A 125,220-nucleotide genomic window follows, 5' to 3' on the forward strand; every position below is an offset into this window, starting at 1 on the left:
GTTTTATTCTACTTCATGATATCCTAGACACTTTCTTTTTCTTCCTTGATAAGCATCATTTCAACTAATCTGCTAGGTAAAGACTTAGGGTTTAATTCTCTAAATATTTTGAAGAGCTTTTTAAAGAATAAAATTCTCAATATGAATTCGATGAGGTGGCTAATCTAAGAATTCTACTGAAAATAGCTCTACCAATATAACAAAATTTAGGTATTCCTGAAGAGTAGTATTGATGTTATGGCTTTAATTCACAACAGAAGGCTAATTAGCTTAGAGAGAGAACTGTGCTAGTAAGTTCACTAACTCAGGTCTTATACTTGCTTGGAGTAGTTGTACCCTGAGATTTCCGCTACCTAAAATCCCCTTATCTTTTTGCTTGAAGAAGAAAACAAGGACAAGCAAATAATTTTCTTGAAAATTGTCAATACCTTTTTCTTAATATAAGAATTGATCACACCAAAGGTCTATTGAGCCAAACAGCTATGACCACAGTCAATAGAAGATATCTAAGATAAAGTATAAGAAGAGGACAAGTAAACAGTGATATTTCTTGAAAATACTCTGCATCCTTCAGAAATTTGTACTTAGGGATTTTTTCAGCTAGATAACATAACTGTCTGTTTAATAACCCTCAGTGCAAATTGCTATGATATTGTTCAATCACTCTGAACTTCTGACAACTTTTAGCATCCACCTCATCCTTACTAGCTGGAGATTAGGTGCTGAATAAGATGGTCAACACTGTACTTTTTACTTCAACCCTTCAGTGAATCTCAACAAAAATGAATTAAGTTTTATTGTTTTGCAAAAGGTGTTCAAACTACTTCACTGATATTACAAATGGTTTAATGAAAGCTATTTTCCAGCACAGAAAAGACCTCAGGATTTAATGTGGAATTCTATCTTGTAGGATGGGTTGCTTCTGCTGCTGTTAATGACTGTTTTGCATGTGGCATCAGAGCAGAATCAGTCCATTATGCAACAAGGTTTCTGCAGAATAAATGATATAAAATTCCATGTTTTCACCATTAGAGCCAATGTATACACGGAGGCGCTTATACTCTTTTCAGCATCAACTTGCATATATTCCTCCTGTCTGGTAGAGTTCCAGATGTGATTAGTCTTCAATACAGGCCCTGAGTAGCAATTTTAGCAAAGAAGGCAGAGAGACCTCTTTCCCATTCACAAAGCAACTCTTGTACAAATGGAGAAAGAGTGGAAGAGCTCAAAGCTGAATGTCATACTGTAATAAACTTCTGTACAATTTCACTGCAAAGAAATTTTCTAGTTGTAGGGTCATGTTGCCCTCAATTAGTATGTGAAACTTCTGTTGGCAGTTTTAGTGGTGTCAAGATTGTCACCTTTGAGGTATCAAGAAGCACTTTTCATGTTGTGTAATGATAGCTTTGCTTGGCATCAAACTTTTGTTAACCAGAATCTCTCCTGCCTTTGCCTCGTAAGTAGACAATAAAACCAGACAGTTCTAGGCCTTCTGAAACTAACTTAGATCCATGGATTTCTGCCTGTTTGAACACAAGAACTTCAGGATAAAGTATGATATAAAAGAAGTCATACTTTAATCAAATGTTTCTAAGATTTGTCCTGATTTTTGATGGAAGCAGTAACAAAAAAAAGCAAATATTTAGTTTAAAATAGAAGATCCTGACATGCTCTAGAGATGTGCTACCAACATGATGGCAAATCATTTCACTTTTTTTTCCTTTTAGTTTGAAACATACAAATTGGCAAAGCTGCTACTTAAGACAACTTTCCAGGTAAATTGCTTTAAGGTAACTACATGGAAAGATTCACAGAAAGAATAAATAGTAATTATCATTGCAGACAGATCAAGCTGAAGAGATCTCTTCTCTTCACAGCAGCAATTAAAGAAAGCAAACTTGGTAGGATGGGTAATGAACGGGATATAAAGCACAGAAGTATCACATTGGAAATCAATGGAACACTCTTCAGACTCAATTCTGTAAAGGATGAAGAAACAGAGAGTGTTCAGAAACGAACAATCAGAATTATTAGGTGTATGGCATACAGAAAACTCTTTTATAAGAAGACATTATGAGATCAAGATTGAGTAATTTGGGAAGTTGATTCATACAAGCTACCCATTTAAACCTATATAACAGAGAATCACAGAATAGTTTAGGTTGAAGGGACCTTTGGAAATCATCACTCAAGTCACCTACTCAAGCAGGGTCAGCTAGAGCAGGTTTCCCAGGACCGTGTCCAGTTAGGTTTTAAGTATCTCCACAGGTGGAGACTCCACAACCTCTCCAGGTAACCTGTTCCAGTGTCTGACAACCCTCATTGTAAAAAGACAGGGGAGGGGGGAAAGTGAATATATATAGAGAGAGATAGATATAGGTAGATAGGTATAGGTATAGGTATAGGTAGAGACAGCTATATGGATACAGCTATATGGATACATACACCTTTTTTACCTTCATCATGCAATCCACTGTGAGTAAGAGTGGTGTGCGTGCAGGTAAGATGAAATTTGTGTAAGAACTCCTACTTACTGAATCTTTGTTTCTTCCTGCCATTTTATATGTGATATCAGGCAAAGAGGTTATCAGAGGCTGTGGGTTTGCTCATAATTTATATTCAAGTTCCAGTACCTATAAAGAGATATGAATTGTCTGAGGTGTGCGTTAACTATATGAAAATATGCTTGCTTGTTTAACTTATTCTCAAAAGATAACTGAGGTCAGAAACTTAGTAGGATACTAAGTAAAGTCATTGCTGTGTTATTCTCATCTTAAAAGGACATTTAATTGATAGAATATGTCTTTCAGAATCTGATTTAGAATGTTATTCTTTTAAGCTTGAAGATATGTTGGAGAAATACTTCCAAAGATAGGAATATTTTAACCTTAACGTACATTTCTCTCTGTTGTGGTTTAGGCTGGCCACTAAGTGAATGATACTGATTACTGAAGGATTTCAGAATCTTCCCTTAAAATATCAGCTACACTTTACTACCAGAGATTTGTCACTGAATTGTGAAAATTCTCTCTCTGCTCTGTTGTAGTCATTCCTGGGTAAGCACAAACATCACTGGATTTTTCTTGAAAAATATTTTCCAGTATTTTACCTTTTCTCTTGATTTCTCTCTGTAAATAGTCAAAAGTATAATCATAAATTTTACATAATGTAAGAAATATCCCATGGCCACCTAACAGCATGTTTTCTCACTAAATGGCATGGAATGGTTTACCAAAAAATAAAATGAAATTGTGCTTTTTTTCAGACTATTCATAAAGATAATTTTACAAATCCTTTTCCCTTTTTGATTTAGGATTCTTATGTATCTAAATTTATCTGGCCCAAATTAATCTCTGCAGTCTATTCTGATCCCAGATACATGAACACTTCCAAAAAAACAAATGTCTTGTTTGCACTGCAGAAAAATAAGAAAGTATCCTGGGGCATTTCTTGTATATTAATTATAGCTCTGGTTGATTTCCAGGAACAACTATTTTAGGAAACTGCCTGTAGAAAGTGACACTAATGAAAGAATTTGTATTGAAAATACTGCTTATTAAAAAAAAAACCTGACTGATTACTTTCAGACAGAAAATAGAGTAGTGCATGCATGCATTTAGATGTAATAGTCATGAAGAAAAAAGAAGGAAATAAGCAAGCCAAACACTTGGGTCATCTTTAATGACCTAGCAGGAGATATATAGATATAAAACATGTATACATAGACACACAAATGCACACACACACGCACACACACACATTTCTTTCCACTTGTTTTATTCTCTGGGTTTTGCTTATTATCTTGTCAAACATTATCTGCAGAAATAATACAATATAATGTGTGCTAACCTACCCTCTGGTCCAGAACTGTGCCATTTAGCTTAGTTACGTATTAAAATTTTTCCAAACCAGCCTCCAGTTTTTCATCTGTCTCAGACTTTTGGTGTGCTCTTTGAGTCTGATTTCAGAAAACCTGAATATTCTTATCCATAGCTGGTGATAAAAAAAGCTGCAGAATCCTAGAGGTAGATGGGAAGTAGACTTTTATTGGGCATCAAACACAGACTGATAAGAGAAGAGCTTCTTGCCTCACTGTGTCACATACTTAAGGAGGGCATGCTAAAACCACAGAGTTACCAGTTGGTACCTGGGAGTTAGGGATGATATGGCATAGCTAGACGTGAGAAAGATTTAACTCCACCACTCTCAAAAACTACTAGTAAAATGTTGAATGCACTGTTCTTCCCTAATGTAATCATCAGTTTAACTGGGAAAGGTTATCCCTTTAAAGCTTTGCCCATTACGTCAACCACAAAGTTATTCACCTTCCTTGATACCACATTATTTGATAAAACAGTGGTCCCCCTGCTTGCAAGGTGATTTGTACAATTTGCAGTTTCCGACATAAAGCTTTCAGACCCATTTAAACACTGTCTTGACTACTGCGTGGTTTGTGCAAAAGAAATGGCATGATCTTGCCATGGAATGGTAAACCTAAAAACATAGACTTGCCCAGAAACTGTAGAGTGCAGCGCAAAAGGATTATTGATAGTGTGCCATAGGCTCTTTCCAAAGTTCTTGAGTATTTTATGCTCTGCTCATAATTGTTCAGGACTTCTCTCTGGGATTCAGAATAACCATTAGCCTTGAAGTCTTTCACAACTGCTGGTTTCAGCATTGCTGGATGAACACCATTGTTGTAAAATCTTCATTGAGCAGTCCATGAAACATCTGGCAACAGAAGGAGAATAACCACAAGGACGGTGGCTTACCATAGTCAGATCTGCTGTAGTAACGTCGCTGTATACTTCAGGTTGCTGCACCAAGCCTGTAGATGCTGTAACTTACTGTGGGAAAATAACAGAAGATTGGCGAGGAGGATTGTAAACACGCTCAAGCGACTCGCACCTGGGGTGCTGGACAACACATATATCACACTAATTGTTGTTCAGCCTTGTGTGCTTGCAAGTAGAATATCCGTACTTAGATAACGTAAGCCTGGGATGGACTCAGGGACACCTTATCTAGCATACATGAGATCACTGCCTTGTTGTTGAAGATCAAAGCACAGTGGAAAACTATGCCTGCTTGAACCCTTGAAAAGCAGGTGAGAACAGCAAGTCCTGCTTTCTCCCACCCTGCGGTGCCTGCATCCCCTGCTTGTGTCCCTCTGCCTGGGCGTTGCTGCGGAGACTCCCCGATTCGCGAGGTATTGAGATTAAATTTGTTCTGTGTCTTTCATCCGTGGTCTTGTGGTCGTTCCTGTGTCCTGCCTGAGTCAGCTCACACACTCACACAGATTTTAATAGCAACACCAAGTTCCCAACAGTTCAGTTTGCTTTTTGTCAAAGTTGTTAAGAATGGCGTACTTTTGATCACCTTACATAAGTAAAAAGTCATGGCCCTCTTTTACTCTGTTTTCACTTCCATCCTATGAAACAAAGAGTTCTTGTCTGCTTCTTTGAGGGAGGATGAAAAGGCGGTTTAGTAATTAGTGTTTGCAAAGTTCTAAGAAGTAGAAGTCCTAAATTTCAGTCACCGGGATCAAAATAATATGAAAAATTCTCTTTTCCAGAACTTCTGTAAAAGTCCCCAGTATACACAGCCTTTGATCAAATAATTAAGATGGTTCTGACACCTTTACTCATGTGGAGCAGATTATCACACAACATAGATAGTCCTATAGAGATCCCACTGAAAGTACTTGTGGTTTGCAGTAGTCTTCGATGCAAATAAGAGTGTCTACTACCAATTGATAATGAGTAAAGAGGGTCCACTTCAATTTTAATTAAATCAATGGGAGTATTTTCATTTGCTTCACTAGATAAGCGCTTTTCCTTTTTTACAAGCCTTCTAATAGTCCATTTGAAAATATGTTTCTCTCTAGGGAGATCAAAATGCATTCTGTACTGTCGTAACAGGGCGCATTCTCACTGCCATTCTTTGGATCAAAAAGGATTTTCAATGCGGTTGCAGCCATTGTGCTATTTTATGGAGTGTAGTATTTACAAATTTTGGCGCTTCTTTGGTCATTTGTGTGCCACTGAAATAATGAGACAGACACACGGTGTGACATGCAAATAGTAAAGAATGTTTTTCCTAAGGTATGGAACAGATAATAATATGCTCAGCCCCTCTAAATAAAAAGCATCACTGTTTTTAACCACGAAAGAATAGGAAGAAAAAAAATAATTTGTTACATTGACTAACGTAACGGATGCAGCACCTCTACCCCCTAGAGAGTTCCAAAAAACTGATAGGCCTTGTAGATTGCCAAAGCTTCAAACTATTTCAGTATATGGTTGTTTTTCTAACAACCGAAAAAAAACTTAGAAGAGACTCATTAAAGTGCAGGCAATATTCAAAAAGAACCTTCACCTAGTAGAGCTTTCTCTTTAAAATGTAAGTGGTTTGCCACTTATGAGGTTAGCAGTTTAGAAAAACAAAACAAAATCCTTGAACATTTTTAATAAAGATCTACTTTATCTGAAAGGGATTGGGATGGGTGGTGCTCAAAAGGAAAGAAATGGATGGTTTGTGTATATGCTAATACTTGTGCTATTGCAGATCATATGCATTCCTGCCAGCAACTATTTACATTACCTTTTCATATAATACTGAGAATCAGACTTGAAGAGAATCTCTTTTATTGGTTTTGAGGGCCACGTTGTGAAATAACACCTTAAATTCTATTAGGCCACCCATGCAACTTCTCACTACTAGACAACCACCTGGCTAACATTTTTAAAAATAGCTGTATTTCCCACAGCCAACGGTTTCTCCATTTAAGGTTAATCATTATGACCCAGAATTTTAGCTTGCAATAAATGAAATACAAGGCTACTAGTAACCTACTGAGGTTTGCTCATTTCTAATTTAAATAACGGACAGATTTACTCTTCCACAATTGCTGGAGTGAGTCGCTCAGTGGCCCAGTGTCACTGTGCCTGTACACATGTAAATGAGAAGACAATTTGGCCTGCTGTCTGGGCTTCGGAGTCTGGATCTGTGTATGTTCCATGAATACAAACTAGTACTGCTTTCCTTTTGTTTAGCAGGTAACATACTATCATAGTTATTCATTTAACAGCCTCACACTATTGCCTGTAGCAAGTGAGTAGTTTCCAGTGTCTTTAGAATAGGTTCCCAGAGCAGCCAGGCTGCAGTTCTTGATCATAAAACTTCAGGAAAAAACATGCACATGATGAGCACATTTTGTGTATGATCTCTACGCACAAGCAAAAATGTTGCAGGAAAGAAGATTATAGTTCCGTGAAAGTTTCAGAAGTTTTTTAGTATACTCCATGAATACCAATTCCAAGTTCTCAACCTGTCTGTCAATACTATTTTGGTGATCTAATTTAAGGGTTTTTATATTATATGACCGAATTCTACAAAGAGACAGTCTTTAAAAATGCTAATGCACTGATTGAGCTCAATTGAATTAGATTACTGAGAATAGTAACTGCAGGAAAAGAACAGAAAAACATCTCCTTGATTTACTTTGTTACAAATATGTTTTTTCATAACTGTGGCTGAAAGCAAAGTCCTGGTCGCATGTTTCCCTTGAGCACTCCAGCAAGCAAGGCCAATATAGGTAATCATTTAAAGTGGACAGTGATAGATCATTTCTTTTCAGGATATCACAGGTGATGTCAGCAGTTCAGCGATGGCATTGTAGGACTTCAGACCATTTATGAAATCCATTTGAAAAACCTGATTAGACTCTCAGGTGAGTGATCCACACTAGTCTGTTTTCTGCAAAAACACAACTAACCAAGTTTAAGGTTAGTCTAGGTATATTTACATGAGCTGCAGGTGTGCGGTATAGAAATCTGGATGCAAAAAGATGTAAGTATATATCCAATATTATTTTAAATTACCTTAAGAAATCTGAAATAGATTTTTGAAGTTTTTCACAGGCATAGTACACCAAACTCTCTCCAAACCCAGGTATTACAGGGCTTATAAAAAAGGACTCTCTTTCCTTTGACAGATTACCACTGACTCTTTCTTTCCCACCTCTCTTTTTAGCTACATTTGATAGGTCTGTTAACCAGGAAGAGCCTACTTGCTGCAGCCCTCGCGTATTCTTGCAATTTAGTGGTGGAGCCTGTGATTTCTTTTCTCTCTCTCCACTAGAGGTTTGGACTTCTGTTGTTGGTGCTCTTTTTTTCCTGGTTCTTGTCTCCAACTGCTGATACCTATTTGCATCTTGATGTAGCTAGATATTTTGGAAAAGGATGATTTTTTTCCGTGGGGTGGTTTGAGGGCTTTGGTAATCTAATGTGTTTGGGGTGAGTTTGATGAGGACCTTTTCCCTGAGTGTTCACTTTGTCTCTGCTACCCTGAAGCTGGTACAGGAGGTAGCAGGGAATGTCCTTCTCACCTGTGTGGGCATAGTGGTTCCTCTCAGAGAGGCTGGATATTTGCTTTTTATTTTATTATGTGTATAATTTACCTTGAGTTAAAGTAAACTCCGGGTTAGCTCATGATCCTACCTGTGGAGGGGAAACATTTCACTGCCCACAGGTCTGTGTGAGACTTTCTACAGATTCAAAATAAGGACGTAAACTGTATCTCATCAGAAGAAGTTACTACTTAGAAAACTCAGTAGTTTATAGTCTTATGGATGAATATTTATGACTGAACTCTCTTGGTGCTGTACAAAAGTAAGAGTATGATTAAATTAGATGTGTTTGGTATCTTGTTTTCCTTCAATTGACTGCATCTCCTTTGTATTTTCCCTTTCAGTTTAGTATGTTCTACCAGGTCAGCTTGGGTCTAATTGCTGAGTTTTGTCTTGATTTGGCAGGTTCTCATTTATTTTCTTAATATTGTATTAATAGTATTTGGTTTTGTTACTTTACAAATACCTTGTAATATATACAATACAAGTAGTCAGAAGGAGGTAGAAAAAGAAAGCCAGCAACAGAGCAGTAACAGAATATGCATATGGCCTGTATTTTTCCAGTGGTAAATACACAGAAAAAGGCTGCTTTGTAAATCCTCTAGTAGCAGGCTCTATAACCAGGGTGTTTTTTCCTGAAATTCAATGTAATTTTCTTTTTTAAATTAATTGCAATCTCAAATTTCAAAACACATATAAATAGGAATTTTTGTTGGCAGCGTTCTGCTTATGGCAGAGTTCTCTATGACTGGCCCAGCTACAGTCTTTTTTCACTGAGGATTATATATTTATTAGGCCATTACAAATAATTGGAAAGTGTCTGAAGAATGGACTTAAATTCCACAATCAGTTTAATCTGGCATATGTTTGTGCTGCTGCTGAAAAGGTCATTTCTACTCTTGTCTTCACGTTGGAGCTAATATTTGCACGGCCTCGGCATGAACCGATTAAAATGGTGTATGTAAGGTGAAAACTAAGGGGGAGGGAGGGCGGGGGGTGGAGGTGGGAGGAGCAGCTGTTTCATAGAGTCATAGAATGTTTTAGGTTGGAAGGGACCTTGAAGATCATCGAGTTCCAACCCCCCTGCCATAGGCAGGGACACCTCACACTAGACCAGGTTGCCCAAGGCCATGTCCAGCCTGGCCTTGAACACCTCCAGGGATGGGGCCTCAACAACCTCTCTGGGCAACCTCTTCCAGTGCCTTACCACCCTCAAAGTGAAAAATTTCTTCCTAATGTTCAATCTGAACCTGCCTTCTTCCAGTTTAAAGCCATTCCCCCTCGTTCTATCACTACATGCCCTAGTAAAAAGTCCTTCCCCAGCTCTCCTGTAGGCCCCCTTTAGGTACTGGAAGGCCGCAATAAGATTTCCCCGGAGCCTTCTCTTCTCCAGGCTGAACAGCCTCAACTCTTTCAGCCTGTCCTCATAGGAGAGGTGCTCCAGCCCTCGGATCATCCTCGCGGCCCTCCTCTGGACCTGCTCCAACAGGTCCATGTCCTTCTTCTGTTGGGGACTCCAGAGCTGGATGCAGTACTCCAGGTGGGGTAAAGATCCTGAAGAAGTTTGCTTTGTGGTTGCATGAATGCCAGCCCTGGCACGTGGCAACACGGAGAAGGAGCTGCAGGACATGGTGGCTGTGGCTGCTTCTTTGGGCACCAGCCTGTGCCAGATTTAAACCTGAACCACTGAAAGATGGCATTTAACCCTCTGTTTCCACAGCCTGCACTGTGTTACGCATCCATTCCTCTGCCTCAGAGATGTGACTAAGCTCCTTTGTACTGACCCACTTAAACATGCAAACAAACAGCACCCAGCCAAGAAGCAATTTCTCTTGCAGAAAAATAAAATGGAAATCTTGATGTGGCACACTATATTCCCCAAACCCGTAGGCTGGTTCTGCTTGTAACCTAGCAGACAGTGCTCCATGTATTTTTCATTTGTTTAAGTGATTTCTGACCATGTCGGTTTTGTTTCATGGTAAACTAAACATAAATTTAACAGTCCAAATAAAGGGAGGGTATGCAGAAGCACAGCTGACATTACTGTGAATCTTCATGAAACAGTGAAGGCTGTGTGTTCTACTGCGTTTGGGACTCTAGTTTGAGATAACACTGTCTCTGCCCGCTGTGTTTATTCTTCTCAAAATGAGCATAACTGATTTTTAGTTCTAAATCCTTTACAAATTATGGGCATCTTTCTTTGACAAATATTTTGGGGTTTTGTTTGGTTGGGTGTTTTTTACACTTAGACTGAATGAATGTGTGTTCACTTTCTAAATCATAATCCCATTCCTCTCCTCAATTTTTAGGTTCTTTTGGTCCCCTGACTTCAGAAAAACATCATTTCAAAGACCCTGCAGAAGTAGTATAAAAATGTATTGTTCCATACATTAAAAAGTACTCCCTTTATCTTCTACATTGGTGATTTATAAGAACAAAGAAAAATGCCTGTTCACTACACATGAAAATCCCTAGTGAGTTATTTTTTTTCCAGTTATAGTGCTGTTTTTGAGTGATTTATGGTCTATGATGCATGGGTGGAAATACACAAACAACATTTAATAGGCCTGTTCCAAAACCTGAGCAACATAAGAAAGACTCAATACAGATTGCACGTGCTACGTGTTGTGGTCAGTATTTAATCTATGTGTAACAAGAGCCATCACCTTATGACAGAAGCTGATGTCAACACAAGATATTCTGGCTCACGGAAGTAAATTCGTGGTTTTCTGTGCCCAGTATTCCAACCAGAGCGGTTTTTTAAGTCGCAGAAAGAACATCCTTCTGGCTGTGCTCACAGTGGAGGTGTTATCAGTATGAATTTGTTTAAGCTAAATTTTGTGTATGGTGAGAAAGGGTGAAATGCGCACAGCTTTTCTCTGTGCCAGTGCCTCCCAGCTTATTCTCACTGGCGTTACAGTGCCTAGTGATGGCTCTCCCAGTTCTGTTCCAGCATGCTGTGTGTTGCTCGTTAGCCATGGGACAGCCTTTTAGTATTGTTTCTGCACGAACCAGTAACATCTTAAGTGTATTTTCATCGTTTTCCATCTTTATTTACAACCCTATGAATGGTTAAATGTTTCTGATTGTCTCTACCTACATATGTACCTATGTACTTCCCTCTCTCATAGTTACTTGTGGCACAGTCAATAAAATCAGAGCATGAAACCACTGAAAGTAAATGCTTTTCCCACGTATCTTGTAGAGCTGATGGTTAAGGCCATGTCTATGTTTTTAGTGTCAAAAGATTGTATGCTATATTGTCTTTATTGCATTGCACATTCTTTCTTCTTTTTAACACAGCCACACTGAAAAGAAGGGCAAGTAACACTGTAAATGCATCCAGAATTGTTGATACCTGAAAGGTGTGAGGCTGGGTCAAAACATACAAGCAAATCTTAATTTATCAATCAGTTTTAATCAATGTTTATTCACACAAAAGCTTATATAGTAGTTTAAAAAAACAACAAATGACACGTGGCTGCTGGTTATCAGCCTGTTCTCCTAGACTACGGCAAAGTAAGATATTCCGTGGTGCTGCAGGCAAAAATCACTGACCAATTTTCAGTCCTCAGATAGGAGGTGCCATGCAAAAGCAGTGCAGAATCTTAGATGTTATACCTTTGATGTGCCTTTTGATGTTGATAACTGTGTGATCTTATCACTGGTGTGAGCAATCCGTGCTTACAGGGTGTTTCTGACTGTGTCTGCACACAGATACCTTGGGTCCAGTAGAAGTGATCTGCTGAAATGTAGTCCTACGAAATGCCTTAGAGCATGAATGAAGCTGGAGAGACGGAGTTCTGGTATCGACCATATGAACTGAACCTTTAGAAGTGTAGCAATTACAAGACGGTAATTGGTATTTCATTGATGATGCTATTGAGACAAGAGCTCAGAACAGAATGCGCTTCCACATACCCCCTTCATTTAAAACACTACTGATCGGGAAATAGATTGAAGTGCCCATAGCTGAACTGTGATTTGGGCCCATACTGATTACATGTATCATTTGTTTTCGCTTTTTGAATACAGTTATCAAATTGCTCTGTATAAATGGGAGTGGTGCGAGCATGGGCGAGAATTATCCACTTAATTCCAGCTTGTGAACATGATCTATATTAATTTAACAGAAAGCCATGCTCTCATGTAAATGTTCTCAGGGCTAAGGAATTTAACAGAGCTTCCATATGAAGGTCCAGGATCCTGCATTGGGTCCCTTGCTTCAGGATTGTAGCCAGAATATACGATTATAATTAAAATGTGCTTATGTCAACAATAAAAAAATTCCCATCCCCCTCAACATATTTGTGATAGAGATTTCATTTTCAGAAAAACAAGGCTTTTTAAATGCCTTGATAGCAGATGTTGCTGTTAACGAAATATCCCAAGGATACATGCATTATGAAACAATCACCTGGAAAGGATGTAAACTAAGCAAGGGAATTTCACTGCAGAGTCGTAAATACCACATTCTGCAGAGAGTAACAGCTTGTTGCTGCTGTCTATATAAAACTATGGCCATAACACAGAAAGAAAAACAAAAGTAAAACAAATTAACCATAGACACCTGGTCAATGGGGAGAATTGTTGTCAGGGCTAAAGCAAGTAAAACAAAGCTGCAGGCAGGTCAAGAAAACATCCAACAAGGCAGACCTGACAAGCCTCAGCCATGAAGCCTTGCAAATGCAGGACAAAGGAGGGGCAATACCGTATGACAGAGCTACCCAGTCACATATGTAAAGTAATCATACTAATGGGTGAAATTCAACAGCGAGTCAGGAGAACACGTAAGGACCACTGATTCCTTAATAAGTGAAATTAACAGATGAATGTCTTGACATGTAGTTTTACTTCTCATTAAGGGTAAATGTGAAGTCTTAAACTGACGCATGTAATTCTGACCCTATAGTTATTATTACAGTTGATTAACTCCTTACTGCAAGTCATGATCCTTCTTAAGTCTCTGGATAAGATTGAATGATTTTGTGTTTTACATAAGCACTGCTAAAATGTTTGAGGTGAAATAGTAGTCAACCCCATCTGTATTTCAGAGAATAAGGAAATAAATGCATTGCACTTCTCTGCACTTGACCTTGTTCATAGGTTTATATCCTGCACAGAGAGACTGGTCTTCCATGGCCTTTACAGAACCACAGAGCACTGGGAAAGCAATAAAGAGACCAGTCTTAGTCAGCCAAAAGGAAATCAAACGAGGTCTGAATGGGAACATTGATTTAATCTCATTAGCCTCTGCAAGCTCACAGGTCCTTCAAGAGCTCATGGGACTTTCTTCTGCTCTGTAAAAATGAGTCACGTTTCTGTAAGCGCTACCTCCATACATTGTCTGTCTGGCATTCTTGTGACTCACCTTGACATGCAGTTGCAGGTTCATACCCTTCATGGCTGTCAACAAGGAACAAAACTACATAAAATCTCTATGATGTGAGTTGTTCTTTTCCACCTTTTATTTTGCCTTTCTTCCCTGTGGGTGCTTCACAGTCCAAGTTCATTAGCTTCTAATAGAAGTCTGTTATTATAAACTATTTCAAAACTGCAATGCAGTCAAATAGATGCCAAATTTCCTCTTTTTTCATTTTTTTTTTCATTTTTGGGCACATCTTAAGCTGCCAACAAAGTGCTCTTGTTTTAGTGTTCTGTGGTCTGTTCAACTCTTCCACATGAGTAATTCCAGAGCTTACATGAATTTTCTTAATAAACATCTAGATCTTGGCCTTCAACTCTCACAGTCTGCTTTTGGGACTTTTTAAAAAATCCTTCACCATCCCTTTTATTTGGATATTAACCCTCTCCAAGTATCTGCAACCTACTGCTACAGCAGTGGCTCCAGTTTTTGAGCATTCTTTTTGCCAGGACTGTGTATGAGCTTAAAGTCTAAGTTCAATGTTATAGCAGTAGTCTTGAACTCCAGAGTGCAACAAGTTGTCACTGTTGTTTTAAGCAGTAGACTCACTCTTCCACCTGTTGCCTTCTGCTCCCCCACCGTGTGGTTTCCAGTGCACCATCACTGCCCCTTCTTGCTCTAAGTATCCGTAAGCTAGATGAAGGTCATTAGCGTATCTGTGACACACTGACCAAGTGAGGCTGGTTCAGGCAGCCTGAAGCAAAGCATAGAAACTTGAAAGAACATTTTAAAGGAAGCCATACTCCCTAAAAGTAGCTTAACACTGTGAATCCAGGCCTAGATATGATTCGTAAACTCACATGATACACAAAATCAGTACACAGTATTTCTGCAATGACATCCATGCCAAGAGTTGAAACTCAAATCTCACAGACTACTTATTCTTACAGTAGATCAAGAAACATTGACTTCTCTTCAATCCTGTAAATGGAACTGTAGTACCTTTAACTCTGTAAGAAATGTATGAGTGCTTCTGTCATGCTTTATGAGACTAATTTGATCTCTTTTGTATGGGGTTAATTCATCCTTTCTCCACAAAAAGCTACTGTGTTTCAAATAGGGAATTTCTTGCTGAATTCACATGCAAAACAGAAGTACACAGAAGGTGGAAACAGGGGCAGGCTGCCCAGGAGCAATATAGGAATATTGCCTGAACTTGCAGGGGAGGTGGCATGCATATGTGGGAGGTGGACAATGTCATCACAAGGCTGCCGCCTATCACCTTTCAGAAGTCATAGCAATCAGGGAAGTTCCCAATGACTGAAAGAAAACAACCGCTATGACCATCTTCAAGAAGAACAAAAAAGAAGATCCAGGTCAGCCTCACCTCAGTTCTTGGGAAGGTCGTGGAACAAACGAAAAATGCTTAAGGCATTTATTAACAACAAGCATAATTTTGCAAGTCTGCGAATGACACTAAAATTAGAAGGGGTGGGGGAGGTAGGTCTGATATGCTGGGGCAGGACTGATATTTAAAGGGTCCTCCATAAGCCTGAAAAATGAGCTCACAAGAAGCTGTCAAAACTTAATAAAGGCAGGTCTGAAGTCCTGACTTTGGAGACGAATGAACCCATGTAGTAGGACAGGCCAAGGCCTGAATGGATAGAAAGCAGTTTTGCAGAAAATGACCTTTAGGTCTTGGTGGAGAACAAAGTGAGCCTGGGTCAGCAGCACACCCTTACAGAGAAGAAAGCCAACTACTACGTCTGGGCTATGTCACCACGCACGTAGTCAGTCTTGACAAGCAGGTCAAGAAGGGTGGTTATTCCCCCTCTATTTAGCTCTTCTGAGATTGTGCCTGGTTGATTGTATCCATTCTGGGTTTCCCGGTAAGTACCCAAAGCAAGACCAGCAGAGGGTCTCTAGGGGTGAGGAGGGGGCCGAAGCCCAGGATGTACAAGGGGACGCTGAGGGGGCTGGGTTTGTTCAGCCTGGAGAAGAGAAGGCTTCGGGGAGACTTCATTGCTGTCTGCAACTACCTGCTGGGAGGGTGTAGGGAGGATGGAGCCAGACTATTCTCAGAGGTGCACAGGGAAAGGAGGAAACAAGCACCAGCTGGAACACGGAAAATTCTGCCTCAATATAAGGAGGAAAAAACATACTTACCATAAAGGTGGTCAAGGACTGGCACAGGTTGCTCAGAGAGAGGCCATGGAGTCTCCATCCTTGGAGGTACTCAAACCCAGTCGGACTTAGCTTTGAACAACCTGCGATGATGGGTTGTGCTTTGAGCTTGAGGTTGGACTGGATAATCGCCAGCAGCCCCTTCCAGCCTCTGTGATTCTCTGATTCCAAGTCTGAGGTAAACTTTCCCTGAACATTTTAACATGTGTTAACTGGAATATGCTTAGTCAAAAGGTCTTAATTTTAAGCTTTTAAATTTCTAAAGCATTGTGGCTGAGTCATGATTTTCCAAAAGCAGCTCTCCAAGGAAGAAAAATGTGAGGATTTTATGGAGAACAGCAACACAGGAAAACAGCACTGCAGTTTGGCAAAAGCTGACTCTAAAACAAGTAGCAGAGAAGTTGATCCAGTCGTAATCCCTCAGGAGCTGTACCAGCAAGTACTGATTTGGCCCAAGAAGCAAAGAAACTCTCCTCTTCCTTCCCTTCTGTTGCACACATCTCTTACTATCTTTTCTCCACCTGATGATGAGGGGGAGGAGAGAGGAGAGCAATAGTTATCAAGACTCCTTAATCCTGAATCTCAGGGGAATTGCCTCACCTCATTTTATCCTGTTCCCTATCTATTTTCTTAGCCTCTGCTAAGAAGAATCTCTTAGATTTAAAAACAACAAAATCTCGGTTGAAAAACCTGCAGAAAGACATGACGTACTATTAAGGATAAGAACACCCAGCGTTTCTGAGCTAAGTTGGGGGTAGGAAGACAACCTGTGTGGCTACATTTGTAGTTCTATGTACGAGATCAGCTTTGCTCGGCTCCAGTTAAATTGAATTATTTCCATGTTAATTTATTAATAATGCAGAAGAAACTTTTTTAAAAACTTTTCCTTTAAAAATGAAGCTTTAAACCAGAAGAAAACACAGGCACTTTGATCTGGGGACTGTGTATCCATCACTGTGCAAGAAGAAGAATGTCTGATCCGTTACAGGATACTGATGCAGATATGAAATATGAAACAGTACCGTTTGCAGCACAGTTTTATTACATGAATTATTTTGTGTCAATTATTATTATTTGGTCTTGGAATTTAATGCTCAGCTGAAGGCTCTGAAGGCAGCCTCTGGAGAACTGCTGCCTTTACTCTTTTGGTCCTTGCCTATGTTTAATCTAATCAGCTTGCAGCACACACTGTGGCAAAAACAGCGGTAAAGGATTCATGACATGTAGTTGGGCAAAATTCCAGCCATGCTTAATGCCAGCACAGTGGTGTATTTGGGGATCAGCACAGTCCCTGGGTATAGATGACAAAGTCAACAAGTGATTAGGAGGATAAGTGTGCAAGGTCTGGGGGGAAAAGTTTCTAGATGAGAAAAGGATACATCTGCGGGGAAAGGGAAGTTACCAAGACTCTGCACTGATGACAGTCATTGATTTAGAGATGGAGAGTATAACTTGAGAAAAATCAGCCAGCATGAGAATGTAAACAAAACCCCAAGGGACAGCATGGGGTGAGCGTGTCTCCTAGACAGCAGATGTAATTAACGTCATCCTGGGCAGAGCCTGCAGGTAGGCACATGCCTCCCAGGACAGTGTCGGCAGTGGGTGCAGCAGTGCGATGTTCACAGCAGCTAGACTGAATGCAATGAGCCTCTCGACCCACTTACAGATCTGGTTCTGGGGAACCTGTACAAAATGGTACATGGTAAGAAATTATTGAAATCTTGAAGGTAGTGACTCCAGGGCTCTGCAGACGCTTTAACACTATGGTCAGAGTTGTGACTACATGTTGCAATGTAGCCTTCAGTTCTGTGTGTGTACGTACTCGGAGAATGTTAAACACCTTATATTTGTAGCAGCATTTGTCCTGTGTTTTTCTGTTTCATTTGCATCAATTTTGCTGTCATGGTGTGGTAGTGATTGAGCGATCTGACTTGCTCAAGCTTCATGACCTAAACAGAAATTCAGTTACTCTTGTAAGTCAGGTTCTGTGTGGGGTGGGCGCTTGAAGCCCTCATTTAGTTCACTAAGAAAAAAAAAATGCTCATTATCTATCAGAATTTGGTCCTCTTATTGGTTGTCTACGCTCCTGCATTTTCTTTTCTGATGTTTTTCTTACTGACTAAGGGATATTTTAATACCACTCTGAACCACAATTTTTGGAGTTAAAATTAAGACTCTGCTTCATTGTGCAAAACATACACAGTGAGTGAACCTGAGGTATTTTCTACTGTAACGGTTTCTTTTCAGTGATACTTGTTCCAAGCCACTAAATTCCTCCTTTTGGTTATGAGAAGCTTCAGTCCTAATAGTTCCCTCAAACTGATAGAATCTAGCAATATCCAATTGCATTCTACTTAATTCAGTGAGTAGAATGTTTGTTTCCATATGTGAACACATTTTGTGGCAGAGTATGCTCATATTTCTGTGGTGACTGAGCCTGATGATTCTTTCAGGTCAGGTATTTTTGCACTCGTATCATTTTTCCCGAGACACGTGCTCCGTGCACCTTGCTCCTTTTCTGATAACCAGTGCTTACAGCGGCGTGAAAAGCGGTGTCAGGGTTGGTGCCAAAGCTGCTGAGGCTTGGAAGCTTCCACATCACACCTGCACGTGTGTGCGTGACGCTGCTCCTGCCTGAAAAACCTCCCCGAGAGCCAGGAGCTGCTGCCACGTTCCCAGCAGCACACAGTTAACCCGTGGGGAGCTACTGCTGAGAGCCGCAATCCAGACCGAGCCTTTCCAGTAGAGCTGACTCATTCTGAAGACGATGAGATAATTCACCGTTTCATAGGATGCGATCCCCTTCAGTTTAGGAAGTAGGAAGCTGACTGTGATGCTGCAAGTGCTGAGCTGTGGTTGGGAGCGCTCGCTACATCTGTGTTCGAAAAGGAACGAACCATTTTTTAGAGCGCAGCACTGTTGTATGGAGAAATAAACTGCGAGGAAGAGCAAAGAAAGTAGAACGGACCCGATACGAAGGAAGTCCCAGTAGGCAGGGCACTGCAAAGACAGGTGGAGCAGAATGGACAATGGCAGGACACTGGGGGTTAAATTAAAGAGAGGGTGGAGGAAGAAGAAGGGAAGGATGCCCAAAAGCTAGTTAAACAGATGGAGAGTGTAAGTCAGCAGGGAATCTTCCCAGGAAATGCAAGCACCCTTGCATGAGAAACAAGAGAGCAGGGCTGACATGTAAAATATATTAGTCACCACCACACTTCCATGGATCTCCGTTGCTCTATTTTTTAAGGGTTTGGCCAAACCTGCAAGGACATTAAGCAAACTGAGAACAGTTCTTAGGATAAACATTGAGCTCAGAGATTAGAAAAATCAGTATTGACAGTAGCTGTGCTTCACACACTCTCCAATATGTCACATTATCTGTTCTTCCTCCCACCCCCCAGGCTTTAAACCTGCTTCAACACTATCATACAGGGTTGCATTGTATCAGAACAAGGAACACATGAAGATTTCAGGCTTTTGTGGGATTTTTTGTTATCTTTCTTTAATAAGCCTTTCCTCGTTGCTTCAAAATGTCATTCTAGCCAAAGATCTTCTATAATTAAAGAGCAAAACTGTCCAACTAATTAGAAGTTTTCTCTTGCCCTAAGCGTAGCTGTGGGCATAGAAACAGGGAGTTTAAGGCAAACTGCACAGCAGTAGGAGTAATTGAATTATTTAAAATTAATGTCTACTTTCTAAATCACGTTCAGTGGAAAAAAATAAACAGCAAGATCAGGAACAACAGAAAAAAAGATAGGGGATTTTCCTTAGGAAAGTAATCAAAGCAAAAGTTACAAAAATCCTCTCTAAATTGCAGTGAAACAGCGGGATTTTGTGAAAGTCACTGGCTGTCGGGCCCCTAGGGCTTCTGGCCTTGATTATGCAATTGCTGCACAGGCAGGACTGGCTGCCAGCAGTGGCTTTCATATGAATTTCCTAAAGAAAATACTACAATAAAATACATGTTTAGGTGCTTTTCGTTCAGAAGATATTGCCTGCGGTAGAAATCCTTGGGTTCGTTCTCACTTTCTGATGATGGAGGGAGAGAAGAGACTTGTCTAATTAGGTACATCTCATCCAAGATTCCCTCTTGCAAATCTCCCATCTTTGATAATGAGGTGTTCCTGCTCCCTCTGCAGGGGCTAAGCAGGCTGCAGTCACAAAACAGCCAGCTTTTGCATGCCTGGGAACCAGGTGAAGGCGTAGCCCCGACCATAATTGTCCTCTCATTAGCGCTGCCTTGAAAATTTTGCCTAGCTGAATGTTTGGGGCAAATATTATTTGGGGTCTCTTATAACTGCCTTTCTCGCTGTTTTTTGCAGCATGATAATGACAAAAACATAAGTGTGTTTATTTTGTCCTTGTGCTGATCGCACTTCCTGTTTTGGAAACGCTGGTTTTCAGGGGATGGGATGGGATGGGATGGGATGGGATGGGATGGGATGGGATGGGATGGGATGGGATGGGATGGGATGGGATGGCATCCTTCGGCACCAGCAGCTCACCTTCTTTCATTGGCGGAACATCAGTGCTATCAATGCTGCTTAGTAGAAAGGAGACAGTTAAATGTGACAGAACAAAAAGGAAGCAACAGATAAGCACACCCCTGCTAGTTGCAGCAGAAGGTCCTTGTAGCAAACTTTGAAAAAAACTCTGCTTAGTGTGCAAAGTCCTGGGCTGCACCCATGCATTTCAATAGAGTTTCATTCCCTTAATGAAGCTGCACTTCACTTCTTTACTTTAAAATACTTACGTGGCTGTCACCCAAGTGTTTGAAATAGAGATAACAACTACTCCCCTTTCTTCTTCCTTGGAGACAGGAGAAATGAGTTGATTAATTTATTATAGCTTTGTGTTTGCTTTATGTTTGTATGGATGACTGGGCACAATGTGCTGCAGACTGGGTGGGAATAAATTATCAAAGGAGAGCTGTAGCAGACCTGCAAAAAGGGAGATCTGGGAATGTTCATTTCACCTGACGGTGTTCTCCATAACCTGAAGTCCTTCTCCTAGTGAGTTCTGTTACTAATAGGATGTATTGCCGCATTTGCTAACAATTTTGAATTTCCAGGCTGTCTGGCTCAATGTCTATATTTTGTTTGCTACCATCAATTCTGGCACCCATCACACATATTTTATTAGCTTATACTCCTCCTCATAGAAATCATCACAATTTTTTGTCACCTGAATTCTTTGAGCAGCCAATCATGTAGATACTCTTAGACTTTGCATGAAAAAAGACTTACAGTTAAATTCTTATTTTCTATGATGTGAATATAACATTCTTAGAATAGAGAATAAAAAGGTATTCTTTCTTGTAACTCCTTAGCTCTGACAACTGAAAGTGGAAATTTATTTCTTACTTGCCTCCATGGGAAAGGAAGAGGCGGCTTCCATTACAGAATGAAAAGATGCCCATCTCTTAAGGGAGCTTTTAGCTGGAAAAGGGAGATTTGAAACTGGTCTTTAAATGAAGCTCCACAATTATTTGGGCCCAAAGTGGTGGGGTTTTGTCAATAAACTCAGTGAAAACTTCAGCCTTGGCTTTGAAGAAAGTCTCTTCATCCAAAGCTAATAAATCCCTTTCCAGCGGTGAACAGGCTGTAACGATGCCTCCAGAGTGACGAGAAGTGTAAATTGGACAGAGAGGCCTTTCCTTATCACACCGGAGCTGCAGTGATGGGGAGGAGGGGAAGCACCAGGACAAACCACGGGGCTGCAAGGGGGCCTTACCTGCTCACAGAAAATGACGTGAATGCTCGTTCTTGGCGTCCCTGACGCCTCTTTGGGGTGCTGTATGCACGCGCAGTGATCAGCCAACTGCACACAAGCAGCGTGAGAGACAAAAAGCCTAATCTGGCACCGGGTGGCAACTGGAAGCAACTCTGTTAAAAACACTGTTGACATTTAGTGCCTTTGTCTCTTGGGGTTTTATACCACTTTAAAGTCTCAAACCAAAGTCACCTAAATGTCCGCACACACATTTCACAGGTACAAGATTTTAATTGTGGCAATATTCCCCGAAAAGCTGAGGCAGAGAGAGGAACTGGTACCTGCTCAGTGAATTCTCTTGCCTGCTCCCTAAGGCATCAAAGATGACTGATCAGTATAAAATGGAATTGCGCAACCATATTAATACCTGGAGATTTCGTAGACTGGCTCATCTTTGTATGACCCTTCAAATTAACTTGTGATTTCCTTTCATTCTTTCCTGCCCCGTTAATGGGTTTGTGTTCACCCTTGCTGGTTATTTTTTCCACTGTTCTTGCCCCTGTTCCAGCAGAATCCATAGCATAAACAAACACTGTAAAATGTAAAAAATTACGAGACTAAGAAAACAAGCAACCAATGCATCAATTTGGAAGGAGAAGGCAGAAAACAGTAAGAATATAAAACAGGAAGGAAAGAGAAATTTAAAACAGAATTTATTGCTAAATTTATATAAGTTTATAACACCCCCAAGAGAAATGGCTTTTTATTTTAAGGTAAACAAACACTCAGACTGTAGTCAAAAAAAAAAAAAGAAAAGCTAGTAATTTTATATGACCAACTGAAGATACCAGATAAGGACGAAAGTTTTCAGGCACAAGGGAGTAGGACCTCCTGAAAGGTTAAAATTTGATATCTAGATAGTTAAACACTAAATAATTCTGAAAATTTCAGGCCATATTTGTATGATAGGGTAGTATTATTATTTTTGTCTATAAACTATAAGTGGATTGGGGAAAACTATTTTGGGACACAAAAATGTTTTCCACAGTCAGCCTTTTGGAGCTCAGGGACATACACCAAAATTCAGGATGCTCGTTCAAACAGACATGTAAATTTTCAATTATTCTATCTCAAAGGACTGGAGAACTGCACTAACCATACATTCAAACCCCTTGGTGGAGAATCTAGGCACTTAATTTCTGATATATTTACTCTTCCCCTTGAGGAGTCAAAAGAGACTTTTTTATTTCGGGGAAATAGCTGGTTTTATAAATTATTGAGCCATAACTGCAATAATTAGCTGGCTTTTGTCAGCATCAGACTCCATATATAGCAGAGCTGCTAATCTCTCACTGTTTTTCAGTGCTTTTGTCTCCTTAGTAGATTATATCTGTATGATTGGTTTTGATCACTTTGTAATGAATATTGTATCACAGTGTGCTAAATAGACCAGTATCAACATGTTACTTATTTCTTTAGAATTAAAATGTATGTGCATAGCTTTAGAAGGTATTTGCATTGACTGGAAAATTCCAGTGTTTTCCAAACAATTAGATTCTGCAGATTAGGACAGTCTTTGATTGTACGCGATATTACTCTGTTACTGGGCATAGTAAGCCCATGTGAAGCTGTTTCAGATCTACATTGGCTCACAAAGACAATTCATCATTGTCTCCATCCTGAAGCGTATACATCCATCCTGTGCTTCAGGGGATGGTAGCAAGTATTTTAATCCTGCTTTAAAGATAAAAAAACTCAAGAATGGGAGCTGAACAGGTTTATCAGACATCACAGCGCAGTCCAAGTGAAGCAAGAAGTGTAGTGATAGGATACTCTGGTGTCCTAACTGTTAGAAGTATGTGGCTTCCCTAGAAAAGTTGGATAAAGATGGCTCTGCATTTTATTATCCAGACTCGGCTTTTGAGAACTTCTGGCTGAGAAATTAATCCGATTTATTTCAGCATGCTAACAGCTGCAAGTGTCTCAGATGTAACTCACTACATCCACCCTCCTGGCTTTTCTCCATTGCTCTTAGCGCTTATACAATGTTAGCCTGGGTTGGCTTATAAAGCCTCCTAGGGCATCTACAATTTCTCTCCTGTGGCAGATGGTGCCAGGTTTGCACATCACGGGGACAGTGCTGCAAAGTGATGGTCTTGCTGAGTGCGGCCTCATAATGTTTCAGTGGTTTGCTTCTCCAGCCACCGTGCTTCACCAGGCCATCGAAAATACCTTTGGGCAACCTGTTGGACAACCTACACACTCAGAAATATGGTAGATGGTAGAGTGTCAAATGTCAGATATGATGCCCTGTAGTCCCCTGACGCATCTGACTATTTAAATAAAGATAAAGCCCCCAAAACATTGGTTAACGTGTGCTGAACTGAGTCTACAACTTCTGTATCTGGCTTGGATGCTCTTCTACGGAGTTGACGACATCAAATCCCAAACAGCAGAGCTGTTTGTCACCAGCATCCAATAATTCTTCCAATGCAGAAGGCCTGTGAACTGAATCAAAATGCTGCACTCAAACTCTTGAAAGCATTTCATGCACACAGCATTGCTCTGCTTAACCCATTTCAAACTACAGTAACTGCTAATAAGATAAAAAGCAGTGACAAATCAGAGAATATCGCCTCCAACAATCATGCATGACTTACCATGGCAAACATATCCTTGCTTGAAGAAGGAGAGTGCTCAGCGTCCGTTTCAGGCCTCCTGCTGCAGCCTTTTATGCTTTTTATTTTTATCCAGTTTGTTAAAATAACAGCCTTTTATCAGTGCTGATTGCAGAGATTTTGACTCTTCGCCTGCTGGGTTCCCCCTCTGCTCCATAGGAGTTTCCTAATTGAATATTTCCCCTGTGAATAGAAAAGCTTTGAATAAGAAGAGGAAAAAAAATTTATTAACAGTCTTGAAACCTCTCCCGAATCTTCCACCCCGGTCCTGCACACAAGCTCCTTTTCTCTCCCTAAAGTGCAGAACATTCTTCTTTCAGTGAGCAGCCTCAGCTCTTTTTCTGAAGCTAATCACATTTATTATACACTGAACATGGTAAATGAACTGCAGTAAAATCCTAACATGAGGAGGAGGGGAAGGAGAGAGAGAGATTCATTCAAAATAAGTTATAAAAGGTGTCTGGTTTTGTTAGAGTCACCGGTGCCTCATTTCTCACATTTGTGAGTCAAAAGCAAGGAATCACTTACTGCCTGCGTTGAGAGCTTGCATTAACAATTTCTGCCTGTGTCTTGGTGGATGGCGTAGGACTTTGAATAAATTGAAGGAGGAATGGTAAACTCCCTTTTCTGGCACTATTAGTCCTATTAAAGCATCAGCAGGGTGCATGCTGGGGTTCACCTGAGGAGGGACCAAAAACTCGTGTTTCAGCTCTCGATGTGTGCGGGAGCTGGCGCTTTGGATTGAGAGAGAAGGAGGGCTTTATCTGCCAAGTTCTTACCCTGACCGCGATGGCTGCTGCAAATGCTCGTGTTTCCTCCCTTCTCAGAAGCCGCTGCTCAGGTGCTCTCACTGCATCCCTCAGCAGAGGAGGCACGAAAAGCCACAGCTTCGAAGCCAGCTATGCAGGGTGGAACCTACCTGGTTTGTCTGGGAAAAAAAAAAAAAAAAAACACAAATAAAAAATGTCAATGAGGCTGTTGTGCATGCCTGGCTTCTTCAAAGCAAGGAAGACTTTTCTAGAAAAAGGAGGCTCTGCTGTATTTTTCCCTGGGATTTCTCAGCTAAGTGTTTCCTGAAATTCAGAAAGCTCCCTACCTTTATGCAAACAAAAGAAAGAAAGAAAGAAAGAAAGAAAGAAAGAAAGAAAGAAAGAAAGAAAGAAAGAAAGAAAGAAAGAAAGAAAGAAAGAAAGAAAGAAAGAAAGAAGGAAAGGAGTAAAATGGATGGAGAGAATGTGTGAAAATGGAGGGAATCAGAGAGGATAGATAAGCATGGGAAGGACTTAAAAGGGCTGAAGGCAAATTCTTCTTTCTACATCCCTGCTTCTTCAGCCTCTATGTCATCATGGATTTAATTTTCTGTTTTAAAGGGGGCTTTGTTCTTCGGATGCTGGTGGAAATAGTATCACAAAGATATTCCTTGTAATCTTTCAATTGCATCAGCTCATAATAATGAGAAAACCTGAGGTTTTCCCACTCTTCAATTTAGGCCTGTTATATCCCATGAAGGGAAGGGAACCTGCATATTCTGCTCCTCCTTTCCCACCTCCAGGGTTATTAATCCTTCAGCACCTTTTCCCATATCATTTCCCCACTTTATGAAGCAGGTTGGTGAATCCATTTATCTGTTCTCCAGCTGCATGTGCAGCAAGAAGATTGCAGCTGGGAGTTATCTCTCCTAGTGAAAGGGAGCAAAAGGTCACCCCTCGGTACCCATCTTCAAAAATCATCTGTTCTCCTATCAAGTGACCTACTGTTGAATTTCTGCTTTGAAGCAAAATGATCTTGAGAGGAATGCCTGTTAGGGACAGTTAACTGGACTCCTGTACTCCCCGTAGATCATTAACAAGAGGTTAATTACATTCTAATTCCTTGAACAAGCCAGCTGGAAAAAAAAAAAAAAAAAAAGTGGATTTCAGTAAGTTTCCCTATGTGTGTACATTGGTCTGCAAAGCCAGCGCTGGCGGAACAGAAAGGGAAGACCCAGAGAGACCTGAGCGTGCTGCAGACCAGGCTCAGGTGTTTTCAGGCAGGTAGGCCACATGGGAGCCCGGCTGCAGGACAGATTCAGCCATCGCCCGAGGAGGAGGATGGGCTGGGCGGGATGACCGAGGTGGGGGGGTCCTATGGCAGCAGGCTGAAGATGCTCTGGTCAGTCAGGTTTGGGGGAACTCCTGAGCAGCTGAGTCTGCTGCCTCTCCTGTCAACAAGAGGGCAGGAGACAGGTTGTGATCGCTGCTGGGAAGCACTGGAGGGAGGTTGCTGTCTCCTTCCCCAGCTCTGCTTCTGTCCCTTATCTGAGCAAAGCAGCAGCGGCTCTGGCTTTGTAGGGTGCATGAGCAACAGGGAGAACAAGGTCCTGGACACTTAGCTGCTCCGGAGAGCTTGCTGCCAGTTCTGATTATGCCTGGAAACAGCCCCGGTTGCAGGCAAGAAAAAGTAAATCATTCTTTTGTGAATGAAGCAGTGTGATACAGCTAGGTACAGGCACTAAAGGTGGGACCAGAGCTTAGAGCTCCCACGGGTGCCCGTGAGAGTAGCATGCCTCTTCATATGAGGCCCCACCAGGTATGTGGAAGAGCGCAGCGAATGAGGCAAATGAGCTTTTGCACTGTGTAATCAAACATGTCGAGTAGCAGAGAAACGGTTAAAGGCCGTAGCAGAAGGATGCGTACGTAGTGCTGCCTCGCTGCGGTTCTTCTAGCTGTTCACAAGTTGCCCACTAAGTGCGGCACGAGGGAGCGAGCTATTAATAGTTCTGCTCATCATGGAAACAGCATAATCCTAGCACGAGGGAATACGTGAGCCATGAACTGTAAAGAAAAAATTTCAGGCACAGAAGACAGCCTCGAAACTATGTAATAATTAACAAAAGAGGGAAAGAGTATGTTTAATAGAGGCTATTTGTGAAGCCGCAGAAGAACACCTCTGCATGAAATAAAATTTACCTGAAGCCTTGCACCTGAGCCAGAGAGCAGTGTCCCAGCTTACTCTCACGAACTCTATAAATATTTTTGTGCACAGATCAATTAAAGTGTTTGGCATACAGGTGCCTAATCAATACTATTTGTTCATCTCGCTGTGATACATATCCATGTCTTCATGAGGGTTCACGTGTGCTTCTACAGCTATGAACTACTTCTACAAGTCGTTGTTTTCAGAAATCGTTGGCAGAAGAGTACAGGTCTGAATTTCTATCAAAAGCATTGGCAGAAAAAGCATATACATTCAGTTTGGCAGTGTCCTCAGATAGTAATTTCCAGTGAAGTCTGTGATAAAATAGTATGTTTTGGTTATTTGTACATGCCAAACACTTACATAAACACACATCTAATTTTAGTGCCTAAAGTGTATTCACAGTTTCCTGAAATTACCAATGCTATGATCATGACTTTCAGGCGAGAAGAAGAAAATCCTGTTAGTGCATTCCCACAGAGAAAAACAGTATGTTTTGGAATAACAGTAGCTACTGAAGGCCTTGAAGATAATATATTGGGAACATAATATTTGAGTAAATATCATAATATTTGTATGTGAGTATTATGCAGTATATTTATGAAGAAAGCTTCTCTGTTAAATGCTTGTCCCTTGATTAAATCCTGTAAAAAATGCTAAGTATATTTCCAGGCATATTTCTATTACCGCTTTACGATATTTGGATCACTTGCATTCAGAAGGTATGCAAATGGCTTTAGCTGGGTCATCCTTTAGCTGGTATTTCTAACAAACAAAATGCCATGGGGCATTCCTCTTGTCAGAACACATTTATTTTATTATCTAGATGATTATGGCTGTATTTTTGCCTCGCATATTCTACCTTGATGGTATGCTGAATTATCAGATTTTCAACAAAGGCTTACGATGCAATTACTTTAAATATAATATGTTTCAATATACAGTGTCTTTTATCCCAAATTTTCACAGACCTTTAAAATTATTACGTTTCTATCAAAACTACCAAAATGAACAAATGGGTTACAACCCTTCTACACAGGTGGAACTATCATTGATATTGGGCCAAAATATTGTCATAAGTGTTAAAAACATGTACAATGAAGTATGCAAATGCTCACACAGAGAGTTTAGAAAAGACAGAGCTGTAGGCTACTTATTTCAGTATTTCCATGGAATTAAGAATAACTATTCCAATTTACAGGAAATGTTACTGTTAAATATATATTTTTTTATTCAAGGTGTGGAACAAAGAGAAAAAGTAATTTATACCTTAAAAACAGGGAGCTGAATGTGAGCTCTCGCTCTCTCAGATGTCTTATTAATCAAGCCCAAGTGCCATTTCTATTACTGCTTTAACATGAACAGTCACTGGGAAAACAAAATACGAAGGTATTTGAAATCATGTCCCCCACAACCTAACTGACTGGCTTTTCAGCTGCTCAGCTAATAACTCATTTCTAATGGCTCTCCTTTATTTCACATTCTCTCAGCTTTCTATTAAGGCTTTATCAAAATTGTTATTTTTATTTTTATTTTTTATTTTAATTCACTCTCTCTCCAAATGCATAAACATTAGAGTTTGAAAAATAGCCTGGCTAGGAAGGAAATATATCTGTAGTACAGAGTGCAAACTGTCTTGGGTAAAGTTTATCAGAGGAGAAAACGCAGGATTATGAAAGAATAAAAATTAAGATATGCCAGAAGCAGGGTCTTTCTGAGTCACCATGCTCCGCTAGAAATAGCTTATTTGCAATGAACAGGAAAGGAGATGTAACGTAAGAAATTAACACCAAATTCACCTAAATCTTGTGTCAATAGCTTCATTAATAATGTGATTAATATATTGTAACTTTTGTCCTGGTTGTAAAAATGACCATCAAATAATTAATTAATCCGTCTATGATGCACAATAATCAGGATTAGCCAAATCTGCCTGAAGCAAAATCCAGGCAGCCTAACTCCAGGTGAGGTCCTGTCAGTAGAGCTGTTGTAGATGTCAGTATGGGAGATGCCCTACTTGGGCACCAAACCACCTCTGCTTTGTTAGAGCCCTTGACCTTAAAACCAGATTAGGGTGGGTTTGGTCTCCTATCTGGCAAACAAAGTTTAGTCATGTACTTAAATGTTGTCATTTGATGGCTATTTTATCGGTTTGCTACAGGCAGTATGAAACTATTGGAAACTATTGAAACTATCAGCAAAGTCTGGAATGATATTAGAGCCAAATAAAAGCTTCGGAAATGGATCCTGATCATCTGGATCTCTATTTCCATCTAACAATGATCGCAAAGCATAAAGGCTGCGTCAGTGGTACTACAAGAAGGCTGCATTTCTAGGGAATCCGTTCTCGGGCCTCTGCTAGCCATAAAACATTCCCATAGGCAAGAATTCTTTTGAATGTCCCGCAGCGTTTTTCCGTATTAATAAAACTGCTGGCCTTTAACTTCCTAAACACCTGGTGCTGTTTGACTGAGAAGGAGCTCAATGGAGGACAAATGGGGATGAGGCTTTATAAGGCAGCGCCTCTGCAGGAGGGGGATGATGCTCGTGTCTGCCAGTGTCTGGCTTTGTGGGGCTGCCACCCTCCCTGCGTGCCATGGCACTACCTTCTGGCCGTGGCACCCCGGGGACCAACAGCAGGAGAGGGGCTGGCCCTGTTTGGAGAGGGTCAGGGCATCTGGCAAGTCCCTTCCATTTCCTTTCAAAGGCAGAGCATGTTTTTCAGAAGAAAGCACTCTCCAGAGGAGCACACGGGCACCAAATATTCACCTGTAGGCAAAAAAGAAAAAAAAAAAAATGTTTTCAGTAATTGTTTCAATAGTGTAGCTGTATTAATCCCTGTAGCTTAGACTGATACCAGTCCTTCCCACATTTTTATACTATCTTTGCTTATTAAAAAAAAAAAAAGCCATGAAATAAAGTGATGTGCTATTGATCTTGAGCCAATCCCTCTGAGCGAGGCTTGTCGCTGTGTGATGTTAGTCAACAAGGGAAGAACAACCACAGAGCTGCTTTAATTACTTGAACTATTCACCTAAAACTCCAGATAAACTGATTCGCCAAAGAGAAGGAAATCACTGTTTTCTCTGCTACTGGAAAGGGAAATGCTGACCTTAAAAAAAAAACAACAAACAAACAAAAAAAAACCCACAACCAGACAAAAACCCCTTCATTTCCCTGAGGTTTCTGTCCAGAATTCCTCCCATGACAGCTGGATAGGGAAAGTGAATATACAAGATGCACAGAACAGGCATCTCATTTTTTGGCAGGAAAGGTACTGCCAGCAGCATCTCCTGCACTCCAGCCTCGGTCTTCTATCATTAAAGGAGAAGTGACATGAAGCTGGTGCTTCTGTGTGATAACATGCAATACCACCATCTTTTTGTCCCAACATTCAGGGACAGTCTTCCCTACTCAGCTGCTAAAGAAAGTTGAAATGATGAGAGCTGGACTAGCCTTATCCCAAGGGGCTGGAGACAGCCTGAAGGCACCACCTGACATTTGGAGGACAGACTACTGTCCTCCTGGAGAACTGATAGAGGCCAGTGGGATGCCCTGCTTAGTAGCTTAGAGGTAAGAAATCAGTCCAAAAGTGTCTGCTCTGCCTTTTACCAGTAACCCCTCGTGGACCTCTCTTTCTGTGCTTGAGTTCATACCTTTCCTACCCACAGATAGGTCATACTATGGTTTTGCAACTCCTTTATACTAATGCAGCAAACTTTGTAGAACAACTCTCCTTTTCCGAGTAGCTGTGCAGCAATTACCTGTTGATGAAGACATGTCAGCAGACATTGTCAGATACGGCAAGAGAGAAATGATATGGCAAGGAGACATTTACTTACTGAAAGCCAAACTGCAAAGGGGGAAGAAGGAGTTAATTGCTGCTAAAGTCGCTTCTGTTAATTGCTGTGTTTGGTTTTTCATATAACTAGTTACTGTGTTTCTGCAGGTTGAGGCTGCACCTTCCATAATTGATTATTCCTGGATACTCGAGAAACTAATCAGGAATTAATTTCAAAGAAATGACAAGGTGCGGAGAGCTGAAGTCTGTTGTCACTGTGAAATCCTGTTTTTCTGCAATGTTAATCAACAGGGCTCAGCCTTTGAGTATACTTTTTTTAATTTACTTCTTCCATCAGAAGGTGCTAGAAAACACACATCCCATAGAACAACACACAAGAAAGACAAAGGCAAAATCAAATTGCAATGAATTCTGAAACTGGGGCTGGGGGGTTATGCAAGACAAACTAATGAAGCCTACACGAGCCCCTTTGCCCCAAAGAGGCTGCCAGACAGTCTCCTAGGCTGTCAAATAAAGCTGGAAAGAAAGTTGTGTTGTTGTCTTTTCAAGTTGATTGCTGTAAGAACGGCGGTGATTTTCCTGCACTTGAGGAAACAGACGCAAAAGAGAGAGACGGTGTAGCAAAAAGGAGGGAAGCATGTTTTTGTGTTCCTGTTCTCAGGGTACGTGGCAGCTGGTCAGTCACAGATGGATGCTCTGGGCTGGCAGGTCGGCCATGACAGCTGTTGCTTTAAACCTTGGCTTGCTTCCCTGGTCCGCAGCATCATCAGGATGGCTCCAATAAATTTCTTTCCTTCCCTCGTTCCTTCGCAGGCTAAGGCCAAACGAAGGGGTCGCTCTGTGCTATAGGGTTGGTGTGACACAATGCAGCTTACTTCCAGGTCAGAAGGAATGACAAGAGAAGGGATGGGACATGGTGGGTGTCGGTGAAGAAGGACGCACAGCCGTGGGACGACGGAGGAAGAGCTCGTGCAGCTCAGAGCGTCCGAGCTGGATATCCCAACAGCTGAGGCTTGTGCTTAAAGATCAGCGTTAGCCAGCCCTGCCAGGCTCATGCCAGTGCATCCTGCAGCAACGCATCACCTCTTTGTTTTGGTCCACGGTGCTGTGTTCCTCTTTGGGCATTCCTCTGGGCGTTCCTCCTTGGCTCCTCAGACTCTAAACTAATGTCTGATATAAATAAAGCAGTATATATTGGAGTTACCAATTAGAACGATTTTTTCTCCTTCACTTAAAGGTCTTGATAATACCACAGCCCTTGAAAATTAATAGTTTATTGTGTTTGAATTATCCTATATTTGTATGCCTTATGTCATTAGTCATGAGACTATCTAATGACTACTGACTACTGCCATAGGTAATGACATATAACATATGATGAACTTTCACCAGTTTCCTACAGGTGAGCTAGCAGATTGGTGGCCTCAATTAATACCAGCATCTTTTTCTGTTACACATGATTGCTACTCAGAATCAACCATTTGTTCGTAAGATTGCAACCACAAAATGAAGAAATAAGAAAAATATAACGGATAGCTCTGTGTTCCCTGCCCCAGATGGCCCCGGAGAGTTATGTACCAAACCTGGATAAATGTCCACTTCCTCTCCATCTTTTGAATGCTTGCAACCCTTGATCCAGCAAGCCCCGCCCTGATGTCACCAGGCAGGACTGGCGAAGCGATCAGCATTTTTAAGTCTCAGCTTAGGCCTTCCTAAGCCCTCAGCCCCACGTTACACATATTTGCCGTGAGGCACGCTACAGCGGGACGGCTGCTGTGAAGCTGTTGCTAAAAATATCATCTCGCTGTGCTCCCAGGGTAGGAAGTTCCACCAGGAGAAACTTCCTCCCTTGGATGCAGAGCTGTAACTTCTTTATTGCTTGGGGACCACAAGAGCAGCTGTGAGAACCTGTGGCAACGAAGGGGAGGTGTAAGGCAGGGACAGCCAAATGAACACTGCGCTCAAGGTATAAGACATGCATCAAACGCTGCTGAACAGAGTGGAGAAATACGTGTGTACTCTGAGCTCGCAGCTGCCAAGACAGAAATGTTTTATTTGTCATTTCCAGTAAAGCCTGAGAGCACATGCTGAAGAACCAGAAGAGCTCCTCTGCCTCCAGGAAATTCCAACAAAACTTTTGGATTTTGAAGAAATCACAACTGGGAAGTCCTGAAAGAGATTTGCCTCAGTGCACTGTACCAGGGGACAAGCCTAACTGTAGTGCGCTTACTTGTTTAACCTAAAATGTTACCTGTCTAACTGTTCTGGTAGCAATTGCTGGGGTATAGGTATGATCACAGTCAATGTTTTCTAAAACAGATTACACAGATGCCAGTCCACATACATAAATAGTGCTACAGTACGGCTAGTATTGAATAAAATAATGTTCACAGTCTTGTGTTTGCTTGGAATGGGAACATATTTATTCATTTGTATTATTTAAAACTTTTTTTTTTACACAAATGAACTCATTAGACAAAGAACATTCTGGACAGCTGAAGAAATAAAAGGATCTTTAACAATTAATCTTAAAAATGGGACATATATTTATCTAATGCATGTATGTATAATATTTATATGTATATAACTCTATTATATGTGCAGACTTTTAATATGGAAATTCAGGAATGACACAGTGTTTTCAGTTCAAATAGCATGAACACATTAAATTTGAAAGCACAAACAAGAATAAAATATAGCATTTGGTTTTCCAAACCTGAGAGAATATTCTAGTTAAGAGGAAGTGGAGGCCAAAGCATTTCAGCATTTAGAGAATACAAATATTGGTGTAGCTAATTTACCCTGGGCAAATGAGCAGCATTTCCTAGAGGGCAGGGCCCCTCTCTAGACTAAAAACCATACAGATTTGATCAAGTTTGCGTTTATGAGAAGGAAAAGGTAAATTTGTTTGCAAAAACTGAATAGAGGGATTTTCCTGCATGCAGAAAATGATGTTTTCTGATTTCATTATGCATGCTTTTTGCTGTGCTGGGACTCAGGAGCTAAGCAGTGCTTTTCTCTGCTCCTCTAGCCCTCGTCCCCAAGACAGGCGAGGAAATTCTTGGCACCCTTCAGCTCCTCGGGGGCCGCTGCAGAGACACCGTCGAGCCTGCGTGGTTTTGTAGCCTTCCACAGATGGAATAAAAATATGATGTCAAATTGGGATTCCTGCAAGAGCAAATTTGATAACCTGGCCGCAGAGGAGAGATTTGCTGCCCCGCAAGTGCGGGAAGAGGGAGACATGCTCTGTACCAAAACCTGTGTGAACCACACCACGGAGCAGTCCCGACGAGGGAAGTACGGCTTCCTCTCTGCGCTCTTCCCGGCAAAGCAAAAAGAGGGAAAAACAGCTTCTCCCTCAGTGACTCCAGAGCCCCGCTGACAAGGAAAATAAGTCGTCAATGCTTCAGTTTAACAAAGCTTTGGCTAGACACCAGGAGAACGATGTTTCCCACAAAGTAAGGCCTCCTTTGCCCTCTTTCTGCAGGTTTTGCGTGGCAAATTTGGGGGGGGGGGGGGGGGGTATATAAAAGTAAACTCAAGTTAACTTTTCTGAAGAGAACGAGGTTACGCAGGGTTAATTTCTATTTCAGAGGGGAAGATGAACTGAAAAATGCTAAAAGTGAATACATGTATACGAATTTCAGGGTATATATTCCTCTTCGGCAGATTGTTCAGCCAGGCTGTGTGTAAGACTTTGCCTGCTGAGGCTGTGCTCTTTTTTTCTGGTTTTATTTTAAGTAGCATCCACAGAAATCTTGCCAAGTAAGACTCTGGTGCCAACTCATATGCTGCGTATGGCCTGAAGTGCTGGGCTGTTTGGGGCTTTGTTTGGGCACGGGGAGGAGAACAACGTTGTTTTGGTTCACACACACAATCCCCGAGTCCTCCCATTTCACTGAGTTTTCAGGAAATGAACATATGGCTTCGGAAAATCCAGCTCTTCGTCTTGGGCTGTGTCAGCTGTAATGAGGAGAGGAGCAGCGCAAAAGAGAGGCAAGTCACTCACACGTATGTGTCTAGCACAGGAAGCATACCTTCAAAGAAAGCTGAAGGAGTCGGATATTTCATTCGGGAAGACAGCGCTCGGATTTGGGTACTAAACACTGTCATCATCTCTTTGGAAGTCGTAGCCGTATGCTTTCCAAATGTGCTGCAGAAGGGGCTGTATTGATCTGTTGTGTATCATTAGCGAGCAATTCTCACAATCTCTTAATTCTCAAGTCAAAAAAAATGGTCTTTAGCAGAAAAACAAATATGTTTGCCTTTAAAAGAGTTGGGCTTCAAGCCACCATTTGTCTGTAATGCTCCTCAAAAAAGGCCAGAATTTAATTTTTAGCATAAGGAAATACTTCCCCTTCCACCTCTTGCCCACCAGTGGCTGAAACCGTGACATTTTCAGACTTGAGAATGCAACAAATATAGATAAGCAATTGAAACTCTAGGGATTTCCACCTCCGTAGGTGGAAATTTTAGCAAGTTAAGTGAAGAGTATTATTCAGTGTCTCTGTACACGGCAGAAGTGAAGGGGAGCTCTGCCCTTTGCTGCGACAGGCACAGATCAGGCCATCCACTAAATATCAGTAGCCCTGCTGTTGCACACTGTACTGAGATTGAAAGTTTGCAAATAATAAGAGAGAATAAAATTCTTGTCTACTTAGGTTAAATTCAGTAATTATTTCATTTCAGCTTTTCTTCTGAACTCGTATCGCGGACTCGTATCGCAAATGTAAAGAAAAATAAGCATTTCACCAAGAATTTCTAAGGCTATCAGAAATGGGAAATGCTCTATTGTAAAATCCATTGTCATTAAACTAAAGCTCAATAACTGATAAATCCCACTGTTATACAGATTTGTGGCCCCAGTATTAGAGGAAAATAGTACTTTGCTAGCCTGCTTCGAGCCTTGCCTGTTAAATCAATGGCTATAACTTGTTGTTCCAGGCACGGCATCTTCATAATCTCTACCCAGTGACCTTAAAGGGTGGATACTTGAAATGAAAATGTAAATGAATGAAGTCAAGTTCCCAGCACTAGTTAGGCAGTAAAAGACAGCTGTAGTTCTGAGGACTACAAACCAAGACCAACATTTCAAAAGTACCCCTGAAATGGTTTACTGCCATTAAAGCACAAATGTCTTTGACTGGATGTGAAACTAAAGTATTAGATTTCTGCTCTTGTTCCAATGTCTCTTGCATGAACAAGCTTTAAATACATTGCTTTTTATATGCTGCACTTTTGTTTCCTTTTATGTAACAGATTATTCAGAGCACTTTCTTTGGGATAGAGTTTGTCAGTCAGATGGAAGTTACTTGATTTCACAAACACATTCACATAGCAAGACGTGCGCCTTTTATACTGAACATTAATGCAAATACATGCATTCTACCTAATTCAAGGAGACGCCGTTCTGTTAGAGCTCCCACGCTAATCTGCAGCTTTGCTCTGGCCCCTTTACACAAAATCAAAGTGAAGAAAGATATGAAGATGTTCAAAAGTCCCTGGCAATAGCAACAGGGGAACTCCTCTGACCAGGCATAGCAGAAAGCAGCCATGAAATTGCCTTTTGAGTATTTCATGCAAGTTTAAACATGGAAACGATAAGTGTAGGACCTAACAGATGGGTATCAAAGATTATACAGAGTTTTAGGGCGAGTCTGTATTACATTGGACAACCCCAGGGAGATGACTGGAGTTCAAACATTCCCAGAGCTGTCTAAGTTACAGGGCAGACTGAAACGTGCAAGTATTTATGCCCTATTTTAATGACCTGATCTCAATTTCACAGCCCTGTTGTTCTGCCTACCTGTGGACAGCAGGATGAAGCTCGCTATGATATTTTTTTTCCCCATAGGGATTTTCTGGCCTGGAGGAGGAGAAAATCAAACCTGCTGCAGTGTGTTATGTAACTTCTTTTTTTTGCTTCAGATGAAAAAGTGTTGATCCTTGCCTTCTTCACAGGCTGGCTTCCCAGCTGCTAGCTTCCTCGCTTTTATCACAAAGCCCTACCACCTTAATCTGATCTTTTCTCTGTGCTACATCATTCTCTCACTTTCCCTTGTGAAGTTCATTCCGAGTGGACTTCATTCATTTTGAACAAATTGACTGCTTTCAACTTTAACCAGACTGAAGTTGTGATCGTGTGTTGTTTACCTATAGTATGAAGGGGGAAAACTCTTTTTGCTTGGGAGAGATCAGAGGACTCCCAGGACTGAGACTTCCTTAGGTAAGCTTGCTGACATGTGGAACATCACTTTCTTTACTCATCTGCATTTTTTTCCTCTGTCATTTTAATATTACACCCCTCCACACAACTATCTATCCAGGTTATACACTACTATCCTGAGATGTGGTCTATTTGCTGCTGCAAACGATTAAAGATTCTGTAGCATCCTCTATTATTTCTTCACTCGTTGCAGACCACAAGGTAGTATATCTTTCAAACAGTTTCACTGGCTTTTAGCTGAGATATTTCCATCAACACAGCTGCTTTCTATCCAGCTACAAACATTTGAAAACCTAAAGCTTATGCATAGCAGCCAGAGCCACTTGTAAGAGGTGCTTCATGGCCCATTAACAAAGCTGTCATATATGGCTTGCCTTTAATTAAATATTGATAGGGATTTAGTCTTGGTGCAACGTTTCAGACTAATATGGAAAAATCCTTTTAATCTGCATAAGAGATCAACAAGCCACTACACTGCTCACCCCTGTACTTCTGGCTGGGTGATGCTGGCACACAAAATGAGAAGGTTGTTCAGCTTTTGGTGCCAGTTGAATCCACACTGTCTTTACCAGCACTATAATTAAGGATGCCGGTTAGTGCTAGCAATGTTTTATGTGAATGGTGGTTTATACACTATGGTATTCTGATTCCCATAAGAGGTCTCACCAACCTGTTTCACAACAGTTTACCAATACTGTTTTTTTGAATCAAGTCTCGAAAAATTAAGAGGGCTGCAAATGTTTCACAGTTCAACATCAGCCTTACGCAATTCAATAAATAAATAGTTTTCCAATTGAATGGTTCTCGTCCTGAGAAGAATTTAATGACATGCTGCCCACTCCCTTGTGCATGGCAGGTACCCCTGAAGATCTCACATTTCTCTGGAACACTTGCCTGCTTGTTACTTGTCTTTGTGTGCAATTGTCATAGCTGCTAAGGGGTTTCATGTGACTTAGATGGTCAATGATGTAGTGCCCAGGAAAGAGAGGTAACTTTTTTTTAAGCTGTAGCCTGTATATTTGTAGATTCTTTCACTTTTAGGTCTGCCTTTTTTCATTAGCCATTTAATAAGTACTTGTAACTAGTGAGCTCTAAACTTTATTTTTTATTGCTCAAGAAAAAAAAATGATAATGTGCTGACTGTCAATTTGAGTGCAGTATTTAAGACTTCTTTTCAGTCTTTTAAGAACACATTTCAGGCTCGGGAGACATTCCACAGAATCAGCAAATTCTGACAAGTATGAATGATTCACTTACACTGTATTTTTTTATTGTGTGGTGCTGATTTCTTCTGATGCTCAATTTTACAGGCAAAATTGTCTTTGAAGAGTACAAATGAGCTTCTACCTGGATGTACAACATGCATTGTATTGCAACTTTGCATGAACGGATTAGTCTACTTCTAACACAGATTTTTTTCTAAATTTGGTTTTCTTCACTGGATTCAATCTCACTTAAACATTTTCCTTCCCAAATTGATACAGAATTTAATGAAAGAAAAACATTAATAAGCTTTCTCCTATCACTCAGAGCACTTTATTCTCTTCATATCTCGTCCATCGGAATGGCATTCTTTTCTCACTCCTAAATACTCCATAGCAGTATTGTACAACATCAGCATAAGGAAAATGCAACTCTAGAAACATTTAACTTTAAGAACAAACAATTTCAAGTAAGCTACTTACTAGAGTCTGATCTGTAAAATCTGGTTCTGGCATTTTGCTCAGGAACCGTTTCGGGCCAACGGTGCTTGATAGAGGTCCTGTTTGCTGATGTATTTCCAAGTGCTGTTATTACTAGACCATGTAGTTCTACACCTGTCTTACTCCAGCAAGGAAACAAGTCTTTTTAAAGAAGCGATCTCTAATGCCATGGTCAATGGATTCTATTTCTTCACGTACTTACCATGTGGTTTTGAGTTGTACCGAATGAATGAATCCTATAGCACTACGTCCTCTTTCAGGATCTAAGCACTGGCTGGAGGCAAATCCAGCTCTGCAGATGTTTTCTTTTGCCAGCACTCATACTGACAGAAACAGCACTTTGATTATTGGGAGCGCTTCTTCCAGCGCTCAGTTCTGAGTTGTTAGTTTGTGGAATCCTGTCCTGAGATATAAAAGGTGCTTCCTTTATTGCCAAATCCCTGAGCAATGGGCAGTCTGTACAACTGTTTCAAACCCCCTACACATTTCTGTACTTTTTGCCTGCTCTGCATCTGCATGCATCTGCCTCACCTAACACTAAGGAAGAAAAAAAATACAAGCCAAAACTGAAATTAAAGAAAAAAAAAACAACCAACACCACAACAGAACAAAAAATCCTTCAAAAACCTCAAGATGCTCCAAGGGGTAAAGAAAAGGGAGCAAATTAATAAATGCTAGTTAAGCATTACTTTGTATTAGGGAGTCACAGAAATGTTAGTCAAACAGGCACAACATCAGTATATCTAATAATTCTGCAAGGCATATGGGTAATGTTGGTCTGTTTAGCAGCTATTACAGAGCAAGGAAGCTGAAAGAAACTCATAGGAAGCAAAACAACTGGTAGCGAATTCTTTTCAAGAGAGTTTAAACATCCTGCCTATTCTGTAAAAACAAATTTTATTCAGTGATGCTGAATAGCACCTGTAAAGTAGAAGACTTTTCAGCAAGAGAGGATGAATATTACAGATTCAAGAACGTATTGATTACTGCAGTGACAAGAGAGGTTGTGCCAGTGAAACTGATATGTTCATCCTTCGGAATCCAAATAACGGGATCGTGCGTTGTGCCTCTGCAAGAGTTATTTGAGCACATGTAACACTCACTGCTGGGTCTTTATCATCCTCAAACATGTATAGGATAGATAAAGAGTTTCTCTATTCTGTACACGTAAAATTGAAGGGTAGGCTAGATTAAGAGACTTGCCCAAGGGCACAGAGGAATACTGAATCCAACCATTGCTCTTGTCAACTGGTGCACCATTTATCAGGTTGCTGATTAAGTGGAGGGTCCTACTTTCTATTATTGGTGATGCTGGCCTGACAAGAAGGATGCATTAGTCCTGGTAAGGTGGCATACAAATGAACCATGTTAATTTAAGTACCATTAGAAACACAAGACAGAAGGAAGAAAATCAATGCTTTGTTTTATAGTAAAGAAAAAATCAATAAGGAAAGAAATGGTGTTTTCTAGGATCTCAGAAAATGTGGTAGGCAATGGGGAATAGTTAGAGGGAATTAAAACTATTTAATATAAGTTGCTGGTGTCCTTTTAGGCAACAATGGTCTAGAGCTATCATTCTGTAATAAAATCCTGAGTAAAATCCAAAAGTACAAAGTTGTGAGAAGGAAATAATATCAAGTAGAGGCTGTTTGTTGTGTTGTTTTTTTTCTTAAATTAAACTGGCAGACAGTTGCAGTGAATCTGTGAAAATTGCATAAAAGATACGATCAAATAAAGTTAAAAAATAAACTTTTACAGCAAATGAGAGGCTACGTGTAATCCCAAAAAACACAAGGCAGGTTTACATAAGAAAACTGCCAGAGGTTCATTTCCAGTCTTGTTTTTCTGTCTCCTACAGTAGCCCATAGCAGATGGCTAGGGAAAAAATGTAAAAACAGGTCGAAAATGGAATAAAGTCATCATGGTGTTGATTCTTGCTCTTAATAATCTGCAGTTTAGAGACATCCTGAACCAGAGGTTGCAACTGGACCATTCTATTTAATAGGCTTTGACATGACTTTCATAATTTTTAACTGGTCTTTAAAGACAATATTCTGTCAAACAATCCCACCATCTAAGTTTCTATTATATTAAAAATCAGTGGGTTTGGTTTGCTTTAAACTTATTTATTTATCATTGGTTACCCCTACTTCCTATAGCATGACAAATGCTGAAAAATTGTTCCCTTAACTCCTTCCTTATACAGGTTCATAGTTATCCAACAGATTTCTGTTTCCCCTTGCTCTCCGTGCCCAAAAGTTGTTTCTTTGTTAAACTGTCATGGTCTTTGATATTTATTTTCTCTGAAATATAAATAATTAGATAACTCTAAACACAATTTTGCTCTTCTTGCTCTTTCTGCACATGTGCCTTTGGTCCCATACATAACATTTGGGATATGAATTTATGCAGTGTCACAATGATGGTCTCCTCTTTGTTTTCTGTTTCTTCCTAGTAACTCCTACTATTTCTTTTTTTCTTTTTGGCTGCCAGCGAGTTTTGTACAGCAGATTTTGAATACCTACTAACAGTGCCTCAGGAGTCTTTCCTAAGTGATAATATACGTGATGTTGAGTCCATCAGCTGTTTGGCCTTTGGTTTAATGTTGATTGTCACATTATATGAAACTTTGTCACTCCTTTTTTCACCCCTTCTCCAGATCTCTTGCATTACGGTGAAAAAAAAAAAAAAAAGAGCTGGCCCTGGGGAATGCTGCCACTCTGGTCTGTCCGTGTTGTTTCCAGCCTTTTAGCTAGTTTTCTGTACACAAGCAGATCTTTCTCCTGTACCACACTAGGTTAGGTTTTTACCACCTTTTGGTGAAGGACTTTGTCTAAAGTTGTATGGAAAACTGCAGTTTGGTCCATTTCACTAGTTGGATCATTCTTCACCATATTTCCATGGACTGATTTTTTTGAGAATTTTAAGAAATATGTGAGGCACGATTTATCCCTCATTATAACACATTTGCCATCCTTTTATACATTCATGCATGTATTATGGTTTCACATAATTTGCATGTCAGATGAATCTAAATTTCTGATCCATAAGCCCTTTTGGATGCCTTTTAAAAATTATGTAACTGGCATTATAAAAATATCTTCTATTTCTCTGACAGCAAGGCCAGTATAAGTGGTATACTGCACACAGTACTTGACCGTTACCAATTTCATATTTAAATTCCTTTAGAATTCCTGGAATTCCATTAGAAATCACAGAACTTGTTCTGATGGTTTATTAAGAATTTAATTTATTTGTTATAAAGTTTCTTTTGCTGATACTTCAGTTTTGGCCCTAGTTCCATAAACTAGTGTCCTGTAAAGAAGGACTCTGGGACAGAAATCTGCCTAAAGTTGGTTGTTTCACGGCAATAAAATAAGATTACTTTCATTTTTTTCCCTACAGTCTCATGCCCCTTGACTACTCCTATAGTATCCCATTTTGTATTTGGCATTTTACTAGTTTTCTCATTTTTAATGTTTTTGAAAAAGCTCCTAACATATTTGAATTGTTTTAACAAGTGCTCCTCAAAAATCCTTTTTTTTGGTCTGTCATGTTCTGGGTTTACATTTAATTTGCCAGTTTTGTATTTATACATTTTATAACATCTCTGTGTATGTATATAATATAAATATGTTGTGTTAATATATGCCTATAATACATTCTGTATTGTATATATTTTAGATTTTATTGAAGTTCTACATTTATACCACCAGTTTCATATTTCTTGCATTTGAATACAATTTCAAACTTTGAATAAGTCTACTAATTGTGTTAACCTCTTCTACTTTGCTATTAAATCTTTTTCTTGTTGTTCTAGTAATTTGTTCATGATAGGCAATCTTGGTTTAGTCTGGGCCACCAGACATTTTACTTTTTCCAGTGCTTCTTTCAGTCCTTTTTCAGGTCTTTTTATGCAATTCCCTTTCTTGAAACTAAATGTTATATAGTGGATGTTTTGGCTTTTTAACTACTGTGACAGAATGGATCATTGTCAGATACACATTAACCAGGTTCTGTGTTGCTTGGGATTAAATTTTGCTTTTGTAAATTCTTATTGTTCCAAGAAATAGTCTAACATAATATTCAAATCCATTATAATGTCTAAAAATTTAGTCTCTGCATCACTACTTCTTGTGAAATGTATCCAAATGCTTGCCACTGGGGATAAGTGAGTTCTGTTACTGAATTTTCTACACTTACCATATATGTAATAGTTTTCAGCATTACGCGGTCTTTACCACTGTGCTGGTAATTGTGTGGTCAATTATACCTTATGTAACACATTTAATATATACTGATTGCATTTAGGTATGGAATTTTAATGATTCTGTGTGGTCAAAGTCTCCAGATTCTTTCATGTGCCATCTGTATCCTTTTGCCTCATTCCACCTTGTTCTTTTTTTCTTTCCTATATTTAGGAAAAACAGTCCTAAAAGGCATATCATTCTCTTCTTGGCAATCTATCATAATCTGTCTCCAGATTTAGATAGGCCAAAGTTGGTCATAAGCACTAAACCAATTTTCAAAAATGGTTAGAAAAATTGCAATAATAAACACTACTATGTGGCCCAACACTGTAAGCATTTCTGCGACAATCCTAAAATCATAAAACTTGTGAAATATGACAAGACGGTATCTTCTAGAAAACTGAAGGTGAAGTACTACATTGTACCAGAAGTCGCATTGAAAGTGGAAGCCTCCCACCACTCAGAACATAAGATTCATTTCAGAGGGACTAGGCGCTGTTGGGAAAGAAGTTCAGAACACACGGAATAATTCCTGAAATAGCACGTCACTGGCTTCCTAGAGGAGATGGAGGATACACGACTCCTTGCTCGTGCAGTAAAGGACACAAAAGCACCTATCATGTGCTAGATTAAAACTCCAAAGTTGGGTATCTTCCCTCTGAAAGGGAACAGTAGTAAATGACAAAGGGAGAGTAAAACTAGCACACTGTATAGTCGTATATCTGTAGTGAAGTGAGTTTGTTTCCTGAACCCATTTCCATCCACAAGATCTTTTGGCACTCAGTTTCACAGTTCAATATGGAAAGTATGGTCAAAATATGTCTTCATTTGCTTTCTTCTAGTTCTGATATTATGAAAAAGGGTGAAATATCATTCCCTATTCACCTTCCTTATGTCATTCCTGACTATCAGGTTTCCATACAGTCATCTCTTTTATAGGTTGAGGAGTCTTGGTATATGCAGTCTTTCCTTGGTGGTTCTTTGTTTATGCTTATCACATTCTTCTGTTCCTTTCCTCAGCCACCTCTATTCATTAAGAGATGATGGGAATCAAAACTACATGTATGACAGTTCTCCATACTTCTCAAAATAATGCCTAACATCCTATTCCCTTTTTGATTAGCATCAAGTCGTTATTTTCTTAGAGCTATCTATTATAACTCCAAAATCTCTTTCCTGAGTGGTAGTAGCTACTTTACAGTTCATCCTTATGAACTAGCTGGAATTCTTTTTTTTTTTTTTTCTTTTACTTCATGCTTTACTTTGCTTTACTGATGCAGAATTTAATCTGCTATTTTATTGCTGATTTTTTTCAGTATAAGACATCCTCTGCAATAGGTCGCAGTCAGCTTCTGGTTTTACCCCTCAGATTATTTTCTTCCTATCCAATCCCTTTTCTAGATCATTTATGAATAGAGTAGGTTGAATAGGTGCCAGCACAGATGCTTGTTTCCTGCCATTGTGAAAACTAATGCTTTATTCCTGCCCTTTTTTCCTACGTTTTAGTCCATGATTAGTTCATGAAAATACGTTCCCTTTCATCCATCTTAGCTAAAGTCTATTGGGAAAGACATTTCTCCCCTCCAGACTAATGTTATCAGATGGATCATATTCATCTACACACTTCATGCTTCCCTCAAAGAATGTGAACAGATTTGTGAGGCATAAATGTCCTGCTTGACTCTCCATAGTATATTATTTAGCTTATATGCCTACTGTTTTTATTCTTCACTATCATTTTAGCCTGTACGTAAGTCAGATTTTCTTCTACAGATTTTCATGCTATGTCAGGCTTTCCTGTTATCTCTGGAACCCCATGAAACCCTTAAGGAACTTCACATTACATTCTTCTGATACCAAGGCTGATGTGAGAAATTGCATGTTGTTGTTACAGCTCAGTATTAGGCTAGAACTCTCGGCTGAATCCTGAGAATTGGTTGCTGTTCTTTGTATGAACTTAGTTCTGAAATCTTCAGTTTGAGATACAACCTTTGATGCACCCCTGTAAAGAAAGATTCTCCCACAGTGAACAGATATGAAAAATTCATTTATATATCTTCTCTGTTATAGCCTTGTTTCCTCCAAGTGCTCCTCATGTAATTTGTTTCAAAGAGGTGTCTAGGTTTCTATTTCCTTTGCAAAAATAAAATATTTTATTTTCCAGTGAGAGGAATAGAATACGCTGGGTCATCCTGTTACGGTCAGTACCAAGAACATGCACGCACTGACACATACATGCAGACTTGGGTTGTACTTACATTTTGGACACTGTGGAGGAGAAGGGTGTATGGCAGAAAAGGGGGAAGATGGGAAGATTCATTCTATTCTTACTGTACTTTACATGCATACAGGAGTAAAGCTGTTGAAGCAGCTGAAAAAAAACCCCAATATTGCAACTAAGCCCAGACACCAAAAGAAGATCAGTGGAGGAGAAAAGGTCTAGTAGGTCTATCTTGAGCTAGAAGTAAAAGAAGAAACGGAAGTGATTCTTTTCTCCTGTAAATGAAAGCCTTGCAATAGAGTTCTGTACTCTGCTGGAAGGAGACTTCTTAATGAGAAGTTTCTCTCAGTCCTGATTGATTGAGTCAGACTGAACGCAGCCATGGAAGTGTAGCTGCTTCACTGGGATTTTCTCCAGGAGGTATTTAGGTGGCAGTCGAATAACTGTTACTCGGTGGTTGGGGCAATTGCATAGGATGCAGAAAATCTTGATGTTTATGCTTTACCATCCTTGCAAGTTGCAAGTGAGTCAGTCCCATTGGATGATCTTTGATCCATGTATTTCTTTCTCCACAATTATGTAAATAATCCTTCATTTGGAGGGACGTATTGAGGTCTATAAATCATAGATGTGGGACTGGACAATATGAAGATGCAGTACTGAGAGTGTTTCTGAACTGTGGCTTTTGAGAATAAAAATGAGGTATTCTGGGATGTCATTCAGCCCTTCACCACCAAATACCATTTATATGAATTATTTAATTTGACCACAATCCAACTTTCTACTTCTTAAAAAGAACGGGAAATCATTTTACTTATTATACGCCAGTGATCCAGAAACACTGCAGAAGTCTCTCTCAGATGTATTCTCCCTCTTGAACATATCCTTTCATATTCTTCCTTTCATGGCATGATGATCTCAAACAAAACTCTAAAGAGAGACAGTAAACCAGAAGATTGGGCTAGTTCAGTAAACTTTCTAACCATACTTTGCTATGAATTTACATACCTGTCAAAAATCAAAGGCTTTTGCAAACACGGTGTGACGATGCCGAAGTTCCAGCCCAACCCTCCCCGCGAAACTTGCCCGCTGGCCCTCTGCCGCCTTCTCGCATCCCTGCCTTTCTCCCAGGCAGTCCGCTTGCTGCATTGCCAGCGCAATTCTCCAGGCAGAGTTGAGACATCTTTTATTTTTCATTCCAGTAAGGTTTTATTGTGTGGGGGAGGGAAAAGATCGGAGGAAGGAAAAGGAGTTTTTGGTGGGTTTTTTTTTTGTTTTTTTTTGTGGGGTTTGCAGGGGTTTGTTTTGTTTTAATGTTTAAAGTATGCGATTCTGAGATGACATTTTCAGGTCTATTTTCCAAATTCTTCTTAGGTGACTAGAGCTAAAATCATTATTTCTTTACGCTAGTTCTATTCTGAGTTTGAAAACTCCATGTTGTGATGCCCCAGCAAGTCAGACAAAGCACTCCAGCTTTGTCTGTATTACTACTTCTTTCTCTCCCTGATGCAGCATCAATGCAGCTGACAAAATATTGCATATATCTGTGCTGAGAGATTTGACCTGAGGCTTGTCATCAAGCTCCTACAGCCTTGATATAATTGACTGTTTGGCTTTGACAGCCCTTTCCAGCAATTGTATCAATTAACCCTGTGGACTGAGGGCTCCTCACACCAGCACAACACTAAATTTCTCTCCTCTAGACAAGAACTTAATGGATCATCTAAAGCAGTTTTCTTCCTGAATCACCTACTGAAACCTCTGTTTAAGATGAAGAAGAATTGTGGGGCCCATTTGCCATAACTCAGCAACCAAATAATAAAACATTTCTAATAATTCAAGAGCCCTTGATTGTCCAGCTGCCAACTGGCAAGTAAAAAGAGTAACATATCTATCCATGCAGCTTCTTTTATCTTGTGGTGTCTTTGGTGATCTTGAGTTGTTAAGAATAAGGGCAAGATGTTATTCTCTAATTTGAACCCAACTTCCTGGCAAATTAATCTCTGTCAGGTACACATCAAAACAGAGTAGCTTTTCCTTGTGTAATTTGAGCGCCGCAGCACGAAAGAGCAGAGAAATTAAATTACAGTTGTGATCTGTGCAATGCGGACTCTAAAAAGCAACGTATAACACCAAACCTGGAAACCAAGCACAGGAACTAAGGCAGCAAAGGAAGCTGTGAACATATTCTCATTAAATCTTGCTTCTATCAAAAGCCTGAGTCAACCCATCAAAGAAATCCCATTAGTACCAAAGCAAAAGCCTAGATACGGACTCAGTGAACTATTACTGGATTTTTGCCTCTGCTTCAGGGATTTTTCTTCCATCTACAATTCACCATGGATTTGTTTAACAGCAGGAACTGTTTGTTTAAAACCTCAGGTGTGCTTGATATTTTCTTTTTCCAAAAGCAGCTATAACCTCTATTTTTCTAAAGAAAAATTAATCCCAACTGAGAAAAAAGGATCGGAGAAAGGAGGGTGATTTTTTTCCCCCTTTATCTCATTCAATTCTGTTTAATTGAGAAAGTAGAAAAGTTCTGAAATGTTTACTCCTTACTTAAGTCTTCACTAGAAAAAAAAAAAAAAAGTTTTAAAATCAGGCAAAAACCTTTGAGAAGGAGAGTTGGGAGTCTGTGCCGTAATCAACCACCACACTTCTGTGAAAAGCACAAAAGTGTTTTTCACTAGGCTTTTAGCCGAAGATAGCTCGCTCGTATTAATAACATATTTGTACTCTGGGAGAAATCCAGCCTAGGGGTCTGAGCTATAGAGGCACCGGTCACCTGCAGCTCTGATCAACTTCAATGGGAAGTAGATGTCTCTAGATCAGAATTTACTGGAACAGAAATTCCGCCTCAGGATAAAATGAGACTTTTTAAAGAAATTTAATTTACAGAGAGAAATGTGACTGCTTAGGGTGGTTGCAAGCTGCTACGGAAGGATCTCTCCAAAGGCCCCAGCCAGTGTTTGATGGAGTAGTGGCAAGGGGGTCTACTATTGTGGCTACAAATCATATCGATTGTTAGTCTCCTTAATTAAAAAACAAACCAAACCCACAATTGGAAGTGATTGGTTTCCAACAGATACAGGAGGAAAATGAAACTCCAAAAGAATATCAGGCATAAAAGAGCGAATGGTATAATAGCTTCAGCGCTAGAGAATAACTTGGGTTCCCAGTTGTCTGAATGATCTTTATATAGGAGTTACTGGTGTAAAACAAAACCTAATTTCTTGAATAAAAGTTCTAGAATTCATCCCAATAGTCCATGAAAATTGTAAATGTGCAAATAAACACCTGTTCTTGAATCTGTCAGGAAACAGAAATTTAAGTGGAGGCTTATAATAAAGACAAAAGATGACATAAGGAAAAAAGAATTGTAATTGCCTATGTTTCAGAAATCCAACAGCTAGTGAAACAAAGCTCATTTCAATGTCAACACTTAGATTGCCTCCTCAGCTGATAGCTATTTTGGAGAAAACAGTGATGGGAACCAAGTAAAAGAAGCGGGCAGTGTTTTTAGAGCATGCTAAGGGCTAAATTTTCAGAAGTCCTGGACACTAATTTGTTTCCACTGTGATACTGATTGCCACATTTTTCAGAGTACTTCAGTGCCCAGTAGGCTGAGATCCTTCAACAAACTGGTTCTTTATTATTGTAATTACTTATTTGGCTATCTAGGACTGTGGAAAGGCTTCCTGCACCTTTAAGGTACCAGATGCATCGATCTTCCTTTTCTTCTCCTCTACTGCTGCTGCTCTTCTTAGGCAGAAGCTGAGGTATAGCTCTGTATTAAATTACCACACTGGTTCAGCAGCCTGAACCTGCTTTAGGAATCAGTAATCATGTTAAAGCCGCATTAATTTTAATAATGGGGGAAGAAAAGATGTATTTTGAAAACCTTTGAAGGCAAGAGTTTCATACCCTGTGAGGATTACCAAGTTAGGGCTGGTTGGTTCAGGCAAACCAATTTAGGGCTGATTCAGTTTAATATCCTTTTATGTCTCCAACAACCATTTTACCCCTAAAGCAAGATGCAACTCTTTTTTTTTTTTTTTTTTTGCCATTTTTTTTGGCAGTTCTTGGTCTATGACTTCTATTCTAAAAACAAGTTCAATCGGATTTGCAGAAGTAGGCACTGACACCTTAGAGCACAAACCCCTGTTCACATGAAAATTTATTGGGGTCATATTTAGGGAATATTTTCTGGTTAGTGTTATATTTCACAGAAATATTAGAAGAAAACACAACTCAAATCCAATCTGTTTCTAAGCTCTGACCTGAGCTGTAGGCCAACGTTAGATGAGGTTTGCCTACTTTTTCCTGCCTTGACAGCAGTGGTGACCGAGTCCCGGTCTCTTCTGCCACAAAATGTTTCGTGTCTATAAAGCTGAACAGTATCAAGTGAGAATTTAATCACCAGCAGCCTGGTAGTTAGGGTATTTTAATGGGAAGGCAGGACTAAGGGGTTAAATGTCCACAGGCAAGGGAGGGAGGGAACTCGTAGCTCTTCATGGCATTTGGTCCCTGAGTTACTGGTCACTAGTGTCACAGGGGAGCTTTTGTGAGCACGTAATCCAAAAAGTCAATTGTTTACCATGCCCTGCCTGTAATAACTCTCCAGCAGGACTGTGGGTAGCCAGAGACGTGGTTTTTGTTACGTTATCTTCTTCCAACAAATAGGAAACTCAACCAGCATGACCAGCTTCCATTCATTATCAAATTACAGAACACCTCTATTCCTTTCATTTTAGACCTTGCGCCATGGTGCTTGAGCACCCTACTTGCTACGGTGGTCCTAAGGGCATCACCACATCAAGGCCTGGTGGTAGCAACCCAACAAGGCACCAAGTTTTTGCACAAATGAGCACCTAAATTTTTGTACACATATAAGGGACACAGCATGGCAGCTATTCCGCTACGCACTCGATACCTTACTGCAGAATAAAGTCAATGTAAATGGAGCATTGAAGAGGGAAGATGAGAGAGAGCTAGGAGCTTCAGGTTACCTTCTCAGCTCAGTTACTGACCTGCTGTACGGCTTCAGGCCACTCATTCCTGCTCTCCTTTCCCTTCTTACCTGGGCACTGGAGGATACGCAATTTTAGGGATATCGGCCAATTCATCAAGCATTTCTCCAGTGCCTACACATGGGGGACCCAGTGGCATCTGGGGTGTCTGGGTCCTGTATGCAAACACAGAAAGATAATTCTTTTTTTTTTTTTGGTCTGTTTCCTGACTCAACTTCTAGCCCAAAGATTGTTTACTCTGACTTTTTTTCCCTCTGCTCTGACAGCTCGTAGCCTAAATCATGATTTCTGAGCCATGCAACTTTTTTTATTAGAGGGAAGTCTGTACCGCCAGCCTCTGTGATTGCAAAAGGTCCTGAATGTAATCATCTCCAGCAATTAGATCTAAAGACAAAACACTTGGGAATCTGCAATTCATGAAACTTTCAATATGTTACAAATCATAATTTGCCCAGTTTTTAAAACGATGATATTATCAAATGCATATGAATTTATTTAAAGGCCTCCGTGGGCCTTTAATTTAAAAAGAGCAACAAAATAATCCATTGCTTACCTGGTACCACACCAGCGTTACCTGCTAAGGGACACAGGGACTTCTACAGTAATGTCGGGAACGCAGTAATGACAGGAAACCATAAGGATTTGAACACCAGAATGAGCAGAATTTTCTTCTAGATTGGTGTCTTTAAATCAGTCAACTCCAGCATCCAAGAAGGTGTAAGCTCTACGTGTCTAGTGTAGCCTGGGGGTTTATACGGGTACCGGCTCATACGGAGTCGCGGCTGTGTAACAAGGGATGAGGTCACAGCACATCTTCAGCGACAACCGACATAAGGTTGCTCTACTGCACTGATCTTCCGCTTTTCCTGAAGCTTTAAGGATTCGGTTCCTTTGTCAAGTGTTGTTGAACTTACCCAGCTAGTTCGAAAAGTAAGGAGGGCAGCAGGATAAGAGATGTGTGCATTATGCATGAAATGTCATTGCAAAAGCTGCTTTTTTTACAAACTGAATAGTAACAATAAGAGAAAGGGAGGGCAAAGAAGAGGAAAAGTTTGAAGATGTATTCTGAAAAGCATGACATCGAAAGCTTTGTATCAGCTTACGCTCAGTAAGTTTTGGAGAACATCCCCTAACAGGCGTGACGGGTCTCTCAGTCTGCAAACAGGTATTTTACAGGATCAGGTATCTGGCGGTTACACTCTAATTTTATAGACCGTGAATAGAACACAGGCTTTTGAACACATACTGTGAGCTCCTTAACTTTTGAAGTCTTGACTTGGCAAACTTAATTTCAACGTATATTTCATCAGCTTCTCCAACAAAATGAAAAAAATGCTTCAGTTATGATATAAAGCATTTCACGTGTCTGATGACGCAAAAACTGTAGAAGACAATTTTTAAATAATTTTATAAGGGCTTGCCTTTGCGGGAGACAGGAGTTTATAATTACCAACTATACAATAAAAGTTTTTACATTAATAAAGTCAACATGAGTATTTGAATAAAAAGAATGTCTTTTAAAACATTTTTATTTCATATATATACATATACATACCTTGGTCAGAAAACAATCTATGCTGTTTTCCAGGTAATTTAAACAAAAACAATTACTAAACAGTAAAATTCCTGTTAGGGAAGTTTTAAAGAAAATTAGAAAATGGAACTAAATATTGGTATGAATTACAGGGCTAAATCAGTTTTGGCAGTAATAGTTTTTATTCTTCCCTATCTTCCTGTAGGGTACAAAAGAAATTTTTTGTTCAATTCTATTTATTCATTAAGTTTAGTTCAATGTTTAATACAATAGAAGTCAAGAAATCCTGCGAGAATTGAAGAGACTGCAAAGCTGGGGTTTTGGTTTTGGGGGGTTGGTTTGTTTTTTCACCAGTAATATTAAAGAGCAGTGAAAGGATGAGATCTATTCACTTAAAAAGTGGAAAGGTTTGGGGTTTTTTCTCATAAACGTTGTGATACTTGATGTTGCCTTTATTGAAGAAATTTACTGTAAACACAAATATATCTAGAGAAACTTAAATACTATCAATAAAACAATAATATAATTATAAATAATAAAAGGAAAAGTTAATACTGATCTGTAGTTCAGATTCCCTTTCAACAGAGCTAAACACAAGCTTATGAAATATTTTGTTCATTCAACACAATGAAAATGTAAAAATTAAAAATGCTAGTAGTGCATCCTTCATCTTTACAAAAGGCAAGAACAAGGTATAGTATTAAGACTATATTTATAGGAAAGATTGTGTATTTAAATATTTTGTGCTATTATGTGCATGTCCAAGTGTACGTACATGAAAACCATTTTGTTACCTCTTTTAGAGCAAAGGCAGAAATATCAAATAACATCGTGAGCCATGATTAACATCCAATTTCCCCAAGCTACTGAAATTGTGACGAAAATAGGTGCATCAAAATCCATTTATAATCACTCTCGTGTCCTGTAATTACAAGCACAAAATACTGCGCTTTGAATAGACAATTATTTTTTCCTCAGAATGAGCCCATACGCACACATCCTGAATTGAACCCTCCTCGCTCTCCAAAGGTTTCACTATGCAATTTTTAATATTATTTAACTATCGTGGTTAAGATGGTAATAACACCTTTCTGAAGTTTATATTGGCAAAATCTCCATTAGAGATGCAACAGGCATGTAAGAACAGAAAAGTGATTTAAAGCAGTAGAATTGTAGACATCTTGTATACAAAAAGGCAGGGTGTATTTCCCGCTCTCTTTCGCAGACCTAGAAGGGAACTGTGACCGAGATGAAATACGTGCGTTAGAGTCTCCACAGAGCTTACAAGACAGAAATTGATCTTGTCACAGAAAAAGAGCTTTTCTGAATTGTACAAAACCAGTCATCTTTCTCGCATTTTGAGACAAGCTTCATTATGAGTACTTTTAATAAGGTTATTTTAAATTAAAAAAATGTTAAGCATTTTATTTCCATTATATTTACACTTTGCTTAATAATGAGAGAAATTCTAAGCTAAAGGGAGAGTTCTTAGAATATCAACCAGTAGCAGCCAAAATCTCCTTTAAAAGATGTTTCATAAACTTTTGACTTCTAAAGTTTAAATCTCCCACTGGTCTACAGAGATTTATTGTTTTCTATTACAAGTAATAAGCAAAATTTAAAATAAGGAAATATTATTTATTTCCCAGCATACAAATTGTGATTTACAGAAGTGTAGAGAGAGTTCTTGCACTCAAGAGGGTAGATTCAGACTAGACATAAGGAAGAAATTTTTTACAGTGAGGGTGGTGAAACACTGGCACAGGTTGCCCAGAGAGGCGGTAGATGCCCCATCCCTGGAAATACTCAAGGTCAGGTTGGACAGGGCTCTGAGCAACCCGATGTAGCCGAAGATGTCCCTGCTATGAGCAGGGGGGTTGGGCTAGATGACCTTTAAAGGTCCCTTCCAACCCAAACCATTCTATGATTCTATGAGCCTAAACTCTAAATGACAGAAGGCTTTTTAAGTTTTGTTTTCACGCATGTAAAGCAGAAAAAAAAATAATGTTGCAACTTATCATTATCTGTGACAAACTGAATAATTTAAAAACAATTAATGAAGACACGATTGTAACTACAGCTTGTGTAATACTTCTTCAATAAGCACTTATCAGTCAACTAAAGAGACATCAGACTAGTGAAAAAAGAAAGAACTGGAGCAGTACGCGTTCAGCATCCTTTGACAAGTGGCATAAAGAAAACAGAAGAAATAAAAATGAAAAGATGAAAGCTAACCTAGTTTAAAAATAGTTATGGAAGCTTGCTTTTTTGTTTTGTTTTGTTTTGTTTAAAAGAGTTGTTTAAACTGCTTATTATTGCTTATCCAGCCTTTCAAATACACATGATTAGTTAGAGTAATATGTACCTTGGCTTTGTCCCTCTCTTTCTTTCTTCAGACTTACTGCTATTTGGAGGCCTTATTTCATATGGCTGGACTAATGCTATTGCACAAATTGGTACCTTTTGAAAGCTGTGATGTTGAACCTGCCTGAACAACTGCCACTTTAGCACCACAATAAAAAAATACCTTTCATACAACAACTCTCTTCCTTTCAGGAGGAATAATGAAATGAAGCAAAATAGACAGGAACGACCCTCCGTTTTCCCAGAGTCGTCACGCTTCGGGGATGTTTTCTTCCCCCGCAACTTCTGGAGTTTCGGAACCGCTGAGCCGAGGTGGGCACACGTGGTGCACACCTCCTGCTGCACCGTGTGCCCCCTCAGTATACCCTGTCCTCACCGAGGGCTCAGCAGACACCCCGATACCAAAGCTGATCTGTTGTGTGGGGTTTTCTAAACAGCCCCTCCCCAGCTCCCAGTTGCACTGGGGGTCCTCTTCTGCCCCCCACCTCCCCGGGCTCTCATGGAGCTTCCTCCTCTTCTCTCTCCCTGTCTTCTCACTGACAACAGGGGGCCCTAGGGGATATATCTTTTATCAAAATAGGAAAGATGGGGCACGCTCCCTGCGTGAGATCATGAGAAGGGATGTGTGTGCTTTAGGTGATCCGCTGGTGTCGGGGGGCTGCAAGCCTACGCTGGGGTGAGCACGTGCATATCCTCACTTTATCTATATATTAGGCTAAAAATGGTTGTGTTCAATGCTCTCAGATGTCCAGATGAAGTGCCTCTATAGCTGCGAGGCTTTGGTTTTAGGTTGTTATTAACCAGGCAGATAACTGATTTTAACTTGGTAAAAGATAGATCCTACATTTGGGTTCCCATCATTGACACAAAGGCTACTCTCAAAAAAAATGTTTTTCAAAATGACAGTCCCCCGATCTCATGGAGTAGATGTTTAACTAATTTTTAAAAAAAAAAAATTCTGACTAATTAAATTTTAAATTAATTTTTCAGACTAATAGCCAGGTGTCTTCAGTGTGGAGGTTCATTCTCATTGTCTTGAGCCCGGTGTAACGGACAGGGTCATCACACCAGTTTAAGTCATTCCTTGCCATATTTTTATTTCAGCTACTGAGTTTCTCTCTTTGTTTTACATTCAACTGCTTCCTAGTAAAATTAAGGCAATTCCCAGTAAAATTAAGCTAAAACCAGTGTAGATCGTTTTGTACATGACACCTCTAATTTAGCTAATGCAAAGTTCTCATCACGCAGACCAGACCCAGCAGAAGGGAAAGCATCTTGAACGGGATGCAGAATTTGACTCTCATCCAGAGACCCAGTTGTCCTTGCTACTGTTGCCTAGAGGGAGAGCAGAGTGGGGAAACCTGTACCTGTGTTTCTTTCTATTCTGTGAATAAACAGAACGGCTCCAGTCTCCAGGGCTTTCTAGGTTATACCAGGAGTATAAAACTCACATTAAAGAAATTGGTAAAAGCAGCCTTGAAATAATAGATTCTCGTGTTTCTCTCTCCTTCTGGTTGAGAATTCACACTGAAGAAAACACCAAACACTTATATATCTGCTGTTTGACCATTTGGACTGTAATACATCGCAATTTGATACTATGACACTAAGGAACCTGTCAGGTCTCAGTTCTACAAGGGTCCTAATGTCAGGTACCATTCATCACTTAATAAATCTACGAATCTGAAGAAATAGAGGCTGAAGTCCAGTAAGAAATTTTTTAGAAAAATAAACGAGGGTGTTTACTTCTTACTTTGCCAAGAAGGCCAAGATGAGCTGCCATTTGTCGCTATGGAAGTGCTCTGAGGCTTTGCCCTTCTTGCTACACAGCGGTATCTTGAACCTTCAGCCCCAGCTGATCCGTGTGCCATGTAATCAGGTCTGGGAGCAGCAGAGCTCCTACAAAGAGAGTCCTGGGTGCTGAACATCTCAGATTTTGTACCAAAGTTTCACCTGGGAACACGTGAAAATGTCAGAACCATAAATTGGCCTCTCTCTCCTCTTTAACACAGCAGTAGCACTGCCTTCCCAAGTCCTCTCTTTTAATTCTTTATTCAGAGACAACGAGGTGATAATTTGAAGGCAAATACTTCTTGTTGATTATTAGTCAGGTAATGAGAAAGGACTAGCTTGACTGTAAAATTTAGTCTAGAAACCCCATAGTAATCTGGAATTTCATTTTGCACCTATGGAAACATTTGATTTTTGAGTATCCTTCAAAGCTTTAGTCTTGTATTTTAAAGTTTCAGAAGATTAAGCCATTATTTAGCTGGTGAATATCCAACTGAGAGATATGAGATGGTGTCAATAGAAATAATTTTGTAAACTAGACAGGACTCATAGATGTTTATAGCGAGAACCCAGCCGCAAAAAGAGTTTAGCACCTGCATCCTCCTGTGGAGGAGGTTTAAGTGTCTGGGTTTGCACAAATAACAGGCGCTCATGAAGGTACTTAACAGCGAAACATTAGTATCCAGCAGATTTTCGTTGCTCTCCTGAATACCGATACCGCAGTGCTATACCATTTTAATGAAAACAAAATCTGAAAATTTTACCAAGCCTAAAACTTTCAGTTATGGTGCCAGGTACTTTGGGAAATCCAGCCCTGGCAGGAGGGTTAGCGTGGCTGGGACATCTGTAAAGCAAAACTCGTAGAAGGCGATTATACTGGTATGTCATCTAATGCAGCTTAAAAATAAATAAATAAATAACCTTTTGGGTTCCAAGCCCTTGCTCAGCTGCAGAACAAAAGCACCACACTTGAAGACCACTCTCCAGCGTTTCTCTCTTTTGCGTTTCTGTCCCAACAGCCTGGCTAGCCGCGGTTCAGCCACCATCTTTAGGAAGGCCCGCTCTGCCCGTTCTCTGGGTCAAGAAAGTATAAAGGAGAAAAACGCAACTACATCTAAGTACAAAAGCGCCTGTTGGCCGCTCAAAAGCATAAGTAAGTATTCCAACTAGTAAATCGCAGCAAGTATTTCGACTAGTAAATCAGATACCACTAGTAAACCATACACGGCTGCCAGAAGAGGCCGGGGAGGGAGAGCTAAGGCAGAGCGACGCGATGCTGCAGCGCGGACGCGGACCCGCGCGGGCTGCGCTTACCCCGCTGAAACGCTGCTTCTCCGCCCGCCCCCGCTCCCAGCGCTCGGCTGTAGCGCGGCTTTGCCGCCGGGCCCCGCGGGTGAGGGCGACTGTCCCCACTGGGGGACACCTGCGCTCTTCGCCCCCCCCCCCCCCCCTTCCCCCCGACCCCCAGGCAGCAGGGCGGCGGGGAGAGCGCCCATCCCCGCGGCATCGAAGCTTCGCGCGGGTACGAAGCTCACCCCCCCCCTCCCCCCAGCACCGACGCCCTGACACCGGCAAAAGTTTCACCCGTCGGCGGTGAACCCCCAACCACCACCTTCCCCCCGGCCGCACCGCACCGCACCGCACCGCACCGCACCGCACCGCCGCGGGGAGGGGCGCGCAGGGGCGATGCGCCGGTCGCAGCGGGCGCTGCCGCTCCCGGCGAGTCCCCTCCCCGCGCCCGGTACGGCGGGAGGGAGGGAAGGAGAGAGGGGGCCACCCCGTCCTGCCCCGTTGCCGCCGCCCCCCCCGCGGACGGGGGCGCACGGCCGCCATGTGAAAGCAACGGGGGCCGCGGCGGAGCCCGCCCCCGGGGGCGGCGGGGCCGGATCGGGTGGCCGCCGCGCTGCTGCTGGCAGCCTTTGCAGGTCCGCGGAGGCGGCGGCGGGCGGGCAGCAACAAGCCGACGCCGGCCGGCCGCCCCCCCCCCCCCGTCCGTCCGTCCGTCCGCCCGCGGCCCCGCCATGGGAACCGGGCGGGGGGCGAAGCTCACCGCTGCCAGCCGCCGGCGGGGGGTCTGAGCCCGGCTCCAGCGCAGGTAGGGAGGCGCCGGGCCGGGCCACCGGGGGATGCTGCCGGGCTGGGGAAGAGGGTGGCCTCGGCTTCCACCCCCCCACCCCACCCCCCCACACACACACACCGGGAAGGGGTCGGGCGGCCCGCCGGAAAGTTTGGGCAGGTGGCGCGGCGGGCGGACGGGAGGGAAGGAGGGAGGAACGGGCTGCGCTGCCCGCGGTGCCGCCGCCGGTGAGGGCCGAGGGGGGAGGCGGGCGGGCGGGCAGAGAGGGAGGCTTTTTAAATGGCTTTGAGGAGGGGGTACCTCGGAGGTGGGGCCGTGCCGGGAGGCTGGAGCGCCTTTGCTCGTCGTAGCCGGAGGAGTGTACGTATTTCGGGTTGTTTGGGGATTATTTTTTTTTGGGGGGGAGGGTGGTGGTGGTGGTGGTTTGGTTTTGCGGTTTTGAGTGGGTTGGTGTTTTTTTGTTGTTTTGGGGTGGGGTTTTTTGTTTGTTTATTTTTTGTTTGGTTGGTTGGTTTTGGTTTGTTTTTTTTTTTTTTTTTTTCCGATTTAACGTGTGGTGTTTTGAGGAGCGGGGCCGGGAGCGGTGCTGAACTCCTGCGGGGGTGCGGGTTAAAGGACCCTCCGCTGCGGGCGGAAAGTCCCGGGCGGCTCCGCTTTGCCCTCAGCGCCCGGGGGGGAACGCGGCGGCGGGGAGCGCTCGTTCGGGTCGCTCGGGAGAGAGGGAGTGCGGCTCCGCTCGCTTCCGTGCGCTTGGTTTGAGCTGTCTTGGAAAGAAATGGGCTCGCTGGTAAGTATTAAAAAAAAAAAAAAAAAAAAAAAAAATTAACAAACCACCAAACAAACAGCAAGAGTGTATTTGAGACTGAATAAGAGGTTAATGGAAACGGCGGTGGGTGCAGTCAGCGAATAGGGCTCGGTTGACTCATCCCTGTGCCCGGGCTCAGCTGGGTTTTGGGGGAAGCTCCATTTAATTCAGTGCCCATCCTCTTCACGTGTTGTCATCTGAAAGGAAAAACAGCCCTCCACCCCACCCCCCCCCACTCCCCCACCACCCCCCGCAATGTTCTGGTTTTTGCGTGCACCTGCCTTTGCAAATCCCAGCTCCCCACAGTTCTGCGTGGTGCTCCCACCGAAACGAAGATGCCCGGTCCGTGTCCACAGCCCTGCTATTTATAAGACTTGGCAGAACGGGGGAGGAGGAGGAGGAGGGATGCAGCACCAGGCTGCTGTTTGCCTTTTGCATAAACTATGGAGACAGGTTGCATATTGTTTTGAGATGTTGCATTGGTGGAGGCCGGGGGAAGGGGGGGGGGGGGGGGGGGGGCAGAAAAAGTGCAGAAGCTGAAGTGTTCCTAATCCTTCTCTTCCTAGGGACTGTGGAGCTGTGAAGCGCTTCCCTCCGATGTGAATGCAGTGTCCCCTGTGGGATGCAGTAGGTGATGCCCAGCTCTACTGCAATGGCAATTGGAGCTCTCTCCAGTTCTCTCCTCGTAACCTGCTGCCTCATGGTTGCCCTCTGTAGCTCCACCATACCTGTACAAAAACTGGCCAAGGCTCAAGACAAACAGGAGATAAAGGCGAGCCAGGAAAAGAGGGATCACACATCGACAAGGGACAGCCAGACAGGCCCGGGGAGAATGAACGAGATCGGCAGAAGTGGGAGGGAGGAGGGCAGCAGGGACTGGAAGAGCAAAGGAAGCAGGAACTACTCCAACAAGGAGTCTTGGACTAAGCAAAAGCAGGCTTGGAACAGCCAGGGGACGAGCAGTAAATCCGGGAGCATTCCGGTGCAAGAGCAAAGGGATGCCGCTCCCCAGGAGCCTCAGGCGGCTGAAGACGCATCTCTCCCAGAAGCTGTTGCGAGCGTCACTCCCGAGCCTCCGGAGGAGTACGCCTACCCGGACTACCGCGGGAAAGGCTGTGTGGACGAGAGTGGCTTTGTCTATGCCATCGGGGAGAAGTTTGCACCGGGCCCCTCCGCCTGCCCCTGCCTCTGCACCGAGGAGGGCCCGCTCTGCATCCAGCCTGAGTGCCCCAGGCTCCATCCCCGGTGCCTCCACGTGGACACCACCCAGTGCTGCCCGCAGTGCAAGGAGAGGAAGAACTACTGCGAGTTTCGAGGGAAGACCTACCAGACCCTAGAGGAGTTCATGGTAAGGGCTGAAGCCAAAAGGCGTTTTGGGGTTCCTTCTGCCGCTTAACGGGGCATTATGTTCTTCAGGTGCTTTCTCGGAGGGCATCCTGGGTCTCCCCCCCTCCCCTGCTCATTTCTGTGGTGGCACTACTTCTGCAGGGCTGTAAAATATTCCCCTTAAACATGACCTTTCTTGCTCCGCGATACTGTAACATTTTTGGATGAGGGGGCTGATCTTTATTAATTCCTTTGGTATTTACAGTAAAAAGTGCTACTTGAAAGGATGCCACTCGGTGGTCATGTGGATTTTACGAGAATTTCCAGCATTACATTTGTTTCGTTATTTAACTGTTAGCTGTGAAACTTCTACCTTGCAGGGATGGAGCAGGGTTTTCTGGGCTGACTGCTATTCCTGGTAATCAGTCTGCGATGATACCTTTTTCCTAACAGTTGTTTCTCTTTTCCTTTTTCACCGTTTAGACAGTGCTGCCAAGGTTGCATAGTGTTTGCTTTTTGAGAATGACTATGGGCCTTCTCTTTAATAAGGGCCTGGCTTGCAGTCTGAGTTACAGTGATACGTCAACAATGGACTTGAAAAGCTTTATGTTTAGGGAAATCCCTTTAGAAAAGGGCCTTTTTAGCACCGCTGTGCGAGGTCATTATCATTGAAAATGCAACTTATTACAGTGCACTGTAAAGTTTTAGAGTCGGGGCCAATTCCCTGGTTGCTTACCTTGCCTTTTTCCCTTTAGTGTTTTACTATGGCTGAGATCTGCGAGCAGACTTTAAGAATTTGCTTGCAAATGACTGTTAGGCACAGGGCTGGTTCAAAACCTGTTTCTCAACACACCAGAGATTTTTGAGCTGAATGCGTTGAGGGGAGTATGAAATCCAGGCCAGGGTTCTGGCATCTCGAGCCCCCTCAGGATGGAGAAAAAGAAAATGTATTTGTGTAGCCTGTAAATAAGTTGCCACCTCTGCTCTCTGTGGTATTTCTGTGTTCTCGGAAACATAACTTTTATTCATAATGTCTTTCCACATTCTCCAACTTCTGGAAAAATAAATAAATAAATAAAGGAGCAGAATTATGCTTTCTGGAATAAATCAGTCTTTCCCCTTGTTCTCTTTAGGCAGTAATGTGTAGATCATCAGTGATTTTTCAAAGCATGGCAGAAAGCATCATATCATCGTCCCTTTTTCCATCTCACCCTCAAGGGTTGCATAAAGCTTCGGGGTTTTACAAGGGAGAAGGTACTTTTAACAGCAGCTACTTGATGTGACCTTTTTGCGCAGGGATTGAGAGATCCTTCCTTTTCCAGAGAAGTTAATTCTGAGGGGTGGCCAAAACAGTGATGCTCCTGCACGTGTTCTCTGTAGTTTTAAAGGCTTGTCTCACACGCTTTCCTGACGAGTTGCATTTCTTTGTCTTTGCATAGTGGTGTCGTATTAATGGCTGTAAAGCAAGCCTAAAATACCTTACTCTGTTAAGCGTGTAGTGAGAGGATAAAACTGCAGGGCTCCATGTTACGTTGGAACATGGCTGGCGGCCTTGGTAAAAAGGGAACGCTTAACGGTGACATTTACAGGAAAGTTCTGAAAAGACTTTGGCTTTCAGCTTTCTTTTCGACCCCCTTCAACCTTTAGCCCTCATGCTGATACCTTCCCGTAATGAAACATCGGTTCCTTTCCTGCTTTTTGTTAGCCAGCTTTGGAAACCTGCTCGGGATGCGCGAGGGAAGTTACCGACACAGTTAGGCAGTGGAACTGCAGCCTGTTTATTTGGACGTGTGAGGATGTTGGTTCTTTGTTGGGCTTCAGTGTTGGTTCCAATATTGTGAGCACACAAGTGTAAATGGAGCTGGTTGCCTGTGCCACTGCGATGCGTGGAGAGGTCTGGCGAGGTGAGGGGCAGATGTCGTCAGGTCGCTGCTGCTCAGCGGAAACAATTGCAAATGCAATAATTGCACACGATTTCAGAGGCCATTTTACAAGTTGATGGTCTTGGAGAGGTTACTAATATGTTGTCTCTTGATTAAGGTCAGGGAAGGAGGTATAAATGGATAGCAATCTGATTTCTGTGTGTCTCCACCTACTATTTGTGGCAAAGAGTACGAGAGGTCACTGAAGGAAGAAAAAGGTGACCTCCTAACTTTTAAGTGACGTTACCTTGACAAACATTTATGCATAGAGGTGTAAATATGTATGCAAGTTTGGGAGTTTGCTCATATAAAATTCAGATATGGCTTGGCATGGCAAAATATTGCCCTGAGTGGAGGCGGTGCTAACTCGGAAGCTGAGCGTGCAGGCGAATGGGAGGTTTGCTGCATTTCTTCTCTGATTCACAGCCCTTCCCACGGGCTTTGCTTGTGTGTGTGTGTGTGTGTGTGTGTGTGCGCGTTTCTCTTTGCAAAAAGGACATGAATGTTGACACAAAACACAGCGCAGGTGTAGGGGAAGGATGAGGACTCATAAAGCTGTTTCCATCAGCACCACTCTGCTCTCCTGTGGGTGTCGCAAGGCAGGATGGCAGAGGGATTACAGCATCCATACCAGTGGAAATGGGAGCAGAAGCCTTAGCTGGTGAGATGATGCCATGAGGATAAAATTCTGCACTGGAGCTGCAGATTGCTGAGCATGTGCTCCACGAGATGTTTTTCAATCTTACAGTAAGATTTGAAAATGCAGGCTGACTTACAAAGTCACAGCCTTACAAGGACCATAAATTCTCTTCAGAAGCCTGACGTGGTTTGGGAAAGACCTACGTTTTTCGAAAGGTGTTGCTTTTAGTGTTTTGCTTAGAATTTCTCTGCTGCCAAAATCTCTGTTTGTTTGTGAATAACGTGGAAATCTGAAAGTCAACAAGCCCAAATGGATTTTGAAACATCTGTGGTATTTTGAAGGCATAGAGAAAGTAAAAACAAGGCTGATATCTTTATTCTTGTCAGCCTAACCCCATTCATGCTCTCCTGAGTTGTGAAAGTGGCAAGGAAATATTAACAAAAATTCCAGCACAATAACAAATCAGTTTGGGATTATGATTGATTTTTTTTTTTTTAAACTTAGATGTTTTCAAGGCTCAAGGAACCAAATGTAGATTACATTTTTTTAATTCAGATTTTTTGTTGGTTTGGTTTTGGTTTGTTTTGTTTGTTAATTTAACTTCAGCATGTGGAAGGGGGGAAGAGAAAGCTCAAATTACTTTGGACCAGAACTTCAATGAGTGCAAATGATTTGTCACTTCTTAATTATGACAATTTACAGTAAGTTTCTGTATGAACCTACTACCCCTCCTAAGTTACAGTTTTTTTCGTGCCCCACTAGTGGGAAATCTACTTGTTTACACAATGGTGCGTCTGCTGTTTTACATCTTCAACTCCATTTATGCATCTGCTCATAAACTTATCTTCAAACAATTCTAAAGAAGTTATTTTTTTTTTGCCATCTGTACTCTTAATTTCTGCAGGTTTTACTGCTGCCTTGGTGAATACTTAAGACTTCTGTGCCTCTCGTTGCCTTCCCACAGTTTTTACATAGGCAGAAGTACCGCCGCTGTAGAGTTAATAGCTTCATCTGTAGGCCACAGAGACGTGGTATCATCAGTCTTCTGAGAGAGGTTGATAGGATGTATTATTTCCAGTCCAGCCTGGTTATGTCAGATGTGTGAAGCGTGAGTGCTGCTGGGCTCATCGTTTCCCACATGAGCGAGTGGGATGCTCGTTGTGTTGGCTGCCACTAGGAACTGTGCTGCGGGGAAGGCGCTTATGTTATAGGGGTCAAGGAGAGGAAATGAAGGACCCAGTGCGTCTCTTCCCTCTGACTTATTTAGCTGTTGTTATATATACGCACTGTCTTACTGTCTCTGTCTCTCTCTTGTGATGATTATGACTCCCAAGTATTAAGGCGCCATTAAGTTGCGGAAAGAAGTGGGGTTTTTCCACAGTTCCTGATACATCCTGATGACCTATAAAAAGCAATACACTACCGTTTAGTCCAAAGATGAACAGATATATGTTGACATTAATACCATTTTAGCAGCCACTGTGGTTCACTTACATGTCTGAAAATAGCTTTGTAGTAATAACCACATGGAGACCTTCCTTAACTCTGCTGCATTTACTCATATTGGTGGGTTGTACAGCTGGCAATGCTTCTTAAAGGTGTACTATAGTTATTCCCCTGAAATCCCATGATTTATTACACAGGAAGGGTATTCTTGACTGCAGTATCACATTAACAGTGTAGTCCGTTCATTAAAGATGTTGTCTTCAAGTGTATGTGCTGTATATGATGGAAATGCATTATTCTGACTCATCATTATTAGGTAAAGATTTCATCAATTTTGTTGCTCACTCAATAGTATTTTCAATGCTTCATTAAATGGCTTCTTGTTCTAGGAATTTTAGGCTTCTGTCCAATTTGGAATTCTAGTAAACAACCTACTTAATTAGAATATGTTTAGATTTTACAGATGAGAGATTTTAGGAATAACATCTGTGAGCTGTCTTGTTTCTTGATTGTCATCTACTCTAGTTTTTACATCGCTTCTAATATTGAATAGCACAGCTACTAAGTGGGGTCCTGGGAGAGGGAATATCTGTTGTTGTAGTTACTGGTTTCATTGAACTGTGATCATTGGAAAATTTGCATCTTTTTCAAGTGATGGCAAAAAACATTGAAACCAATTGAAAGCTATAGCTTCGCTTTGTTGAGCCTGACCCTTGAGATGGAGTTCTAGGAGTATTCATCAAGTAGAATTAATTAAAAAAAAAAAAAAAGAATTAATTCTTCCCAAAAAACGTGTTTTCATAACTTAGTATTGTTTCTGTGTATAACTCCAGAGGGAAGGATTCTTCTTATTGGCTTGCAGATAGTTAGGAGCTCAGGTTTGCCGACACTCCAAATTTTACAGGCAGTTCGAGTGATTACCTGGAATACCTGAGCCTCTTGACTCTGAACACTGCATCAGAAACCTCCCATCTGCTGATACTCCAGCTCTGCAAGAGAACGTGGCGGTTTATAAACAATTACAGGACAAAGTTCTTGTCCCAAAACCTGCAAAAAAAAAACTGCAGTACTGGGCTGTCAACCTCCTCGTAGCATTTTATAAATTTATGGTGTGGTGTTATCCTGGGTAGAGTGTAAAGCAAAGAGAAAACTGGGAGTGAGTAGCTGGCAAAGGAAGCCTGAAATAAATAATAGTAATAAAAGCAGAAAGCAACACAGCAAGAGACCCTATTTAGGCTTTCTAAGGAGAGGGGATGGCGTGAAAGGATATGTGAGTGCATAAGCAAATAACAGCCCTGGCGGGTGGGAAGAGAAGTGGCAAAGCATGGATGAGCGTTTAGTTGGAGATGATGCCGTGCAAGCATCAGCATGTTTGAACTTTGGAAGTGAGAAGGATGTGAAGGAGGCGAGCAAGCAGGGAATGGATTTGAGGAAAAATCTGATGGGATGCCTAAGAAATGGGGAGAAGAAACCAGATGATCTGCAAGTTAGATGTCTAGATGATTCTTCACAAAGAATAATTTCTTTTGGGTTTGAGGTTACTGTACTTTTATTGGAGAAACGCAACGGGTGGTTGTCTGGCATCAACTGGAATCTGGAATGGAAAAGGGTCTATAGAAAAACGACCTCATCCTTACGTAAACCTAGATTCTGCACAGACTGTGGATTTAGAGGATCACTGGTAGTAACATACAGCTGCATTTTCGTCCGGCTTTCTGAACATGGATGCCAGTGTGGTTTTTTGGAGTACAGCAATGAGATTTACAGTTTACCATTTATTGCTCAGTAGCACCCTTGCTTCCCTGTACCTCTAGCTCCTGCTGTGGTATGAGGACATCAGCAATGTGATGTGCAGTGCCTGGTCGGGAACACTGAAGAGAACAGCTGGAATTACACATGTGGCAAATGCAGACATTTGAAAGTCCGTTTTTTCCTTACTAGGGCCTTGATGCTCTTTTGTTTGGAATTAATTTCTTTGAAGTAGGTCACTCAAGTAATTACCTTGTGGTGCTCCTATTCTGTAGAGTTCTTCAAAACCAGTAATGTTTCAGTATGTAAAAAGGATGACCTGTATTTTGCCTCACCTTTCTTTGAATTGCAGTTTCTTTTCAGAAAGTTACAAGTATTGCAATAATGGTCCAAATACAATTAACCGATGGGAAATACCTGAATTCAAAGGATGTTTTTTTCCTCACTTCTCTTTGAAAATGATGGTTTTCAATACAATGCAACTTCCTGCTAGCAAAAAGCTTTCAAGCCTGGAAAAATCGCAATAAGGATTTCCATTAAAAGAAGTTTCATATTTCATTTAGCAACATTTTGCTTCTTTAAATACAGTATTTTTTTTTGCTAAATTAATTTTTGAACCTCTAACAGAATTAAACCAGATTTCATCTAAATTACAAACTTAATTTGCTTGAAGTTCATTAGAAATGTGGTAGGGAAGTTTTTGCATTAAAAGTCTAAAGTGTTCTTGTTCCCAAGATCCCTTTGACTTTCCTGTTGGGGGCACAGGTTCAGAGCAGAACCTGCGTTTTTTTTCTGCTGCGGTTCTGTAATTTTGCGGGAGCCCAGCTCCATAATTCAGACCACAAAAAGCATTGTTTTAAAGGCGGGGAGGAAAAAGAAGTGAGGGAAAGGACAATGCAGATGGGAAGGGAGACATTCCACACTTCAGGAGGGTATTAAGTAAAAGAGTTAAAAAATGACTGGATGTGTGTTTCAGGTTTCTCCGTGTGAGAAGTGTCGCTGTGAAGCCAATGGTGAAGTGCTGTGCACTGTCTCAGCGTGTCCCCAGACGGAGTGTGTGGATCCGGTGTATGAGCCCGATCAGTGCTGTCCTATCTGCAAAAACGGTGAGTGACAGCTGCAGAACCAGAAGGGGGCTTCGGTCGGAGAGATCCACGTTCCTCTGTTCTGGTTTTGAAAAAGAATTCCAGTATTTTCCCTTTTCCCCAAACGGAGATGGAGAAGAGTTTTCTGTGGGTGGCGTCTTCCCAGTGTGAGGAGCCAGATCTTCCCCTGGCTGGGATAGACTCGACTATGACCTACATGGATTTTTGTTACCCAGGAGACAATTAGGGTGTTAATACCAGATATATAAATTTTTCATGAAATTGTGGATATGTTTTATATTGGCACACGAAACAGAACTCAGGTTCTTCACCTTTCAGTGGGAGCAGTAGAAGTTACTTTTGTTCTCCCTTCTTATTTGTTCCCCTTTCAGAGATTCTTCTTTTTTTTTTTTTCCTGAGGCAAATCAAATGTACCTTATTGAGCTCATTTAATTTTCATAACTAAATGAATTAAACTCCCGAGTTTAATTGAATATTTTTCGTAACTAAATTAGACAGAAAGTCTCTCTACTCCCAGCAAGGGCTTGCATTAGATCAAAGTCTTGGTCTATTTAGAGGAAAAAAATTACATGACACACTAGCTCATCACTTATAAAGAAGAAATGATAATTTATTAATAGAAATGAAAGCTGCAACATCTCAAATGAAATTATATTTAAAATGAAAAAAGACATTTAAAAATATTCAGATAATTTGCAGCCATATATTATTTCTCTAGAATAGGTGGGTTCCATTACATTAGCTAAAACAAACTGATTAAAATTGTGGAAAAGCTAGGGAGGTAGAGTGTGTACAGCATATGCTTTCCACAAATTCAACAGTAGATGATAAGGGATAGTTAATTGCATTGGAGGAATTTCATTTGTATGGGTATAAAAGTAATTGCTTCGCATCCCTTAATTGGTTGTTACAACCCATAAGGAATTTGTTCGCTGCTGTACAGCTTAAGGGCACTCTGCTTACAGAGATGAGGACAGGCATTTTTTGAGGTGTTTGGGGACAGTTCCCGAAAAAGGCTGAATTTAGGAGCTGGTGGTATGATAGCTAGCTGGTCCAGAGGATCCTTCACCGCTTGTTTGATGGCAAGAGCCTTCTGACGCGCCCACATGCTTTTTGTGTGCACCACGCTCTGCGGCAGGTCCCCCAGTTGGGGTGACTCTTGGCAGGCAAAAGGTCTGTTTCAGCGTTTGGGGATGGAGTTACAAGCATAACGCGTGAAGTCGACGTAGTCTTTCCCACTGAATTTCTGTAGAGGTATTAACACTGTTTGGAGCTGGATCGACAGTCCATTGGCACACGTTCTCCCATGAGCATCAACATAATGCGCTGTGGTGGCCACCTCTCAGCAGTGGCTTGCCTTTGGGTTACGGTGGTACGGCAGTGTGGGGCTTGGCTTGGCTGTTAGCGTAGGTCCCCTGACATGTTTCCCAGAAACGGGGCATGTTTAAAAAAAATCATACATAAACACAGCTTAGTTGTGAGAAGCCTGCCCTCTCTGAGAGCTAAAGCTAAATTACCTGAGTTCTGCCTGCAAGAAAAGGGTGGTCTTGTTCCTCAGCATCTGAATCCCCAGTATTAATTGCATATTCCTTGGGTCTACCCACAAGCTGGCATCCCTGACCCAGTTTCAGACCAAGGTGACCAGAGCTGACTGTTTCCACTGAGCTGTACTGTCACTTCTCAGCATGTCAGAGAACCAAGAGTGGCTTTCCTTGTTAGCTTTTAGACAGGGGAAAAAAGCCATTAACAATAACAACAAAAACAAGATAGTTCAGAAGAAGCTCAGCTTTTCTGGTTCAGCAGTTTCGGTACAGTATCACAAAGAAATTTCTGAGGAATCCTCTCCATCTGGGGAGTGCGTTTAAAAAGAAAAAAATCAGGCCGTTTGCTTTCAGAGCTTATTTTAAAGCATGGGGCACGCACTTTGCAAGGAACTTCGCTGAATTGCTGAATGTTTTTAATTAGATTGGAGCAAAAACCTACTGAGCAGGAAAACCTATCCTGCCTCATCCCCTCGTTTTCAAGCCTACTGGAACAAACACGCTGTGAATGTGAGTCGGGGAAACAATCATCGTGTTGCACTTCAGGGTTCATCGTTGCAGCGAGGACATCAACAATGTCATGTTGGTGACCCAAAAGAGCTTGGGTGATGTACAGGGAGTTCAGTGGCATAACCTGAGTGGTGGGAAAGGTGGAGCCATGGAAAGTGTATAAGTGGGGTGACTACTGTCATGCTCTGCATTCTGCCCCCCGTAGGGCAAGAAGGGGTGTGAAGTGAAGTTGGGGTTCTCTACATTTACTAACATTTGTGTGTTAAAGATGCGCAGACTCCAAGTCAGATTTCCCTCCCTTTCCTGGCACTTCATAACATATAAGACTTTCCCAGCTTGCCTGGCCTGTGGATTGCTGGCGGACAACCAACAGAGTCAGGGGCCGAGCAGCTGCATCCATCACTGGTGAGACCACATACAAATGCCTGATGAAGAATTGTGGAGGAGATCTAGTGAAAGCCTGCCATTATTAGAAATGAATGAATTCAGGCTCTTGGCAGGTGTGAGACACTGTGCGTTATCCCTTGTGGGAAGGAGGGGGTATAGTGGGCTTCCCCAAGCTGCTTCCGCAAAAGTGCTGGCAACCCTTCAGACGAGGGATGGATAGGTAACTGCCCATCAGGCTCACACAACTGCCCGCATGTATAGGTACAGACTTTGATGTAAGAAACAGCGAATGGAAAACTTGCAGAGCAAAGAACAGTCTTATGTGTAGCATTTAATAATCTTCTGTATCACATCCCGACTTTCAAGAAGGAGCCTAGATACTGCCATGGCTGAAGATGTTATTTTCTTCTTTGTGGGAAGGGACAGGGAGTACTTTAAAGAAGCACCTGCTCTGAAAAGTAGTCTATAGAAGGGATAAAAGGTGACGCCTCACTGAGCAAGTCTTGGGGTGAGGGGAATTTTCCTGCTTTTTATGTCTCAAGTCACTATGGCTAAGGGAACTGTTTTGTGTTTATCTTATATATGTGCCCTGCAAGGAAGCAGGGTGGGGACAGAGGGGAATGCAGGAGAGGCTTTCTTCTTGTGTGTGTTGACATGTTGCCTTTCATGCTTTCAGTAACCAACAGCAGCAGCAACAAGAAAAAACATCCAGAACATTAAGTCTGACTTCAGAGAGCTGCATTGAGTAACAGGTGCCCAATTCAGGTCTCCATCCTGCTTTACAGTACTGGCAGCACAGTTACTTCTGTGGAAGCCGTCCCTGTTCACAGCAATATCAATAAGCTCAGAATCGGGTACAGACATTTCTAGAGTTCGTACGGAGTGAAGGGTAAAGATAATAGGCATACAATTCCCTTTCCATTAGGAAAAGGCTGGGCGCTTGTCACTGATTCACGGGGGGCGGTGGGAAGGGGTGGGGGGTAGTGCAGAAAGTGAATTATCCTGCGAGATTAAATTACCTTGGTTGTCTGTTCCACTTCTATTTCCAGTCTTGGAGCCCTAATAGGCGTACACAGCTGAATGTCGCTTTGCTTGAAGCGTGCAGCCGTGGATCAGTCAATGGAGTTAAGGGTGGCCCTCCTCCTGCCGATGTCTTTTCAGGAGGATGAGATTAAACCCACAGCCCACATGGAGCCTGGAAGGGGAGGCACAGTTGCTAGACCAAAAACCATGTTGTTCTAAGGTCCCCAAGAGATTTTTTTATTTCGTTATATGGCTGAAAAATTGAGCCAGATAAGGAGAAGCTGATCCTGGTGCCTTCCCGGCATTTATCTGTCTGTGCGTCAGTGTTGTTTCTGTGTCTGCAGCAGGGAGAGCTGAACTTCTCCTGTCGGCAAAGGCTCATTGCTGCACAGCGCTGATGCCCGGGGAGTTGCCAGTGTTCCCAGGGCTGTAACATCCACAGGAGCTGTCTTATCTGTTCTCGTGTCCTGGTTTGGGGTAAAACAGAACCAATTTTCTGTTCAGGAGTTTTATTTTTTAGTTAGGCCTCTTCTAACCACTGAAATTACCAGCATATTGTGTAGACACTGTTCACTCTCAGAGTGATAAGGCCTACGTGTATAGTTGATGCCCAGGCATGGTATGCAGAGAGGCTCATGCTTAGACTTATTGCTATAAGACCCAAGGGCAGATAACTTTGTTATTTGCCCCATTGGAGGGTCAGAAGCAGAAAAGTGTAGAGGGGTTCCACCTGCGGGGAGGAGCGGACAGGACAGGTGACCCAAAACTGACCAACAGAGTATTCCATCCCATCTGCCTGGTGGAGGTGGTACCGTAGCCCCTGTGAGCTGTCGACCCTCTGAAATCCAGGTGGAGAGCGGGTGAGTTGGGCTGAGGGGCCTGTCTGGCCCATAACAAGGCCGAGGGTATTTATTCTGGGCCGATAAAGGGAAGCTGCACCTTGGCAGCTCTCACATGAGCTGGCTCGTTGCTCTTCCCTGCAGCCGCAGCTTTGCTCAAGCACCATGGAGAATCTGACCTGTAAAATTTAATGTCCTTCTGCAGTGGGTTTAAATAAAATATGATATGCCCTCGACCGTATATGCCTCGATCTCAGCAATGAATCATGGTGCTGTCCAGGTAGAGGTCAAGGCAGGACTGTTGCAGACATCAGGAATTTAGTTGCTGTGAAATTTAAATAAACAGTGCCTTTGATTGTCCTTTCTTCCTCTTTCTACTTTCATTTTAAATACCTTTTTCAGTCATGATTTGGCAGCTAATTTATTTATAACAAAGAAGACCCAAAAGTTTTAAAGCCTGAGAGTGGTCCTTCAGGGTACATTAAGGAAGGGATCAACTCAGGTGGTCATGGTGGTCTCTTTTAGATGTAAAATATAGGAATCATAAAATGATCATAAATTCTAATTTATAAGATTGAAACAGTTTTTCATTTATTTAAAAAATAAAAGGAATTTACTTTAAAAAAATAGTAACCTAATGAACAAGAAATAATTTCAAACTAATCCCAGTTCCGCCTACACTGTATGCAACAAAGGGATTTGTTCCCTTCTGATGTGTTTAGTTCAGGCATTTGAATGCCTGTGTATGCAGGATAGTATTTGTTCCATGTTTCTGTGTGCGAGTCGCTTAGCAAAAACTTCTGCACAAGCTTCCCGCTTTAATAGGCTGTATTTCACAAAATGATTTATAATATGGGACTGTTAACCAGGAAATATTAATGTTTCAGGGGGAAAAACACCATTAAAGTTGCATGAACAGCTGTATGGGATTAAAATTGCCTAATGAATGTGCAGGTAGGTTGAAAAACTGTAGCAGATATTTTGGCAGCTGTTTATTGAAAACAAAGATACATCAGACTTCCTTCTTTTTGGCTGCATTGAGCATTTAAAGTGGCTTCTGAATCTGGTAGGTAAAGTAGATAAATTAGTTGCAGTAGTTTTTGGTTTTAGTTTCTTCTGTTGATGGAGTTGAGAGGAAGTTGAGTCTGTGTCGTCTTAATTGAAGGGATTCCTTTAACCCCATTTCATCTCTCTGCTCACCTCTCTCATTTTCTCGCTCTACGCTGGGAAAGTTGGTGGCTACACAAGCTACCTGTGCTTCTTATGCAGAAATCACAGAATTTTTTTCTTGTGCCATTTTTCCCACTTAGAGCAGAACCTGTTTAAATGTGCATGGACTACCACGGCAAACTGGGCTGAGCAAAAACTTGTCATTGCCTTGTCATTTCCAGCTCATGTACACATGCGTGCATGCACACGTGTATGGGATCCAGTGTTGACTTGGTATTTTCATGCTGAGCTGGCTAAGTAGTGGTAGATGTTGTTATTTCCAAGAGTATTTATTTACTGTACAACTTGTGTTGACTCCCAGGGTGTGTGATTTTTTTTCCTAATGATAGAAAGCTGTCAAGGGATGAGAAGGATCTGTCTGAAGACATGGCAAAAAGTATCCAGTTATACTGAGCCTAAATCCATTACCAGGACAAATCTATTTATATAGTGTGTATGTATTTATTGCATGTATGTATTGTGTGTATATATTTTTTAAATTTTTTTCACAAAGAAGCCAAAATGCTTTCAGTTGGGAGTTCGGCTGTCAAAAGGCAGCAGTAAATGTCCCTGAATGTATAGCATCCTGTCGTTTTGCTCAAACACATGAGGATGATCAGAATTTATACTAATGTTCAGTATTTATCGTAGTAGTAGTTCCTACTCAAGCAGGAGGATGTAGAAGTTCCTATTAAAATATACAAGCAGTGTATCCTATAAGCTTCCCAGAGCTCACTTTGCAATATTTTCTCATTACAGGCTGCTACAGGGAGCCTGACAAGCATTTCTTCGGCAGTCAGTTTTTCTCCTCTTACCTGATACTGCAGGCTTAACTCATATATCACAGCTAAATTCTGCTGCGTCAATCACTTTCATGGCAACCACTTGCAGGGGCTGTCACTTTACTCTGGGTTGAAGCAAAAGCTGATGATGCGCCCCAAACAGTTGTCTAGCAGCAACGGTCCTGGGTGAGTGTGGGAAACAAGCTGCCGCTCCTCGTGGTGGAGTCAGAACTTCAGTGTGTCGCAGCTCCTGCGTTCTTAAAAAGATGTTTTGCTTCAGCTGCAGGAGCAGAAAGATGAAAATGCTCTCTCTGTGCTGATAGGAAAAAAGAAACACTGAAATCCCTGGATGAGGGGTGAAGAATAACTTTTCTGGCAACTTTAATGTATTTTAAAAAATATAAAAATAGAGAGAGATAGGGGTCTGATGTACCTTACGCTGCTTGCCACAGCGGTTTCATGTATCTGCCATCCTGTTTAGTCCCTGATGATGGTTGTGGTTCAGACAAGAAAGTGCCTTTGTGCTAATATCCACCAGGGTATTGGAGTAAACAGTGTGCTATTGCTTGATTTGTCTTCCCTGACCGCTTGTCTTTTACATAGAGATGCATTTGGGGTTTTGCTTGTTTTCTAGTGAAACGGCTAACCTGCACTCCTCAAGATGAAGTCTTAGTTGCTTTGGGGTCATGTTTGTGTGTTTTGGTTTTTAAGTTCTTCATATAAGACTTTTCTGAGTTTGTATTGCAGTTTTATTTACACACATATATGGGCATAGGTAGGATGTTAAAAAACAGTAAAATCCTGGAGCTCACATTGTGCCCCCTTCCGCCTCCACGCACTGCCCTCCGCAGTCATTCTTTGCTGTTTGAAGAAGGTTCAGAAAACTAACATTAAGGGAGTTGAAGTTTTTCCTACGTCCAGTCTTGTTCTATATGCTGTTCATTAGATAAAGTATTCCCAGGGTTAATTTTGCTATTGGATGTCTATTTTAATTTTGTATGTGTCACTAATTGAAGTTGTGGCAAAGATTTTGGGGGGGGGGGGGGAATGACATGTACGATTCCAAGGTCTGAAATACTTACATGCATCTTGCTATATGCTATATCCTTGAATAATATTCCCCATCAGTAGAACACTATACTGTTTGATTACATTATGATCTCTCAGATTCTGAAACCCTGTCTTGCTCCAGATGGAGTTACCGTAAGTCAATGCATTACCCGATGTTAGCTGAGCCACTGTCACTGCCCATGTGAGCTCTCGGTTGTATTCTTTGCAGATAATCCTGTTTGTAAGTAGAAACTATTTACTAGTTAGGTGCTACAGCGATACGGTAATGAGACTACACGGCTGATTAGTATTTTGCAGTGTGCTTAAAAGGAGCAATGAAGAAAGATACATACCTTATGTGTTCTGCTTTATATTCTTTTGGTTTTTTCTTTTCATTGCTATTTCATTATCTTAAATGGTGCATCCAAGAGTTTGCTTGGCTTTGAGGGGAGGCGGAGGCTTATGCTACAGTGTTGTGACATGTTAGTATATTGGCAGTGCATCCCTCTGATGAAAAATGATATATTCAGAATCTCTTTTTACTTCTAAGTGCAGTGTAATTTTCTCTGCTTATTCAACACAGGAAGTTAAGGTTTAGGTGTTAAGGAAGATGAGAATTGATCCGGGTGACTTACTGATTGATGGAAGCAGGGATTTCATTAAACTTCATTTCTTAACACTTTGCTCTTCTATGGGTTGTGCTTTGCAACCACTGTGACCTTTCCACGCCGTGCAGGATTGCTAGCGCGAGGTCTGCCTTAATTTATTGAAACTCCTCATTCTTTGGGATATGGCTTAGGTTTTACATGAGCATGACAGCAATCTCAGGAGTTTTCTTCCAGTCCTTTTTGTACTGGTTTTGTAAATGAAGTACAGATCTGATCATGAACAGGAAAACCCATTTTCTTTCCTGACAGCTGTATGACCAGGGGCTGACTTGTGTGCCTCTGCCTGTGTTTGGAAAACGGTTCTGAAGGAAGAGGAGCAGTGGGTTCTCAGGGGAGAGGCTAAAAGCCTTTATTAATATTTGTAAAATTGCAGTGCTTGTTTTTCTTGTTGCTCTAAATAGCACCTTACTGTTTCAAACTACTGCACTGGGGTATTTCCCTACGCGGTATGCCGTGAGAGTCCTGAATTAAGTCCCTGCCGATTACCTTTGCCCAGCAGGTCAAACATCTTTATCAGCTGGAGACTCAAGTGCTTTCCTAATTTAAAACCTTGATCTTTAAGTTGGAAGCAGCTTTTACTTTGTGAAGCTTTGGATTGCTTCCACGGGGGTAATTATCCATGCAGTTTTGCTTCCTTGAGCATGTTCAGCTGTACAGCACTGATTAAAAAAAAAAAAAGAAAGAAAATAACAGTTTTTAAGTAATTCCTTGCCTTCACCAGCACAGTTACCATAATTATTAACATTCCAAAGCTGATAGGCACCCAAAAACTTTGAGTGCTGTCTTCATTTAGGAAAACCCTCTAATGTTTTGGGGGTTTTTTTGCTGTCTACACTGGTGCTAGTTAAATTTTCATTAGAGGAGTGACTTCCTACTGTAAAACATCACTTTCTTCTAAACGCTGCATTCTTTTGCTGAGTCTTCAGCTCTGTTTGCTTGTTTCTGTGCCAGCAGCCCTTGGATGGGGGGGCATATTAAAAAGTTGCACGCATCAATCCAACTTACCTTACAGTCTTGTAGATGATGAGTGTTTTTCTCCTGTATCATTTCTTCTCACACACTGCTGTTGCACACTGGTTACTGACTACCTTTCTTTGTAGTACTTGCAAACGGCAAGTCACACACTGTTTATCACCCGCAGAAAAGATAAGTGTATCTTCACCGCATGCTCACCCAACATGTGATTTAATTTTTTTTCCTTTTCCAATGGAATTGATCAGACGGAGCAGTGGCAAGAAGAAAAGAACAAACAATGCATTGTAACAGGACTCAAAATACTATTTGCTGAATAGCATTGAATAAAGAAGATCTATATCCAAGCAATTGCTTCTGGGCCTCTTGTGTTTGAAATACTTGCTCGCAGTGTTATCTCCTTTCTCAAAGGTAGTTCCACAAGAGTGTGGTGTTAATTGCTTTTCCCAGAAAAAGTAAAGGTATTACTTTTTATGCTCCAAAATAGTTCATGTTTCTTTCTGATAGTATGATCTCAAACCGCCTCGAATGTTTTGAGTTCAAAAGGGAAATCACTGGTTAAGCTGGGCAATTTTGATTGACATATGTGGTTAGTAAGTCCTATTAAAGATAGAAGAGAGAAGGAATAATGACTAGTAATGGTACCTCATGAAGCCAAGTAACAAGACAGCACAATGGTAAATGAAATTCAGCCAAACCATATGTCAGGTAGTGAAAGAAATTGCTTGGATACTTTGACGACCTCTCGTTATGATTTCTGCCAAGTAGTTTTGGTTAAATATCAGTGTGAAATGCTGTATGTAAACATCTGTCAGACTTCATTAAGAAAGGCTTGCATTTATTAGAATTATGCTATTATATAAAGACTGGTTCCTCCCACCTGATTTTTGTACTCTTCCATGTTTGCTGAGCACTCAGCAAGAAGACGTTGCAGAAGTACAGAGAAAGAGCAGCAAGAAGGCTGAATATTCCCATGTGAGAATAAATGAGGTCTCTAGTAGTGATAGCACGTGATAAAGTGTGGTACTGGGGGAGGGGGAGAAAACCAATGAAAAGCTCCCCTGTGCTCAATACAAAGTCAGGGGAGAAGCAAGAAAAATCAAAAGGCATCGTACATAAGGTCTTTAACGCACCACGTAATTAACTCATGAACACACTGCAGAAGATAGTGCTGATACACAGTTTCCTAGGATTAAAATAAAGATCACATCTTTGATAGAAAGAAAAAAATAACTTAGCCTAGCTATGGTGAAGCTGCTTGGGGTGACATGCTGTAGAGTCTAGTAGAAACCTGCTTATAGGAGTTCATTTTCACATAAGCAGAAATGTAACGTTATTGTTTCCTACTGTCCACATTTCCTTTTTGAACTGTCTCTTTTTAAAGCACTTTGCGGAAAAATGGTTAGGCTATCTTGACTTTAGCCCAGCCAAACCCATCCTGGAAGTACGTGCACCTTCTTGTTAAGGCAGGAAAACAGACCTAATTAAGAGATCTTTAAAAGAGCGGCAATCCTTTTCCCACACAACCATTGCACAATCACTGTGGTGTGTGCTGGGACATGATAGCACGTTACTCAGTACATGCAGATGATGGAGACGAGACCTAGTGGGGATGTCTTTTGGCACGGTCTGCTTTCAGCTGTTGTATCAAGCTTTATTTAAATGACCTAAAGGTAAGTCACCCATAAATTGCTTGTGTAATAGCTATCCATACTGTCTAAGACTTCTGAGATTGGTCAAAGGACTGTCTGTAGTTATAGTTTCTGTGTGTTTAATGCAATCTACTGAAGGGCTAATTGAGGGGGGGAAAAAAAGGCTCAGAAGCAAATAAATTATAGCAGTTTATGGAGTTATTTGTTATGTCAATGCAATAGAGAATGTGCCACCCCACAATGGAAAGCTAATTATTTTCCTGCCATGGCAGCCTGCTAACCTGATATATTGCTAATGAACGGATTAGATGGAGGTTTGGCAGCCACTAACGTGAGCGAATGATTGTTTTTAAGACCAGTTCATGCTGATGCTGAGGTCCAAGCCAGGTAATGATTATGACAACGTAGGGGCAATTCTGCATCCATTATTTAGTGTATATCTCTTCCTCTCTCTTTTTCCATAGATATTTAAATCTAGTTATACAGTACATCTCTGAGCACTCATACACACATAGAGCTGGAATACACGAGGAAGTCTCATTACCTAGTTTGTAGCCTAAACATTAAATCTGCAGGTTGGGTTTTGATTTCAGAGTGTTTAAATAAGGTATGTTTCCCTTCTCCCGTGGCTGTTGTGTTTTGCTGGGATTAGGTAAGCAGCTAAAACATGGAAGAATCCTCGGGTCCGAGCGCTGGGGGGGGGGGGGGGGGATGAGGTGCAGGTGTGTTGCCCACGGCTGCCTGGCTTGCTGGCAAGCGGGCATTTGTCGAGCGCACCATTCATGTGCCTCTGGTGCTGAAAAATAATGCCTGCCTTGATTTTTCTTGCTGGCAGCTCATTCAGCAGAGAAGTTTTATCCGTTGCGCAGTTTTCATTACGAGCAGCTGATGTATTTGCCAGTATGAGAGGACTTCTTAATTTCACGTCAGTCGAGTGTTTAATCTTCAGCCGTCTTAGTTAAGTTTGTTCTGACAGCTGATTCTTTCCAGTCAAAGTGGCTGGAGAGTCAAGTCAATTATCTTGAAATACATGGGTTTGTGTTTGTGCCTTGGTATGACTGATGAGGTCTGCTGTGGTGTGTGCTCCCTTGGGGCCCTGGTGCTCTCCCCCTGGCTGTACTGCTGTCTGTGCAGTCACCTGCCTACGACTGTGCACCAGAAGATGCTTCCGTGAAAATCCCTGTGGTATGAGCTAAGCGGAGGAGTGGTCTGGAAACCTATACAGTCCTTGAAGAAAGTTTTGGGGAAAGCAGGAGAAGTTTTCTGGACTCTGGATTTGAGAACTGCTACCAGAGACAAATATTCAGGATGGATAGTTGCCAGAATGTGAAAATCTCCCGTCACGTTAATGTAAATGAAATACACGGATTACAACATCTGGATGGTGAAAAAGGGAACTTTATAGATTCAGATGACATAAGACCCACTCATATTTACCTCAAGCTGGAATCAGCTCCAAAGGTGGTTCTCGCCCTTTGAGGTCCAGCTGGCAGATCTCTAGCCTCCTGACTAAGAGTGTTCTTTGTACGTGTGTGTGTATATATATGCCACAGACTTATCAGACACCATGCTTAGTGAAAGCACTTCCCACTTTTGAAACTCCCTCTCAAAACGCTTCCCTGCAGTCAGTCATGGCCATCACCTTCTTACTTCACCTCCCAGACACTGGTGACAAACTTTTTAGTAGGGTCTGTAGTGATAGGACAAAGGGTAATGGTTGTAAACTAGAAGAGGGTAAATTAGTCTAGATATAAGGAAGAAATTTTTTACAATGAGTGTGGTGAAACAGTAGAACAGGTTGCACACAGAAGTTGTTGCTGCCCATCCCTGGAAACATTAAGGTCAGGTTGGATGGGGCTCTGAGCAACCTGATTTAGTTGAAGATGATGTCCCTACATATTGCAGGGAGGTTGGACTAGAAGACCTTTAAAGGTCCCTTCCAACCCAAACTTTTCTATGATTCTACATGCCGAAGACAGTAAGGTGGGCTCTGTGCTGGAGTGGCAGCTATAGCCTCCTCACTGCTTGCTTGAGACAAAGTGGTTGACAACTTGCTGTAATGTGATTATCCGTCCATCTGGACTACGTTGCAATGGATGGATGGGCAAAATGCCTGCTCCTATGGGTGCACAGACCATCACACCCTCGTTTTGCAGAGAAAGCTACAACAATACTGTACCAAGAGCTGCAAGGCTACTTTTGCTACAGAGCATTAGGGGAGAAGAGGTTGTCTTGGTATTACAGTCCCTGAGAAAGATGACATTTTGGTTGGCTGCCTGAATATGTCAGCAGTTGTCATGTCATTAGTTGTGCCTAGTTTATGCTGTAATACATTTGTTACAGTTACAAGGCTCGAAATCTAATGTTTGTATTTCCTCTTTGCTTTTTCCTTTTTTTAATAAGTGAAAACAGGTTTGGATTTAATCATAACATTTCTGCAGACTGTGGTGCATCACCCATGATTCACCCATGACTGTAACTAATACACACGAATTGGAGGTCCCTCCTTGGCTGCCTGCTCCTTGCGATGGGGTTAGCTATGGATTGGAGATGCAAGAGCAAGCTCCATAATTAGAGTGGCCCGAAGATGCGGGTAGCCCCATGAAAAGGTACATTCCCACCTATTGTCACTAGAGGTCAGTGTTAAAGTAATTTTAAGGTCGAATCTCGTGTTTCCATGTAGTGGATTGTCTGTAAATTCAGGCTGTGGGTGGTTGTGACACGGGTGGGACTTGCATGAAATGACTAAAATAGTGAGCTTAAATAGTTGGGTTGAGTCATTTCATACATTCTTGTAACCCCTCTTGTTTTGATGGAGTGACTGCTGATGTACCTTCAGATAAATGACAAGGGGATTTGATGTATTATCTTTTGTTTTCCCTCCCTGCTTACCTGCCTGCATTATAATTAAAAATCTGTATTTTTTAAATTTGTGGGTTAGCTTATTAGCAGTGTTCCAATTGAATATATGTTACAATCACTTTCAGCTATGCGTTGTGAGCAGAAGTTAGATGCACATGTACTGATTCCGTTGTGATTCATAGAATGGTTTAGGTTGGAAAGGACCTTGAAGATCATCGAGTTCCAACCCCCCTGCCATTAGACAGGGACACCTCCCACTAGACCAGGTTGCCCAAGGCCACATCCAGCCTGGCCTTGAACACCTCCACGGATAGGGCCTCAACAACCTCTCTGGGCAACCTGTTCCAGTGCCTTACCACCCTCAAAGGGAAAAACTTCTTCCTAATGTTCAATCTGAACCTTCCCTCTTCCAGTTTAAAGCCATTCCCCTTCCTCCTATCACTACATGCCCTACTAAAAAGTCCTTCCCCAGCTCTCCTGTAGGCCCCCTTTAGGTACTGGAAGGCCACAATAATGTGTCCCCCAGAGTTTTCTCTTCTCCAGGCTGAACAACCCCAATTCTCTCAGCCTGTCTTTATAGGAGAGATGCTCCAGCCCTCTGATCATCTTCGTGGCTCTCCTCGGGACCTGCTCCAACAGGTCCATGTCTTTCTTATGTTAGGGACTCCAGAGCTGGATGCAGTACTCCAGGTGGGGTCTCACAAGAGTGGAGTAGAGGGGCAGAATCATCCCCTTTGACCTGCTGGCCACACTTCTTCTAATGCAGCCCAGGATACGGTTGGCCTTCTGGGCTGCGATCGCACACTGCTGGCTCATGTTGAGCTTCTCGTCAGTCAGCACCCCCAGGTCCTTCTCCTCAGGACTGCTCTCCAGCCATTCCCTGCCCAGCCTGTATTTGTGCTTGGGATTGCCTCGACCCAGATGTAAGACCTTGCACTTGGCCTTGTTGAACTGTGTGAGGTTGGCTTGGGCCCACCTCTGCAGCCTGTCCAGGTCCCTCTGGATGGCATCCCTCCCCTCCAGCGTGTCTACCTCGCCAGACAGCTTGATATCATTGGCAAACTTGCTGAGGGTGCACTCGACCCCACTGTCCATGTCACCGACAAAGATGTTGGAACAGTACAGGTCCCAGTACCGACCCCTGAGGAACACCACTCGTCGCTGGACTCCACTTTGACATCGAGCCATTGACTGCAACTCTTTGAGTGTGACCGTCCAGCCAGTTCTGTATCCACCGAGTGGTCCATTTGTCGAATCCATGTCTCTTCAATTTAGAGACCAGGATATCGTGTGGGACAGTGCCAAACACTTTGCACAAGTCCAAGTAGATGACATCAGTTGGTCTTCCCTTGTCCACTGCCACTGTGACCCCTTTGTAGAAGGCCACCAGATTTGTCAGGCATGACTTGCCCTTGGTGAAGCCATGCTGGCTGTCACCAATCACCTCCTTGTTTTCTATGTGCCTCAGCAGAGTTTCCAGGAGGATCTGCTGCATGATCTTGCCAGGCACAGAGGTGAGACTGACTGGCCTGTAGTACCTTGTGTCTTCCTTATTTCCCTTTTTGAAAATAGGGGTTATGTTTCCCCTTTTCCAGTCAGCAGGAACCTCGCCAGACCGCCACGACTTCTCAGGTATCATGGCTAGTGGCTTAGCGACTTCATCTGCCAGTTCCCTCAGGATCCACGGATGTATCTCATCAGGTCCCATGGGCTTCACTGTATTTTGCGCACCAGCAGCTGCATACATAGGAGGTGGTGTCCATGTGAATAAGTGTATCTTGCGTGGAGCCGGAGACATAAAAATTCCTCACCGGAGCCCTGCCTCTGACTTCGTCGTAGGTCCCTTCAATCACCTTTGAATATCCCAGCCAAAGAAGAACTGTAGGTAAAAGGCAGATCTTGCTGCGAGTTGAATTTGAGTATTTAGTTCTTTAAATTTTTGGAATATGTGTGTTTTGTTAAAAAAAGGACTAGCTTTGGTGCCGAATTTTTCCTTGTGGAAGTAAAGTACATAAATGTAAGTCTCAAATAGCAAGATAGATCTGCTCATGCAAGAACATCCAGTGCATGGCCAAGTGGAGCTGCATGTCTGTGTTGGCGCATGTAACGTGTTTGTAGGCTGTGCTCATGGAAAGTTTGTGGATAAACTATATTTTTGGCTGCCTGAGAATGACAGGCCATAGGGGTACAGGAAAAGATGCTGCCAGTCGCTGCAGCTCACTGAGCCAGCCCTAATCTCCATGGGAGCAATAGGGCTCTTGAGGAGTTGCTGTTATCTTCTGCCTGTGAACTTGTTGTCTTTGGGGTTGCGGTGTGTGCTTTGTTCATAGCAGATTGCGCTTAGCAATAATTGGCACTGTGTCTAATCCTTTCTGGTTTAGGGCATATTGGCATGGAAGAGAATTATATGACATGACAATGCCTGGGAAATAACTGAGTAGCCTTGCGTGAGCGTGATTATTCGTCAGTATGGGCTTGAACATTGTGGTACACATCGAGGAAGGAAACCTCCCTGGCTTCAGGGAGAGCACGGTGTCTCATGTGCCCTTTGTAACTCTGAAATAATGAACTTATTTTCGAACATAAGATTGTTTGATTATATTTACCTTTATAATTCCAGATAAAATCGTGTTATTTAAATGGGTGTCATGCCTTCCATTTATGGAAGGTGAAATGACATTTCCATTTTGTGCTGTCTCAAAGCCTTGACTTCCCCAAAATTGTTTTAGTGTGACAAACCAGTCTCAGTGATAATTAAAGAGAGACTAGCTTAGCATAAATGCATATATATGTGCTTTCATCATTTTCGTAGAAAGACAGCTGAGTAGTTCCCAGCAGTGAACTCTCAGTGCCTTTTTTCCATAAAGAAAATTCAAGAATTGCTTAAGAATACCCAAACCTTAATGATTTCAGCCCTCATGAGGTGCACCCACAGGAATACCAAGCTGCTGGATGAGTCAGTATAGATGGGTTTCCATGGGTTGTTTGGGAGTTGATAATATGACACAGATTTATTCGGTCAACCTCCATTTCTGGGGTATTTTTATTAGGAAGGTCAGTGATCTGTCTGAGCCTAATTATCCCATCTGGCGAGTGCGCTTGAGGCACACAAGTTTCCCGCAGTTCATGTGCACAAAGAAATGATGTGGTAAGCACATTATTAATTCAGCTCTGACTCCTCAGCTGAACAGAAAGGTATCTGCTGGCAGCTGCGTTGCCCAGGGTAGCCTTAGATGTGGCTGTGGGAAAGGACTCGAGTTTGCATCTCAAGCTTTATGGGGAGAGCTTCTTCTACTGCTCTGCTATTGGGAATCTCCTTTTCATCCTGTTGTTTTTTTTTTTTTTTTAACTCATTATTTTAATTGTCTCAGAGGATAGTTAAAAGCTGTATGTTGATTCAGAACTGCTTTTCAATTTTTCAGAAGTTTCTTTCATTCTTCTGGTACCACTGAAATGTTAGGTGGATTTTTCAGAAGGGCCTGCAGGTCTTCAAGCTGTGGCATCATACAACTAGCGTTGTCTATTTTGAATCTTTATACAGAGGTTCACGAGCGCAGTATGTAGTCAGCCCAACCATCTCCAAAGCAGTTCCACCACATGGTGCCTCTGTAACATGTAGAAGTAGTGTTGGAGAAGAATGCTGATGGTGCATGGTCATGCACACACAAAACACAGATGAAAAATGAAATTAACATGTTAACTCTTGGCTTATACATTAGCATACAAACTGCTAAAACCCTCCATTCTTTCCTAGGGCATCCATTCAAAATGCCAGCCAAAATTAATATGGATTACAGACAGTCAGTATATTTAAACTTTCACCAAGACTATGTGCAAAACCAAAATCTTCAGAGTGGTGATTATTAATGAAGCCGCTCAGTCATATGCAATAATATAGATATATATTTTAAGACATCCATTTCCATGCTTTATAATCCTATTTCAACTCTGAAAAGGATGTAATATAATTCTTGCTGGAAAATGTGTTAGACAAATCTATGAATTCAGTCAAAGCTGTATGTCTGTTATCTGCTGCTAAGCTCTTTCATTAGTGGCTCTTAACAAAACAGTGCTATGTAAAAGGTGGCAGTCAAACTGATAAAAATCTAATTTTCTTTGTTTAACCAGAAACAGGTGTGCAGTCTAGGTATTTTCTCTATGAGCTTTGAGACCACTGACGGGATTGAGATAGGTCTGTAGCTATCAGGTTGGCAGCTTGGATTCTGTCACTGGCCGTTTTCCCACTAGTATGAACTATACCTGTTAGCAGAGGCACAGAGCAAAGCTCTGCCAAACTATGATAAAGATTATATGCACTAGAATAATAAAAGAAAACAAAATATTTGTTTTCTTGGAGAAGGCTCCGGGGAGATGTTATTGCGGCCTTCTAGTACCTAAAGGGGGCCTACAGGAGAGCTGGGGAAGGACTTTTTAATAGGGCATGTAGTGATAGGACGAGGGGGAATGGCTTTAAACTGGAAGAGGACAGGTTCAGATTGAACATTAGGAAGAAGTTTTTCCCTTTGAGGGTGGTAAGGCACTGGAACAGGTTGCCCAGAGAGGTTGTTGAGGTGGAGGTGTTCAGAGCCAGGCTGGATGTGGCCTTGGGCAACCTGGTCTAGTGTGAGGTGTCCCTGCCTATGGCAGGGGGGTTGGAACTCGATGATCTTCAAGGTCCTTTCCAACCTAAACCATTCTATGATTCTATGATTCTATGATATTGTATCCCAGAAATGTGCTGATATATAGAGGTTTTGAAAAAGTGTAATAAGGGAGGGAAAACTCAAAGGAAAAGCTTGCTTATTTTGTTTTTCTACCCACCTCTGTTTAGAATAATTTCTTAAGTGAGTAACACAGAGTGTGCTAGCCCTTGTTATGTCTGTATTTGGAAACATGCAGGCTTGCAGACAGAGTAAACCCATCTCTTCTCGTGCTGCAGTGAAAATGTGGGTTCTTTTTCTAGCATAATCATTAAAATGTGAAACGTTTCAACAAAACGCTTATCATTCCTTTGTTTGGAAGGTAACTCAGAAAAAGTCTGGAATACCTTGGCTATGCAGAATGAAGTAACATTTTTTCCTTTCCTGATAAATTTTATTTGGTACACTGGTCTGATAAGCAATTACAATTGCTTGAAGCAATTATAATTGCAGATATTTCTCCATCATCTATGCTGATCTTTAATTCTGCCAACATCTTAGTTCAAATAATGCTTAAGTGATTTAAGGAAATGAGATGGAAGGTACAGGAATGAGGAAAAAATGAGAGAGGAGAATGAAGAGGAAGAAAGGGTGGAGAAGGAGTCAAGGAAGACAGGAGAGGGAGAATTAGACCCTGGCACGCTGAAGAAGAAGGTTGTGTGCCCATAGTGAGGTAGGCATGAGGCACTCTGCAATCTGATGTATGTTCTTGTTATCTGTGTTTGGGGGCTAAGAATATACCCCGCTGCAGCGTCAAGTCCAAATGTTTGCAAGCGAAGAATTAGGGGTCTTGAGGCATGGAAAGCAGAGCTGTGGTGACCATATATTCTGCATGGACCCTGCATCTGCATGCCTGGCTATAACCCTGCAAGGCAGATAGGAGCAGACTGCATGGTGCGTGTGGCTCTGTCTTCCCCGAATCCGTCCTGCACTCCTGCAAGCACCGGATTTATTTTGTTGTTTTAATCATCCTCAACAAAGTCATCCATCAGCGTCTTAAAACTTTCTTCCTAGGATAGGAGCTAAGGAGCCATTTTATTGATGAGCTTATTGAAATTTTATATGCGTCTGACAGTGGCTTTCATCACAGCACGGTTCTGTTGCTTTGGCAGGAGAATTCTATCTAAAATGTATGAAACAAAGGGGGGGCTTGGCACAGCTAAATCTTTGGGGAAAAAAAAAAAGGGGAAGTTGGTGGTAGAGATTCATAGTCAGTAGAGCACTGGAGTATTCAAGAAATAGTTCTATTAGCTGAAAATCCATGGGGGATTTCTTGTTTTGTTTTGTTTTGTTTTGCTTTTTTTTCTTTAATTTGTCACTGCCTTTAGTCATAATAGATTTTTCATTACCTTGGAACTAATTGTGAGCAGCAGAGGAACTTAAGGAAAGATAGAATGATTTCACTTCTGAGTTGTTTTTCCTGGGTAAACAGACACGATGTTTTTCATTGTAGGCAAAAGGTTTCAGTGTTGCAGGTTGTAAAGATACCATTTTGTCTTTTGCAAGCACAAAAATCACGGGGAAGTTGGTTTGGATTTTTTAGGAGGGCGGAGGGAAGAGCAGAAGCTGTAGGATGCAGCTCTACACATAAAGTTATCCTCTAAATCCTACATCATACGCAAATTCTGTGTGAGGTATTTTATGGACTCACAGATTTTCAGTGTCTAGAGCAAGCATCCCGAGCATGAGAAACTCAGGGAATGGGGACCCAAGGGCGTCTCATCCAGTATGAGTCCCATGACATCCGTATGCTCAGTTGTTTGAGGGAAGACCATGATGCCTGGTTATGTATGTCACCATCAAAGCTGGTGTCGGCTGGAAAAAAAAAAATATTTTGAGGTTTGGGGAATTATTTGCTTTTTCTTCCTCTTTCATTTTAAGGAGATGACATCTGTTTCAAATGGGAAGTGCTGAAACCAGCATTTCTGATCTGTCTGGTGACACTGGTAGCTCATGTGAACTTTTTGGCAGCGATAAGGGATTCATTGCTTGGATAAAATGACTCCCTCCCGGCTGCCTTTGTGTGGTTCTATGCTTGCATAAGTGACTCAAAAAGGATTTGTAGCATAGATTTCTTGACCATATCAAGCAACGTATCAATGCAATCTCTCAATGCCTCCTTCCTCAAACCACACAGTCAAAAAAGTCTCTTGCTTAGAGAGACTTCCAGTCTGGGGGCAGCTTTCACTATATTTGTGATTGGCTTGTTTATGTTGGTAATAGCACTAAAGCACTGAATCCATGAACCAGGACTAAATTAATTAGTATGTGTTATGTGAGTGAAGAATAAAAAGTAAATCCCTGCTTTAACAAGTTTACAGTCTAAATGCATATTTGTCAAAAGGATTGTGTTGTTATTTTCATAAATTCTTAATGCCACAGTCCCCAAACTGTCAATTCCTAAGCTATCAGTTGCCTACCCTGTACACACAGTGGGTTTTGCACCCTGACACATCACCTCTTATAGCCACAAAACATAGGGGATTTGGCTAGTGCTGAAGGGTGCGTATCAAGTATGGAGGGAAAAAATCTCATCATTACTATTATTCATGAATGGGACAATTCAGCGCAGTATATTGGTAATCCTGTGCCAACAAAAAGTTTGAAAGTGCTGAAAAAATAGAGAAGAGCGTCAATCATTAATCTGGAAGCTTGGCCAGTGAATGAAGCAAGGAACCCTCAAGACACCTTTAAAAGTAATTATTATTCATTAACATGCTTATTCTGGTTTAATAAGCTTGCGTATTTGACCCTGACTTCAGTTTCTTTAATTGCTTTCATTAAGCCAGAAAGAAGGTGTAAATGAGGAACTTTCCACTTCTTTGTCTAATCTCTTTATTAAGAATATGTGTACTCGGGCATTTATTAGTGCTATCAATATTGCCTTGCTGCCTGGTTTATTTGGAAAAAAAAAAAAAGTATAAGAGGTATTCTTAGATAAGGATTTACATCCAAACAAAGGTGAAGCATCTCTCAGGTTGTTTTCTTGTTTAGTATAATTTTAATTGCCAACCTTCTGACTCACGGGTTTGCACTGTAGCCAGGTTAGATTTGGGTCATTGCCTATTTATAGTGTTTTCAAAATAGACAGTGCAGGTGTTGAGTTGTCTGTACACTTGTAAATGTTTCCTGTGGGCTTCTGCTATGTGCAGTTGTGCAGAATGGGAGAATTCATATTGCCATTCTAACAATTTTACGGGTTTCATTTAGCACAGCTGCAAGGAAGGAGTTCCTTGTCCTGTAGATAGACCTGTAGATACAACGACAGAGCTTTGAGTTACCAAGTCTGATTTGCCTGTGCTGCACAGTCATGCAGTCTTAACAGATTGAAATTAGGATAGACTGTTTTCTGAACGTATCTCTGGAGAAAAAGGAAAACAAACAAACAAACAAAACCCCCAAAACACAGAAGACAACACCAAGACAGGACAACAGCACTGCAGCAGGATCCTGATCTAGGACAAGGTCTCCTGTTGCTACCTGTAATAAACATCAGTAGTTGCATTTCACCACAGAAAAAAAAAAAAATAACGAAATGACCCACATCACTGTATTACATCTGCTTTACAGTAAAGACAGAGTTGTGTTATTTTATTTTGTGTTTCTTGGTAATGGACAGGCAGCTGTGAGGTGAGAAAGCAGACAGTCCCTGCTCTGAACAACTCACATCTTAAATAGTTGTGCAAGCATAAGGCGAATGGGAGAAGGAAGAGGGTGACACCGAGTTTGTGCACACCCCGTCTTGCTGTGTGAAGGTGCTCTGTAACTCAGTACTTCATAGTGCTGAAGGTGTTCAAGGCATTGAACTCTTCAGATCTATTTTTCATCTATGCAACCTGTGAGTTTAACTCTCCACTGAGCTGTTGTCCTACGTGTCGTCAGCTGACTTGGAGCATGTCCCACCACAGGCGATAGCAGCATCTTTCTGTGTCTACCAAGCTGAGACATGGATGGCATGGAAAGGTTGAACTGAGGAAAGGTCCCTGTGCCCTTCCTTCGAGCAGGGCTTCATGTTCCCTGGAGTGCTGCCTGCTCTTCTCCAAGGCATTCAGGCTTCTCAGTTTCCTATCTTTGGCCTGCAGTTTTCTGCGCTTTTGAAGCTCCTGTTCACCCATGAAGATGTGGTGGGTTTGGGGGCAGGAACTCCTTTCCTGTCAGCTCTTCACTTGTGGATTGCTGCTACCTTCTCTTCTAGCTTCCAGGTGTCCCAGCTGTAGCAAAACAGGCTGAACCTTAGGCCCAGCAGCTGGTGTAGCCTGAGACAACTGGCAGTGGAGAAAACAACTCCCGAGAGAAATCTAATGGGACTACAGAGGGTGTTTGCATGTATGGCTCGAGCTGAAGTGTCATGGTTTCAGTTGGAATAGAGTTAACTTTCTTACTGGCAGCTGGTGTGGTGCTGTGTTTTGGATTTGGGATGAAAGTGATGTTGATAGCACACTGATGTTTTTGGTTGCTGCTGACCTCCTGGAGAGCAGCTCTGTGGAAAGGGACCTGGGAGTCCTGGTGGACAACAGGATGACCATGAGCCAGCAATGTGCCCTGGTGGCCAAGAACGTCAATGGCATCCTGGGGTGCATCAAGAAGAGTGTGGCCAGCAGGTCAAGGGAGGTCATCCTTCCCCTCTACTCTGCGTTGGTGAGGCCACATCTGGAGTATTGTGTCCAGTTCTGGGCTCCCCTGTTCAAGAAGGACAGGGATCCGCTGGAGAGGGTCCAGCAAAGGGCTACAAAGATGATTAGGGGATTGGAACATCTCTCTTATGAGGAAAGACTGAGGGACTTGGGTCATCTTAGACTAGAGAAAAGAAGACTGAGGGGGGATCTTCTTAATGCTTATAAATACTTAAAGGGAGGGTGCCAGGGGGATGGGAACAGTCTTTTTTCAGTGGTGCCGACTGATAGAACAAGACATAATGGGCACAAACTTGAACATAGGAAGTTCCATCTTAACATGAGGCGGAACTTCTTTACTTTGAGGGTGGCAGAGCACTGGAATAGGCTGCCCAGAGAGGTTGTGGAGTTTTCCACTCTGGAGACATTCAAAACCCGCCTGGATGCCATCCTGTGCAACCTGCTGTAGGTGACCCTGCTCTGGCAGGGGGGTTGGACTAGATGATCTCCAGAGGTCCCTTCCAACCCTGACCATTCTGTGATTCTGTGATTCTGTGCTAAGAAGTCAAGACCTTTTCTGCTCCTCACATCACCCCGCCAGCGAGTAGGCTGGGGGTGCACTAGAAGTTTGGAGGGGACACAGCCAGGACAGCTGACCCCAACTGACCAAAGGGATATTCCAGACCATTTGATGTCATGTTCAGCACATAAAGCTGGGGGAAGAAGAAGGAAGGGGGGGACGTTCGGAGTGATGGTGTTTGTCTTCCCAAGTAACCATTATGTGTGATGGAGCGCTGCTTTCCTGGAGATGGCTGAACACCTGCCTGCCCATGGGAAGCAGTGAATGAATTCCTTGTTCTGCTTTGCCTGCGTGCACGGCCTTTGCTTTGCCTATTAAACTGCCTTTGTCTCAACCCACGAGTTTTCTCACGTTTACTCTTCTGATTCTCTCCCCCACCCCACCAGGGAGGGGAGTGAGCGAGCGGCCGCATGGCGCTTAGTTGCCGGCTGGGGTTAAACCATGACATGAAGGCACGAGCCGCTGCAGTGCCAGGGGAAGCCAAGCCAGCCGGCAGCACTCTCAGAGCAGCGGCTGCAGCACTGGCAAGCTGCTGTCACACGGTGTGGGGTAGAAACGAATCATCTATAACCTTGCAGTTTAAAGGATATATATTGGTATGTGGCAGTGTGGTAGTCAGGTGTGCCTTCAGACCAGTCAGTGACGACCTTGTCAGGTGGATATCAGGACAAAATCGGCAGAGCAGAGTTGGCACACCAGAGGTGTCATTGGTTTTGTCTGGAAGTCATCTTTGGACTACTGGTAATTAGAGGATGCGTTGACTCCTTTGCCTCTGCTTTGAAGCTAATGACTATTTGACAAGGAAATAAAGTGACCTCTGTGTGAGGTGGTGCTGGCTGCTCTGAACCGGGGAGGGGGGGGGGACTGCCGCTGCAGAAGTCATGCACCTGGCCATAGGTTTAGGATTGCACGTCTGTCTTTGCTGCAGGTCTAATGTAATTTAAAATAAATGGGAAGATTGAAGGGCATGGGACAAAGAGGAAAGTGTAGTGCAAAAACTGGTTTTCATTAAACTGAAATATGCTCTTTTAGAAAGTGTGCAGCCTTTGAAGTCTTGGTTGTTTAGATCACATAGCATTAAAATGGGATTAAAAACGTTCATTTTATACATCATATCTCCGCCATTGCGAGCACTTTCAAGTTGCAGTCAGTTAAGGAGCTTTTAATGATAATGACCCAATTATTTTTAAGACTTGGTAGTAAACATATCATGTTGATATTTTAAGGGTTTAAATGATTTCAATTTTACAACTTGGTAAAAGCTACTGTAAGAAATAAGCATGCTGTATGAAATTCCATTGGCCAAACAACCTTTAATCATACCCTCTTCTTGTTACAACAGGAAGCATTAATTAAAATTGGAAGCCTGTGAGTAATTATTTCTTTCCTTGCAGTTTTCTTTGAATGGCATTATTACGTTCAAATCCTGCATGAAGGTCACGGTTAAGGTGGTTTAAACATCAGTGAATAGTTTTCAGTCTTTCAGAGGCGAGGAACCACAAACTAGTGTTTTCCTATACAGGATGCTGTTACAGTTGCACTGTTCTTTTTTTTTTTTTTTTTTTTTCTTAATTTGATTATTAGAGTTCCTGATGATTTCCTTAAAAGGGGAGGAGGGAATTAAAACGGATATTTTATAATTAGTATACAATGACCACAGACTATCCTAAAAGTCTTTTGGGGATGACAGTGATTCTGGACTGGTGATATTACAGATCCTCTGTAATAATTGCCCATAAGCACGTGCCCCATAGTAATAATACTCTGAAGTAGTTTATCCCCTTTTTTCAGTTTTGAGGAGCAAGCAGCTCTGTTCATTGCAGGGTTCAGACTCCAACGCTGCTCCTGGCTGCCTGGCACGACAGCCCAAGGAAGTCCCCAGCCTCAGTCAGACTCGTGAGATACTCTCTTGCGCCAGGTGGACTTGCTGCTCCTTAAACCAGCTGCCGTTTCTCTTTTAGGCAAAGGTTCAAGAGAAGGGGCTAAAGAACCAAGAATGAGTTCATTTAAATTGTCCTTCTGTTGTTGTCTTGCGTGCAGTTGGTTTTGCTCAAAATGCAGGTACCCGACATGGTGTGGGTGAGAGGGCCGTGCTACCTACGTGGAAAAAGAAGTCTGCGCTTGTGCACTCTTTTTTTTTTTATTTTGTAAGGGACGCTGAGCTCTTGTTTGGTGTTTTCTGGGTGGCATAGTTTTTTCTAAAGAAACAAACCAAGCAAAACCCCCTAACGAGTCATGACGAAGCCTATAACTTTCAATTCCATCTTGCAGAACAAAGACTTTGTCAGTCTTTCTTGCTTTCCTTTGCTCTGAGTTTTCCTGCCAGATGAACCAAGGCTGTTTACTCCTGGGATCAAGTATTCAGGTTGCACCGTGGACAGGTGAACGCTGACAGAGCTGAGCTCTCTTGCAGTAAAGACTTAAAAGTGAACTGTGCAGAGCCGGTGGCCTGAACGCCGTTCCCCTGGAGATGGTGTTCCTCTCCTCAGGCTGGTTAGGGGACAGCTAGAGCACGTGTCTGTCCCCGCAACTTGTACACTGCTTTAGTGTTAGAAAAAATTAAAATTGGCTCTAAAGAAGCATAGTACACCAAACCCAGATATTGGTGGGTATGTAAAAGAAAATTGTTTTCATTGTCAGTTTTGTATTTCCTACGGTATTTAAATATTTTAATTATATACATGTATTTTATCTCTGATTTAGAATATTAAGCAGAATACTATCTTTCTCCTTACGTTTTCTGCAATGTAGATATATGGTGTAATGTACATTGTATAACAATATATAATACACACAACATACTGTTATATATGTGTGTGTGCATATGTATGTGTGCATATATATGTGTGCGCGTGCACATACATATTCTTAATTTAGAAGACTGTTGCTGCAGTGAGTTTTGGTGTAATTTCAGTACCTCATTGACAAGGACAGGGTACAAGTTGTGTATAGAATCCTCTACTTATAACAAGCTAATGGAGGATCGCAGCTTAGTAATGTCCCCTGGTACGTACTCTGTAATTGCTTTAATTGATCTATCTCCCAGCTTTCCTGAGCAGAAAATGCCACTGAAAGGCTGCCCTAATACATGGTAAATGTATTCCAATACATGCTTCTAAATGGGTAGGTGTCCTCTGCCAGTCTCTTTTAGTCTTTAAGCTGCAATCTGAAATTCCAACTGTTGTTAAAAAAAAAACAAGGTGACAAACTTTTGGGGTTTGTTTTGGATTTTCTTTGAAAGTGCCTGTTTGTAGATTCTGGTTTGGCCTTGATGACCACCTTTGGGTGGTAGCTTAGGAGTCATAAAGACATTCTTAATGATGGCACCCATCAATATATATACTAGAGACATTTTTATTTAAATTTATTTAAAAAAAAAGTTTAATATAAGTATCCATGAATAATAACTTTGAAGTACCAGAGGGGTACTAAATAATTCTATGACTGATTTGACAAGAAAGAATGCAAGCTTATTTCAAGAGCTCTGGGCTGCTTTGAGATCCACTGAATTTCCAGTCTTCCTTTTAGTATTGGCTGTCCATCCATAGCTTGTTGGTCCTGGCAGGAGATGTTTGCGTTGCAGGAGCTGTCTCCAACTGATGCTTGCCTTCTGCTGTATGCTGGATGAGTAGAGAGAGAATCAGGTTTTGCTTTGGCAAAGGAGATTTTGTAGTGATGTTAATTGATAACAATCATTGTTTTTTTAGGGATGTGGAGGTGGCATATGAATTCCTGAATTTTCTGCAAGAGAACAGAGAAAGCACTGTGTGCATTCACACACAGGAGGAGTACATTCCCCAATGAACATTTATCCAAATGTTTAGATTTCCCAGTTTTCTTTGCTTGTGAGTGCACTAATCAAGTATCCCACCAAAAAAGCGTTTTGATTTGTCAGTGCTTTGCAGATTTTGAGCCCAGATATTAATGACTCAATAACTTTGGTTAATTTGTGTTGCATGTTCTAAATTTCTGGTATACTGGACATGTTACATCATTGCAGAGCCTGAGCAGAATGCCATGCGTGTACACGTGTAGCACTATGAGGACTGACTTGGGTCTGTTGTGTGCAGGATGAAGCACAAGCAAAGCCATTTGTTTGTGGTGTAGAGGTGATTTGAGATGTGGGATTTTCTTGCAGGGGTCTTTGGTTGGCTGGAAGAATAATTAACCAAAGACATGGAGACACTTGTTCTGCAGGACCTCTCTGTTGTTAGATAGGTTGGGCTAGTTTTCATTGACCAAGAGGTTCATGAGCCCTCAGTAAATGTTGACAAAGTGATACCTTTTTTCTTTTGTTGTTGTAACTTGCAGCTGTTTGCTCCAAGTGAATGTTTTTGCTCAGTCCTGTGTTTTATGTTAGAACATTTTAGGAAATATCCTTTCAACATAAAGCATGATGTAAGTTCAGAGACTTTTTGCACTTTCATGTAGAGCTGATGGTTTAATGCATTCTGCAAACTTTATAGATGTTTTGTTAACACCATCAATTCTTTGGATCATGTTCAATTTGTCAATAATTTAGATAGATGGCCTTGGAAGGTTTTCAGTAGGGCTTGTGCTATACTGTTCTTCTAAAGAAAATTGCCCATTTTGATTTTTGTAGGGTCCCATCTAGTGTTACTAGCACAGTAAGAAAAGGGTCCAAGGCAAGTGTGTCAGAGGCCCTCTTATGTCCAGCTCTTTCTGTGTTGAATATTATAAATAGGTCCAAATTAATTTCTTGAGTTCTTTGCAGAGCTCTTTCTGCAGAGCTCTGAAAACATCTTTTCTATTGGGACAGTCGATCATAACGTTGAAGTGAAGGAAAATGACTTTCAAGGTGACTCTTCGTGAAGCTATTCTATGTTTGCTTTTCTCCTCTGTGTAGTCAATGTATCACCAGCAACATCTAGCAGAGTTAACTGATGCATCAAAAGACTAACGGGACCTGCTTGAGCAGCATTTATTGGATTTTTTTGAAAGCGCTTAAGAACTGCAAGAAGAATGCCTCAATATCTGAGTGATCTTTTCAGATACTAAGTATCTGCCCAATTTGTATCTGTCGTTCGGGATTGTTCAGTCACAACAGGCCCCTCAGCAGTCTTGGACAAGTGCTTTGACAGCAAAAAAGCTATGGTGTATCTGTGTAAATTCCCAAGGAGATACCAGCATCCTTATTCAATATTTCACCTTAATTCAAGGTTTTACCAGGAGCTGGAATTGCACTTTGCATGCAGATCTGAGCAACTTATAGAAGAATATCCATGAAGACATGTCCTGCAGTGACACCAGCTGAAACTTGAATCTTCTGTAGTGTGCCTTATACTGTCCTGTACGTTTGGAAAAATTTGTTGAGAGTGTAGCTGCTGAACAAATATGTGGTGCACTTCTAGCAGGTCTTTTTTCTTTTTTTTTTTAATGGCACAAAAACTTTCCAACACTCTGTGGATTATTAGTAACTGAAGTACAAACAAAATTGACACTACAGCATTCAACTTTCATCTTGGTCATCATCTTGAAAAGGTACCCTTGTGGCGAGTCAATCCTGCATAGAAAGAAGATTCTGCTGTACGACTGAAACTTGCCTGATTTAGATTTTCCAGCTCAAGGTGGTAACAGTTCCTCTTTCCTCCATGACTGAGAGGTAGGGACATGGAATAAGCATGTGGCTATCACACATGGTTAGTGCTACTAGCCGGGAGAAAAGGAAGGGTTGTCATCATATTGCAGGAATGGTTTGTGGTTGATTTCTGTACTCCTGTTACTATATTTTAAATACTGTTGCCACTGTGACTGTGGGTTGGTCACAGTTCCCAATGATTCTGGTGGTTCAGAACCAAGTGCTGTCTTTTAATGCTGTCTTTTTTTAACTTGTTTTGGAATTTGCTCCTAACACTGAATTCAGACTTGGCCCATAATGAACTACCCAGTGATACCTGATTTTGCAAAGGTAAGACATCCATGTAGGGTGATCTGTTCTCCAGTAAATGAGAGAATGGGACATCTGACTGATGGACTATGTTCTCACATCAGATATCTTTTGTATGTTTTTGTTACAAGCGTCTGTCGCTCTCTGAAAATCTCTTCAATAAAAAAAGTCTTTTGCCCTAGACACAGGCAGGTTCTTCCTTTCTCTGGTTTCTCATCAGACTGTGCAGTGGTAGCAGGACCGAGTACCCCGGTATCAGTAGAAGGGCGTGAGGCTGAGGGGCACTGGTTTTCGGTACAAGTTTTTTTCCAATGCAAGGAACTTCACTGTATGTATTTCTGTTGTGAGAGCAGAATCCAGTACAGAGCGGTGATTCGGGAAGTTAGAGGCTGGCACGTTGAGGAGGAGACCCGGTAGTACCAGCTGGGCGTGAGGAGCAGACTGATGGCCGGCTGTGTTTTCCTGAAAGCGCTTGGACAAGTTCCATGTTTTGAGCAAGACGGACAAAACTCATATGGGCAAGAGCGGTCCTTGAAGCGCTTTTTGAGTGTGCTCTCCAGCCATGTTTAACTACACCTCTAGCTGGGAAAAACTTTCCTCAGGTTTTAAAAGTCCCTGGCCTGTACCTGGACTCACACAGCTTAAGGGATGTGACACTATTTCTGACTTGCTGTTGTTGGTCTTCTAATCCTTCAAACAACCTTTCTCTTCTAATCCTTCAAAAAAGCATATTTTCAAAAGACTTTTTTTTTTTTGTTTCTAGTCAGCTGCTAGAACGATTTGGCAGCTGTGCCTATTTACATCACCAACCAAGAGAGCAGGAACTGAGAAACAAATGCAAGTCTAGTCCAGCGTGTCCAGAGATGAGGTTCTGAGTGATTACTATTTTTCCCCTAAACTCCCGTCCATCTCTATAGAAGCTAGTGCTAATTAATGTAATTTCTGCAGGCAGTGTAAAGTTCTGATGGGGAGAGGGGAGTGATTTTTTGGGGATGTTCTTTACTAAAAAAAGAAAGTATATGTTTTTGCAGAAAATCATTCTAGTACTTAAAGCAGGGGCTCAGAGGTGTACTGTCTTGAAATATATAGGTACTATTGAGACATCCCAGATACATACGTGACACATGTATGTATCCCAGATACATACGTAATTAAAATTGTCAGCTGCAGACGCTGGAAGAATTCTTTGCAAATCCTGTCTGTGGCTGCTGTGGGCAGAGCTGAGGTCAGTCAGCCTGCGAGCCGCTCTTGTTTCTGTGGATGGTCCAAAGTATCTGAAAGCTTCGCCCTGAGTCTAGGATGGCTTTGCAGGCTCCTGCTACCCAGTGCTTGTCCCATGCTGTTCTTGTGGGCCGTGCAGATAGACAAGTGAGCTGCATAAGCTGGTCTGTGCGTAGTCTCAGTGTCATCAGCTGCCCTTTTGCCCTGGGGGAGCTCTCTGGGGTCCCTGCAGGTTTCCATTTTTTAGTTGAGATTCCTCCAGCTGTGCCTTGCCCGGTGCCTACCGTGAGCTCCAGTCTGGCCTTTCCCTTTCAGAGGCACTGATCGCTGGGAGGGACTGGGGGATCCCCTCGGTGCAAATGTGTCCCTGAAGAGCTTTCTGCTGGGTCTGGTGCAGGCTCAGGTTTGAGTCTGTTTCAGAAGATGTTCCAGAAGTGCTTTTCACCGCAGACCTGGCCACCGTGTGTCTCATCCTTGACCATTTCAAATTATTGATCCGATTGTTCTCCCCAAACTATCTCCTAACACAGAACGAGTGTCTCTGCATCGGACATGTCCTGCTGTGCCAGGCTGGGTGTCTGTGACTGGTCAGAAATGCGCACCCCTGTACCGGTTAGGCGTCATGGCACCATCTCCCTCAGGCTGGACATGGTTAGCTTTACTTCTTTTCCATTTGCAAAGGTGCTGGTTATATGCTGAAAGTTTGAGCTTACCTTCAAAAAGAAAATATTTAAATTCTTGCCCTCGTTCATAATTTCATAGTTAACAACTATGCAGCAAAATAACATTGGTCCACATTCTTAGCAGGGCTCTATTAATGCAAGTTATTCATGCTCATACTTGAAAGTCAGTGGTGATAATCTGATGTATAACAGCCATGGATCTGGCTCATTTTTCACATGCTGTGAACACTGCTAAACATGTTCATACGAACCGCTCCTTTGCCACGGAGATTCCTTGTGACCCTGAAAAAATGAGATTTTAGAACTTCCTTATGTTTTAAATGATGTGAATGGTAAACCCATTCTCTTCCCTCATCTGTTCTTTCATTGACAGTGAATTATGGCAGAACAAGTTTTATTATGCAGTAGTACAGAGACCCTGCATGATTAGGGTCTCTGACAGAGCATTAAATGTTACTATTCTATATAATTTCCAATTAAGCAACAGTTCTTGCTTTTCATGCTGGTCCTCTGTCCCTATATATGTGTGCATAGGTACTTATGTTTTCATTTCATATTGCACAGTTAAGCAACTTTAAATTTCTTAATGACTTGAGTGTGTATGTCTGTGTGCGTGCCACCTTAACACAGAAAGAACTATAGGAGTTATGTGTATTGTCTAAGAATAATATTTTAATTGACCAGAAGATTGGCGGAGTGGGCGTGATGTTGTCTCTTCTGAATGGCATATTTGAATGGGATTCCAGTAAATTCTCAGCGATGCAAAGCCTAGGTAGAATTTGATTGAGTCAATATGTTCAGTGCAAATGCAAGTTTCAAATATGTACAGAAATCACTATATCAAGCAGCAGTATATGTTCCTATTTGCAATTGATCAGGTTTTGAATTATTGTAGTTGTATTAGTGAAGTAAAAAAAGCTTTGATGGTGGGAGTTTGGGAAGCCAGGTTATTCAGAGCACCCTGTTCTCCCCTTCTTCCCACCCTCATTAAAAAGAACCTTCCCTCCATTTGTCCTGTGTCCTGTTTGACTGAATATGTAGATGCACCTGAAGTCTGACGTCTTGTTTGGTCTTCTGAATCCATCAGCACTGCACGTACTGTGCCATGGTCAGCAGGAGGACAGGCTTCTTGTGCCACGCGGTCTTGTCAGGAGAAGCCTGGTGTCCGGGGTTCATGGCAGGGGACAGATGCCCCTGTGCATGGTGGTGGGGTCCATGGCACACCCCAGGTGTAAGGCTGTTCTGGAGGAGTAGGGAATGGGGTCCGTGGGACACAGCCTACTGCACAGCAGTCCCATAAGCCACAGTGGCCCAAAATGGTTCCCAAAGCAAGAGGTTCCATCACTGATGCTGTTAAGTAAGTACTGTTTGGCAGCTAAGCCAAATCCTACACAGCAAATAACATGCCCTTTGAGGCATCTCTGGAAGTTTAGAGCACCCGACAGTTCAGACTGGACATGATGTGATGGTTTTCCAACCTGTCAGCTCTTTGTGGTTAAACTTACATGAAATTGCTCCTGCCAAAGTGACCTTTGCAATGGCCCTTTGTCATTTTGTAGTATAAAGCCGTTCCAGGTAAGAACAGGTGTGTGTGTGGAAGGTGGGGAACTTGGGTAGCCAGAAAAATAACGTACCGAGGGCGACACTGGGGACCACAACGCACATAGACTTGGCAATGAGTAGATTTGAGAAAACTCGTTTAGAGATGAGGTGCTCGTTCCCTGACCAACTGGTGGAAGAAAGGGTGCTGTTAAGTTTGAGTTACGTTACATGAGCTCTTTTGAAATCTTTCTAATGCCTTGGGCCTGGTTTCCTGAACGTGCAGACACGCGCATTCCTGCGTGGGAACCTTGCTTGCTTGTTTGTTTAATTTCCTCACCCTCTTGTTTTTCCACAATTTCTTCTACCATCCCCATTCCCCCTCTATTGCCGTATGGCCAAGGCGCTCTGTTCTCCTACGTCTATATGGTTGAATGCCCTGCAGCAATCTTCCTGCAGTCTTTTCACAGAGCTCACGTTTGAAAACTGAACGCAGGGGAGAGGAGCACCTTAAGGGGAAAACATAAATGTGGCGGGGCTGGAAGCTTTTCTTACAATCTTTCTTTTAATAGAAAGCAAACAAATAAGAACCCAAGCCATAGGAAGTCTGTCCGTAATGGGAGTCGAATGTGGTCAAGTACAGCTAGGCAGGCTAGCCCTCTCCTTTAAGACATTTTTTCTCACTTTTTAACAGCCTGGAAGTGGAATCTGGCTTTTAACCAGAAACCTGTGTTAGAAATGGTCTTTTAAAAGCAATGTCGTGTGCAGGAAGAAGTTGCGATAGATTAGTTATTGGGAAAAATAAAGCAACTGAGTGCGGCTTTTAAAAGCTCCACTTTGAAAAGAAGTGAAGGCTAAGGAGAGGAAGTGCCAAAGAGATAAAAAGCGAAGTTTTTCGTGCTGCCTTCCATTATATCTGGTATTTTAGCCTGTTTTAAGAGTTTGCCCTTTTCTGACTTGTCAGTATCTGCACTCAGTCATTACTTGTTAATGCAGTTTTATTTAATGTGAATAAATATGCCACAACTAGCTAAAATGAGAGTCTTGTAATTGCAGGTGTAGAGTTGTTTTATTTGCTGAGACTTTGTGCCCAGGGAAAAAGACACAACATGGCAAGAAGGCTTAAAATCTAAATTTATCAATCTGATTATCAAACCATGATTAGGGTATTTTGTCTTAATCCCAGTATCCTTTAACGGTTCTGGTGTTTGCAGCACTAGCCAAAGACGAAGATGCGTTTAACGGTATTTTTTTATTGCTGGCATTTTGAGGAGCCATTGCTTCTGTTTGCATATGATTCCCTCAGAGAATCTTATCTTTGAAACTGGATTATTTTGCCCTGCTGCTGGGATGTTTTTACCTGAAGCAATGTTCCTAATACAGTAGAAATCAACTGACACTCATGCTTAGAGGGAAGAGACTCCTTGATGTATTTTATTCCTTGATGTAATTTGCCCAGTATGATACAAATTCTATATAAAAGTTCCCATTGCAAAGTGCTTTACTGTATTTTCAAGCATTTAAATGGTCTTATTCACAGCATTATGGTCAAGACTTCCCTTAAAAATTAATATTTTTTTTTTGTGATTGCAATTTAGAAATAAAATGATCCCTGTTAGCCTGTAAAATAATCATACTGGAAACATTTCCACATTCACTTTAGATAGCAAGAGTATATTTAATGGTTGTTAGAAATTGGTTAGTGTCTCTGTACTGCAATTTTAAGAAAAACTGTCACTTTCATCTAAAGGATTTAGGTGATTTTCCCTTTTTCAAAATATAAGGGGGAAAATGTGTTAAAAATCATTGCTATTCTTGTGCTTAAGAAAGTGAACAGATCCTCAAAATATAAATTCATAGACCTCTGGCTAATCTTACAGCATGTAAGTCCCAAGATATGGTTTGAAATCCTTGGCTGGAAGGCATCATAAAGGAGAAAATCCTCATTATCGAGAACTTCAGCTGTTCATCCTCTGAATAACACCTCTGCTGTCTCTCACATTAAAAGAACTAGTCTAGCTCAGTGAAATTATTAGGTGAAGGCTCAAAGCAAGCAAAGGGACAGAGGTGCTTTTTCATATGCGGGGCAGTGTGACTCTGGAAGTCATTGCCGCGGTTTCCCCTGGCTGTCAAGAGTTTCCAGGGATTTGAAAAATAGGTACACTCATGGGAAGAAAGTCCAATAAAGCAAAATGCAAGAAGCGTTGGGGGCCAAGGCGCTCTTGTGTTGATTCCTGGAGGAATGGATGTCTTCATCAGTGAACTGTGGATGGGGGGCATGCTGTTGATTTCCACGGTTTTAGATGGTACGAAGCTCTTTTGGACAGTCAGATGCTGTGCCAGCGGCAAAAGATCTCCAAAAGTAGCTCACAAAATGGAGTGGCTAGAAAGCGGACAGGCAAGGTTCAGTGCACAGTGGTGCCCACAGGGTGAATAATCTAAACGGTGCCTCTGTGCTAGACTGGGAAGCGGCGGTTGCGGCTCAGGAGTGGTCACTGAGAGGTCTCTGAAACCACCAGCTCGATGCGCGGTGGCAGGCAACGAAGCCAACGAAATGCTGTCCATAACCAGAAATACTGTCCATAATCAAGAAGGATAATCAGAATAAGATAGAGGGTGCCATTTTTCACCCCACCGATGCACCCACGTGTGAGCACTGGGTGCAGTCCTGGTCTCTGCAGCTGAGGAAGGCTGTAGCGGCCGTAGAGGAGGTGCGGAGATGAGCGGCTAACACGCGGGAGGGCATGGGGCTGGCTGAGGAGAAGAGACTGAAACAGCTGCTGCTCTTCCTTTTGGAAGGAAGACGGAGGAGGGACACGTACAAGGTTTATAGCATCACGGAGCCTGTGGAGAAGCTGGAATATTTGCCAGCTCCCACAGCGCTACACAGCATTGGGTGGATACAGATACGTATGCGACTCCATCACTCCAGAACCACCTTGTTAATTTTTGAGTGTTACCATGTGTGGGAGTGTTTGTGTTACTAATGTCAGAGCCCTGAAAGCTCTTCTGACTGTGGTCATTCTTTGTTTCCTTCATCTCTAACACACCTGTGAGAGATTAAAACATAAAATTTATGTTTTAACTTTTCCTCACTGTTCAATGAGACTTGTTACTTCATAATTTAGTAGTGATGTCAAATGAGTAACACATCGTATTTGGACTGGCAGGCAAAGCCCTAAATGGTGCTATAGAAAGAAAAAAGTTGATCATAGTTATTGTATATCATTCCCAAATTTGGATTTGAACTCTTAAGTTGCAAGGTCCTACGCAAAAAAAAAAAATAAAATTGCAAGAAACAGCCTCAGCCCTGAAGAGCTTACAGTGCATCAAGCAAGAAAAGGTACAAATAAAAAGGGAAGGAAATAAGTGGAGATAGCGTATGACTCTTAAGCTGTTTGTGAACTGGATCTTCTGTCCTCCAGTCTTCATTCATTCTCTAGTGGAAATGAGACCCCTTAAAACTCCTCCTCTCCTGACCACTTCTCCACCCTCTCTTGAAAACCCATCCAAAGCTTTCATTCCGCAAAGATTCCTTACAGAACTCGTCTTTTTATGCACGTTAATACATGGATTTCAATGGCACATGCATAAATTACACACAAACTTGGAGTAAAGAATGAGAAAATAAATTACTAATCCATTCATGGCTGTAGACTTTACAAGTACATATTGTGCTACTAAAGCTTCTGGTACCAATTGCAAAGGGAGTAATTGCAAGTTAAGCCCCTGAGCAAGACAGGAATAAACCACCCCTCGCAAAAGGGAACGAGTCAGAGGAGCTGGTGGTCCCTTCCTCTTGGGCTGATATTCCCCCTTCACTGGGCATCAATTCTTCTCTGGGAAACGTCCCCTTTCCATGTCTCTGAATCCCACATATTTTACAACATTTTGATCCACTCCGTAATTAAAAGCTCCTCCTTTTAATTTAGTTTTGTCTTCTAGGGGGTTTACGTAAACTAGTAACTCATATTCCACACCACCTTCCCAGGTCTTCCTTTTGCTTATGCTGAGTACACGGCAGGTGAGCAGTGATCATTTTTATCACTGTAGAGGAGAAGAATACCCCAAAGACGGTTGGAGTAGCTAACATTATAGTCATAAATTAGTGCTTAATTGTTTGCTGTAGGACATTTCGGAGTAAAAACTTCATTAGGAAAGTAAAATGTAATTTCTGGCTTTGCCGCTTTCATTTTATTTACGACTCTTTTTCTAGTGCACTAATCTGAGTTTTATGAAAATCAGTTCAAAGTGTCTTGGGAATCATTTACAATTTCCTAAGGCTCTGGTTTTGCCTAGGAGAAAACAAACATAGCTTTCAGATAAACATAAAAGCACCAGCTGTTTTTCCCCCAGAATTTTTATTTCCATAATACTTGCCTTTGGAGATAATTTTACAAGAAGAAACATATTATATGTGGAAATATTTAAGAATAGGTTTACAATAATTCTATTACTGTAAATACAAAGACTAGCTTTCATGCCTCAGAAACTGTTCCAGAGGTCTGATGTGTAGGGAAAAAAAGGAGAAGGCAGATCTAGGAAGCAGCCCAGGCTCCTAATGCCAGCTTGGCCATCTTGGGGACCGTTGCCTGGAAGTCAGTTTGTTTTTTGCCGGGACAGAGTTTTCTGGACTGTTAATTTAATAAAGAGCCTGATCTGATTTCTTACTTTTCCTAGAGCATCTTTGCTGAAGTTTGATGGCTCCTCCTGTGAACAGGAGGTAGCGCCTGCATCCTCACGTGCTTTTGGCTTAGTGGTGGGGCATTTAAATAGCTCAGCTGCTGACTGGGAATATCCTGTCTCTTCCTTCTTAGAGGAGCAGACATCTTTGCAACCCTCATTATATGAATTTTGGCTGCTTAGATTGTGAGCTTGCGTTTGCTAAAAACGGCGGGCTCTGAATGCACCCTGATTTCTTTTGAAGGTGTGCCTGTACCCTGCTGTCTGACTTGGATGAACTGTTGCATCTTCCTAGCAAAAACAGCCCGCCCTCTGACATTACGGCTGGCGCCTAAATATGCAAACTAGATCCATTGATACCTCTTAAAAGTTGCAGTGGGAATGTTGAAGGAAACATTCAGCTTATCATCATCACCTTACGTTTCTTTGGCTAGAGCCGGACCCAGCTGACATACATCTACGTACGTAGAGATCTGGCTGCTCTAAAGGGATTGACTCCTTTGCTGTGTGCTCTTCCCAGTTTCACACGCCCGTGTAATGGCAAGAAGGAGAGTGCGCTAATAGCATCACAGGGGAAGAGTGCTGCAGTATCAAATGGTGGTCTTAACTGTGCAGCTCATGGGAAAATAAGTGCTGGATTCAGAGAGCAGAAATGAAGAAGTTGAGTGATACCGTGTGGAAGATTTCTTTTGGGTAGTGCATATCTTTTTATGTCTGCCCCTGTGAGTGACATACGATTTCTGTGCTGCTGCATTTCTCTGAGATGAAAGGATTTGTATAACTCAGAGAGACAGTCTTTGCATTTAACAAAACCGGTTCCCGTAGCTTTCATAATTCATGTCTCTCACTTCGAATCACCTGTCTTTCCATCTCCACAAAGAGATGATCCCTTAAAATCATTGTGCCAGTCACTGTGCCTGCTTTCCTGCCTTTTTCCTACCTGCTTGCAATCCCACTAATTTGGTTTCTTCCAACACCAGTGGCTTCCTGCTCTTTTGCCTTCGCAATGGATCACCCTTCTGTCTTCTGGTTTCCCAATCTTCCTACCCCAAAGCATCTCTGTTAGCCAGTTGTTGATTCATGGGTTGTGTAAAGGTGATGCAAACAGAAATGAGAGGGAATGAACTTCTGATAGACAGTGATGGATCTCCATAATGCAACTTAATATATTTGGATTTACTTAGTACCTGGTTGCATTTTTAAGCAGCTGTCTTTAGACACGGTCCTAAGTTGAGTATGTGAGGTCTCCTCAGGAACGGGCTCTTAAATTTGCAGCTCTGACTTGTTGACAGTTTCAGATCAACAGAATAGTAGCAATTATCTGGTGCACCCCTTCTTATCCTGAGTATTTCTGTGATCCAAATTCCTATGCTATTTTAGCGTCTCAGTCCTTATTCTGCGTAAGACCTCAATAAAGTAAACAAGCAGGACGAGCCCATGTCAGAAATTAGGCTGAAACATGAAGGAGGGCATCTGCTTGCAGGTGAAAGGGACAACCCGCAGACCAGACTCAGGAGCCATTGTGGCAGGACCTGTCTGAAGGAGGTGCGATGACTTGGCCCCTGGAGGTGCCTCTTCCTTTCCCTCCCTGGTCCCGTGGGACCAGATCCCCCAGTTTTAGGTGGCAAAGTTGGGGTGCCGAGTGACTTATCCCCAGGGCTGTGGATGTCCGGGAGGAGTGCGCTGGAGTAAGGACCGAAGCCAGATTGTCCCCATGTGGCATCCTGGCCGGCCGTGGGAGCAGAGCTGCTGAGGGTACCGGGGGCAGGAAGGGCATGCTCTCACAGCAACGTTTTAGCTGGTATTTTCTCTTTGGCTTCCTGAACGGGTACAGGATACAGTCTTTCCAAAGCAAGCTGTCTCGGTGCTGTGTTTCATAACCACCAGGGGAAAATCATTAAAGGGGAAGAAAAGGTAGAATTATCGATTCCGCAGCATGGAGGGCAAAGCATAACCTCTCTTTTGCTCATGAAAACACTGTGATTTTTCTCAGTTGCAGAGTAGCTTAGGTGCATCTTAAAGCTGATAAACATTTTTTTCGTAGGAAAACTTAACATCTCTGTTCTTTACAGGTATATTCACATAACGTTAGTATTATGTTAAAACAATCTGCAATTAAAATGGTATATTTTGTAAATTTTCACACCTAAAGATAGTAGTAATTCGTTAGGACTGGTGAGTAAACAGTTTCTTCGGTTTCCATTCTAATTCCCATGTGCTACACCTCTTTTTAAGAAGTACAGCTTTTTATTTCAGTCAGTGAAGCTAACAATGGCAAAGGATGTTGTTAGAATTCATTATATTTTGAAGTGATGTATGACATACTAACAATTATTCATTTTTCAGCACAGATCCCTTTCACTTCTATCCCTGTAATAAAGGGTGTTATCTATTTTTAGGAGGCAGATTTTTGGAAACATTCTAAATAAGAAAGGTAGAAGGGGAGAGAAGGTGATCAATCTTCAATATATATTAAATAAATTCCTTTGAGGAACTGTTTGTTTATGTTTTAAGTAACAGTTGCGGTGGGATTGGTCTCATCTGGGTTCTTACCTTTTGTCATGTAACTCAAAGGAAATGGATAAAATGAGCACATCGCAGATACAGTCCAGACACTGCCACAGAACCAAAGTCTCCAGGTACGAAGGTGAACAGTTCAGATGTGACAGACCACTTATTTCTGTTATTGCACGAACTCTGTTCCGTTTAAGAGCCTCAACTTCTGTTCCCTTTTTCTGCAGCTGACAACGTTGCTCACAGCTTGTCTGTGTGAGAGGGTTAGACAGGTGTCTGAGACCCCAAACCATGGCTCCTTCGGTGGAGATGCCTTTTTCTAGGTTAGTGCGTATCACTTCAGCAGCAGATTAGTCGGCGACAGACGTGTTAGGTGCATCTGTACAACTGCAACCAGAGCAAACCAACTCTAGTGAATTTGGATAAGGGGCTAGAAATCAGTCCGTGTAGGCAAGCCCCTAAGGTGATAACTAAAACATAAACCCCCAAAGTATCAGTTATGATGACAAAACCCAAAATAACAACAAAAAAAAAAAATGAACCAAGCCCTTATAACCCCCCTAATTTTGCAAGGGAACTATTCAAGTGGGAGAATTGTCACTGTCTGCTGAGACTTTCTTTCTGGAATTGAATGACCCTACATTCAGTATGTTGATATAAATCGTTCTCAGTAAGAAAGATAACCTCTGATTTAACAGTATTCAATGTAATGAGGTGAAATGTAAAATGAGGTGAAAAAAACAGCTGATGCTTGACTAATAACGTTTTGTTGGTTTGATTGAATAATTCCTTGTAGCAGTAAGTAGCCAGTGGCCATCCTTGCATACCATATTCTCGCTACCCAGTGTTTTGTAGTGATTGGAAAAATACGCTGATTTAGATTCCACTTCATTGCCAAAGCAGCATTATACTGTGCTTTGGTACCACTGCAGCTTTCAATTTAGTTGAAGTCTTTAGGGATTTTTCCATAATAATTCTCAAAATCTCTTACTTCATTAGCATCCTGCATTTAGTATGTGTTTCAGGACGCATACAATCGTTACTGTACGCTTCTCAGCAACCTAACTAACCTGCCCGGTAGACTCTACAGCCCACCAGTGCTGCAATGTTTTGGCTAATTAAAATGTGCTTTTAGTTCCAGTGCTTGCAGCGGGTCTCCGATGTATTAAATTACCGGCCTGTAGCGCATGCTTTTGGAAGTGCAGAGTCTATTTAAATTTGCATAATAGTTTTTAGGATAACTTGTTGAGGATCTTTCAACAACAGCATTTCATACGGCTTGCTTAGTCTGAAGAGTAAGCTGACGTGTCCCAGCGCGAAGAAGATGACTTAGTGCTGAGCAGGGCATTCACCAGGCCCCCAGTAACCCCACTGAGCTTCGCAGGGTCACTGGGACGAATAAAGAGCTTAAGAAAGGGAAGGATTAGCCCCGTTAACCTCAGCAGTAGAGCTTTTAAGCCCCCACGCTACGACTGCTGGGGCAGGCAGCGGCTCACCCTGCTGCAGCCCACACAACGTCCCACCACTGTTGTATGTCCTTCTGTCCCTGCGGTGCCTGGCGGTGCTGCTGCGGTTCCTGTAAACCGGGGGAAAATTTAGCCATGCGTTGGTTTGTTTTCTTAGACGTGACTGCCCTCTCTGGGCTTCAGAAATAGTTTCCAAGCAAGTAGCCGATGCTTTTGCTGCGTAGCCCCGCTCCCATGCAGCTGCCCGGCTCCGCTTCACCGCCAGCATCAGCATCTCTGCAGGATGCTGCGCTCCAGGGCACGTTCCAGACCTAAACCACCCTCCTCTCTTCCAGGCTGGCTTTAGCCCAGGCTGGTTCATCACCTGGCCTGGGGGGAGCAGAGAGCTGGGGGGAGCGCAGGCGGGCGGCTTTGTGTGAGCGTAACTTGGGTGAAAACCTGGTCCCGGCAGGCAGCGCCGGCGGTGAGCTGGGCTGCAGGTGAGCAGCGCCAGCCCCCGAGGGTTTCTGTTCTCTGAGGCATCTGATGGGAGTTTTCCTGATGCGTTCCAGCCCCGTGCCTTTAATTTCCGAATCATCTGGGTGGTGGCTGAGCTGCAAGAAAGCCGAGCGCAAAATTGGTGCCTGACTTGCTGGCTTCTAAGTGTTTATATAATTTTCTGTAAGATACACACAATGTTCAGCTGATGTCTAATTGGTGCTGTTTCTGGGTGGAACACAATATTCCTTTACAAGTCGTAGGACTTTTGAAAATCATTTTAAGTAGAGTATTCAAGTCTCTCTATATTTTCTCTAAGGGAAGTTGTTTGATGTAGTTTACTTTTATGGTCGCCGTGGTTTAACCCCAGCCAGCAACTAAGCACCACACAGCCACTCACTCACGCCCTCAGTGAGGTGGGGGAGAGAATTGGAAGAGTAAAAGTGAGAAAACTTGTGGGTTGAGATAAAGGCAGTTTAATAAGGAAAGCAAAAGCCGTGCACACAGGCAAAGCAGAACAAGGAATTCATTCACTGCTTCCCATGGGCAGCCATCTCCAGGAAAACAGGGCTCCATCACGCGTAAAGGTTACTTGGGAAGACACCCTCGCTCCAAACGTCCCCCCCTTCCTTCTTCTTCCCCCAACTTTATATGCTGAGCATGACATCAAATGGTCTGGAATATCCCTTTGGTCAGTTGGGGTCAGCTGTCCCGGCTGTGTCCCCTCCAAACTTCTAGTGCACCCCCAGCCTACTCGCTGGCGGGGTGGTGTGAGGAGCAGAAAAGGCCTTGATGCTCTCTAAGCACTGCTCAGCAGTAACTAAAACATCACTGTATTATCAACACTGTTTTCAGCACAAACCCAAAACATAGCCCCATACGAGATTCTATGAAGAAAGTTAACTCTATCCCAGCCGACAATGGCAATTGAGCCTCTTACTTAATTGGACCCTTTTATGCTCCGAGGCATTCTGTTTGGCTCATGCAGTATTGGATCGTTCAGTGTTTGATGTTCCTTTGCTTCTTTTTGTTCGATACGCAAAGCTGATATCTGAAATCCTGCTTTCTGAATGCGCATGAAAATCCGAGGGGACAGCTGCAGCAGCAGGATTATGGACTGTTCCCTTCCTGCAAGCAGTTTCTGTCTGTGCAAAAGTAACTGTTTTCGGTAGCATTGGCATTGTCATTCCAGGGATGCTAACGTCACTGCAAAGTGTAGGGTGATGGAGAATCAGAATTGAGACAAAGCAGTGGTGGAAAGGATCAGTCCCGTGGGCTGTGGTGGCTTTGTTTTGTGTTCTGTGGGATTTTTGGACACTCCTCCAATTTCTAGGGCTGGAGCCAGAACAAAACATTAATCAATAGTGCTGTCACATCTGATAAATGAAAAAGTAAAACAACAGAACTTAATCATAAACAGGGCTTGTGAGTCTTAAGCAGAATATTAAAACCCAACTCTAAGTAATATTATAGCTTGTTTTATCTCCCAGCTTAAAAGCACCTGCAGACGCACATGCGCACACACTTGGGCACACTTAGGCTACAGCAAGTGCCTGAGCTTTGATACCCACTTTGTCACAGCAGTGCCACTGAGGACATGATCACCCTATTTTGTCACAGGAGAACTTCACTGAGCTTCCTTCTGTCTGTCCACTCACAGCAGGTGCTGCTATGCCCATCCTTCTAAATTAGGTGGCAAAATGTTATTTTTAATTGTTTTGCCCTTGGCAGATTTTCTTCCAATCCCTCAGTTCCCTGTGCATCTAACAAAACATGACTCTAACAGAGAGAGGGATTTTACTATTCTTAAAAACACCAAGGCTCTATCTAGCATGAACAAAATGCTGCTTTCATGAAAGGTAGCACATTGCACACGCTGCCTTTTTGTTATTTCCCCTAGCACCAGGTAAAATTGCAAAATGGATGAATGGCTTTATTTTTCCTCTCCCTGTCATATATATATACACACACACACACACATTAACTGGAAGTCTATTAGGATATTTGCCATGGTTCTCTGGCTGCCAGTGTCTTAAGGCACTGATAAACCACAGAAATAGTACATGGTTCTTCAGGGTCCCAAATTGCTCTTAAAATTGGGTCTACCTGAATCCTTACTCTGTAATTGAAAACTCTCTTTTGGACTTGGTTCAGTAGCGTCCAAAGGTACTGAGGCGAGTAAAAGGTTGTACCGGATTGGGAGCAGTCAGCGCAGTGACAGCAGCAAGGGTGATGAACTTATTTTTGTGAGAGAATGAGAGTCTGCTATACCCCTGGTCACAGACTGCTTTTGCCGGCTGCTTTTTGTGCTTTATCTTTCGAGCTGACGTTTCGCAGGAGATAGAGGTATTATATATATATATATATAGCCGCATGAGAGGGAAACAAAATCAAGTCAGGGAGATACAGAGCCTTCAGAAGAGATTAGAGATCGGAAGGGCACAAAGTAGGTACAGATACCATCTCTGGAGGAAGTGATTAGATTTGAGAAGGAGGAGGGAGGTAATGCCTGCCTCTCCAAATCTCACTGCTGCGGTGCGATGTGGCAGAGCAGCCTTATTTTGTCACGCCATGCAGTGCCAGCACGTTTCGAAACCCATCTCAAATATCTCAGCAGGTGCATAAGGGACTTTGTTGGAGTACACTGGGAGGCAGCCACAGCCACCCTTTACCCATCATTTGGCTGTCCTAGCTCGCAGGCACAACTTCCAGCTGGGGTGCAGAAGAGTCCGTGGTTTTGGGCTGTGGCATCACGGGTCATCCGCAGCGGCAGACAGCTTGAAACGCAGGCAGGGAGCTTGTCTACATCTCTTCTTTCAGCTCGGTGTTTCGTTAGTCTCTCTGGCATCTGCAATAGATCCTGGAGGAAGCCTCAAAACGTCAGAAAGAAGATCTGAAAGATGGGAGGGAAGGCTTTGCTTTCCCTGGCATGTTCCTGAAATTACTGAACAACAAGAACACTCTTGCTGTACATGGAAGACTGTCAAGGAGCATTGCTGGAAAGTGAAATGTTTCTGTAATGGAGAAAGGCTGCGCCAGAATTTGACTTGAGTGCAATGGAACGTTTGTTTCTCTAAGATTTCTGTCTGGTATAAAATTCATAGTGTCATGAAAATGTCAGCTCAACTTTTTCATCAGTGGTCACAGTAGAAAGGCAAATGTCAGGAAGCAGGAGAGAAACGGGAAACAAAGCAGGGAATATCACTGTCCCACTGTACAAGTCCATGGTGTTTCTACAGCTTGAGCGTGGAGCACAGGTCTGGTCCTCACAGCCCAAAAAGGAGGTAGCAGAACTGGGAGAGGTGTGGGGAGGTCAGGAGGGACGGTGGGGGTGCAGAACTGGGCGCCTCAGGCTGCAGGTGGGGTGATGGGAGGGAAGGGAAGCATGATAAAGGTCTGTAAGCTCATGAATGGCATGACAAAGTGGGGGTGGTTGTTATTGCCTCTTCCGCTATGAGGATTTGGGGGCACCAAGTTTAGGTAGCGGGTGGAAGGCGTCAGACAACAACAGAAAACTGTTCTACCCTGTGTGCAAGAGCCGCCGACCTTCTTGCCAGCAAGTGCTGTTTATATGGGTTCGGCAGGATGTTGGAGAGGTTAATTATAAAGAAATCTAATAACTCCATCAACTCGGCACACAGGAGCCGTTTATGAAGTCTCTGATGCAGAAAGTGCTGGAAGCTGGGGGCATGGGCATGTTTTAAGAACTGTGCTTGCTCTGTTCCTATACGCTTCCCCATGCATCGCCTCTTGGCTGCTGCAGGTGCCGGCGATCCCCTGATCTCACCCAGCGCAGCTTCACGGTTCTCGAGACTTCCAGGACAAAGCATAGGATCTGTCTTTTCGTGGTGTAACCATTGGAAGTCTCTCCATGAAATTTGGAAAAAAAATAATAAAAAAAAAAAGTAGGGACTAAGCTAAATGTTGGGGTTATGTCATTTACAAAGTGCGCTAATACCACAGTGATGAATGCCATATAACTGTCAGGGTAGATGGGTCCGCTGTCAGGTACCTTACAAGTGACCTGTTTGACTGCTGCAAGGAGCTATTAAAAGGGCAGCTATTAGGGAGTTTAGTATAAACTGGAGCCCAAAGCAGTCTTACATCAAAGTGTTATATTACGGAGGTTGTCACTGTAGTTCTAATTGGTGAAAATTGGCCGTGACTTATTCTCCAGGCAAACGCATTAACTTGCAGTTGAACAGATTTCTTTGTCCATAATTTGGTTTAACATACGATGAAAACAGTTGATTAAAAGACGATTTACCAAACTCTGCGGTATCTTCTGGTTTTTAACAGATGGGAACACGTGCCCATGCCAAAGGAGGGGCAGAGGAAACAGGCACGACTCTGTAGAGTACAGCTGGGGTTTTGTGGAAGGAGAGGAGAAGCTTCAGAGAGCCTCTTGCGAGGTTGTCAAGGTTACAGGTGCTCTTGGTTCTGTAGGTGAGCGGCTTGGGCATTCTCTGCTGATAATTGGTATCGGCTGTTGTCTTCCCCGATAACAAGATTTGCATTTTAATTGGATGGTTGCATTTGTCAACACTGAAAGATAAAATATAAGTCATTGGTAGCTTTTCACAGGACCACCATAAGGACTTTGAAAAAAAATTACAATAGCAGTGTTTACCCCAATAAGATGTTTAAACTTTTTTAGTTTTTAAGCATTTAAGAAGCAAGAACCCTGTTATAAACTCTCAGTGAATTAACTGCCAAATAAGCCTTCCTAGTTCCTTAGAGCCCAGTATAAATGTTACTTTTGGAAGCTAGTATCCACCGTTTTGGATGCGGGGAAGCTGAGAGCTGCATCCCAATCTGGTGCTCAGTGTGAGAACTGAGGATTTGCGCTGAACTCACTGCTTCAAGACATCGCTGAGACGGCAGCAACTGTGCCTTAGCCCTAGGAAAGAAAGCTCTGCTGACACCAGCATGGTATGGCTCAAACGGACTCTGACAGCACCAGTATATACTTTAGGAAAACAAATGATGTCGTGGTAGATTTCAAGCTGCGCTCGGAATTGGTACAATATGTCATATTGAATTTTCTGCCAGATTTAAGAGTGATATGGCAAGATCTTCATCTCCTGTGAAGATGTGCAGCACCACTGACTTCCTTAGAGCTATATAAGTGTATACGGTTGGCAATGGGGCCCAGGAGGTTTATACCATAGATCAAACAAGCTCAAACAAGCCACTGCTGCACTGAACGAGCAGCGGATGCTAAAGTCGGGCAGGGTGGTGGCATTACCAAGCAGGAGCTCTGAAAGCAGCCAGCCTGCTTTGTAGACCAAGGAGGAGGTGTTCACTGTTCACCGCTCCTGCAGCGGCAACATCTAGTCGGAAAGCCCACCACCGCTTTGGAGTTGGAACAGCCCCAGTTTGCTCGGGAAACTAAGATGATTAAGGGCAACTAAGATGGATGGTTAAGGGATTGGAGCATCTCCCTTATGAGGAAAGGCTGAGAGAGCTGGGACTCTTTAGCCTGGAGAAGAGAAGGCTGCGGGGAGACCTTATTAATACTTACAAGTGTCTAAAGGGTGGGTTGAAGGAGGATGGAGCCAGGCTCTTTTCAATGGATCCCAGTGACAGAATGAGGGACAATGGGCACAAGTTAGAACATAGGAAGTTCCATTCAAATACACGGAGAAACTTCTTTACGGTTCAGGTGACAGAGCACTGGCACAGGCTGCCCAGGGAGGTTGTGGAGTCCCCTTCTCTGGAGATTTTCAAGACCCGCCTGGATGCAGTCCTGAGTAATGTGCTCTGGGCAATCCTGCTTTAGCAGGGGAGTTGGACTAGATGATCTCTAGAGGTCCCTTCCAACTCTGAAAACTCCGTGATTCCGTGATTCTGTGAAAGCTTTTCATGCGCTAAGTCAGGCAATCATGCAAACTTTTTTAAAACTCACAAAATGTCTCGCCCTTTGTGATGGGAAGCTGCAAATCTTGTTAAATCAATATAAACTGCCCAGTTTTAAGGAAAGCAGTAGTTTTGGCAAATGCCATGCCTTCAGGGCAGCTTATCCGCTCTGAATGTGGAGAAGACACGTGCATCTGCCTCCCTCTGCTAAGGGAGAGGGAGAAAATGGCGCTCTTGAGTCTCACGTCAGCCTTTGTGTGCCCGCTCTGCCTCCTTGCCCCACTGTCAGCTTAAAATCCTCAATTCCTCAGTTTCCCCGCTGTGCTTTTAGGCAGACGGAGAATCACATCACAAGCTGCTTCATCAGCGCCGTCCGTCCGACTGGCAGGGGCCGGGGAAGGGCTGCCGGAGGCGTAGGTTCTGCCGGAACAACCCCGCACTGAAGGTCCCACCGCTGGCGCCCCACGTGTCCCCCGTCGCTGCAGGCTGCTCTCCTCTGGCCGGTCCAGCCCTGTACGTCTCATTTGTGTGACCGCTCCTCTGAGGAAAAGGAAAGGGAGGAGCGTCACCTGCTTGGTAGGAAGGAAGCCACAGGCCACCAAGAGCCAGGACTAGCTCATACGGCTTCAAAATTGGATGAGGTTTGGGGGGAAGCTCAGGGTTGGTTTTTTTTTTCCCTAGAAGAAGTCTGAGGATTTGGAGAAATGTTAAAAGGAGAGCTGTGGAATTATTTCGCTGTGTTTGGACACTATATTGTACTGGCATTTATGTGCATGGTGTTGCTGTAATATAGTCAGTTCAGCCTTTTCGTTGATGACCTTTTCTGTAACATTAACGACAATGTTTACCGCACGCGGTATTGCAAGGAAAAAGATGAGGCAAGGATGCCGGCTGACTGTTGCCGGTCTAAGTACTATATAGGATTTGCAGTTACAGTAATGATAAGTGCAAATGCAGAACCAGAAAATAGGCATTTTTCTGTAGAAAAGTTGCCTGATACTAAAGAAATAATCTAGCTTGCTCAATAATACACTTTGTCATTTATTTTTGTATGGTCCCTTGCTCAAGTAGATGGTTGCTGCTCTTCTGTAGATTTCCCAGCGCAATGACTTTCCCCCATATTAAACAGTTTAACAGTTTAGGGCTAAGTTGTTGTATCTTTACATTTAATATCTTTCTGATGTAAGAAGGACTAGTCACACTTGGCATTAAGGTGTTGCTAATTGTGAATGGAGGCATTTACATTCTGAATCCTAGTGAATTACATTACGTGTGTTGCACTGTTTTTATTTCATTCCCTGGTTGATTTTTATAACCAAGCATACCCCGTAACATTTACTTTCCCAGAATGAAATAAATCCTGCACAGGGGATTGACATCACTTTTCCTCTTGTGCCTTTTACATAGTGTTTAAATTTCAAGTGGTCTTGTCGGTTTCATACAAATTCTCCATGGAAAGTAGATTCTGCTTTTAATATTTTAACTCCTTATATTATATAGATTTGTAAGTCATGCGGCTGTTACAGGCCAGCATGCAAAACACGCGAGTATCTTTACCTAATGTGCAGGTGAACCCACCTTGGGATTAAAGTTTATTAGGTGCAAGAACAATACTGGATTTAACTGAACCATAATTAGAATTGTAGAGATTAGAGTTGAAATCTTTGAAAGTTCCACCGGGGACAGCATAGTTAATAATGCTGCTTTATCTCAGCTGAAAGCTAAGGCACCTCCTGGGACCCAGGAGCACGTCTTCCACCCTGAAGTCCTCTTTCCTGGGTTGTCCAACCCGGTGGTACTTTGCATGGACAGACTGAGGAGGCTGTGAACACAAACGTACCACAGTAACATGAATTTAGTAAAGCAGGTCACTTTACATGAGAGACGCTGTATTTTGGTATCCGTTCTGCATCCAAAGCCTTGAATGGGCCAGCAGCCACCCAAAACTAGGGAACAAGCCACATGTTAGAGATCTTTGTCAACAGTCAGTCCTAAAACAAAACACTGGCCTAAATATTCAGACGATTAATGGGTACAATTTGGTGAAGCAGATTTCTGCAAGTCTTCCAGGTCCCTTCTTTCCTCTTCATCGAGGAAAGGCCTTTGTTATCATCAGTTTGGCAACTAATTCTCAGGCTGCAGTGTCAGTACACAAACACATAACCTGATCCAAAGAGATTACTATTAAAATTGATTCGTGAACTATTTGGTTTGTGTTTTAAGATGTGCAGCGTACACCTACCTTTTGTTTTCAGACGAAGCACTTACTTAAAAAAAAAAATACTTTGCCTTAGAGGAAGGAGCTGTACTGTTTGCCTCAGGTCTTACAGTAGACCCCTGGCAATGGAAGATGAACCCCATCTGTAATTTATTTACTTGCATGGCAAACATGTTGGCAGTTGATAAGCATTTTGCACACCCATATTCTTTCAAGAGTTTCAGCTGTATCCGATCAATGTATGCTGGTCCCTACTGCACATCCCTCCCTGGTGGATGGTGGTACCAAGGTGCTGTTGAGTGGCTGGGATCTGCCTGAGCAGCTCTTGTGTGTGCTTAGTGAATGGGAGGGCCGGGTTCCTCTGGGGACATGACAGCGTATAGAAAGGAGATGATCAGTAGGTTTTAGTGCCACTTTACAAGCACATGTGGATTTTCAAAGCAGAAATAGACTTCTTTTTTTAACAGAATTGTAGATAATACAGCACTCAGCAGCTTTCTGCAGCAGAGAGATGCGAGGATGTCACCTTTTGAAAGAACCAGATTTGCCTTGTGAACATTGTGCTGGTGGGTCGTTCTCCTGCTTCATCCTTGGAAATGGAGTTATTTCCGTGTACTATGAAAAGGGGCGTTTGTAGACTTGCTGACTTACGTTAGATGGAATATTTAATTTTATACATGAAAAGCATCTTCATTCAGAAGAGTCTGGAGCTATTCCGTTCTACCGGGAAAGGACTTATTTTCACATGAAATGGAAAATAATCTAAGCTGCGACTTTGATTACTACACAAAATACAATGTATGTTTCCAATGGAGAAAAAGTAGTAACATGCATAATCGGCTTTCTGGTAGCTTAGAGTTGCACTGTCGCGTTATCAACGGCTGTCTTATTCTCTAGCTTAAATCTGTATTCATCTGCGTCGTCAGTTTGTGCCCAGGTCTGTGTCATGGTTGTGTGTTTCACAGAAAGGCTTTATTGCATCCTCCCCTGTGGAGGGCAGGACAGCCCGTGCCGAAAATGTCCAGCCCCGTCAGAGCGCAGAGTCCTCGCTCTCTTTGCTGCTTTGCTGTCTTTTGGGCGATGCTCACGTTGGTTTAATGTGCCCAGCGTTACTCGCTTCGCGTTGGGTTTTCCGTCCTCGAGGCTGAAACTGAACTGTGCTGGATTACAGTCTGCTCCGGGCATCACGTAATAAACTCTTTCCTTTTTTTAGGCCCGAACTGCTTTGCAGAAACCATTGTCATTCCAGCAGGCCGGGAGGTGAAAACTGATGAATGCACTATATGTCACTGTACATATGAAGAAGGCACTTGGAGAATTGAACGGCAAGCTATGTGCACTAGACATGAATGCAAACAAATATAGGAAATCTACAAACCTAAGTACTTTTTGTGGTTTTTATAAAATATCTCACAGCAGTGAGCACCCTAGATGACCCAGGGAAATCTGAATGAGAAGATTCTGGTGAGGAGCAGAATAAAATCGATATTTTGTTTTTCAAAGTAACATAATACCGCAAGGCAAAGAAGTGCATATATTTAAAACATTCGGACATAAGAATACCTGTCTTAATAAATGTGTTATTTTCACAGTGAGTACACTAAAATACACTCTATAAAATATTCTATGTATTTCTATAATACCATTATAGAGCTTAAAAATAAATGTTTTATATAGACAATACAGATTAAAGTACTGTATCGTTGCCTGTCCTGTTGTGCACCACGGCTAAAACATTACATTTCTGTTCTAGTTTTTTGTCCTGTGAGGATTTTCTTGGGTTTTTTTTGGTTTGGTTGGTTTTTTTGTTGTTTTTTTTTCTTCAGTTTAGTTGGCCAGGAAAGAGCCAGCACATGACAAAACTTTGACGTTTTCGCTTTTGGAAAAAATGGAGTAGAATATGCTTCTTCAAGGATTTCCAGCACAGGAGCTGGCCCTGCCTACACGTGAGGCAAATCACATCTCTCTGCTTCAGCCATCAACAGCCTTTGCTTAGATTCATGTTGGGTTTAGTTTAGTTTATCACCAACTCCTACGTGACGTCTGCTTTGAATGTCTGTTAAGGCAACGGCTCAAAAAAGCCTTAAGCATGGGCTTACCTTTAAGCTTTTGCTGCAGGGAAGACTTAATGAATCAATATCTAAAACCAGAAGACTGTTGCTCAAATTCCCACCTACCCTTTGCTACTTACTCCCGAGGTATAACCCAGTTACCAGGTTTGCATCCATACAAAGTATGATTTTCCTGAAGACCATGGCTTTTTTGCCAGTCACTTCAGTGGATGCCAGTTATCACCTCACATCTGTATTTTGAGCATGTGTCTGTCTGTCACTGGGCGTTATTTTCCCCAGTGATGGTACAGGAGAGGAAGAGGAGTGATGGAATCAGAAATCAAGAAACTGTCTCTTGCACAGACAGTCCTGTGGCGAAGTCATGCATGGTATTAGTCTAGCCACAGGAAGAAAAGGAGAGGGGAAGAGAGATTATTGGATTTAAATAGTTTTAAATCACACAAAAATCAAGTAAATAATAACTTTCCCTGAAGTGGATGTGCACCTGTGTAAACATTGTACTGGAAGTGTTGTTCTCCAGTAGCTGGAATTCCTAGCAGGGACACAGAAAATGCTATACCTGGGTTTCCACTTGGTCTGCTGGAGGCAGTGGAGGATGACACGGAGTACAGATATTTTGTTTTCTTAGAAGAAGGGAGGAAGTGTTCCGTATCTCATCTGTACCTAGACCATAAGTATACTTCCAGATACAAACATAAATACTTCTTTTGCCATTTTATAAAAAGGGTATCTTATTCATTGTATACCTCCCATTACCACAGTGAGATGCTGCTTATTTGGGAGTAAAGGAGGTATGATTTGGCTAAAAATTGTATTCTTTGAAGTATTATACCTATCCATTTCGTAACATTCAGTAGTCATATGACAGAAAGCTAGCTCCTAAATCAGTAGGTCCCATGCCTCAAGGCTGTGTAGGCTTCTGCTTACTGAAATCAGGTATCTGCACAGCTCTGAGGAAGTGCTGTGAGTGACAGTGGTCTTCTACACGTATGTCCATGAGACAGCGGAACCACCCGCATAGAAAGTGGCTGTGTGACATGAGTAAGAGCAGAGAAGGTGGACTTGCAACTCGGTGTGGGATTGCCTCTCCAAACAGGCTGGTTAATGTCTCTTTAGGAGACACGCCTTTTCAGTGAAACTATATGAGACTCAGAATTGTGTATCTTTCAATGTGTGGCCATAACGATTAAGTTTGTTGAAGTCTCACCTTGGATTAGTTCCACTTCGTGTCTCATTTACTAAGGGCTTTTGTTAAGCTTTATACTGCCTCCTAGGGCTTGAGTTTCGGTTCTTTTGGGAAGTTCTGTCTTTACTGAAGTAGGGAATACAAGGTTAAAGGATATTTTAGTGTGCATTTCCAGTGTAGCTTTTATAAATATTTTCTATCACACATTTCTTCTAGAAGTTTTTCTAGACTAACTCCATCCCAGCCAGACCCAGTGGGCAGTGATACTGTCATCAGCCCCAGCACAGAGGCAAACACACTGCGAGACCCTGAGAGCCAAACTCCAACAAGTGACTGCACCGGGCAGCCTGTGGGCAACGGAGTTGGGGAGCCGAGATTTGCAGCCCGCTGCATAATGTCACTTCACATAGACAAAGGGTTAAAATAGAAGCCTTACTTTCTCTTTATAGGCATGGAAAATGAAAATGTGGAAATTAAATGATTTAAGGTTAAAAATTAGGCAATATGGAATGCAATTGGAGACCATTCACCTTTAAACTAATTTAATCCCTAAGCAAAAAACCAGAACTGCTGCGGTGGGCGCATGTATTTATCTAAATGTTATGATTTGGTCATGTAATATACCTGTTCATATTTAACCTTATAAGAGAAAAGCCATCTGCATCGATTTCCAGCGAACCAAACTCCAGAGGATATTGGCTTCCTGACTGAAGCCTGGGTACTCGGCTGGTCTTGCTTCAGCGCAAACAGTATGATGCATCCTGCATATGAGGAATTCTTCAGCTTTGCAGGTGGGTTGTGTCTATAAAAGCTGTATTTCTCGACACACTGATCGCTCATGAATAATTCTGTATTTGAAGGTCTGTTGCTTGGATAATAAATATTCTTCTCAGATGTTCTTATGTAGCTGCATTGGCATGAATATGAGATTTCTGCTTCACTTGCTTCTGCTTATTTCCCAGTTGAAATCAAGGCAAGGTAATTCTTGGTTTAGCCTCATCCATTTTTGTAGGAGTGCATGATACATGAGTTTGGCTTCAAACCTGTGTAAGTAGGTGCTTGAAGAGATGATATTCTAGATGGTTTCAGGTAATTATAAAATTGCCCCATTAGTGTGCAATAGGTTTCTTTGTATTAGTCATTTAAACCACAAAAATGGAAGTGCTGGTATTCACTTAAATACTTATGCGAAATTTCAAAGGGAAAAGAGGAAAAAGAGGGAAGATGTGAGATAGGAGGCAGAGGAGCTGAGCACTACTATAGGAATGTTCAAAAAAAGAAAAACAGCTACAATATCATAAGTGTATTTCATAGGGAGATTTTCAAAGAATATCATAAGGAAAGTACATGAGAAATGTATTTGGGCACAAATTGAAATACAGGAAATTCTAGTTGGAGATTAAAAAAAAAAAAACAACAAAACTCCATACGGTAAAAGGTGATTGGATACTGGCAGATGTTGGCTGGAGATGTCATGGGCGTGGTCAAAACTCAACTGGACATGGCCCTGAGCAGCCTGCTGTAGCTGAACCTGCATTCAGCAAGATACTGGGCTAGATGATCTCCAGAGGTGTAAAATTGAAAGCCAGGTTTAAATTGACATTGACTTGAAGTCTTTAATAGAAATAAGAAAGAAAAAGATACAATGAAAGGTTCCCTCACTTTGGAAAACAATCTCGTCTGTTCTCATACTGTGTAATATAAACGATGCTGTCATGATTGTAAAGTATTTGATGCTACTTTTGATGGTACCTTTTAATATCTAAACTACAATAGCTCCATAATATGTAGGAGGCTTTGAAAGGCACGTATTATTTAAGAATCTAGTGCAACACAACTAAACGCTCCATTTATTCCCCTTATCAGGCAATGAATTTTCTTCACAGCCTGTGTTACTGTGGGTTTTCTGTCTGCAAAAATACAACTTCTGCCCTGTATTCCTGCTGCTAAAACCAAAACACAAACTGGGGAGACAGCATCGAACTGAGTATCACAGATTATTTTTCTGGTTATCCAAGAATTCAAATTTTGCATCACTTTTTGATAAAAGTACTGCTTCTGAAAGTTTATAACTTGTTCAGTTTTGAGAATACAGCCACTCCTACCCAGAGTCCTCTTTCCTTTTAAAAAATAACTATGCTCAACCAAACTGAAAATGTAAATTTTCAGTCTTTTGAAATGTCACATTAAACAACTGCCATTGCAGAGAAAAAATAAACACAGCCTAGTATGTCTTTCCAATTGTTTGTATATATTATGTGCCTCATTCATTTTATGTGCTTTTAAAACAAATACAGGAAAACTCCAAAGTTGTATGTCAATTACCAGTTACACAGAAGTCAAAAGGTTTTTTTTTGTTTACCTCTTGAGGCTATGTGGAAATACTGATATGGAATATTGATCAATCAGTAATAGGAACACACTAACATAATCAGCAGCACAAAAGCTGATGTTTAAAAACAATCACCTCTCAACTTACTGGAAGTATTTGTTAAATTGGTCCTGTTAGGTTTATTTGGGGCTATTAGCTAATAGCAATGCTATTTCTGCAACACTTAACAGTTTTCTGCTTTTAAAAAGATCATTACTTTTAAGAAATAAACAGCATAAATCAAGCTGTTGATGAAAAGAATAGGCAGACTATAGTGATGGAATAGCAAGTTGGTCTGGTTGAATATGTATAATCTATCCATTGTAAATACTGAGTTTGATACTTATATTTTTCGGTAATCTTGTCAATTTAGTGGAACTCTAGAAGTTATCCTGCTATATATTTCTTTTGCAAAAAGGGAAAAATGTCACCTATGACAACAAGCAGCCCAGTTCCAGCAGGATATAGAGCACTGCTGCAGATTTTGAACAAACTGCAGGACCATCGGCAAAACTGGAGTGTGCCAAGTGTTTCTGTGTGCACAGGTTTTACCTCGTGGTGAAGAGGTGAATTTATGAAAAATGGTGAAAATAGGAATGCAAATATCAGTTCATACACAATGTATGTAGCATGATGAAATGAAAGCAAGTTTAATGTGTAATTATTTTGGGAACTGGATGAAGAAAGAAAACTTTTTCCATGGTTTTATACACAAATAAATTCATTTCTTCTGGCTCCAACCATACAAGAGAGTAAACTGCAAATATTTTAGCAACGAGAGATGTACATTTGTATATATACAACATGTATGCATTGACAAATGAGAAAGAATGCTTTTCTTGGTGATGCTAGCATAAAACAAGTAATTTAGAAGCCCAGGATAATACTATTAACTGAGATCAGGATTTCTTCTACAGAATGCACCTATAGTAAAGCGTTTCACTGCAGTCAGTGAATGAGAGACAACATTCACAAATACTTGTGTAAAGAAAACCTTTATAACCACTTACTTTACTTTGTCCAGTAAGTCTTGAAGAGTGTGCAAACTTTGTGAATTAAAGTGAGTTTCACCTATCAAGAGGACCAAAAAAACGTCGTCTCTATACTCTGCTAAAATCCGTAAATTTCTGCATGGAGAAGAAAGTCAGTATTCCAGTGTGTATAATACCCCAGTGAAAACTGCGTCAGCTTTATTATTCTCCCTCAAAGTATAGATACAATTCTATAAATGCCTTTAATTGATGGTCTGTCAACCAGACCTTTCTGATGTGCAACAGAAAAGTGTATATATATATATATATACACACATATATATATATATATAAATGTCAAAATGCTGCTTAATCTATATTGCTATTGCCTTAAAAAGCTGCATTCATGTGCTTATATTACCTGGTATAGTGGTTTTTTAACAGAAACAAACTATATTTTTGCAAAGACAGTACTGCATACTATGCTGTCTCTTTAGCCATTAATAACTCAAAATAATGCTAACTAATTTAGTGCTGTTGTGAGTGGGAAATTATGGAGATAACATCTGGACGTGCAGTGCTTCAGCCTAATGTAACAACCCTTCCCATTTGTGGTCTGTTCATTTCTAATTACCACTTGAAAATAAGGAATAGGTAGCCTTTAGTCATTCTATGGATTACAGTTAAATAGGCTGTAATTTCCTAACTGCTAAACCTTACTTAACATGCTCTTTCCTACCTATTTATTTTCAAAGGGCATTTGATAAAAATAGCTATTTTATATATTCTGCTAGTTATACTGTTTATAGTAACTGTAAGTTACTATAGCAAGTAATTTATAGTAACTGTTTATTGAGCAATAAACAGTGTCACTGCAGAAACCTAATAATGCTTGTTTTTCATTTTTTTTCAAATATATTTGGAGCTTCAGACTCTGGCACATAAGCAGTGTATTAATCGGATGCTTATAGTATAGTATCTTTAGATATGTATCATATTTAAAAATTACTTCTTAGGAATTAGCACAGTATTCTTTTTATTCTTTTTTTTTCAGTATACAGTTCCTAAAGACATATATATTTAAACCTGCAGCCCATATCTGTACTTGAAAAAACAAACACCTGCAAACCCCATTTTCCAGATACAACAACAAGCTAAAAATGGCCTTCACATCCATCTCATTATTATACATGAGCTAGATTGGAAAAAGAACTAAGTGGAAAAAGAATATAAACTGTGTAATATTTATTAAAAACTTCACAATTTTCATGGGGTATGCTCTGCAGATACAAAACAAATAGGATTTTAAACAGGATTCTGATACGGAATACAAACTTCAATAAGGCTGTTAATGAATGACAATGACAA

At 41.9% G+C, this 125,220-nt stretch overlaps 1 protein-coding gene across 1 annotated transcript; it reads left to right on the forward strand.

Moving 5' to 3' along the window:
- Nucleotides 1-59,741: 59,741 nt before the first annotated feature.
- Nucleotides 59,742-118,639, forward strand: VWC2 (von Willebrand factor C domain containing 2; the record flags this gene model as incomplete). Its single annotated transcript, XM_082479714.1, has 3 exons — nucleotides 59,742-60,455; nucleotides 67,167-67,296; nucleotides 118,466-118,639. The coding sequence occupies 3 exons, from the start codon at nucleotides 59,742-59,744 to the stop codon at nucleotides 118,615-118,617; spliced, it is 996 nt and encodes a 331-aa protein (XP_082335840.1). The 3' UTR covers nucleotides 118,618-118,639.
- Between the last annotated feature and the right edge of the window lie 6,581 nt (nucleotides 118,640-125,220).

Source organism: Vanellus vanellus, assembly GCF_965231255.1.
Source record: "Vanellus vanellus genome assembly, chromosome: 2".
NCBI lineage: Eukaryota > Metazoa > Chordata > Aves > Charadriiformes > Charadriidae > Vanellus > Vanellus vanellus.